Source organism: Felis catus, chromosome B2, assembly GCF_018350175.1.
Source record: "Felis catus isolate Fca126 chromosome B2, F.catus_Fca126_mat1.0, whole genome shotgun sequence".
NCBI classification, from domain to species: Eukaryota; Metazoa; Chordata; class Mammalia; order Carnivora; family Felidae; genus Felis; species Felis catus.
The window spans coordinates 105,164,711-105,308,889 of NC_058372.1; the positions used below are offsets into that span (position 1 = coordinate 105,164,711).

The following is a 144,179-nucleotide window of genomic DNA, read 5'->3' on the forward strand; positions in this document are numbered from 1 at the left end:
TGTATTGAGAGTGAAAGCCAAGGCGACTTGCTTGACTCTGAGTAATATGCAGGACCTTGGTGAAGGGCTTTCAGAGGGCTTTTTGCTTACTTCTTGATTATTTATTGGCTTGCATTGCAAGGAGATATATAGTTCCATAGTCTCTGCTAAAAGCTTCCCACCATACTCAGAAGAAAATGCAAATCCTACTACAGCTTACAAGATGCTGAATGACCAGCCCTTGCTTATCTCTGCAAATGCACTTCTTACTGCACTCCTTTCTATACAACTGATCTAGCTATACTGATCTTTTGTTATTCTTTGGACATTTCAACTTTAGACTTACTGCTTTCCCAGCATAGATATTGTCCTGCCCTCCTTGTCTTCCCTTGGCTGTCCTTTCTCATTCAAGTTTCAGGAAGTCTTCCCTGACCTCCATGTCCCTTTACTTCTCAGTCTCCTCATAGCACCCAACTGGTGTTATTTCAGAAACAAGGCAGCTGAGGCCCTCAGAGATTTCCATCTTATCCGAATCTCACTGAAAACTATCAGAAACTACACTTGGCAGGTGGAGGGGCGACTATAGTCCCTTAGTGCTCTATCCACTATACTATCCATAATAGGGCACATACCTTTCTTTAACTGAAGAAAGAGAAGGTTAAAGTAAGAGCAACTCCCCAGCTAGTTTCCTGGGTTACCCTGATCCCCTCATAATAAGGAATATGATCAAAACCAACCAAGGATAAAACAAAACCCACCTGTGGCATAAGCTGTAAATTCAACATCCTGGAGACAGCCATGGTTATTTCTGAGTAGCCAGCACCTATGACAGCCTTAACCCTTGGCATGTAGCTGGAATAGTCACATTTAAACTCCATGATTTCTCTGGAGCTGTTGAACTTAGAAAGAAACCTCAGAGCAGCTGCCATTGCCACTGTGACTTCTGTACAAGTGTCATAGATTTCATACCCCAGTTTGATTCCAGATAATAGTGTTGAATTATTGATCATCTCAATGCTGTGAATCATGGCAAGAGTTTGAAGAAAAATTGATATTTCAAACCTGTTGAGAAACAAATTTTTTAAAGCAATCAGAATAGAATTCTTCTCTAGACATGATGGTAACTCATTTGATTCACATCTCTGCCTTATAATAGACAATTTCTGGATCAGTGAGACTCAATTCTTAAAGGGCCTAAATTTTATTTTAAAAGAGTTCTTGATGGAAACTTTTCTAAATGGTATATAGTTTCTCAAATGGAGTCTGTGGAATAGAATTTAACTTGTTTCTGATTAATTTGGGGATCATTTGAATACTCAGTTTAGTATTCTGCAGTATGGAGATATGTCTGATTTTTGCTCCTTTTTGTAGTTAGATGTCACCATTTTATCATCGTCCAAGTATCTGCTCCTTAGACTCACTAGCCCACTGTCTTTTTTTAATATAATCTGTTGTGATTGGAAACCAGTTTAATAAGACCTTCAGAATTATATATAAAATAGACTGTATAAGCTCAGTAGCTTTCTCCTAGATAAATGCACTATTTAAGTTCTGAAATATAGCTATTTACTCTTACAGTAGGTTTTCCCAGTTGACTTCTTGATTTGCGATTACTTCAGAGGATTGAGTTGCTTGATTACTGCTTTGTTGTTAAGTTTATGTCATCCACCACTGTATACAAAAGGTTACAAACAGCATCTAATATAAAGATTCAATTTTTTAATAATTAAAGGACAATATTATTGTTATTTTATTTTAATTCCGGTATAGTTAACATACAGTGTTATATTAGTTTCAGGTGTACAATGTAGTGATTCAACAATTCTATACATTAGTCAGCTCATCAAAATAAATGTGCTCTTGGGGCACTTGGGTGTCTCAGTTTGTTAAGAGTCAAACTCTTGATCTCATCTCAGGTCATGATCTCACGGTTCATGGGATCAAGCCCCATGTAGGACTCTTCACTGACCGTTTGGAGCCTGCTTGGGATTCTCTCTCTCCCTCTCTCTCTGCCCCTCCCCTACTCTTACACACACTTTCTCTCTCTCTCTCTCTCTCTCTCTCCCAAAAAAAGATAAGTGTACGCTTAATTCTTTCAACTTATTCAACTATCTCCCAACCTACCTTCCCTCTGATAGCCATTAGTTTGTTCTCTATAGTTGAGTCTATATTTTGGTTTGTCTCTATTTTTCTTTTGTTCATTTGTTTTGTTTCCTTTTTTTTAAGTTTATTTATTTATTTTGAGAGAGAGAATGTGCTCTCACATGAGCAGGGGAGGGGCAGAGAGCGAGGGAGAAAGAGAATCCCAAGCAGGCTCCACCCTCAGCATGGAGCTGGACAGGGGGCTCAATTTCACCACTAGAAGATCATGACTTGAGCCATTACCAAGAGTCAAATGCTTAACCGACTGAGACACACAGGCATCCCTTGTTTGTTTTGTTTCTTAAATGAGTGAAATCCTACAGTATTTGTCTTTCTCTGACTGATATACTTCGCTTAGCATTATAGTCCCTAGACTCATCCATGCTGTTGCAAATGGCAAGATTTTATTCCTTTTTTATAGATGAAAAATATTCCACATATATGTATATATACATGTTTATATACCATGTCTTCTTTATCCATTCATAGAGGACAATATTATTGTTCAGGGTTTTGATATTTTTAACTTTTCTTTTAATTCACTGAGTTACGATAAAGTATTTGAATGATACTATTTGTCATTGTAGACTATCTAAAAGCAAAGTGTGGCAAATCAGCATTAAGTTTTTAATTTGAAAAAAGAAGCAAAAAAGAGAGAAAAGGTAAAATAATGAATTGTAACAAAAATAATGAATTGTATGACAATATGTATAAGATTGCAGGGTCCCCACATGCTAGCTCCATGAAAGTCTAAACTTCTTTGGTGTATTCACTTCAGTATCCCAACACCTAGAATAGGGCCTCATTAATGTAGGCACTTAATATATAGCTGTTTGGGGCACCTAGGTGGCTCAGTTGGTTAAACGTCTAACTACTGATTTCAACTCTGGTCATGATCTCACAGTTCATGAGATCGAGCCCTTGTCAGTCTCTGCTCTGACAGTGTGGAGCCTGCTTGGGATTCTCTGTCTCCCTCTCTCTCTGCTCCCCACAACCCCCCTCCCCCCTTAAAATAAATAAATAAATAAATAAATAAATAAATAAATAAATAAATATTTTAAAAAATATATATGTATAGAGCTGTTTGATGCTAAATGAATACTGTTTCTTTCAGGGATTGTCAATAAGGTGAAAAGATATTCAATTCAGTAATTTGTTTTCAGAATATATTTTCTTACTAGATCAATGATTTTTTAGTATTTTTTATCCTTAATTGTTAGCCTATAATTGCAGGTCTGCAGTCATTTTTTGAGTACCGATTTAGTGCTCTGAGAATCTTCATTAATTATTTTGAGGTGTTCACTGGTATTCCTGATAATCAACATTTAAGAAAACAGTAGCTCGAAGTGCCCAACTTCTAGGGAGAATGCCAGGAAGGAGAATGCTAGGGAGAATCTTAGTGTGATGTGGGACCACATTTTATCTGACAGCATTCTTAGAGCACTTGGTAAATATGTTCTGATAAAGAAAGAAAAAAGGAGGGGGGGAGTGGGAAAGGAGGTTAAATTTACATACAAGAACATCAAGATAGAAGTAAGATTTCAGAGTTGGAAAAAAGCATGTTGATCAGATTGCCATAGCAACAGAAGCTGATGCTGCCCATGTCCCTAGAAGTTATCCGGGAACTTATTTTACAAAAGAGAAAAGTGGAAACTGTGACTCAAAGAATTTAAGTGATTTGCCCAAGTCTACAAAATGAGTTTGTCCCCAAACTGAAGTTAGAATTCAAATATCCTGCTGTCCTTAAAGAAAATCCATTTGTAACATCCTCTGCCCAGCTTTACTTTTCCCTAGAACACTGTGACACATGTCTTTTTTATAGCCAAGCTTTCAGCCGAAAGTGTTCATCAAAGAAGAAAGAACACTAAGTTGAAGTAGGATCCCAATTTATCATAAGAGAATTAGATTATTTCAAGAATGAAATGAATGCAGCAATGACAAAAATGCTGGTGTAGAGAGATTTTAAATGTCGCCTATTCTAAACAAAGAACTAAATAAATAATAGATCTATGTTTAAAACAAAATGCATATTGTAGATGATATAAACATAAGTAATACATAATAGAAATAATGTAATGTAAATTAATATATATTAATTTTAATATATTTTATATTATAATATAATTATATAATATAATGTTAATATATAATTATATTACATTATAATATTAATATTATATAATCATATAATATAATACTAATATAATATAATTTTAATATATAATAAACATACATATATTTATAATATGTTTATAATATGTTTATAAACATTATTTATAATAATATAAATATAAATGTGCTCTGAATGCTTGCAGTGGACAGGCTACAGTGTCTCCAGATGGTTTTCTCAAGTGCCTTCAGGGAGTTTTTTAAGGCAAAATCCAAATAGATATATTAATGGAAAGCATTCATTGCCTCTGCACTTGGAGGTCGACTATACATATAGTGCTGATATATTTCTCTTTTAAGGAAGGATCGCATGACTATATGTAACTTAAAAATATATTAGTGTACATTTTATTAAAATAATTTAAATGTTAATACAAGTAAATGTTTACATGCCCTAATCTCATAGGGCAATCTTGAAATTTAAATGTGTTCTTTGAGGCTTTACTCACCCAACACACTTCTGGATTTCTGGTCGTCTGGGATAGTCTTCTGAGGACAGCATTTTTTCATGAATGGCGAATAAACCTCCAATTATGACATGCCCTGGAGAAGTGGCAGCCACGAAGTCGTCAGGGGTCTGGCAAGTCTGGGAAGTAGCAAAAGGAATCACAAAACAGGTAATCAGTGTAATCAATAGTGCCATGCTTCTCTCTCATTTGCTCAGTTCATGTGAGTTCTTAGGAATCATTAAGCTCACAGAGTGCCAACAACATGGTTCCTATTTCACCTGTAAACACCATGTAAGGTATAGGGCAGTGTCAAAGGCCGGAAACATTCAGTTTTCAGATGCTTGATGATAGTCAAAACAGTTCTTCACCAAGAAGAACATATCAGACTCTAACACTCCATTGTTGGAGATGTATGCTAGCAGCAACGCTAGGAAAAACATTATAGAATTAGAAACACGGGTCCTGGCTGGAATAGCACTCTTTTGCTTCACTGATATGTCAAGGGCTTTGGGTCATGTTGGCATTTCTTCTGAAGTAGAATATAGAATCTTCAAGAGGCAGCAGTAAGGGAAAGTGTTCCCCCTTCAGGAATGGACAGTTTTACATTTCCAAAGGTATCACATTCAAGGCACAAAAGCTTCAGCGTAGTTTATAAACTGTTTATTTTTCCAGAAAATCTCTATTTTTAAAAAATGAAATTCAGTTAGTTTTAGGTATTTAGCACTTCCAGGTTACATGTGTTGGAAATAGTTTTGGTGGTAATGGTAAAAACTAAAATTGGGGTGCCTAGGTGGCTCAGTCGGTTAAGTGCCCCAACTTCCGCTCAGGCCATGATCTCATGGCTCGTGAGTTCAAGCCCCGCCCAGGCTCTGTGCTGACAAATCAGAGCTTGGAGGCTGCTTTGGATCCTGTGTCTCCCTCTCTCTCTGCCCCTCTTTAGCTCACACTGTCTCTCTCTCTCTCAAAAATAAACATTAAAAAGTTAAAAAAGAAACTAAAATTGAGATATAACTTACCTGATACAGTGTTTGGCTTTGAACAAGAAAGGTCTGTTATAGATCATTGACATTGCCACAGTGTGGATTTTATTTGTATAAATTTGGAACAAATTTTAGTCTACATGTTCTTAAATGCTTAGGAATATGAACTAACATGATTTACTGGATATCTTCTGGAACTTAACAGAGGATAGACAAACCTCAGCAACTTAGGCGCCATTAAGAAAAAGTTAAAAATTTTTAACTTTACTTTTTAAAATCAATCTTTTTCAAACATTGGATTAAGAAGGGGTATATCATGGGCAAATAGTTCCCAACCCAATACATCCAGATGGTTGATGGGTAGCGGACATGTTTAAAGGAATTTCAGAAGATAAAAAGTATAATGGCTACTATGGTATTTTTCATCATCTAAATTAGCTCTAGGTTCCACTGACATGGGGTTGTGCCAAGTGAAGAGTGGAGAAGTCACAGCTCTTCACACTTTTACATTTTTCCCAATGGCAGGATTTCTTTTTCGGATCCAAATCAGTTAACTTCAGTTGTTCAGAAAGTTTAATATACATGAGTTTGAAGTCTCTTCAAATGTACAGTATTTGCATTTTGCCCATCTTAATCTTATTATTCACTTGTGTATATATATGGGTGCAATTAAATATATTTGTTTTTATGAGTTTAGTCATTTTGTTCAGATAACCTCCAAGGTCTACTGTAGTTACAAGTTCAAAGATGATTTTGGTAAAGATAAAAATAATAATAAATTCAGGTAATTGCCCAGCAAAAGTATATAATAGGTAGTAAACAACTTAGAGTGATTCTGAAGGTATGAATGACCCTCATGTGACCATAATACTCAGAACTGACATTTATTTGAAAAATCGGTGACAAAGTTATACTCATGATTCCTTTTAGGTTGCAATTTTAGCAATATTTAGGGACTTTGTTATCTGACAAAAATTAAAGATATATCAAATTTTTAAATTTTATTATTATTATTTAAAAAAATTTTTTTTATTTTGAGAAACAGTGTGAATGGGGGAGGGGCAGAGAGAGAAGGAAGGAGAGAATCTCAGTAGGCTCCATGCTATCAGAGCAGAGCCCCACTTGAGGCTTGATCTCACAAACCATGAGATCATGACCAAGCCGAGGTCAAGAGTTAAATGCTTAACTGACTGACCCACCCAGGCACCCTGACATTTTCTTATTTTATTTTATTTTTTACATTTATTTATTTTTGAGAGACAGAGAGAGACAGAGCACAAACCAGGGAGGGGCAGAGAGAGGGAGACATGAAATCCAAAGCAGGCTCTAGGCTCCGGCCTATCAGCACAGAGCCTGATGCGGGGCTTGAACTCACGAACCATGAGATCATGACCTGAGCCGAAGATGGACGCCCAACCAACTGAGCCCCTCAGGCACCCCTGACATTTTCTTATTTTAATAAATATAATCTAAGTTGGGAAATCTATTTCTATAAGGGAGCCTTCCGAAGGTGGGAGAAAAAAGGTTTTGAAAACCCTTGTCCTATAAAATGCAGTGTCATGTGGCAGAAAGGGCTGAAACTTTGGACAGACTGGTTGGCTCTGCCCACCACTTGACCATGAATGAGTTACTAAACTTTTCTGAACAATAATTTTCTCATTTATAAAATAGGTAAGCTATTCGTTATCAAAGGGACATTTTGAGACTTGAACTGAATCAGTTTGTACAGCTCCTATATTCTAGTAGGCATTCAGTAATTAGCTCCTGTCTCAGTCTATTAGGACTGCTATAACAAAAATACTGTGAACTGAGTGGCCTATAATCAACAAACATTTATCTCACAGTTCTGAGGCTGGAAAGTCCAAGATCATGGCACCAGCAGATTCAATATCTGGTGAGAGCCTGCTCTAATTCTCACTTGGTGGAAGAGGCCAGGGAGCTTTCTTGAGGGTGCTTTTATAAAGATACTAATCCCATTCATGAGGGCTCTGCCCTCATGATCTAATCATTTCCCAAAGTCTCCACCTCCCAATACAGCAACCTTTGGGGCTCCATTTCATTATCTAAATTTTGGGAAGACACAAAATATTCAGCACATAGTAGCTCCCACATTTCCCTTCCTAAAACCAAATTGAAAGTTATTAATTCTTAAATTTGGAGTGTTTTCTACAGTTGGCATTGGTCAGTGCTCTTACTCAAACATCGTATATGCATGCCTGGTAGAAGTGATGATGTTTATAATAGTACCACTGGTTGGTTATTGTCTCCCTAGAAGGTAAATCGTTATTGAGTTAAGCTTGAAAGAAGATACAGAGTGTATTAATTACTTCAGAATTCCACTGGACATATTATCTTCACAGTTGTAGTTTCTGTCATTATCAAGATTTAATTTTGGACTAGGGACAGCACTTTTAGCCATAATTTTCACTCTATAGTTACTACATATTTCTGCTATTTAAAAACACTTACATGTGCTTGACATGTAATGACAACAATAACTGTTACAATTCCAAAGGTTTTTTTTTTAAAACAATAGTTTCTGAAGGATAAAAACTCTTGAAATTTTGAAAGATGAATTAACGATGGCAGTGGTCATCTCCTCCTTTTGATCTCAAGGTTCTTTGTAACTATCTTTATGTGAAGATATATCTGGTTAATATTATTTAAAGGGAGAAGTGTGGAAGTGATAGCATTACCCACATAATTCTCATAGAGACACTACCACCCTGCTTAGACAAGTACAGAAGGGACATGTACTCAGTGAGTAAGGATGCTCTGTTCTATCATCATTTGTTTATAGCACTGATGACGGAATGACTCCCCCACCCCAGCCCCATGACAAAAGGCTGCAGTGAAGACTAGGTCAGGCTGGAAATGGCCCTCCAGGACCAGAGTCTCACAGTATGGCATCAGCTCTCTAGGAAACTTTTCAGCCAGTGAGCTTGACACCTGTCAGCTTTTAGCATGTTAGTTTTCTGTTCTGTTATCATAGTTTCCCATCCACCCTCCCCAACTCCACACCCCTCTTTCATACTTCATTAAATTTCATACTAATAATGACACCACAAAGTTGTTTTCAGTGTTATTTGCATCTGCAGTGGGATTTTTAAAACGGAACCATCCTCAGAATTGAAGGAATCTATTTAAACAATGGATTTCAGTTATCTGCAAGAGAAATTGCAGGGAGGCCCATCACGGCATGGGGAACTTCCGGACCACACTAGCACACAAAGCCAGCCAACAGAACAGCTCAGAGCACTGAGTCTGAAATGAAAGAAGCCAACACCAGTGTTATGAGAGTAGAAGCCAGTATCTATAGCCTGGTGGCAGGGGGTGGGGGGAGATAAACAGATCTTAAGAATTATTTCTGACCCATCAGTCCACGTTGTCAATTACCTTTAGTTTCTTTTTTTTTCAGGGCTGCACAAGCAAAAATATATTTAGCTAAAACAGCAGGTATTCAAAGCACAATATCAAAACTATATTTTATTTGATTAACATTAAATTTGAGGGCATGTTTATGTCTGTAGTGTGCTCCCATTTCACAAGAACCTCTTATCAAGTAGTTGTAACAGGAGATTGCAGCCTGAAGAACACAACTCTAAGGACTGAGTCAGGAATCCTATGATTAGGCGCTTTCAACTGGCATCTATTGTGCTAATGTCTTACATGTTTACTTACTCTTCTTACTGTTTCGTAATTTTTTGTGCGTGTAAGTATTACCTCTTCAACTAGATGGACACTTTTTATAGGGCTGAGATAGGGTTTGATAGGTCTTTGTATATCTCATAATTTACAGTCTTTCTAAAAAAGTATAGTTATGTGTTTAACAACATTAACATTGCAAATGTGTTGTTCAGTTTGATATTTTTAACAAGTCTTTAGTAAGCTCCTAGTAGAGGAACCCCACTCAGTAAACTAATTTGAGCTACAATATATACTTGATATGATCTGCATTTTTATAGTCTATTACTATTATCATTCACTTGCAAAAATCAAAATATCAATTCATCTTGCATAAGCAGCAGTGAGTGCTAGAAGAATATCATTGTACTACCAATCACAAAGTTCAGTAAAACTCCATGGTAAAGGGAAATTACATGGCAAAGGCCTATATGCCCAATGAACCCAGTTGACTGCATAGCTAAGTAATTTATTTCATTTAGTTGGATTTCAAATATATCAGTAAGATCAGAGATGGTGCTTAACAAGGTTATAAAATAGCAGTCAAGTTTTGATACTCTTGCAATCTTTCCCCGATCAGGTACCCTGTTCTCCTGTAGTTACCATTTTTCCCCAGTATTTCATCCCTATGCTATTCTATATTGTCATTTATCGCTGCAACGCTTCTGTTACATCATACATCATCTTTTTTGCTGTGTTGGTGTCTATAATTAAAATTTCTCTCCTAGCAATTTTTATTTAATATATAGTTTTAACATTAGGTAATTAATTTCCTTTAATATGCAGCATAAGGGATATTATCCTATTTAGGGCTCTGCACCCCTGTAAGTCTATGAATGGAATTCTTAGAAGTCTATGAATCCCTTAAAATTGTGTAAAAATTTTGAGTGAACATGCATATGTGGATTGTTTTAGGGAGAGCATTCAGTGATTTTATCGGATTATCAAATGGGTGTGTTACCCCCAGAAAAGTTAAAAACACTGTCTATTCCATTTAAGCCTTGCTTCCCAGGAAACACAGGAATGTTTTCTGAGATAACGATCCTGCCTTTGTTGCTACCCATTTGTAACTCAGATCATCCTCGCTAATCTTCCACCAACAACTTCATCATTTGTTTGATACACATCATCATTTGGTACTACCAGTCAAAAGATTATGTGAGCAAAGCACTATTACCCACAAGTCACTGCTCATCCATCGCAAAGAGAACACAACTAGATCACTACCCTAAGAACACCGGACCTACTTCCCCTACTTACCACAAAATGAAATGAAGAATGGTTACTTTTTGGTGAAACTAAGCAGCAGAAGCAGTCTGTAGTGTTTTATTTGCTCAGGATAGAACAGGCCAATTGTTCGTTTTTCAAAGCTAGCTTCATTTTATTTTTTTCACAAATCCTATAAAAGATACCATTATTAAAATAATTGTTCTGTTGTAACTTGGTGTGTGTGTGTGTGTGTGTGTGTGTGTGTGTGTGTGTCCCCTACTTCTGAAGGGAAGAACTTGAATATTTTAGGTTACCATTTAGGTCTATGTTTTATAGTCTCACATGGAACTGTAATGCATCTCATTACATGTAAACATAACATGTACATGTTTACATAACATGTAAAGCATCTCATCATCTTTTCCCTTCTGATATTATTATTCTACTTTCAAAAGTACTTATTTTGCCCATCTCATCACTAATTAGAAAATAGGCAAGGAAATAAAAATCCTAACAGATCTACTTCAGTGTCCAATCTTTGCCTCAACCTTGTTTTTATGTATTGAGTAACTCATATTGCAAACCATATTTTTAGCAGAGTTATTAAAAAATAAAAGTTTTTAGTAATTTGCACAAGTTGCATATGCTTGAAAGCCATTTTAAAGCACTTTAATTCTGTTGATACAGTTTGTTGATTGAGTGAATGTCTTTTCAATTAGTTTTTTGATGTGTTTAGACATGGTGCAAGTCAACCACTTAGCTCTCTTTTCTCTATGGTAAATAAACAATGCATAACTTGTAAAAAAATTTTTCAGAAATTTGCAAAGTGTATCCCCATATCCCCACAGTCCCTAGTAAACATTCTGCACACAACAGATGATTACACTGGCAAGAAACCTGTTCCTTCTTACCCAGTGTGCTGTGTTGGACTCAACGTTGAGAAGGTATGAAGAAATTCTTTTACCCTGTAGATGTTGATACTAGAGTATTTCCAACCTTCTTGTGTTTGATTTTGGCTTCAATGTCACTTCCTTAGTGAATGTATCTGTTTTGTTCACAGCATTCATTACTAGCTGTTGCTCTTGAATGTTTATCTGTTTATGCTACATCTCTTCTATTTTAAAACTCTATAAGGACAGAAATTATGTCCATATTTTTACTTGATTACACCCAGTATCTTATACAGTGCCTGGCCACATGGTAGACACTCACTCACTAGTTGTTGAACAAATGAATGAGTAGATCGGAACAGCATAGAAATGGCTGATTACAGCGCAGACTGCCCTTCTTAGCTGGATGGATGTCACTTTGAGAACCTGCAGCACCGGGAGGAACTCTGAAAGCTGAACATTGGTGGAGACCATTCACAAGACAAAAGCAGGAACTCCAAGTTCACATTGGTTTTCTCCAGTTTGTAATGTCAGAATGATGACTTGTTTCGGGAATCAGTGACACCTGCTTCCCTATCTATTCATTCTCTCCTCTCCACTCCGCAAGAGGCAGCATAGTAAGCACCTGGCTGATTGTAGGCCCAACAGACTGTTCACTACCAACTTGTTATTTGTTTTCAACCTACTCCACGAGGTTCACAGTTCATATTGTGAGTGTCGCATGTTTGTGTTTTAAGGATAAATAGCTTTTTATATGTGCCATACGTGCAGCTCTTAGTTGCAGTTCAGTAGCAAGAAACAGGCCAAGGTACATGATAGGTAATTAGACAACAAATTCGGCAACTCTGTCATATGAACAGGTTACCAGGGCAAAAGCTGCAAAATTTCTCAGGAAAATAATATTTGCCTCTGTAAGTTTCACATCAATCTAAACAAAAATAAGAGGTTGGTGATTTGGAGAGGGAACTGGGACATTGTGTAAGAGACAAGCTCAGGTCTTCTCCCTTGAGATTCCAGATAATCAACACGTTTAATCCCTCAAACAAAGGCAGACAACTTTGGTTAGACTAGGTTGGTGAATTATTGCAGATCTGGCTGCTGCGGTTGGTAAGCACTTTTGAAGTTTTTTACAAAGCTTCTTGTACAAAGAGATAATAAAACTCTTGAAAACAAATGGGTAGAAACCTCTCTATTATGAATGAAAAAGGTAGTGTAACAGATAACGAATTTAGAAAGCTAATTCTACTTATGACTGCTTTATAGGATCTTAGTTGGTGAGATTCAGTTGACCAGTTGTTTCAATGTAGCTCTTTGAATCCATCAATTTGTCCTCAAATACTGTACAAATAGATGTATGTAATTCTTTAAATCTGTAATGTAGAAAATGAAAGTTGGAAGTAAGAAATGAGGTTGAGTCATATATATATTTGTGCTGATAGACTATTATCAAATGTCCACAGGTACTATCTAAGGTACACCAATAATGTAGCAATTCAGTGCTTTAGGGCAGTGAAGAAAGAATTGGATTATTATACTTGCAATTCTCTTCTGAGGTATGCTTCATCTAAATGAGCCTCAGACAGTTAGCTGGCAATTGGTCAAAGTTACTTTTTATTTGCCTGTAGATGCTTTCCTGTCTTGGGAAAGAGGTATATTAAACTTCACCTATAGTGTATTTATGTTAAATAAATAATGAGTGTCTACTATGTCTCTGGCACTGTTCTAGGTGCTGGAAAAACACCCATGAAGTTTACATTCTAACGGAGGAGGCAAACAATCATATAAAAATGTATGTTTCATCATATATTAAAAGGTATTAAGAAAGTTATGAAGAATAGTAAAGCAGGAAGGGACATAAAGTGTTCCAGAGTAGGATTGGAATTTTGGTCAGGCAAGCTAGTCCATCAAGGCCTTGCAGAAAGGATGACATTTGGGGAAAGATCTAAAGGTGGGGAGAGAACTGTGGATGTGGGAGGGAAGAGTCATCCAGGTAGAGGTGAATGGCAAGCTTTCTTGGAGAAGAGAGAAGAAGGGGGAAAGTAGTAAGAAATAAATTGGAGAAGTGACAGGGGACCATATGAGGACCTTGCAAATCATTGTAAGGATTTTTCGTTTTACTCTGAAATGGGAATTTATTGGAAGGTTTTCAGTAGTAGAGTGATATATTCTGAATTACACGCTTAAAGGATCATTTTGTCTCAGTGTTGAGAATAGATTGGGGGTGAGTTGGTTGCAATGATTTAGGCAAAATGATGCTGGCTCTGGTTAATCTAGTAATAATGGAGAAAGTGAGAAGTGGTCAAATTTTCTGGATATATTGAAAGAGTAGAGCCATCAGAATTTCTGATGTCATTACTTAGAAAAACTGCCGCATTTAAAATTCATATATTTTTTCTTTCTCAGTTTCCATCCAGAGATACACTAAGGATACTGAGACAGATTGAAAAGGTCATGTCACTTGGCTATAGAGACTGTAATCTGAAGTAGAAAAAAGTTCAAGGAAACTATATAATATTTCTCAATATTGTTGTATTATTATATTTATCCCAGGATATTCAGATATAAAATGGGATAAAAAATAAAATGCAAACCATCTTTTCTCTTACTAAATGTCTAGTAAATATAATTCTTAATGAGGTGTGGATGAAACATTGAATTTGGTCTTCATGGTCTTTGTGTTTACCTAATAATAACAGAATATGTCCATCTTGGAAAAAGGAAAGATCAAAGAGTTTCTTCATTTTGCTTCAAAGACAGTAAAGGGAAAACAAGAAAAGAATGAAAGCTGATATTTTTCAAGTTTTGAACTCTGTTACTATCTCTTACATTTCACTTTCTTGGTTAGTTTAAAACCACTATAATTTACTGTGGTAAACAAGAGATGATGAAAGCATTTTCTTGTGATTATAAAGTAAACCAAAAACTCCATTTCAGAAAAAAAATATTTCAGGAGATACCAAAATATTGATGTTAGAATTTCAGTGAGTGATGGAATCCTAGCAAAAGAGAGGGGTCTGATGGCTTCCTAGTATAGGTGCTAGGAAAATCTGAAAGAGAATTTTATGTGAGCTACTAGAAAAAGATAAAAAGAATAAAATTTCTAGATCATTGTTTCCCAAACTTCCTTATTATGTTATTAATTGTCCTTTGATAAAAAAGGATCTTTTTAATCTAAATAAAATGGGATACACTGGGTTGAGTTAAGTAGTCAGACCCATCCTTTCTCCCCCAAGCACCCAGGGTTCTCAATTCTTAGCCTTTATTCACGCTAGAGAGATATGGCCACATAGAAATACCTTCCACAAAGTTCATGTTCTAAGTGTTTTGCCCAATTGAAAACCAGGTTTGTCCTTTTCCTTATGGATTTGAAGAAGTTCTTTATAAATTCTGCTAGACATACAAATTTAAAATATTTTTTAGCATTCTGCTTCTTGTCTTCTCAAATCCCTCTCTATTGTTAGTCCCTAAAGTTTCACAGGAAAATAGTGTCTCATTTAGGTCAGAATGACAAGTTCAAGGAAAGAACTTTACAGGTAAGTTTGGAAAACATTGTTCTTTTGTTGCTAAACTGGCAGCTTCCATAGATGCCTGCAAACCCCCACCATGAGACTGAAGCTGCATTTGTTGTTGAGTGCTGTAGTTTGGACGCTGGGCAGGTATTATCTGCTAGTTTCACTTAACCTTTAGGCTTTTTTTTATAATTTTTAAAAAAATGTTTATTTTTGAGGGAGAGAGAGAAACAGCATGAGTGGGAGAGGGGCAGAGAGAGAAAGAGAGGGAGACACAGAATCTGAAGCAGGTTCCAGGTTCGGAGCTGTAAACGCACAGCCTAATGCAGTGCTTGAACTCACAAATCACAGAATCATGACCTGAGCTGAAGTCAAATGCTTAACTGACTGAGCCATCCAGGTGTCCCATGGGCTCTTTAGTCAGAACTGACTTCTAGGACAAAACAGACAGGCCATCAATTAGATAGTTAAACTGAATTATGACCTACAACACACATGCTTAATTTAGTTTCTTTTTTAAAAATCAATAAATCAGGGCGCCTGGGTGGCTCAGTCAGTTAAGCGTCCAATTCTTGATTTTGGCTCAGGTCTTGATCTTGGTTCATGAGTTTGAGTCCCACAGGGGTCTGTGTGCTAGCATACTGGAGCCTGCTTGGGATTCTTTCCCTCCCTCTCTCTCTCTCTGCCCTTCCCCTGTTCATGCTTGCTCTCTCTCAAAATAAATAAATAAATTTTTAAAAGATGATTAAAAAATCAATAAATGAAGTTTGATGTCTTATTGGGCAGACAAGAAACAAAACATGAGTCAACTGAGGCTAAGTTAAAATTCTGTCTCCATCATCTAGTAGTTGAATGAACATAGTCAAGTAACTTAATTTCTCTCAGTTCCCTTATCTGTAAAATAGAGCTAATAATACTGACTTCCTAATGCTTCTATGAAAATTAAATGATACCAAATATGGAAAGCCTCTAATTTAGCACCTGGAACCAGTAGTCACTTAATAGCTATTATTCATAAAAAAGAGAGTAACTAAAGTCACACTTTAGTATTTTCAGTAAGTGAGTCAGACACAGGCACTTATTCATTATTTGTATTTTGTAATCCACTCATAAAGCACTGAGCCCAAAACTGACATGAGATATTGATTTATCGTCCACTAAGCCGTCAAGAGGTAAGAGGCTGAAATGTTGACCTGTTGCAGTGAGAGTCTCTTTCTATAGGAGCTCCAGGGTTCACATTCTAAGCTGTATCCAGACATTTTTGTCATTATTTTGAAAGCTTTAGAAAGTTATTTATAATTTTTGAAATAAATTTCATTAAAAATAGATTATGCAACATAATAGGGCAACTGTTTATTCACAGGCCTCTTTTTTTTCTTTCTTTCTTTCTTTCTTTCTTTCTTTCTTTCTTTCTTTCTTTCTTTCTTTCTTTCTTTCTTTCTTTCAGCAGGAACAAGTCTTGTAACAACCTAGAAAAATATTGTTCAACATCCCCACCTACTGGTAAGTCTAAAGAATGATACTATTCAATTAGTGAACGAACTGAAAATTCCTAGTTTCTAAGAAATAAATCACTACTAATAATGATAATGATTAACATGCACTGAGCATTTACTTGGTGTTGAAGACCTTTTCAAGAGCTTTGTGACATGGTAAGTTACAGAATAATAATAAAGTGTGTTTTGGATTGAGTCAATATAACGAAGGGAAGAAATCATTTTCATTTTCAACATTACCATTGGGCAAGAGAACAAATCATTGAGCCGGTTCAAAGCAGGATCTTGGGTCCATGTTATCGTAAGTCCAGAGGCCTGAACAGTAGCCTTGTCAATGGTGTCTCTGCCTCCAGTTTTCGTCCAAGCCAGTCCATTCTGCACTGTGACATTTTCTCATGGTGATTAAACAGAAAGAAAGTGTTTATGTTTCTGAATAGGCTCTAAGAAAAAGATTTGAAAAGTTTTTGCAGAGACAACAGTCTTAAAGCCAAAACTTCCAATTGATGGGGTTGGACTTGTGAGACAAAAGCATGTGAAGAGGAAGCCCAGAGGCAATGGAGCATGAAGTATTTGCCTTGTAAAGTTGATTTGAAAAAAATATATGAGGATGTCAAAGCAGATTCCCCACCCTAATTACATAAATATCTCACAGGTTGGGGGAAGCTGAAGATTGGGCAGGGTTGTGATCTAGACAATGATATCCTGGACCTGAGCCTGAAGCTAGTGGTATAAGAGAACGTACATTTTCGGGGGAGGAAGGAGTTTATTTTACAAGTGGGAGGAATATAAGTAATTTGTGGTCAGAGAATGGACTGTAGAGAAGGCCATAAAGTCTTTGGCACTTCTTTCTTAAAGAGATGTGATATGTAATGTGTGGCCCCTCTTTGAATTTTGACTGACTCTGTAACTACCTTGATCCCTACAATATCACAGAAGTGGCACTATGCCAGTTTTTAGGCCCAACTCTTAAGAAATGGGCAGCTTCCACTTTCTGACTCTCAGAACAATCAGGGAACCTGGCAGCTCTCTGCAAAAATCCAGGGTCTCTCGGTCCTCTGTGGTGGTGAGGCCACATGGAGGTACTCTACTTGACAATCTCAGCCCAACCTTCTGAAACACTAGACATGTGATGGAAGCCATCTTGGACTCTCCAGAACAGCTCTTCCGTCAGCAAAATACCACTAACTGACCTCAACTGGTGCCACATGGAACAGAAGAATTACCCAGATGAGCCTTGTCTGAATTTTTGACTCATACAATCAAGATATAATAAAATAGTGGTTGTTTTATAACACTCTTTTGTGTCAGCAATAGATAACCAGAATATTCCTCTGTAGCCCATTCTCAACACAGCAGCCAGAGAGAATATTGAAATGTATCGGACTTCATCCCTTCTCTAGTCAAAATTCTGCAATGGGTAAAATCCAAAGTTCTTACAGGGGCCTTCAAGGCATTACATGATCCAGTCCCTATTACTTATCTAACTTCATTCTCTGCTACTGTCCCCTTGCTCATTCACCTCCTGCCATACCGGCCTTCTGCTCTTCCAGAAAAAAAGAAAAACAAAAAACAAAAAACAAAAAACCTCAGCATGTTCCTGCTAATGGCTCTAGCAGTTTCCTTTGCCTAGAATACTGTCCTTCCACATGGCCGCTTGGCTAACTCTCTCACCTCCCTAAAGTATTTGCTTAAATGTCACCATCTCAATGAGGCCTATCCTGCTGATCTTATTTAATGCTATTAATTATCCTCCCCACCTGCCTCCCTGGTACTCCCACCACCCACAGCACTCTGATCTCATCCTGTACTATTTTGCCTTTTTCCCATACTTATGTCCTTTTAACCTGTTATATAACTTGTTTATTCACAATTTTATTAAATTGTCTATCTTCTTGGCTGGAGTAGAAACTCCTTAAAGGCAAGATCTTCTTCTGTTGTTTTGTTTTGTTTTCACTGATGAATCCCTAGTGTCTGGCACATACTAAGTACTCGGTAAATATGTTAGATATTGGAGTCGAGATTACTTTGAATTAATAGAGTTACAGTATCTACCAGCGAGCTTATATAGGGCCTCCAGAGGTAAGTTTGGTTTAGTTTTAGAAAAACATGTTAAACCTTAGCTCACTTGAATTCTCTGAAAGTGCAGATATCTTCTCTACTGTATTTTTTTTTTTGAGCCAAAGACAGTAGGCAAGACTCTGAATCCTGACAACAGTTTTCCGAATAGAATATAATCGGCATCATCGTTATCATCACCATCATCATCATCCTCACCACTTTTGTGACTGCTTGCAAACCCAGATTGCAAAGTAATTTTACCAAGGCAATTCCTTTTGTGAGACAATAGGCAAAGCATTGCCTCAACTATTTCTTTATTTTTTTTCTAATCATTTCCCCCTGTGGGCCCAATTAAATCCCGTCTTTTCCTTGTGTGCTGATTGCTTTTACCTGAATGGGTGCTGAATTATGTCAAATGCCTTCTCTGTGTTTATTGAGATGTTTGTTTTTCTTTATCCTATTAATGTAGTGAATTATGTTGGTTGATCTTAGAATGTCAAAGTATCCTTGCATGCCAGGATAAAAGCTCTTTGTCATAATGTATCACCCTTGTAATATCTTGTTGGATTCAGTTTTGCTGAGGATATTTGTGTCTTGGCTTACAAGGAATAGTCTATAATTTCTTTTCTTATAATGTCTTTGCAGCTTTTGGGAGTGGGATTTTTCTAACTTTGTGAAATGATTGGAAAATATTCCTTCCTCTTCTATTTTTTTGAAAACTTGTGTGACTGATATTATTTCCTTCATTAAATATTTGATAGGAATCCCTAATGAAACCATTCAGACCTGTAGCTTTCTTTATGGAAAAGGTTTTGATTGTGCTTTCAATTTTTAAGAATAGAATAGAGCTGGGGCGCCTAGGTGGCTCAGTCAGTTAAGCATTGGACTTCAGTTCAGATCCTGGCTTTGGGTGAGCACAAACTCAGCTTTGGGTGAGCCCTGTTTGAGCCTCGCTTCTCTCTCTCTCTCTCTCTTCGCCTCCTAGGATTCTCTCTCTCTCTCTCCCCTCCCCCCCTTGCTCACTTGCACCCTCTCTCTCTACTCTGATTTTCCATTGCTTGTTGAGTCAGTGTTGAGGACATGTGTTTTGGAAGAAATTTGTCCATTTTGTCTAGATTTTAAAATTTATTGGTCAAACATTGTTCATACTCTTTTGCTATATGTAGACTCTATAATAATGTCTCTGTTTTATACTTGAGGCTGGTCATGAGTGGTTTTTCTTACTCTTTTAAAAAATTATTCTTGCTAAGGATTTATAAATGTTGCTAATCTTTTCAAATATTCGACTTTTTGAATATTCTTTAATGTTTGTTTTTTATTGAAATGATTTTTCCTCACATTCTTATTATGTCTTTCCTTCTACTTACTTAGTTTTAATTTTCTTCTCTTTTGCTAACTTCTTAAGATGGAAACTTAGATCATTGATTTTAACCCTCTTCTTCTTTACTAGTATAGTCATTTAAAACTATAAATTTTCCAGTGAGTACTGCATTAGCTGAATCTCACCAATTTTGTTCAAAATCAAATTTTGATAGGGTATGTTTTTATTATCATTCAGTTAAAAATATATTTTTTGTCTTGTGATTCCCCCCCCTTTGACCCATGTGTTACTTAAGAATGTATTATTTAATTTCCAAATATGTGGGGGTTTTCTAGGTATCTTTCTTTTGCCAATTTCTAATTTAATTCCATTCAAAATAAGCCCTGTAAGATTTCAACCTTTTGAAATATACTGAGATTTGTTTCTTTTTTTTTTAATTTTTTTTAACGTTTTATTTATTTTTGAGACAGAGAGAGACAGAGCATGAATGGGGGAGGGGCAGAGAGAGAGGGAGACACAGAATCGGAAGCAGGCTCCAGGCTCTGAGCCATCAGCCCAGAGCCTGACGCGGGGCTCAAACTCACGGACCGCGAGATCGTGACCTGAGCCGAAGTCGGACGCCCAACCGACTGAGCCACCCAGGCGCCCCAGAGATTTGTTTCTTAATAGCTTAGTATATTTGGTAAATGTTTTACATACACTTGAAAAGAATGCATATATAATTGCTGGGCACAGTGGTTTATAAATATCAATTAGATCAAGTTGCCTGATAGTTTTGTTCAGATCTTCTATAGCCTTACTAGTTATTTGTCTACTTGTCCTACTAATTATTAAGAGATGAATTCCAAAATCTCTATGATTATGGACTTTCTATTTCTTCCTTTAGTTCTCTCCAGTTTTGCTTCATGAATTTTGAAGTTTTGTTATCAGATGCGTACATGTTAAGATCTTAAAGAGTTGCCCCCCTATCAATATGCAGTGTCTCTATCTCTGATAATATTCCTTATCCTGAATTCTTTTTTTATGCTAATATAATCACATTTTGTATAGAAATTTAACAATTGCTTACTATTTGAGAAAATCACATTACTAATAGCAGTACCGCTTATGTATTTTAGTTACCAAAAAAACTCTCTGCATGTATGAGTCTTCCATTACGGTGATTCTATGCTTAGATGCAAACATCAGATTTCTTAAAATGTTTTAGCAATGTCATGCCTGAGTATGTATCCATTGAAATTCTTATTACGTATTAATAACCTTTCTTTACTCTTTACATTAGAGCTGGTACATTTCATTGATTAAATATATGTTTGGTTATCTGTGAATTTCTTTTGGTGTAGTAAAGAGAATATTAGAAAACATTTACTATAAAATAGGGGTGTGGGGATGTGGGTTGGTAGGGCTGAGAACCACTAGTCCAAGCATGTATGAGACAGACTTGGCCCTTGTGTTGGTATGGTTGTCCAAGAAACTTCACATTGTACTGGTTAAGATATGAACCTTTAAATCAAGCAGGGCTGGGTTCACTTTATTTCCTCACTTACCAATCATGAGATGTTGGACAAGTCACTTATATTTTTGAGTCTCAGTTTCTTCATCTGTAAAAAAGTCATATTCACACCTACCTCATAGAGTCAGTGAAGGTAAATGACATAATGTATAAAGTACTTAACACAGTGTCCAGCATATAATGTGGTTGGTATATGATATGTTATTATTAAAACCCAATAAGTTAATGAATTCCTATAATAAACTTTATGAGAAAAGTGTTATATATAATTAATAATATAGATATTAATAAACGCTTCACATTTATTCTTTCATTCCTGAAGAACTCGCTCCTTTATTCTCGCTTATAGGATTCGGTGTGCGTTATTCTACCACGTATTTTTTCTAATTAGGTCAAATTCTACTCCTTTCAGTTTATCTTGGTTATTTCCTTTGGGTCTTGAATTTGCGTTCAAATATATCAACACTTAGCTTTTGAGTTTTTCCATTTCCCTTTGTCTCATTCTCCATATTCTTACCACCATTTCTTATTTCCCTGCTTGACTTCAGGACTGTACACAGGTGAATGTGAGTTCCAGGTCTCTCTGGATGTCCTCCGCCTGTTGTGCAGCGATGGTTTGCTGAGTGAAGCTGGGAAGCCTGATTACTCAGCAAGCCTGGATATATTCTTCTCTCCCTACAAGAGTTAAAGTTCATCCCTGACAGGGAGGAAGCTCCACTTCCTGCAGGGAACTTTCCACAAAGTTTACACTACAGAAAGCACATCATCATCATGCCTACTGCTCACCAAATGAAGCAGTGAAGATATCATTCATATCGTTGTATTCTCTGGTGCAGTGACTCTTAATAACATTGGAAGGTCATGAGTTTTTTTAAATCACTTTATAATCTTAACTTTAAAGTTAAACTCAGGGGCGCCTTGGTGGCTCAGTCAGTTGAGCGTCTGACTTTGGCTCATGTCGTGATTTCAGGGTCTGTGGGTTTGAGCCCTGTGTTGGGCTCTGTGCTAACAGCTCAGAGCCTGGAGCTGCTTTGGATTCTGTGTCTCCCCTTCTCTCTGCCTCTCCCCTGCTCAAGCTCTGTCTCTGTCTCTCTCTCTTTCAAAAATAAACATCAAAAAAAATTTCAAAGTTAAACTCAGAATTTCATTATCTATGATATGCATTTATATTTCGACAGATTTTCATGAGTACTAATTTTTCCAACTTGATATTTGGATTCATTCACATCAAAGTGGATGATGAAATAATTGGAAGTCTAACATATGCCGTATGTCAGCACTGTGGAATTACTTTTTCTCTCCATAAGCTTTTAATTACAAATGCACCAGAGCAGGGTCAGAACAGAAACCATCCTTACCATGACCCTGGCTCAACTAAAATTCTATTTACCTTAATCACTTCCTGTCTCAACTGTTGCAATTTCCTTTTTTTATAGTCTTCTTCAATTTTCTTATTTCTAACTCTAAGTGAATGTTGAAGGCAGCTGGCAATCCATAGATTATTTCATGGAAATGTCGTAGGAGAATTTTCCATTAATCTAATGTTCCTTATATGGTCCACCAGCAAGTCATATAATGACCTTGATAATTGCCCTACTATCTCTGGAGGGACCAATTAACTTTTATGTCTCTCATGTCTCCCTTCAAAATGAACTCATAGTTAGATTATCAGCCACCTTTTTGATGTGATTTAAGTTATAAATTAGCAGTTATAACAGCTATGCTGTAAGGATGAAGTAGCTATTTGTCCAGTTCATAAAACTGAAGCTTACTGCACATTACTGTCCATTGATGAATAGGCTTAATATGCAACTTGGTTTCACATCTGATGAAGTTGCCCTACGTGTCAGTGAGTTAGGTTTCTGGAGACATGAGCAAACAGAACTTAAAAATAGATCTACCCAAAATGTGTAATCGTTATGTGTTCTCCTTGTTAGTATAAATGTTACTATAGTTTACTTCTAGTACCGTGTGCCATTTAATTTTTTAATTTGGTGCATTATTTTCAAAGTTACATATTCTGATTTACTTTGATGCATCCAGTTAATGTTGAAAGATATAATGTTAAAATTCAACTTAGTTTGACATATATTATGGACACTCACATTGTTAGTACTACAGAATTTAGGAAAATGATCAACAAACATTTTTATTTGAAATATTAATCATTTGATGTTTTTAGATATTTGTGGTTTTATAAAAGTTAATAGCACACCTGCTTTTTGACTTCTCTGTCTCTTATTGACTCCTCCTCATCTTTATTTTTTTAACCTGGAATATAGGATGTTTTTTTCAGATGCCAACATGATCAGCAAATAATTTTCATCTAAGGATAAAAATGAGTTCTATCACCTTTCTATATATTTTGCACTTTCTTATTTTATATTTATATTATAGTTTCATATTTTATGTAACATAATAAAAATTCTCTTGAAATTTCACTTAATATCATCATAAATGGCTAACTGGAAAGACAAGATATGTAAATTGTACGTGCCTTCTAATACAATTAAATTATTTCATTCAAATGTAGTACACACGGTAATCAAGAAAAATGTTCTACATGTAACACCATATCCACTTAATAGTATTCCATAATTGACTGTGGAGATGGAGAAACTATACCATGTCCTTATTTACAAGGATCTGGAAAATGGCCCAGCAACTTCCTCCCTATTCTTCAAAGTAGAGAAGATGAAGCCAGTGCCAGACGTTGGTAAGAGCATATAGTGATGAATACTAGCAAAAAGTGATGGATGTTCCCTGGAACATTTTCCCAACAGGGTGTCCATATGGAGATGGCACTGGTCCCCTGTCTCTTGTAGTTCAGAATCTCTGGTCAGTGTACCTCTTTCTATGTGCAGGCTCATCTATTCAGCCCAGTATGCTATAGAGACATTGTCATTTTCTACATGAGCTGTGGTGTGAAAAGCCAGGAAAGCACCACAGAGGCTACTGAGAAGTTGTTATCACCTTCTCATTCCTCAACCTGCCATCTGCACTCTCCCCTACTTTTTCCTTTGACTCTCTCCTCCCCACTGCCTTTCTGAATGAGGCATAATCTGGCTGAAAGGATTCTCTAAGATTTTAGACTATGACTTAGGCTGGGGCACATTATCCTTCCCCATGTCTTTTACAGGCCAGTTTTCCTTGTCTTGATGTCACAAATTTATAACATGTGACACTATTTGGTAAATTCCATTTTATGCAGTGATTCCCTGGTTCTGAGGTGGGTATCTGTTCACATCTTTTGATAACTCTGATGCAGATGGTCCAACTTCAGGAAGTATCCTCTTAATCCTTGTGTTAGATATGACCAACTATCTTTTCTCTTGACCTAACTTATTATGCCCTTCTATGATTATTTATCCCCTAGAGGTACCCCAAAGCAGTAAGTTATGGAAAGAGTAGCATTTACTTAGTAAACTCCAATTGATAAATTGTTCAGTAAAGATGATGCATTGAGCTCAAAAGGTTTCAAACAGGGTGAGGGATGAGGAATAAATGCATTGCACACATAATCTTAGAACCACAGCCTGGAGTTAGTGGGCAGAGTGATCCATTCCACTCAGTGACAAGTTACAAAATTAATGATTTAAACAAAACTAATCTTGTATAGCTTGAGGAAATTACATGAGTTCTGAAAAGCATTATTGATTTCAATATTGTATTTAAAAAGCAATGTATTTGTCAAAATTACTTATAATTATTAGTCAAATTATTATATACAGCAAAATGATTATAATAAGCATACTTACATGTCCCTTTTATAAAATACAAAAAATGGAAAGCTGAGAAAAAATAAAAGCTACAATCTTCAATATTTATGGAACAGGATTCTAAGTAAAAGAACCATTTAGAGTGTATTTCACAACGAAAGGATGATATACAGAAGTATGCTGAGAAAAAAAAAGAGATTTGAAACCAGCTATTGATTACAAAGTATTAAAAATCAAATGTATGCATACTTGCCTAAATTTTAAATGACCTGGTTTCTTCTATATTATCCATGACAGTAGATAAAACATGCCTAAAAATTTATGCTTCCAATGTTAAGTCTTCTAATTTCAATTATTTGCCTTGTTATGCTGGGAATATTAAGGCTGAGAAGCATTCTGGTCTTGCCCATTTCTCCCAAGTGAACACTGATATGACATGAAACAGTTTATTGCCTTCATCTTGTGGGCTACACATTATGTGTTGAAATGAAGTGCTTGATAAGCTCGCATATCTTGTTACATAATTTGTTATTTGGAGTAATAAGCACCCCAGCCCCAAAGCCACTAGGAAAATATGTGGTAAATACAATACTGTAACTAAAAAGTTCAAAAATAAAGTTGAGTTTGTTTAGCCTTAAACATGCTTAATTTATTTAGACAGTTTAGGGTTCACACTTGTAATATCTTATTCTGTTTACACCCATAACATATGTCTCTATGTGGACACTTCATTTTGAAGAAGCAAGTGCACAATTCTCTGGGTTTGGGAATAGAAGGAGAAGTATGTCCGTGAAAAATATACCCTGCCTATAGTCAGAAACTTTAGGGAGCTGTTTTAAAGTGCACTGTATGTGTATAACCACTTGTGTAAATTCCTAAAGCCAGACAGAAAATAAAGTATGTATAATCTACATATGTACAGATTTATAAGGTGATAATTTTTCATTTGTCGTTTTGGGTACATAATTGCATTTGATATTTACACGAACTCTTTTTTTTTTTTTAATTTTTTTTTCAACATTTATTTATTTTTGGGACAGAGAGAGACAGAGCATGAACGGGAGAGGGGCAGAGAGAGAGGGAGACACAGAATCGGAAACAGGCTCCAGGCTCCGAGCCATCAGCCCAGAGCCTGACGCGGGGCTCGAACTCACGGGCCATGAGATCGTGACCTGGCTGAAGTCGGACGCTTAACCGACTGCGCCACCCAGGCGCCCCTACACGAACTCTTTGAAGTAAGTTTTATTATTCAAAATTGTTCTCACCTTTGAGTTCTATTCTTCCTTACCTAAAAAAACAAAAGTGAACAAAAAACCCACCCAAAATGAACAAAATCACTCCACACTCATTTTTCAAACTGCTTTTCCCACTAGCTCTGCTACTCTTAAGTCTCTAAAGTTCAACCAACTTTTTGTGGCATTCAAGGCTATAAACTATAAACTAATCCATTACTGTGTCAGTCAGCTTTTGCTGTGTAACAAACCATCCCCAATATTAGTGGCCTGAAACCACAATTATTCATAAGTGCACAGTTCTGTGGGTCAGCAATTTAGGCTGAGCTTACTCATGAGCCTCACTCATGGTGCTGCACTCACCTGGCAAGTCAGCCAAAGGCTGATTATTTTAGAATGGTTTCATTTACATCACTCACGTGTCTGGTAGTTGGTTTTAGTATTAAAATTATTGGTTAGTTCTAGCTATCAACTAGAATAATGGGTTTGACATGTTTCTAGAAAGCTATCCTGGGCTTGGCCATATAGTAATGGTCTCAGAGTTTTCAGCCTCAGTGAGGGAAGTGAAACCCCAATGCATAAGTGCTTTTCAAGCTTCTGATTAAGGTCTGCTAATAGCCACGTTCAGAGTCTACATAGGATGGGATTACCCAATAGCGTAAATAGAGGATGCATGAGTCATTGGGGGAGCCAGTACTGTAAAAATCTGTTACAATCACCATACAATCCTTAATATGTTCTTGAATCACTTCTTTTTTTTTTTCTATCTTCACTGCCATTGTCCTTGTCCAAGCCTTTGTTTTGTTTTATCACATGGTCTTCCTAACTTTCCTCACCAGAATCCACTCATTCTTTATACTTTCCTCCTAAAACCCCTCAATGATGTGTTATTATTAGTTATAAGATATATTGGTTAGCTTGAACAGGCCCTCAAGACCTGATCTCAACTCATGATCATTCACATTCCATGATGTTGCTTATCCTCCAAATGCACCCAGTTACTGATTCCTCCAACCAGCCAGGTTCTTTCTTAACTCTGTGCCTGTGTACACCACCTGTGATTGCATACAAATCCTTCAAGACTAGTTCACATATTATATTCTCTAGGAAACCTTCTGCGTCTCTTTGTTGGGCCAAGGTTGTCTCACCTGAGCTGGTCATTCTTTGCTCTGTGTTCCTAGACAACCTTGTGCATACCACCGTTTTGATATCTATCACGTTGTATTCTAATGTATCTGCCTCCTCCACTAGACTGAGAATACTGAATGGAGAAAAATCATGTCTTACTTGATTTTGAATCCTCTGGTCATGATAAATTATTTTTGGTTGAATGGAGGAGAGGGTGGAGAGTCGCTGCCATTTTCCACTCATTTTTGTAACAAATATTTGGTAGATATCTACGATGTATCATTTGCTATCTAACATATGCATCTAATATTTAATTTGATTTGCAAGTCATTTTTGCTATTTACTATATTTATTATAATAGATATAGTATATAATGCAATATAATGTTCTCAAATACACATAAAGCCTCACATTATTTACTTTTGTACACACAATAACCTAGCCTATTTCTTCACTGTTGGAAACATATAATTAGTTTTATATTAATCTAAAAAAGACCATTAGACTGTTTTTTATTGGAAATGGAGAAAGAGCTAACTGGTTATTTGTATGTGAAGGACAAAGGTTACTGTAGACACTGGATGTAAAGGTTGAATAAAGTAACTTTAAATAAGAGATAGAGTGACTTTAGCTATGGAAGTGAATATTACAATATTTTAAATGTACTCTCTGTTTTTTAACAACATTGTATTAAAAACAAATATTTCCTTTGCTTTAATATATTTGATGTATACATATGCACCCCTAGAATTATGTAAATATCTTTTTTTTAATAAACAAGTGTAGGTCAACTTTTACTAAAGATAAAATGCTTACTGCACTTTTAAAATTTTATTTTGAAACAATTTTAATGTGAAGAAAAGTTACGAGTGTAATGTAACAAGAACCCAAATACTCTCCATTCTGGCATTTCTACTTTTCTAAACAACACATAGAACAACAAAATAAACACATTTGCACCAGTCACTCTTTAGGATTTACAGTGTGGAGAGTTACAAATTAAGAAGACTATCCCATCACAGCTCAAGGAAAATCTGATGAAATGTCTAGACACTGAAATGGATTTCAGCAGCATGCTCTCAATACAGACACTTCTGGTTCAGGGCTGAGTTATTAGCTCTGGGCCCCAGTTCCGGCTAAAGTCCCTGTTCTGAGCTTAACGCACATGTCTATTTTTGGAATGATAGTGGTAAAAGAGGTAGCTGTTATGCATTGTCTGTCTGGTAACATTGTGTTTGGCAATGACTGTAATGAGTTCTGGTGCAGGATCAGAGCCACTAGCTGAGCAATTATTTTACATGAAAATTACTTTTTTTCCCTGATAGCTCCTAAAGACTGCAATCTGGGAAATAACTTTTCTCTTGCACGCAAGACCTGCCCATTAGTCACCAGGAAGTGTTGATTCTTCCTTCAAATAACCTTATGGCCTGCCGCCCACTCTATTTCCAACCAAACAGTCCCTTTCCTTAGCCCTGATCACTGTCCAATGTAATCTGGCTGTAGCTTCCTAGAAAACCCCTTTCCTGGATTTTCTCCAGTTAATTTACCTTTTACATTGATCCACAGTTATGGAAAAAATGGTTCTGCCCGTATGGAGACTGGAGCCATCAGCTTGGTGTCTTAACTTCTAACCAACCAGATGTATTTTATCTTTACCTTTTTTATTTTGCTGACTCCTTCAATGTAATCAATCATTTCTTAACACTTCCTTTCCTTTCTCCTCTTCATTCTCCATTTCCCACTCTTTCTTTCTCACCCTACATGCAATAAACTCAAAAGACAGAGAGAGAGAGAGAGAGAGAGAGAGAGAGAGAGAGAATTAAATTAACGTGGCACAGGGGCACCTGGGTGGCTCAGTTGGTTGCGTCTGACTTCGGCTCAGGTCATGATCTCACAGTTCCTGAGTTCAAGCCCCACATTGACAGCCCTGGGGCTGTCAGCACAAAGCCTAGAGCCTGTTTTGGATTCTGTGTCTCCCTCTCTCTGGCCCTTTGCCCACTCGTGCTCTTTCTCTCTCTTAAAAATATATAAACATTTAAAAAAAATTTTAATTAACATGGCACAACCAAGTTTGAAGGAGGAAGAAATGAGACTTGAAAAAGGAATGGAGACATAATCCATTGAAGTTTATAGGACAATAACAAAAGTAATGGCTCATATTTTAAGAATAAATCTGTGAAATTTGTCCAAACCAGTGATTTTTATCTGGTAATAATGTAGCAGATTCTTAAGTTGTTTCTTTCTTTTTTTTTTTTTTTTCAACGTTTATTTATTTTTGGGACAGAGAGAGACAGAGCATGAACGGGGGAGGGGCAGAGAGAGAGGGAGACACAGAATCAGAAACAGGCTCCAGGCTCTGAGCCATCAGTCCAGAGCCTGAAGCGGGGATCGAACTCACGGACCGCGAGATCGTGACCTGGCTGAAGTCGGACGCTTAACCTACTGCGCCACCCAGGCGCCCCAAGTTGTTTCTTTATAACCTGACCTTGCTTATTCAATTTTTTTTCTTTATTGAGATAAAATTCACCATTTTGCCCATTTTGAAGCATACACTTCAGTGATCTTCAGCTTACTCACAATGTTATGCAGCCATCACCACTAATTCCAGAACATTTTCATTACCCAAAAAAGAAACTCCATATTCATTAAGCAGTTGCTCCACATTATCCTTTACCTCTAGCTTCTGGAAATCACTAATCTACTTTCTGTGTCTATGGATTTGCTTATTCTGGACATTTCATATAAATGGAATCATACAATATGTGGCCTTTTATATTTGGCTTCATTCACTTGCGTGATGTTTTCAGGGTTCATCCATATTAGCACATCTCAGCGCTTCGTTATTTTTTATGGCTGAATAATATTCTCTTTTATGGATATGCCAAATTGTATTGATCTGTTCAACAGTTGATGGACATTTGGGTTGTATCTACCTTGACTATGATGCATGATCCTTCTATCAACATTTGTGTTCAGACTTTGTGTGAACATATGTTTTCAGTTCTCTTGAGTATATATACTTAGGAGTAGAATTACTGGCTCTTATGGTAACACTATTTAACTTTTTGAGGAACTACCAAATTGTTTTCCACAGTGGCCGCACCATTTTACCTTCCCACCATCAATGTGTGAAGCTTTCAATTTCTCTACATCCTCACCAACATTTATTTTCTTTCTTAAAAAAATTACAGCTATTCTAATCCTAGTGGGAGTCACATGTTATCTCACTGTGGTTTTAATTTGCATTTCTCTAATGCAAATGATATTGAGCATCTTTTCATGTGCTTATTTACTGTTTGTAGATCTTCTTTGGAGATATGTCTGTTCAAATCTTTTGCCCATTTTTAAGTTGAGCTATTATCTTTTGATTGCTGAATCATAAGAATTCTTTATATATTCTGGGTACTAGACTTTTATTACATAGATGACTGTCAAATATTCTGCCATTCTGTGTGCTGTCTTTTGACTTTCTTGATAGTATCCTTTGACGCTCACATTTTAATGGAGTTTAACTTGTCTATTTTTTTCATTTGTTGCCTGTGCTTTTAGTGTCATATTTAAGAAATATTTGCTTGACCCAAGGGAATGAAGATTTATACCTAGTTTTTCTTCTAAGAGCTGCATAGTTTTAGCTCTTATATTTAAGTCTTTGATCTGTTTTGAGGAAATTTTTGTATGTAGCACGAAGGAGGGTTAAATTCTTGTGAAAAAGGGCTTTTCTTGCATGTGGATGTCCAATTGTTTCAACAACATTTGTTGAAAAGTTTATTCTTTCCCCACTGAAGGGTCTTGGCACCTTTGTCAGATTCAGTATTTGCTTCGTGTATTTTTGGGCTGTGTTGCTAGTTCGTAACTGTCCTTACTTTTATCTGAAAACAGCAATGACATGAAATTTATTACCTGAAGGCAGAATAAAAAGTACGTTTTATATTTAAAAAGTAATCTTGGTGAAAAGAAAAAAAATTAGAGGAGACGTGTGCTTTTACAGAAGAAAGTTTCATAGTTTGTGATCACTCCAGATCATACTAAGCCCAAGGAATAGCCTAGGTAAGAAGAAAGATGTTTCTCAGAATCATTTTGCCATGAAAGAAAAAAAATTTCTTTCCTTGCCTCTGAGCACTAAAAGAGATATAAGTTTGTAGAACAAAATATTAGATACTTTTTTCTAAGTTTATTTCTGAGAGAGAGAAAGCATGAATGGGGAGAAGCAGAGAGAGAGAGAATCCCAAGCAGGCCCTGCAGCAGAGTCACCAGGACTCAAACTCACAAAGCCACAGAGCCCAGGAATCCCTGAGTTCATGACCTGAAGCTCATTAAGTTGGAAGCTCAACCGACTGAGCCATCCAGGCGCCCCTATTAGATACCTTTCATTGAGAGCTTGCTGTTCTAGGCATTGTATTAAGTTTGTCTTTATAATTTTGCATTTAATGCTTACATAAGCCCTATAATGTGATGTCTTTGTCAGCAGAACTTGAGTTAAGTAGTCATCTACAAAAGTGATTTAAAAATTTTTCTTTAACATTTATTTATTTTTGAGAGACAGAGAAGAAGTGGGAGAGGGAGACACAGAATCCGAAGCAGGATCCAGGCTCTGAGCTGTCAGCACAAAGCCCTATGCAGGGCTTGAACTCAAAAACCGCAAGATCACGACCTGAGCCGAAGTCAGACACTTAACCGATGAGCCACCCAGGCACCCCGAAGGTGATTTTTAAGGAAACGTTTCCAGAAGAAACAGGCAAGGGAACAGAGGTAGCTAGACAGTGAAGAGGAAGAAAGCAAAGTAGGATGGGATTTCAGGAATTGTCCAGCATGGATGCTTCAGCCTGATTCCACAAAGAAGCTCTGTGTTGTAAATTGGAACTCAGATTTATCTACCATGAAGTCAAAGAATTAGGCTTTTATTCTCCCTAGTCATCAATCATTGGCTAAGGAATACCCAGGGTACCCAGGGAGTGGACAGACACTCTTGGGCTCTCTTTGCCTGTGGGCATTGGTGGTCTGGTAGCCAAAGGCAGTCCCTGCTCTCAGGTGGTGGTGGTGGAGCTGGGGACTGGAAACAAAAGGAGTTGGAAGCTGGGGGAAATGGTGCTCAGAAAACTTAGGGAGAAGGAAACTAAGGTTAAGGACCCAGAGTCACAAAGAGAATGAGTGAAAATGTATGTGACTCCAAATTCCTTTTCTTTCCCCTTTAATGTGGTGCCTCCAGTCACAAAGATACTGTCATTGGGGAACTACCAAGAATCTCCTGTTTCAGATGTCATTATGCCCTTTTCTTAAAACTGAATTAACTTTCTCAGATTTTTTAAAACCTGGGATCTGACAAATTGCATACAAAATTTTGTGTGTAGGTATGTGAGTGTATTCATGGGTTCCCACACCTGCTCCCCCGGGGAGAGAGTTTATGGCTTACATAAATTTCTTAAAGGGAATGTAAAAAAAAAATGTTAAGCATCACTATTTAAGAGATCATTCTCCATATTTAACTGTTTTCCTGCCTAGGATCTTATGACTTATCATTATTACATCTTTAAAATATTGGCTTCATGAGCTCAGATTAATTATAATAACTACAGGTAAAAATTTAGGATAATGACATTCCCCCCCCCCCAATTGAGCACTGTTCTCACTGGTTCTCATAAGCTTGAGAAGAATTGGCATTAATTCTTTTTTAACATGTATAATTTATCAGTGAAGCCTTTTGTCCTAGGCTTTTCTATGTAGAATTTTTTTTGATTACTGATTCAATTTCTTCACTTGTTGTAGGTCTATAGTTTATATTTCTGACCAGAAGCACAAAGAAATTACATGTTATTTTGTAGGGCAGATGGTTTACTTAAAACTAAGACAAAAAAGTTCATGGAAGGCATTCGGTGAGCTTGGTTTGTTTCCTTTGATTAATTCAGCTGGATAATTGCCAGATATTCATGTAGTGTCTGTAACACACACACACACACACACACACACACACACACACACACTTAGCCTGGATATTAAGTGGTCTGTATTTTTTAAAATTCCAAAAGAATTCCCAGTCATTTTCCTGAATATTTTCTTTTCTGATTATGTGATATAAATAGCAGAGTCTTTTTGCATACACAGAGTTAATCTATGTCTGAAGGTGTCTCTATAAAGGGGGAACATTCTAAACTGTAGTATTGTAGAGCTAAGCTCCAGGCACTGAGAAAGTTCTTTGGCTTTTTAAGGCCTAGGTAGAGGAAACGGATATGCAAAGTTGTCCCTTGGTTGGGAGGTATAGCCTCCCAGGTTTGGGTGCATGAATGGGTGGGTGGTTCCAGCCTGGACCCAGCTGCTGGTGGTAGCCAGTAGGGAGAAATCCTTCAACAGAAAAGTGATGCCTTTCCCAACAAGTGGTGCTAAAAACAGGGAAAGTTTCAAATATAGCCATAATCTTGGGTGCCTAAGCAGGTTAATGCTCTTAGATCATATTATTCCTCTCTATAGTTCACCCTTCAGCCATCCACCACCTCGAGTCCCATTTTGGTTTTTCTAAGTTAAATTTTGATGTAATGTAGTTTAATATTAAATTCGGGTTAAGGGGTGATTTCTCTTTCTAATGCTCCACAAGAAGATGACAGGTTGTTGGCTGTGGCGAGGCAGCCAACAACCTGGTTTTGTGAACCAAAACAGCTTCCTGGCTTTTTCTGGGGAGCACTAGGCATAGAGTAAGCACAGCACATATTTGTCGAAAGAAGAGAAATGGAAAGAATGGAAGATTATGTGGCAGTCAGGCAACACACACCCCCAACTCTCTACTGACTTCTTAAAGAGAGCACAAGTTACCTTTTCTTCCACCCCACATGACTCCCTTGCCATTTTAGATTGGAAATGAAATGTGGCGGCTTCATTTTTCATCACAGCAACGTCCACTGCACTACCCGTAGGTACAATAGGTGAGGAATTGTCAGGGATGCTTTTAAGTCACAAAATATTGCAGGGAACAATTGAATCTTTCCTCCATGCTGAAGGTTAGATCCTCGAAAGAGGCGAGGCTTGGGATCAGAACCCTCGAGGGTGCACCCTCGAGCAGGGAAGTCTGGACACGTGCGTGATGCGATGGCGTCCGTCCCCGTCACTGAGAAGAGAGCCTTCCCCAACCCCTGAGATTATTCCGAGAATCAATAAACCCGGCCCAGGTTGTGCAAAGACTGAGTGGTGCTCTGGCCTCGCAGATTCAAGGCTGCGGGGCCAGTGCGTCCTTTAAGTCTGACGAGAGAGTTAGGGATGGAGACAGTTGCAGTAGCTCTTCCCTCGGGAAGAGAGTGGGGTTTTCTCAGATCTTTCCGGGAGCTCCGGGTGTGAATGTGAAAAGTGCCCTCGGGCCCAGCGCCAGACGTGAGCAAGGGCGGAGAGAAGGGGGGAGATGTGGGGAATGGGACTCGGGGGAGAGAGGCGCAGGTGAGGAAGGGAATCCGAGCTGAGCGTCTGCCGGAACCGCGGACAGGTGGAGAAAGGCCGTCCCGCCTCGGTCCGCGCAGTCCCTGCGCAAGGCCTTCCTTCGCCGCGACGCCGCGGGGCTCGGGAGCCTGCCGTCTCCGCCCCCGTCCCCGCGGCCGCAGGTCCCCAGCCCCGCCCCGCCCCGCCCTGGGCTCTGGGCTCCGCGGGCCGCGGGCCGTGCGGCTGGTGCCCAGGTCTCCCGCGGCCAGAGGATGGCCAAGGTCCCGGAGCTGGACGACACCTTCCTGCGGGCGCAGGCGCAGCCTTCGCCCCAAGTTTCCCCCGAGGCCCAGGAGGAGTGCTGTGGGCCGCTCCTGGGCAAGGGCTTGCTCATTTACCCCGAGGAAAGGGTGTACCTGGCGGCGGCGGCCGGCGGCGCGCTGGGCAGCGCGGAGAGAGGGGAAGACCCGGAGCTGCCGGCGGGAGTTAAATCGGGTGAGTGCTCTGCCCCCTCGGGGGATGTGGCTGGGAAGGGGATGAATTCTAAGAAGGGCACCCCGCAGGAAAAGTAAACACACCGCAGACATAACAGACATGGGGAATGTTCCGTCCTGATCTTTGTATTTTCCCCAGGAAAACGTCGGTCACCTAGAAATGAACTCTAAGGGATTTGGCTTAGTTCCCCTCTCAACCCCCTGCCCACCCCCTTGGGCTACCCAGTTTGGCACCAGTTTGGTACTCTTAGAGGCTCCTTCACTGATTTTGCATTCTGATTGTCTTTACCACCCTTTCAACTTGCAATCAGAAATGCGTTTAAGCAATGGTAACGTTTCCTCGGAAGAAGAGGATGCAGAGAGTCACGACAGCAAAACCAAAGCAGCCGATCTACACCTCTCTCAGAAGAAAACCGTCACGCAGATGATGAAGGATAAAAAGAAGCAGACTCAGCTCACCCTGCAGTGGTAAGTCTCCCACGGGGGATACTTTTCAGCACCCGTTGAGTTTTGAAAGTCAGTATCTTCAGAATTTGCTTTTCCCAATTTGCCTCTGCCTCAAACTTTGGGGGCAATTTTAAGATACCAAAAGAAAATGAATCTTTTTTTTTTTTTTTTTTTTTAATGAATGTTTGGTTTGGAGACATAGTCTAGTCTAGTGTTGATGAAAAATGATCTCAATACAAAAACCCATCACTTTATTCACTATTGACATAAACTATAATTTCATCAAATGTCAGCAATAATGAATGCTTTTTATGACTTATTTGCTTAACATGCAATCAATTCGGTCCTTATATACTTGTTATTTGATCGTCTTTTTGTTTATAAAACATGATTCTTCAAACCACCTTAAAAGGAGTAAGAATCTTAAATATTGCCTTTATCCATATGAGGGCAAATAAACAATTGTATACTGGTCATTAGGTGAAATGCATTTGAACTAGAAGATATTGAAAATTCAGTTAAAATATCTCTAGTAAATAAATGTTCAACTATTTTCATAGCACCTGTCATATATGATTTATTGTGATGAAATATCATGAATTGGATTTTATGGAAACTCTTTTAAAACCAAGAGTTTATCAGTAGGCTTTCTACATATGAAGAGCATTTTGTAATATTGATCAAAAAGGAAGAGGGATCTAAAGTAAAAACTCTAAGCTTCCCCACATAGTGTGAATAGGAGTATATATTTCCTTCCAAGTTACAAGTAACAAGCAAATAACTTAAAAGGTTTATTTACCGATTAGTTGTATAATCTGTATGTATGTAAGGTATGAACTAAACCTTAGAAAAATACAATAGAAAAAAATAATGTCTGAAAATCTAGCAAAAAAAAAAAAAAAACCCTAACTTTTTTTCAGCTATTTAAACCCTGCATTACAGTTTGCATATACTAAATTTTTGTGATTATATACTTACACCTTTTCAAATATTTGAAATCTAAACCAAATATTCTTCTAAAGTTGTGGCTTAACTATTGAAGTTGATGTCACACTGACTGGTTAAAAATACACTGGGGCAGTAAATATTTGAGTTAATTATCTGGAATATTTTAGATACAGCTATTTTATTAGTATAATTGGGGCAGTATTGCTTAAAGATATATTGTGGAGAACTGCTGAATTATCACTTTCAGTTTTTCCCTCAAATGAGTGAATGGGAACAAACTTGTTTTTTTGTTTTATAAATATGAGTGATTGCATTATAATTAAAGAAAAACAGGTTATACCCCAAATTAGCCATATTCATGGCTGGGATTATCCAGTATTTTGAAGACAAAGACAATGCCTGCAACAACATTAAATAGCCACATGAACAGTTGACATTTTATGCATGCCATTAAAATATAATTTTTAAATAGTTGAATGTTTTCTTAGTGATTTTCATTTTTTGAAATTTAAAATGCTATACTTTTGTTTGAACTTTCCACCCCTTTCCTATAAAAGAGTGTTACATACAGTTTTCTGGAAACTGAGTGACTTATTTGTACTTCGAGAATTTTCCCTCATGGTTATATAGATTATTGGGGATATTAAAAATTGGAGCTGAAAATTAAAATGAAAAATCTAAGTAACTCCAGTTTTCAACTGTCAGCTAGGTTTAGTTTTGTGGATGCAAATCTGACTGGGTTTTGTTTTGTTCTTCTTCAAAGAAGTATGAACATCTGATGCTTTAAAGTCTGATGAACATCTCCTTTAGCTTTTATCTCATGCATTTAGGGAATATGCTAAATCAGAGATGTGACTAGTTTCACTCAATTTTAATCTGAATGCATGCTCAATATTGCATTGTTCCTATATAGTAATAATTACAATTTTACTATACAGAAAATGGGTGTACATAAATTTTAGTCAATATCACCTACTGAATTGTTAGGAAAATTGGGAATACAATCTACAAGTTCTGATTTCTCGATTGCTGTTTAGGTATTTATAACACTTGAGTATACATTATTACATTTATATAAATTGTGTTTAATTGCAATGTAGACATTCAAATAGAATTGTGTCTAAATTTTCAAAATTTATACAATTGCATTTGTAACAGAGTTGAATTTGTATGTCATATTTGGAGACATCTATAGAGAAGTACATTATGTTTCAAGTGCATGGTATGTTTCAGGCAATTATGGTACTTGATCACAGCAAAAGGCATAGGGTAGAAGTAGATCAGTACCATTTCAGACTTCAGTGAAGTGAGTTTACTCTTAGGTGTTTTGCAAATAAATGCATCATCATGCTTCCCTAACCATTTAGGGCTCAGGACTAGTTTGGGAATGAAAGTAAGAGATTGTAGGCATTTGCCAGCCTGAAACCTGGCAGCCCATTAGTGTTGAGAATAGTCTTTTAAAAAACCATCTCCTTCAATTTTACCATTCATACATATTTGCATCTCACAGAGCAAACCATAATGAATAGTGAGGATTTCCATAGAAATAAGACCTATTCTTTGAGATACAGACCAGAAAGGAGTGGTTTTACATTGACCAGGGTATTTTAACTCCACTAGCAGGTATTCATTGGGGTTCTTGTTCTTCTAACATTAATTCTTGTGATCTGACTTTTAATAATATCCGGAATAAAGAAGGTCTGCTCATGTCTGCTCATGAACTCATTGTATAGCGTCTGTATTCAAAACAGTCATTAAATCAATGTGAAAGGGGAAAGGAAAGGAGAAATAAAGAAAAGGTTTGACCTAATTTTTTGCCTTTTTTTTTTTTTTTTTTTTTTTTTTTTAGGCTTGAAGAGAATTACATTGTGTGTGAGGGAGTTTGCTTACCACGGTGCATCCTTTATGCGCACTATTTAGATTTCTGCAGGAAAGAGAAATTGGAGCCAGCCTGTGCAGCCACCTTTGGAAAGGTAAATGACACATATTGGCCATACTACTTTACTGCTAAAGTCATGTCTGGAAGACAGTATAGAAACAAATGCATCTAAGTAAATTTTTTTACAGAATTTTAAGAAATTTGTTTCACAAGCATTTTATCTTGATTTTACCTACTATAGGTTTTACCTGGAACTACTATATGTTTTGAATATTAGAACCTTAGCTATCAGATGATTTAATGTGATATTTAAGGCGCCATTTGGGGCGCCTGGGTGGCTCAGTTGGTTGAGCATCCCACTTTGACTCAGGTCATGATCTCGCGGTTCGTGAGTTCAAGCCCCGCGTCGGGCTCTGTGCTGACAGCTCAGAGCCTGGAGCCTGCTTCAGATTCTGTGTCCCCCTTTCTCTACACCCCACCCCTGCTTGTGCTCTGTCTCTCTCTGTCTTTCAAAAATGAATAAACATTTTAAAAAAATTAAAAAAAATAATAAAGGAATCTCCATTTGAGCAGTGACATTTCCCTTCAAAGAGGGATGCATTAAAGAGTATGGTATAGCCTGTATTGAGAAGTAAAATTAAGTGGTGGTGACAAGTATCTTGTTAATGCAACTGGTGATTGTGTTTATTATTTAGCTAGTTCAAGTATATGAGTTTTTAATAATTTTTACTTTATTTCATGAAATAGTTCCCTTGATTCTCCATTTCACTCTGAGTATGTTTATACCCCAAACTCTAAAATGTTGTGACAGAATTGGTGAAGCATCGCTTATTTAAAAACATTCCTTTCTACCCAACTGTATGGTTAGGATGGGAATCTGTAGAATTGGCATTATCATATTTATGTATGTTGATGTTATTTTGAAAATCAAGACAGGATATCAATCTCTTGGGAAAGGTTTCTCCTTCAAGATTCTTTTCATGCTCTGCTAAGAACTTAGGATATTCTAGAAAAACTATAGGAAGCTTAGGGCTCAAACATTGCATCTCATATAAACTGAAATCTAAATTCTAACCTGTAGAGGGACTCATTGTCCAGAAAATAATGAATACTATAGTCGAGCTTCTCAGTTTTTGAAAATCAAATAATTTATAAATTTATTTTGAAACCTCTCTGCTTATGGGAGTTAGTGTGATATGGTGCATGGTAATCTCATTATTCAGGTTCTGGCCTAGACAGTGACAAATTTGTTGTGAAGCCTTCTGAAAAGCACTTAATTTTTTCAAAACTCAGTTCACTTATTCCCTAAAATGAGCAAGTTGCATAAGACAACTGCTAAAGTCCATTTTTGCACTGTTTTGTTCTACCTTATGGCAGTAATCTTAACTGTTTGGGGAGTGATGAAATATCTTGAGAATCTGATTAAAACTACAGAATTGGTCCTCCCAAGAAACTGACATATACAAAAAGTTTGCCGCGGAGCCCCTTAGGAGATCATACAATTCCTGTTATATGTAGAACAGATTTTGTTCTTTAATTGGATGCTAATTTTTAGCAAATTTTAGAGAAAGGGACATAGAAAAGAAACAATTTAAAACACTGCTGTGGATATCTGGAAGGAAGGAGAAAGTTTCCTGTGTTTTTTCAGAGTTGGAGATTGATACTTAATTTTGATAAATCTCTGGATAAAATTATTGTAAAGACACTCAAGTCTTTCCTCTAGGTACATACGGTAGTAAGCAACATGAAGCAAAAGCAGATACTGGTATGATTCGCTTTGGAAATTGAGACGGGCAGTAAAACAATCTTATTAAAATACTATGTGGCAATGAGAAAGAATGAAATATGGCCCTTTGTAACAACATGGATGGAACTGGAGAGATGCTAAGTGAAATAAGCCATACAGAGAAAGACAGATACCATATGGTTTCACTCTTATGTGGATCCTGAGAAACTTAACAGAAGACCATGGGGGAGGGGAAGGAGAAAAAAAAAAAGTTAGAGAGGGAGGGAGCCAAAGCATAAGAGACTCTTAAAAACTGAGAACAAACTGAGGGTTGATGGGGGGTGGGAGGGAGGGGAAAGTGGGTGATGGGCATTGAGGAGGGCACCTGTTGGGATGAGCACTGGGTGTTGTATGGAAACCAATTTGACAATAAATTTCATATAAAAAAAAAACAAAACAAAACTACCTCCCTGCCTCTGCTGGTGTATTATTGCTTATCAATTGCTTGTCAGTGTATGTAGAATATTACTTCTTCCAGACTAAATTTTACCCAAAGTTCAACATTTACTTTCTTGAATTAACTGGCCACACGTTGCTTGCAACAGAACCACACGTTTCCTAAAAACTAAAGTAATTGATTTTCTTTTTAGACAATTCGCCAGAAATTCCCCCTCTTAACGACTCGGCGACTTGGAACAAGAGGCCATTCAAAGTAAGATATGTTAATGAGCATAGATATCAGATCTGTACATATGATACCCCGTATAGGAGGATTGACACGTGTAAAATGAGTATTGTTTTTATCAGTGAATGGAATCACGTGTTCTCTTCTTGATGAAGCAGATTTTTTACCAACTGTAAGAACTAAAAAGAAAAAAAGTAGATTTTGGAATAACGTTTAAAAAGCAAAATTTATACTGAAATATCATAATATTTTATTTCTTCTGATAAAAAAAATCATTTTTACAATCTTAAATCCACTACTGCAGGCACTGGTGTCCTGAAAGGGTAGTATATATGGCTAAATAAGTGGCCAGATGGAACCACAGCACTCCCAAAGAGCAAGGCCAAAGTCAGGAGTTGAAGCATGGTTCAGGTTCTTCCTTTGGTTTTCTTTCCCAGATAATAATTTCAATATCCTCTTCTTTTCCCTTCAAGACAAAGGACCTCCACAAATGACTTCTTTGGTCATCTCTTAATGTAAACATAAAGTTAGTTCTCTTGATAATTTTAGCTTTTCTTTTCTCTTGTGGCAATCTCTGTAGAGTTACACGTTACACATCCTTACTCGTCCATTATTTCCTCTGTCCACTGTGTTTTCAGTTTTTCCTTTCCTTCTGCCTGCAAACAGATTCAGATCTCTTTTATGTTGATAAAAACAGACGCATCTCAGACCTGCTGTACTCTTCACAATTGCTCTATTATTTTCCTTCTCATTGCTATTCCTCGAAAGAGTAGCTGTGCTCACTTATCTCACCATTGTTCACATGGTAACAGTCCATTTCTTTACGTAGACAAAAACCCTATGGCTCAATTTTACTGTTACTCATCCTCCTTGGCACCTGTCTAGCATGTGAACCTGCTGACAGTGCCCTCTTAAAATAAATCAATATGTAAAACTTCTCCTATGGTTTCTCTGTCACAGAACTGCCAGGCCCCCTTCCCTCCTCTCCCATTCATTTTCTAGCTCATCCAATGTCTTCTTCCATCCCAACATCTAGTTCAGCATTGCCCAATGAAATATAATGCAGCCACATATTTAATTCAAAAATTTCTAGTAGCCACATTAAAAAAGTAAAAAGGGACAGATGTTATTTAATTTTAATATGTTTTATTTAGTCCAATGTATCATTTCACCATGTAATCAAAATTAAAATTATTGAGATATTTTTCATTCTTTTTCCCTACTAAGTGTTTGTGTGTTTTATTCCTACAGCACATCTCGATTCTGATTAGTCATTTTTCAAGTGGTCACTACCTACATGTGGCTAGGAGCAACCTTATTGGCTAGCACAGCTTTAGTCACTTGCCAAAAAATAAATCTTACTTTATGAATTCTCTTGAATCGGTCTCTCTCCATTCTCACTTTCATAATCTGGCTTTCACTGTATCTTTCCAGTCCTTTCAATACAGTTTTTCCAAATTGGCCTTCTAAAACTTTTAATTCAACTGTATCTCTGTCATGCTCAAATTTTTCTCACTTTGACATTCAGGGTCCATTATGATTTAGTCCCAAACCATTTTCCTACCTTATCATCTACTCACCTCTCAGCATGGAGCCTATGCTCCCACCAAATTAGTGCCCAGCATCCTTTGTTTCACCCCCAAATGTCATTCTTTCATCTATGCTGTCTTCTTCCCTGGAAAATGCCTTTTCCCTACAGGCATTTTGAAAGCTTATCCATTGAAAAGAAAAGAATGTTTCGTAAACTTGCTCTTCTTTTGAAATTTTTCTTATTTCTTGATTTCTTATAGGCTCTTTCTTCATAGCCTCACAGCAGTTCATTGGTTCCTTCTTAGTGTGTAATTACCTTATCTCTTCCCCTCAAAAGATAATATTTTGAGGATAGAGACTTTGTCTCATTCATTTTTATATCCTTTCTGTTGTTGGCTACATAATTGATTACCAATTAATATTTCTTTAATTGACCCCTATTGGTGTTAACAGTATGTGGTGTGAGAAGGAGGAATGAAATGCCAGATTGAAAAAGAGTGAATTGGTTCTTCCCTTCTAACTTGTTTATCAAACTTGAATCACGTTAACTGGCTGATTTCTACTGAATTTGATTCCTACTGAATTGTGTGGGTAGAAGAAAGATGAGATAATGTTGGAAGTAGATAAATAGTAGAAAAAGAGGCAAAGCAATGCAGAGAAATCCCCTTCACAAGATCTACAAGAAGGCAGGCAGGCAGGCTGCTGGGAAAGTCAATTAATCCTAAAAGGAGCCTTTAGGATTAGGGATGAATCATTAACCCTATCCATTGTGACTCTGTGAGGCTCAAGTGTTTAGGTTTATGGACCAACATGTGGTAATTTCAGGAAATTTGTTTGATATCTAAAAGCAGATGTGCCCAAGAGCAAATTATTAAAATTTGAATTTTTTTTCCTTGTTTCCCAGTATGACATTTGCTTTTTATAACTTGCTTGTTATATTTTTTCATATTTTGATATCCTGGGGAAAAAATTTTCCATACATAAACAAGTATGTTGAAAGATAGGGCAAGATGGAGAGTTTGTGAATCTTGCAGTTGGCAATGGTTTGATGTAATTATTCTTTTGTTGTTGTTGTTATTTATTTATTTATTTATTTATTTATTTATTTATTTATTGTGGGGGGAGAGAGAGAGAGAGAGAGAGAGAGCAGGTGAGGGGCAGAGAGAGAGGGAGAGAGAACCCCAATCAGGCTCCTTGCTGTCAGCGCAGAACACTATGCAGGGCTCGAACCCACACACCATGAGATTGTGGCCTGAGCCGAAATCGAGTTGGAAGCTTAACCAACTGATCCACCTAGGCGCCCTATAATTTTTGTCCCAAGCATTTCTTTATCTTGGTATATTATGTTCACATTCATCATTTTTAATGGCTATTTAATATTTTAAAAATGTACATCTTTATGAAAAATATTTTATGTCTATAGAAATATGAACAATATGTGAAACAGAAAGATAAATGAAGAAAGTTAGCATATTTTAGAGAAAGAGAAATTTATAATTTCTCCAAATTTTACTATTAATTTTGCAAAACTTGTTGGAGTAGTGTTTATTCTAGTGCCTTAAACATACTATCACTAAATGTTTATTGAATTATTTGAAAAATTTAAACTAAGTATTAATTTATTTTAAGTTCTGTGGATCATTTATTAAAATATATTGACATTATATAACTGTAGTGATGGCTATCTAAAAACATAAGCTCTCAATTGTTGCCAAATTCTCATAGAATAGCTAGAGTATATCCAGTCATTTCATTTGAGTCTTTCAGACAGAATTGATTTTGATCCTGATGAACTCAAAAAGTTCTTATGTATTCTGGACACAAGATAGCACCACTATTTCTAAAACCCTCCCTGGCAGCCTTTAGGGTTCATGGAACAATGTTACTTTTCAAATTTTACTCCATGTAGGAAATCCAAAAGTTTGGGAAACACTGATCTTTGTGACAAAGAGGTGATTGGTAGGATCTAAAAAAGAAGAGTGAATTTTGTGTCTATTTTCAAGGTTTTTCTCCCTAAGTTCTGTCATAACTGGTATTAAAACGATCAGTTCTCACAACTCACCTTTATGCAGGTGTTACTTTCAAGGACCTCACGAACATGAAAGATGAAAACGTGTAACTAAATAAAATGAGGCAAAATTTATTCAGTCAAAAGGAAGAGATAAAATATTTAAAACAGATATGTTAAAAGCAAAACAAAACAAAAATCCAAATGGACAGACTACCTAGGTAGATATCACAGATCACCAGATATCATGCACTGTCAAACTTAGAAACAATTAAAAATTGAAACATTTGTTTCCAGGGGCAGGTCTGACTTTCTACATAAGAAGCCAGTAGTGCCAAAAGTTCTGGAAAAAAGTCTTTAAAGGTTAACTCTTGGGGTCACAAAGCCTCACCCTAGAACACCTAACCTGAGTGTGCCCTGGGGACAAAGCCAATCAGTTTACAGGGGCATTAGCAGCTCAGCTTTCTGTCCCTTGCTTCACTGTCACCCTCCCCTCCCTGCCAAGAAGCCCCAGTGACAGATTCTGTACATTCTCAACACCCAGATAAAACTGTGTTGTCTTTTGAGTTTTTTTTCTTCTTTTGATTTACTACCAATGCCAAAATATACACCTGTTTGTTTTTTTTTTTTTTCTGGGCAGTATTTTTAAATTTGGATTTTGAAAAAGTAAAAATGAAACAAAATCATATAGGCACAAAAGAGTAATGCAAAGCAATTTTTGTCTATTTTATGTTATAAATGTGTTATATCCATAATCAATCCATTCATATTTATATCAATGTACAGAGCATGGTGCTAAAGAAGTTTTAAGATGCAAATAGCAGGATAGGATATACGCTATCAAAAAACTTTCACTATTAAGCTTCATTTATTTAATAAGCATTTTATTGAGTGTGCTGGTACTTCCTAGGCCCTAGGGATACAGTGATTAAGAAAAAGAGCCTGTATCCCACCATTGCTCAGGATTGCTGATAGTCGAGACCACCAAGTAGATTTCATGTACGCAGTAGATTGTTTGATTTGAAGTTACATTTTAATTTCGTGTAGACTTTGATCAGTCAAATCTTGCTTTTCAGACATGATGGACAAAAGCTATTATCTTATTTATTAGTAGTGATTTAGTGGGTTAATAAAACTGATATGGCAGCTGCTCTTATCACAGTAAGTTATTGCAAGTCCCTGAACAGCTTAATCCCATCATTTCCTTATCGGTCATCATTCGTGTAGTGTAAACTAACATCAGGGCTACCAGCTCAGTAGGAACATATGTTTCAGGAATTCTATATAATGATTGAAATAGGAAAGAAGAACTATAGGTGCAGGTAGAAATTTATCAGCAAGTGAAGAAAAGTGTTAGATGCAATGTAAATATTTTAGCAGCAAGAGTAGCAATAATTGCATTTGTCCTATTAAAAATATTTTCTATTTTATAACATGTTCCCTTTAAAATGTGGACATAAAAATTAATAAATCTTCCTTATTCCTAAAATGTAAATGATCTATTATTTGATATAAGACTAAGGAACAGTTGACACTAATGAATGAACACAGTTTGCTGGATAATCACAAAACTACTTGTATTATGCTAACATTTTCTTACAGAAATTAGCTAGTCATACCCAAGATTTTAAAGCAGTTTTCACATATCATTTTTAAGCAAAATGGGTAAAAATCATATAGAGAGAAAGAACTGTGCAATGTTTGGGAATCTATTCAGAGTAACCTACAGAATAGGCATTGGGTAGTGGTATACAAATTAAAATAACTAATTAAAACTAGTTATCCCACACTTATGTAGACAGTGCTTTTTATTCAGCATGCACCAACATAGGTCTTTGTAATACTGGAGTATTTCTGGCAAATATTTTGCAGCAAACTTATTTTATGGGAATATATTAACAGTGAAATAATGCTATAAAATGTAAGGATTGAGATGAAAAATCCATGTATATTTTACATGAAATTACTCTTCCTAGTTTTATGAGGTTTACCTTTAGGAGGACAGAGCTACTCGTTTATTATCTCTTCTCTGTTCTCAAAGGCATGAAATCATCACTCAAATGATAACATGTATCTGGAAGATTAAGGAGTAAAGATTTATTTTATTAGTTCCAGAAGAAACTAGATAGGAGATGTGCTAAAGCATTACAATGATCATTGGAAAATATTAAGATTTCTATTCCTAGCAATCGTCTTTCTACTTAAATATGCTAATTTCATGCCCTTTGTATATATTGTTTAGTTATACAACTTTTATTCAACCCCAATATTTTACTGGTAACCTGGGAATAAACAGTGCTACAAAGAAGTTATTGAAACTATTGGCTTTAAGAGAATTTGTGTTTTATCAGTGTCTAAATTTCTAGCAGGATACATTGATTCATCCAATAAATGAAGATTTTTCTATACAGTAATTTCTAAGGAGGAAATCAATGAAGGAAAAGATACAATTCTCTTCCTCTAAATCTAAAGTTTAGTAGGAGAGGTAAGCCACGTATACACTCACCAATGGTATGAGATATAAACTACATAGGATAAATGACCAAGAGAGGAGTTCAAAGGGCATAGAGGCCTTAGATTCCTGAGAAACCAGGCAAGCTTCATGCATTAAAATTACAATGCCTGAGCTATGAGTAAGAAATGAGGACATGAAGGAATAAGGGCATTCCCCATGAAGAACTCAACAAAGAGCACCAAGGTGAGAAAACACGTTATTTATGAGAACAAGTAATTGTGACAGTGATAGATAAGTTCAGACTGTGTTTGTGGTAGGGTTAAAGGAGTTAGTATATTTCCTTATATCATGTTAGACAAGAAATCCTTTGATCTCTACCAAATTTAAAATTGTGCTGATATATTTAAGTATGATACTATACGCATGCCCTTAATTGAAAAAATCCTGTTTCTAAAGTGTTCTTTATGACATATTATTACTTCTAACTTTTTTCATGTTATTTATTTATTCAACAAACGTTTACTGATTTCCTATTGTAGGGAGCTTACATTCTGGAAGTCCTTGTTTACATATGGATCATCAAATAAGAAAAATCCAGATCAATGGTATAGGTCTTAATGATTCTTTTTAGTTACCAATGCTTGCTTAATATGATTTGTGCTGAGCTAGAAGAGGAAGTGTTAATACTGAGTGCAAACATATTAAAAATATTTTCACTTAAGAATTTCTAAACACAAATAAAATTGAGATACAAAATTATAAAAAAGATTTTGCTTCTCAAGTACAGAGGCAACATGACCCATTGAAACAAAGAGTGCTGAGTGCATGTCTGGGTTGATAGCAGCATTTACATTTAGCCTACTAATAAAATACATTATTTTAAAAGGATTTTCTTTTGCTGGGGGTGGGGTGGGGCTGTAAGATGTAAACTCTTGACTCTAAATGTAGTTGGAAATATTACACACTTCCATTTTTAAAGATGCTTTTGCCCATTATTGGAAAGAAGAGGGCAAAATAATACAGTCATTTTAGAAAATAAGGAACAAATGAATTGTGTAATCAGAATACCCTTTCCTTAAAAGTCATAAGTAAGAAAAAATTACAAATTCATATTAGTCAGGATTCTTGAGTGTTAAAGGATGGTGCAGTTTTTACAGAACCTGATCATCAGGTGATTTTTAAAAATGAAAGTAAAATGTGCCTCAGTATTGGTCAGTGTGGTCACTGTTCCATGACTGGCAAGTGGTCGGGCTCAGGAAGCCATGAACAAGGGTATAATTTCCTGCCCTGATTTCCCATGTCTGTTTTTTCATCGTATTGACATCTAGCATAGTTGTCAGGACACAGTATGTCTTCTAATATTTGTTGAACTCCTGGTCATCCCTTTGACTTGCCCAGTGACTTTTGTCTACCACCGGGCAATGTAATTTCTTCTCAAATCTGCATGACAAACCACTTTACCATGGTATAATATTATCTACATATTGAAAAAAGATTATAGATGAGAAACAAAAGATCAACGTTCTAATAAAGGAAAATTATCAACTTTTAAAGCAATGTTTAACATATATTGCTTCAGCAAGTGGATAAAATATAGTTATTTAAACTATAGCCTCTAGAGAATAAATAGAAAACTTTGCAAGAGAAAATGAAATTACAATATATTTACCTTGTAATAGATCTGCTTGTTCTCAAACATCTTTTGCTATATTTCTTCTAATAGAAAGAAATTCCCTTTGATATCTTAGTTCTATATCTTGATTAAAAATAGTAATATTTATTTCAGACTCTTAGGTTCATTAACTTTTTATAATAATTATTAATTGTAATACACTTGCCAAATATCCTCTAAATCTGCTCATTGTTTTCATGGTTTTTAGGTCTTTTCCTTATCTATTTCTGTTAATATAAATGCTTTTGGTAAGGTCTTTACGACTTAAATAAGCTTCCTTCTTTTAGTTTCTCACTGGAGACTTAGTCATTTCCGTATTTTGGGGTTTCCATCACTTTTGGATTTCCTCCATTTCCCCCTCTGTTTCATTATACCTGATGGGTTTTTTATTCTTCTTCTACTATAGGATTATTTTCTGTATTGTAAAACTTGAGCAGTTATAAACCTCCTCTGTTTGGGGCACCTGGGAGGCTCAGTCCACTAGGCTTCCAGCTTCGGCTCAGGTCATGATCTCACATTTCATGAGTTCGAGACCCGCATCAGGCTCTGCGCTGACAGTGTGGAGCCTGCTTCAGATCCTCTGTCTCCCTCTCTCTGTCTCTCCCCTTACCCCCCACCGCCTCAAAAAACCCACAAAAAACAAAAAACAAAAAAAACCCCACCTCTTCTGTTTCAGGTTAACAGGCTACTTATTGCCCTTGTATTGAAAACTTATTCCCAGTGTGCAGCAATCATAAAATATCACCATTCACCTTGATCACCCCCCCATTACTGTTTCTCAAATATAATAGCTCTTTCTGAAAACATTTGTATAATATGTGTAATTTTTTGTTTTCATATTTAAAAACTCTTTTCTCTCTATCTCAAATAGCCCAGGGTCATCAGAGGTGACTTCTTTGCCCTTAGAACTTAATGGGAGAGAACCCATCTCTGGGCCTCACAGTTTAGGGGGCTCTATTCTGGCCCTCCTCCAGCTTTCCTCTTCCCCAGGAGACAAGGGGGCCACAGCCTGAATAAATGTGTCCATCGAGAGACCACATCCTCCTTCCAGCCCACGTTTCAGGTCCCCAGAACCCCAGAATTCTTTGTCCAAAGAGCCCAGACTTGCCTTCTCCCTCTTATGTGGGGCTCTTTGCCCCCATCCATCCTGAGAAGGGTGCTATGTTCCACCAGTATACATAGACTTGAGCCACCAGAAGGTAGCTCTTTGGCGGTGGTGGTTGGAAGGTTGGATTGATCTTGGACATGGAGGCTGTGTGTTCACAAGAGTCTCCTCACAGTGAAGAAAAGAGCAGGGGCTGTGAAGACAAGGGCTAAGGGTGGCTCTTCTCCCACCGCCATGTTCACACATGGAAGAATTGTAGATTCAAACCCACCTACCAGATCAGTATGGAGGAAAACTGTCAAGCTAGGAGGACAGGGTTATTTTATGTAATAGTTTTTTAGCTTGATTTAGATTTGAATATTTAAGTATATGGTATGTGGGCTTTCATTTGTACTCTTGCTCTGGGCCTTGGGAATGTTTAGGGGTGGACTTGTTCTGCCAAGTCTTTTTTTAAAAATTTTTTTTTATTGCTAAGGTCAGAAAAGGGGCCTTGAAACTTAGATCTGCACTGTCTTGTCCACTTTAAACTCAGATGATGATGCTAAGTTATGAAATTCTAAATACGGTTACAGCGGAGTCCCCTGGCAACCCCTTTATTCGCTTTTATTCGCTTTTATTTCATTCCTTGCTTGATTTTAGATGAATGCAAATTGAAACAATAGGTAACCAAGTAAATGGTGCTGCTGCATGTGCTGGGCTGGGAAGGAAAGGGAAGGCAGAAGTTAGGCTTCAGCCAGCCTTACTGAATTCCCACTGTTTGATTAGCTTTTGTGTAATATTATAGTGTTTGTGCCTGGGTGTGTAATAAGTCAGGAGTCTGCAGCTTAAGAGAATGAGCTACAACTTGAGAACTGATGAAATGCTATACTTGTGAGTGGCTCAGGATCCATAGACACATTTATAATAAAGTATTTGTGACGCTGTTACATTCCATGTTTCATATTTCCATTGATTCATGGTACAGTTTTTTTTCCCTCATTGTTGCACAAAAGTTTGAAGTGAAAATGACGGTGAATTGGGCTTCTCATTCCTCATGAGGAAAATAACGTTTGAAAGATCACATGCTTCATATATATTCCTATGCACGACATTAATATCTTCCTCCATACAATGTCATACTTTTTTACTCCATCCAATAGATATACTATAAAGGAAACCTATCATTTTCTTTTTCAATTGACTAAATTCAAATTGAACCGGTAATTAGCAGAATGACACTTGATATACTTGGAGCCAGTGCTGACATTTACAAATTTAAGTGGTTACATTTAAATGTCTACATTTATGAATTTTTTTGGTTTTGAAGCCTATATTTTAGAGGTTAGAAGGGGATTGGCTGCTCTCCTTTTTTAATCCTAGAGCCAGAAATATGACCATAAGTAGGACTAATGACCATCAAAGCGATTTAGCACATTAAGATGCTACTTGAAAGAAAATCAGGAAAGGAAGGTGATCAGAGGGTTGCAGTTCTTAGCTGTTCTTTCCCTCAGCTGTACTTTTATCTCCTTCTCCCCTTCCAAAAACTCCTTCATTAACACAGAGCTGGTTCCTGTCCTTGCTCTAGGTATCATTATTATGGGATTGGCATCAAAGAGAGCAGTGCATATTACCACTCCGTTTATTCTGGAAAGGGCCTGACAAGGTAGAGTTCTACTTTCTTCAAGACAAATTCTTTGCATTTCCTGAAATATGCGTAATAGCAATTGAATAAAAGACTTTCTCATTTTGCTTATTGAAATGTTTTCTTTTAAGCATCAGACCTTAATTTCAACTTTGTATGGACATTTACAATGATATGGTCTAGATTATTGGGTAATTTATGTAATTTTTGATCACTAATGAGAAATTAATAGTGAACAAGGTATACCAGAGAGATGAAAAGGAAAAACCAAGGAAACAGAATTGTTTTTAAATTAGTATTTACTCACAAGGCTGAGTCTGTTTTCAGGCTGGAATCAATAAAATAAGGGCAGAAAATGTATGTTTTTCCCCAAGAAATAACCTGTTTTAAAAATCTCTGTCTTTGGGGCACCTGGCTGGCTCAGTTGGAGGAGCGTGAGACTCTTAGTCTCAGGGTCATGAGTTTGAGCCCCACGTTGGTTATAAAGCCTCTAAAAATAATATAAAATAACATAAAAATCTCTGTGCTTCATCAGTACCTTACAAAGATGAAAAGTTTATGATAACTCATCACTAATAATACATGCTTTGAATACCAGCTTACCTTAAGTGAGATAAAGTTACTGCCCTGTTTGAGTCTCTGTGAAAGGGAATACACAAATGATCATAACACATTTCTCTAACCTGCCATTAACCATCAGGAGGAGGTCATTATTGGGGTGATATCCAATAAAACCAGTGATAATATACAATTACTATTTTTCATATACTGGAGCTCTTAGTAATTAAATCTGCATCTGAGATTGCCTTATAGTATGATTTACCAAGAACTCCTCTTAGCTCTCGAAAGAATAAATTTTTTTGAAAAGTAAAGTGACATGTAAAAAAATAATTTTATTCACCTGAGTCATACGAAGATGAACTCAGACATGGTGAAGAACATAATGGCAGCTTATTGGCTACAACTAACTGCAACATGAAAATACAGGTTAGAATACAAATGAATATTTAATATCAAATGTTCTTTGCAGATCTTATCAGATTTCCTTAAATATGCTTCATTTGCTTTTCCTTAATAGATTTATTTTTTTAAGTAAGTTGATAAGAAGGCTTGGGTCTCTTTGAAAATCAAGCAGATTTCTCCAGGTTTCTTTTGCTAATCATGATCCAAAGTTACCCCTATTGTGGGTCCTCTGCATTTCCTTGATTGCTATAACTGTATATTTATATGTTAACTAATGGAAAATATACTGATTTTTTAAGGTTTTCTGGAAGCAAGCTGAAGAATGAGGTAAGAATTACTTTCATTTCTATTTTATCTGCTATAATATGTACTACAAACTAAATAATACATGCTAACCGTCCTCATTGGCAAATATAGAAATAAATGTTAATTTATTAGGAGCCCATTAAATGATTGAGAACTTCAGAGAGAGCTGTTAGATTTGGGGCTACTGATTATTCTTTACATGGACCTACTGAACAATTTCCAATTAACGTAGGAAGGGTAATTTTTCAGTTATTCTCACCTAATACCAGATACTTAAAAGATTGCAAAAAAAAAAAAAAAAAAAAAAAAAAGACCTTTACAGATCTAAGACACTTCCAGTTGAATATAAACAAAAAGTCTAAAGCTGAGGATATGGAAGGAATTGGTATTCGGAATATACCCATTTAGGCAAAACCTTTAAGAGTTATCAAGAAACCCAAACGTTATGCTGTGGTTTGTTTTAACCACTTTGTGTGAGTGTATGTGTATGTATAGTCAGTTTGCTGACCTCTTCTACAGTGTGGAGACAGGGTGGATGGTGGAGGAGGGAGCTAGGGAGAAAGGGTACATCTCTCTAACATACACACACTCACACACTTTCTCCCTAGACACCCCTTCCACTCCCCACCCCCAACCAAAGAACAGATCAGCAAACTGACTTTATCTAAATGAGTTAGACTACCATTAGGGACTGCATGGCTAATTAGGCACACGATAAGGCCTTCATTATCCTCAAGTTATCTAATCATTAAAAAGAGGTGCCACAGAACGAAGGGCACATGACAATGTGTTGTGTGGTAAATCTGGACCTGAGGTTGTAACTCCATTAGTTTGGTGAAATGATGCAAGCATATTATCTTAAGAAATAATAGAAAGCCCCCAACCCTTTGAAATGACCAATTTCTTCCCACCAGTGCTTTTAATACAGTTAATGGCTAATTACATAATAAAATCCTCTAGATTGCTCTTTTTATCAATGAAATAATAGCTCTTTATTAGATAAACAATTGTGAAAGTGCAAAAATATTGACTTAGAAATACACTTCAGTTGACCGAAGTTTATGTCAATAGGGAATTTAAGTAATTTCTCTCAGGTGTTCTTTCTACCACTTTGATGAGGTTGGTGGTACTTAGTGAGCCATCAGCTATTACGGCATGTGTGTGGCAAGGCTCATTTTACAGAATGAAAGAAAAAATGTTTCCCCAGTGTACTGTTTCCTCCTTAGAAGAGTGCACTACAAATTCGGGTGTAGATCTTGGTAACAAATTTAAACTAAAATATTTTTGTCAGGCTGCCATATAGCTGACATTTCCAAAGACTGCAACAACAATAAAGCATCATTATTATGATGATTATAGAAATTAGCACAAGGGCTTTCTAAAGGCTCGGAACTACTCTAAACACTTAAAAAATAATGGAATTTTGTTTAACAAAGCTGAAATTTTATTTATTTATTTTTTATTTAAAAACATCTTTTTTTAGTTTATTTACTTATTTTGAGAGAGAGAGAGAGCGCAGCAGGGGAGGGGCAGAGAGAAGGAGAGACAGAATCCCAAGCAGGCTCCATGCTGTTAGCACAGAGCCTGATGCGGGCTTGAACTCACGAACCTTGAGATCATGACCTGAGCTGAGATCAAGAGTCGGACACTTAACCGACTGAGCCACCCAGGCACCCCTCAAAGCTGAAATTTTAAAAAATTATTTGGTACCTGAGTGATCAACCATCATAGTTTGCTCAGGACGTGAGACTTCCAGTGTCAACTTGCATATATTACAATTCATTTGAACACTACTAACTGTGAGGTAGGGAAGATCAGTGTTAGCGTTACTACCTTACAGCTAAGGAAACTGAGGCTGAGAGATGTGTTTGTTTTTTTCAAATTCTGAATTAAGTTCTACTTTTTAAAACTCATGCTCAAGACATTAATCGATAGATGGAGTTACAGATACTAAGGAACAAAATAGTGAATGGATAGAATTTCTCTTTTACAGTGTAGCAGGAGAACATATCTTTTAAAGTAATTATATGCAATTATAAGGGTATCAACCTAGTTTAAGTGGTCAGGAACATTTTCCATAGGAAGTGACATTCAAGGAAAGAACTGAGAATAAGTGGGAATCTGGAGTGGAGTCGGGAAAAAAAGTAACAGTGATGGAATCGATGTAACGTTATAGGTTAGGGTTTCTCAAACTTGGTATTACTCATGTTTTGGGCTATATAATTCTATGTTGTGAGGGATGTCCTGTGCACTGCAAGATGTTTAGCAACATCATGGTATCTCTGGCTTCTACTCACCAGATTCCACACCCTCCTCTTGTGACAAGCAGAAATGTCTTTGATGTTACCAAATGTCAACCACTGACATATGGGAAGGCAAACAAGGAGCATCATGTTATAGATTTGGGGATAAGTCTGGATGAAAGAATATCTGGATGAGGATGATAGCTCTAGAGATGGAGAGAAGTGCCTGATTTTAGCTGGGAAACATTGGTAGTGGATTGTAAGATGGTTCTATTTTTAATTTTTTGAGGAACCTCCATATTGTTTTCCACAGTGGCTGCACCAGTATGCATTCCTACCAACAGTGCAAGAGGGGTTTTTTTTTTTTTCTCTACAGCCTCACCAATCTGGTTGTTTCTTGCACTTTTGATTTTTGCCATTCTGACAGGTGTGAGGTGATATCTCACTGTAGTTTTGAGTTGCAGTTCCCTGAAGATGAGAAATGTTCAGAATCTTTTCAAGTGTCTGTTGGTGTCTGTTCATGTCTTCTGCCCATTTTTTCATTGGATTGTTTGTTTTTTGGGTATTGAGTCGTATCAGTTGTTTATAAATTTTGGATTCTAACCCTTTATCAGATATGTTATTTGCAAATATCTTCTCCCATTCAGTAAGCTCCTTTTTAGTTTTTTTTTAATGTTTATTTTTGAGAGAGAGAGAGAGAGAGAGAGAGAGAGAGAGAGAACATGAGTGGGGGAGGGGCAGAGAGAGAGAGGGAGACACAGAATCCGAAGCAGGATCCAGGCTCGGAGCTGTCAGCACAGAGCCCGACGCTGGGCTCGAACTCACAAACAGTGAGATCATGACCTGAGCCGAAGTCGGATGCGCAACCAACTGAGCCACCCAGGTGCCCCGCTTTTTAGTTTTGTTGTTTCCTTTGCTGTGCAGAAGCTTTTTATTTAAATGAAAATTTTAAATGAAAAGACATACCACATGAGTGGCTAGGTATGTTAGATATTATAAATGGGCCAATTCTTCCTAAATTAATTTAGACATTTAATACTCTAATAAAAATTTGAGTGGGTAATTGATTTTTGGAAATGATTAAAATGACTATACACTTGATGTAGAAGGATATACAGAAAGTAATAGTTAAGAGAAATGTAAATAAGAATAGTGAAAAGGGACTTGTTTGGCAGATATCAAAATATTATGACACTATGATATAAACTCAACTGTAGGTAGAATAAATCCATAACAGAGATTAGATACCTGAAAAAAAAAAGACCCTAGTATAAATAAGGATTTAATGTATGATCAAAGAGACATTACAACCAATGAAGGAAATTTTTTTTTTCAGTGAATTGTCTTAATTGTTTTTTGGAGGAGGATGTAGTGTCAAATAAATAAATAAAATTCTTCATAGCATGATGTTAGAAAAATTGACCATTTTGGAAAAAAATTATGCCTCATGAATTTCATATAAATGATTAAATATAAAAACAGTACTTAGAAGGGAACATTTTTATCTACTTCATTTCTGGATAAGGAATGATTTTCCCTTTTTTTGGTGCAAAAAAAGGTGATTTTATTAAAGCACGGGGACAGAACCTGTGGGTAGAAAGAGCTGCTGGGAATGATTTTCTGAGACGAAAACAATTTAAGAAGTCAAAGGAAAAATATAAAGTGGAGAAATTGAAAACTATTTTTGTATCAAGAGCATGATGTATAAAATTTGAAGTCAAAAAGAAGACTGGAGAAAATATTTTCAGCAAATATGACAATGGGATAATATTTCTATTAAGTGAAGAAATCCTATCAATTTATAGAAAACTATGAAGATGACAATAAACAGTAAAAGACATGAATAGAAAATACACATAAGGAAGAAAAGGGCAATAAATGCATGAAAAATGGACTGTCCAATAAATAAAAAATAAATAAAATTTTGAATTCTGTAATTATCAAATATTTAGAAATTAATATGATGATGTTGGTGAAGTTCTGGTGAGATAAGCTGTTTCGTATCCCTTTGGTGAATACTGACCAAACTCCCTGGAAAAAAAGTTGTAAGATCTGTATCAAGTCTTCAAAGTGTTCATGCTTTTTCTCCCACAGTTTCACTTTTGCATGAATCTCATATACAGAAATAACAGAAAATGCTTACAAAATATTATGCAAAAATTGTAATCGACAACTATGAAAAACTGTATAACCTAAATTACTACCAATAAAGAAATGGTGACATCATTTTTAAAAAAAATATTTTTATTTATTTTTGAGACAGAGAGAGACAGACCACAAGCAGGGAAGGGGCAGAGAGAGAGGGAGGCACAGAATCCGAAGCAGGCTCCGGGCTCTGAGAGCCTGACGCGGGGCTCAAACTCACAGACTGTGAGATCATGACCTGAGCTGAAGTCGGATGCTCAGCTGACTGAGCCACCCAGGTGCCCCATGGTGACATCATTTATAGGACTTTTATGGGAGTAAATATTATGTCATTTATTAAAAATCTCTTTTAATGACATGGAAAAATGTTAATTAGGAAGAAAAGAAGACACAAAAGCAAATATATGTATATGTGGCTTCAAATGTAAATAAAACTGGATATTTACATGTCATATATGAGTGACAGGATTAATATGCTATGCTGTACAATATAGTAGCTATTGGCCACATATGGCTATTAATTACCTACAATTTTGTTTCTCTGTCACACTAGCTACATTTCAGGTCGATAATAATCATATAAAGTATTGCAGTGTAGACAGAACATTTTCAGCATCACAGAAAGTTCTGTTGGGCGGCACTATTTTAGAACATGTAAAATACTCAACTCCATGATAAAAAGACAACCCAGTAGAAATATAACATGGTATATGAACATGCAATTCATACAAGATGAAAAATAATAACTGCAAATACTATTGGTATTCATGGCACCCCTCCTGACTGACCATAACATGGGGTCAACAAATATTTTGGATACCATTCCTGCCAAGAAACATGTGAAAAGTGCTCAAGTTAATCAGAGAAGTTTTCATCAGGGAAATGCAAATTAAAACCATAACAAATGGTCATGTCACTATTTTTTGAATAACAATAGTCAAAAGTCTGAAAATAAGCATTGTCAGACATGTGGAGCAAAGGAACGCTCGTGAACAAGAGAAGGGACAATGACTAGTAAAGCTGAAGGTGCACACGCCGTATGACTGTATTCCTAGAGAAACCTTCACACGGTGCGCAAGCAGGCACACTGCGGTATTGTTTGCAATCTCAGAATGCTGGAAAACAAATGGCCATAATGATACAGTGAGAGAATAAATGTTAATATATTTATACAAGGTGATACTATACTGCTTTGGAAATGAATGAACTATAGCTACAAGAATTCAATTAGATTCATCTCAAAAACCTAAAGTTGAGTGAAGAAAACGTATTGAATGTAGAAGGATATATACCGTATTATAGGAGTTTTAAAGCAATAGTATATGTTGCTTAAGAGTATTACATATGATATAAATTTTTAGAGGTTTAAATAGGAATGATATAAACTAAATGAAGAGCATTATTTCTTGTGGGGAGGAAGGTAATAAGATTAGGAAAGGCTACAGAGACTGTTTTAATATTTCAAATTTGTAATGTCTCAATCTGGTTAGTACATGGCTACTTAATACTCTTTATCCACCCCCTTTTTGAGCTTTAAATTTTTTTTTCTACGTTTATTTATTTTTTTGGGACAGAGAGAGACAGAGCATGAACGGGGGAGGGGCAGAGAGAGAGGGAGATACAGAATCTGAAACAGGCTCCAGGCTCTGAGCCATCAGCCCAGAGCCCGACGCGGGGCTCGAACTCACGGACCGCGAGATCGTGACCTGGCTGAAGTCGGATGCTCAACCGACTGCGCCACCCAGGCGCCCCCTTTTTGAGCTTTAAATAGTTCATACTATACAAGAAAACAAAATGAAAATAAGAAAAGTAAAACAAAAGGACAGGAAGAGGATGGTAAGAGTAATTATCAGCTTGTGGTATGAATTTTGATTATTTTACATTTTTATTCATAAATGTAGTAATTCAAATTTCAGAAATGTCTTAGAGAATGTTTCAGAATCCTTTCATCCTCTGGAATAAAACTAACAAAACCTACTCTCAATGCTTTGTCCTGATCAAAGAAAGCCTTTCTTTTCCTGTGAATCTTCTAGTGTGCACCAAATTTTGTTTTAACTAGCTCTAGTAATGAAGTTGCCATTATTTCTTAGGGAGCCAGCCCCTTTGATTTTTTTCATTTCAACCAGGAAGTCTCTCTGAGCCTGAATTTCCTTCTCCTTAACATCGACCATTCATGGCCATTTAACAACTTTGTACCAAGATAAATAACAAATCCTCCCTCCTTGGTATATGCTTTGCAAATATTTACAGACTGTTATCATGCTCTCTTTTGGTCATCACTTAGCCAAACTGTGCTGCTTAAATCCTTTAATCTTTCCTCATAAATCAGACCCTCTTGCCTTCTAATCATATGGTTTCTTTTCTGCAGGTTTCTTCTTGTTTTCTTTTGGAAATAAGACTTAATAGTTTACCCAAGAGTACTGAAGTCATTGGCTGAGGGGAACACCCCCCCCCCCCCACACACACACCTCCCAGACCTCTGTAACTGGCCTGTGACGGGCACCAGTTTTGGTGCAATTAAAATAGCAAACATATTAGTGTAATTAAAATGATCGTGTTTTACTTTTTTCCCCAGATTATCAATTGTTTCTTTTTTTTTTGTGCTGCATGTTTTGGACTGCACATTATTATTTGATTTATACCAACTTTGCACACAATTGTTAACATATCCAACAAATTTAATTTTTAAAGTTTTTCCTTCGGCACTTTTGCCTCCTGTTGATTCCAAATGTTGCTGGCGTCTATTACACAAAAGTACTATTTATCAAGATAAGAGTTTTAAATAAGTATTTAAATATAATAGATATACTTTGTTCCTTAATATGTGTTTCCTTAGCACTCTAACATTTAAAAAAATTTTTTTGATGGTTATTTATTTTTGAGACAGAGAGAGACAGAGTATGAACGGGGGAGGGACAGAGAGAGAGGGAGACACAGAATCCGAAGCAGGCTCCAGGCTTTGAGCTGTCAGCACAGAGCCCGATGCGACTGAGCCACCCAGGAGCCCTTCTAACATTCTTTTTATTTGGAAATGTATTGTTCATAACACATACATACACATTTTATTTTATTTTTTTATTAAAATTTTTTTAATGTTTATTTATCATGGAGAGAGACAGAGTGTGAGTTGGGGAGGGGGAGAGAGAGAGGGAGACACAGAATCTGAAGCAGGCTCCAGGCTCTGAGCTGTCAGCACAAGCCCAACGCGAGTCTTGAAATCATGAACTGCGAGATCATGACCAGAGCCAAAGTCAGATGCTCAATGAACTGAGCCACCCAGGTGCACCCATGCATTTAAAAAATAACCTAAGATAAAAATTCAAGATCTACCCCACAGCTTAATGGAGAGAGGTCCTCTCTGTGCCCCCATCCCAATCACCTACCAAAAGATACTGCTGTCCAAAATTTGGTGTTAATCACTACTGTGTTTTTCCTTAAAGTTGATCACTTATGAATATATACCTAAACAATGTGGTTATGGCTACACAACAATATGAATATACTTAATACCACTGAACCATATACTTCAAAATGATGAATAATTCTATGTGTTGTTTTATTACCCTATTTATTATTGCCAGTGTATTGTTCATTATGTGCCCTACATAGAATGGATTCATTTTTTGTAGACCTTCTGGTTTCATCCAGCATTAGATTTTGTGATTGATCAATGTTGATGTATAGGTAGCTTTAATACCCTTATTTGTACTGCTGTGTAATATTCCACTGTATGAAAATATCACAGTGCATTTATTTATTCCATTGTTGGTGGACTTTTTTCTTTTCTTTTCTTTTTAAATATAATTTATTGTCAAATTGGCTAACATACAGCGTGTAAAGGGTGCTCTTGGTTTTGGGGGTAGATTCCCATGGTTTATCGCTTATATACAACACCCAGTGCTCATCTCAACAGGGGTGGACTTTTTTTTTCTGAAAAACTAGTGCATGAACATCCTCCAGGCACACATGTGCAGAAATGGAATTCCAGGTTCTAGGATACGCTCATGTCTAACTTTACTAGTTTAGATGAAGTTGTTTTCCGAAATGGTTATACCAATTTATATCTGCCCAACCATGTGTGAGCATTCCTTTCGTTCCACATTCTCACTGATATGTGGCATTGAATGACATTTTAGTTCTTGCCAATCCAATGGATGCAAAACGGCACCTGTGATTTTCATTTGAAAATTGCTTTTAATAACTGCATCAAAAATATAAGGTTGCATTTTTTAGGGTTTTTATTGGCCAGTTCTCTTCTTTGAAATATTTCCCTAATGATTAGCAATATTGAGTATCATTTCATGTCCTTGTTGACTAATGTATATCGTCTTCAGAGAAATGTCTGTCCACATCCTTTGTCCATTTTTGTTGTTTTGTTGTTGTTAAGTTTTACAAGTTCTCCATATGTCCTGGATATTTATCCCTTATCAGATATATGATATGGGAATATCTTCTCCCTTTCCATTGATTATCTTTTTACTCTGTTGGCAGTGTTCTTTGATGCACAGAAGTTTTTAATTTTTAGCAAGTCCAATTTGTCTGTTTTTGTTTTTGTTCTCATATCTAAGAAATCATTGCCAAATCTAAAGTTATGATGATTTTTCCCTATCTTCTGAGAATTGCATAGTTTAGGTCTTATATTTTGAATATCTGATTCATTTTGAATTAATTTGTTACATGGTATTTGGTAAAGGCTTATCTTCATTCTTTCACCTGTGGATATCCAATTTTTCCAGCACCATTTGTTGAAAAGACTGCTCTTTCCCCATCGAACGCTATTGGTACCTTTGTCAAAAATCATGTGGCAGTTTTTGTGAGGGTTTACTTCTGAGTGTTCTGTTCTGTTCCACTGTATGTTTGTCTTTGTGTCAACACTACTCTCTTTTGATTATTGTAGCTTTTTAGTAAGTTTTAAAATCAGGAATTGTGACCTCTCCAACTTAGTTTTTATTTCAAGATTGTTTTTACTATTTGGGGTTCCTGAGAGTCCATATGAATTTTAGGATGGATTTTTCTATTTCTGCAAAAACCATCATTAAGATTTTGCATTGCATCTGTGGATTGTTTTGGGTACTATTGACATCTTAACAGTAAGTTTTCCAAGTCATGAACATAGGATGTCTTTCCTTTATGCTTTAATTTCTTTGAGCATTATTTTATAATTTTCATTATATGAGTCTTTTACCTCCTTGGTTAAGTTAATTCCCATGTATTTTATTCTTTTTAATGCTATTGTAAGTAAAATTGTTTTCTTAATTCTTTTCATATTGTTCATTGTTATGAAAATACAACTGAGTTTTTCATGCTGACTGTATCCTGTCACTGTGCTAAATTCACTTATTTCTAACAGGGTTTTTTTGTGTTTGTGCAATCTCTATGGGTTCCTACATATAAGATTGTATCATCTGCAAACAGATAATTTTACTTCTTTCTTTCCGATTTGGATGCATTTTTGTTCTGGCTAGGACTTCCAGTACTATGTTGAAAAGAAGCAGTGAAAATGGGCATTCTTGCCTTGTTCCTGCTCTTAAGGGAAATACTTTTGGTCTTTCACTATTGAATATGATGTTTGCTGTGGGTTTTTGATGTGACTCTTATTATGTTGAGGTAAATTCCTTGTTTGTTAAGTATTATTATTGGGAAAGTGTGTCAAATTTTGTCAAATGCATCAATTGAAATAATCATGTGTTTTCCTCTCTTTATTCTGTTAAGGTGGTCTATTACACTGATTGATTTTGGCATCCAAGGAATAAATATCACTTGGTCATGGTGTATAATCTTTCTAACATGTTGCTGAGTTCACTTTATTAGTATTTTGCTGAGGATTTATGCATGAATATTCATAAGGTATATTGGCCTGTTTTGTTTTTTTTTCCCTTGTAGTGTTTTTGTCTGACTTTGGTATCAAAATAATGTTGGCCTCATAAAATGAGTTAGAAAGTGTTCCCTCCTCCTCAATTTTTGGGAAAACTTCAAGAAAGTATGGTGTTAATTCTTCTTTATACGTTTGGTACAATTCACTAGTGAAACCATAGGATCAGAGCCTTTCTTTGTCAGATTTGTCATTACTAATTCAATTTCCTTGATTATAGACTGATTCAGATACTGTATTCTCTTTCTTTGTGATTCAATCTTGGTAGAATTTGTGTTTCTAGGAATTTATCCATTTCATCTAGGTTAAACAACTTGTTGATGTACATTTGTTCATGTATTCTCTTAAGATCCTTTCTCGGTAGACTCAGGAGTTTTTCCTTTTTTTTATTTTAATCATTTGAGTCTTCTCTAGTCTTTCTTTTCAGTCAGTCTACCTATGAATTTGTCAATTTTGACCTTTTTAAAGAACTAACCTTTGGTTTCATTGATTTTCTTTATTGTTTGTCTATTCTCTATTTCATTTTATCTCTGTTCTCATCTTTGTTATTTCCTTTCTTCTGCCCACCTTGGGTTTAGTTTGTTCTGTTCCTAGTTCCTGAAGTTGTTTACTTAGATTGTTGATTTGAGATTTTTTAATGTAAGCATTTATAGCTATAAATTTCCTTGGCACCACTTTCACTGCATCCTGTAATTTTGATGTAGTATGTTTCCATTTTCATTCATTTCTAAGAATTTTCTAATTTCCCTTATAATTTCTCCTTTGATCTACTGGAGTGCCTGGGTGGCTCAGTCGGTGAAGTGTCTGACTCTTGATCTCAGTTCCGGTCATGATCTTACGGTTTGTGAGATTGAGCCTCGTGTCAGGCTCTGTGCTGACATTAGAGACTGCTTGGGATTCTCACTCTCTCAAAATAAATAAACTTTCAAAAAAGAGTATGTTTAATTTCCACAAATTTGTGAATTTTCCTAGTTTTCCTTCTGCTTTGATTTCTAACCTCATGCCATTTTGGCCAGATAAAATATTTTGTTTTATATCTATCTCTTTAAATCTATTGAGACTCAATTTGTGGCCTCACATATGGTGTAACCTCGAAAATGTTCTATGTGCACTTGTGAAAAATGTGTATTCTGTTGTTAGGTAGTGAATATTTTAATTCCCTTCTCATTTGCTTTGGTGTATATTATGCAACGAATTTCTTTTTGGCTACCATGGGGATTACATTTATCATCCCAAAGTTATAGAATTCTGACTTGAATTTATACCAGCTTAACTTCAATAATATACATAACATTGCTCCTTTCAAGTTTGGTCCTTACCTCTTTCAGTTATTGATGTTACAGAATTACATCTTTATAAATTGTGTGTCCAAAATACATATACTAATAGTTGTTTTTTTAATAATGCATTAGTCTTTAAATCATGTAGAGAAGAAAATGTGGAGTTACAAACCAAAGTTACAATAATACTAGCTTTTAGACTAATTGTTTTTTTTTTTTTTAAAGAGACATAGTGGTCTCTTAAATCATGTAGAAAACAGAGAGTGGAGTTACAGCTATTGCTATAATAATACCAGGTTTTATAATTGCCCATGTGTTTACCTTTACTGGGATCATTATTTCTTCATATGACTCCAGGTTATTGTCTAGTGTCCTTTCATTTTAACCCACAAGACCGTCTTTAATATTTCTTGCAAAACAGGTCAAATAGTAATGAACTTGCTATTTACTATTAAGTATGATATTTGCTGTGGATTTTTGATAGATTACTTTCATATTTTTTATTTTTTGATATTTTGATAGATTATTGAATGATTAGGGAATTTTTTTTCTGTTTCTAGCATAGACAGAGAGGGAGAAAGAGAAGTGAATGGTGGCTGGATTTTTTTTTAATGTTTTTATTTATTTTTGAGGCAGAGAGAGACAGAGCATGAGCAGGGGAGGGGCAGAGAGGAGACAGAGAATCCGAAGCAGGCTCCAGGCTGTGAGCTGTCAGCACAGAGCCAGACGGGGGGCTCAAACTCACGGACTGTGAGATCATGACCTGAGCTGAAGTCGGACGCTTAACCGACTGAGCCACCCAGGTGCCCCAATGGTGGCTGGATTTTTAACAAATACTTTTTTTGGATCAATTGAGATGATTACATATGGTATTCTACCCCCCACCCTGCCTTTTCTTCTGTCAATGTAGTGTGTTTAAGCTTGACTTGGTTATTATCATTCTTATTGACTGTTGGATTTGGTTTGCAAGTATTTTATTTGGTACTGTTTCAAGTATGATAATAACCAGTATTGGCCTATGATTTTTCAAGTATGATAATAACCAGTATTGGCCTATGATTTTTCTTTCTTTTTCTGTCCTTGTCCAGTTTTGGCATAAAAGTTTTCAAATGAATTGGAAAGAGGTTCTTCTTTTCCACTGTCTGAAAAAAAAATCTTTTAAGTTTGAAATATCTGCTTTCTGAATGCTTGATAAAATTCACCTATTAAATCTTCTGAGCCTGTTTTTTTTCCCTTTGTGGAAAGATTTTTGCTTATTAATTATATTTGTCAATGGAAATGAGACTATTCTCATATTCCTAACTTAGATTTAATACAACACATGTATTGCCATTGTTTGGTTTCTGTTTCTCTATCTCTCTTTTCCAATCTCACCGAATTACATTTTGGGATGAATAAACATGATTTTCCACCCATGAGAAAAGGCATAAGAAAACAATGTAAACTTTCCTAAAATTAGAATTTAAGTGCATTTTTGTTATGTTTATCTATCAAATGTTAGTTTCATATTCTTTGCCAATTACTTTTTCCTCCTTTTAAGATTAAATTCTTTACTTCTCACATCCTATTATTTTCCCTATTTATTGACAATGCCACTCTTTGACTGTACAATGATGATTCATGCTCATAAATGACAAATCCAAGCATCAAAAATATTTGAAATATATCTTGAATTCTTAAATTTTTTTTCTTTTTCAACGTTTTATTTATTTTTGAGACAGAGAGAGACAGAGCATGAACAGGGGAGGGGCAGAGAGAGAGGGAGACACAGAATCAGAAACAGGCTCCAGGCTCTGAGCCATCAGCCCAGAGCCCGACGCGGGGCTCGAACTCACGGACTGCAAGATCGTGACCTGGCTGAAGTCGGACACTTAACCGACTGCGCCACCCAGGTGCCCCGTCTTGAATTCTTAAGACTGATTAAGTAGAGTGGATTGTGATTAACTGTGCTAATATATCAGTTCATGGTAGTTAATCATTTATATAGTAGTTCTTTATTAATTTCTTAAGAATTAGGGGCGCCTGGGTGGCTCAGTCAGTTAAGTGTCCAACTCTTGGTTTTGGCTCAGGTCATGATCTCATGGTTCATGAGTTCAAGCCCTGCATAGGGCTCTGTACTGACAGCACGGAGCCTGCTGGGCATCCTCTCTCTCCCCCTCTCTCTCTCCCCTTCCCCTGTTCCCTTGCACTCTCTCCCAAAATAAATAAATAAACTTAAAAAAAATTTTTTAAATCCTTAAGAATTATTTAATCAGAATAATTCTTTTCTATCCATACTTGAAAATAAAGCATAACAAGGGTGAAAACTAAAACCTAATCTGAAAGAAATAGATTTCTACTGCACTTTTAATAAAAAATTTTTGAAAGCTTATATCAAATCCGTCAATGAGAAATCAATGTTCTTAAAATACCTGCTTTGAGGACTGAAAGTCCTCCCAACTTCTTAGTGATTTAACATGTAAGTCTGTAATAGTCTGCAAATGTTGGGAATGATAATACAGGGTAGGAACCTAACCTGTATAAGCAATAAATCTTCAATATGACAGAGACAAACAAAGAAATACAAAAGCTGTAGAAGAAAATATAGGAAAACTATGGGAAAGAATGAAATTTTGTCCTTGCCAGGAATACTTTCCTTCCTATTCTATAGTCACAATTTCATTCTTTGCCTAAACTTTTTATTACGATCCAGTTTGCTAAAACTTTGTTTGAGGGGCAGGAACAATTAGTTATGACCTGGGAGACGGATTTGCTGAGGCTCTGGTTCCATCACAAATATGCATTCTCTCTTTCTGTGTGGATTTTTTGTAAGTACATCAACCCTGTGGCATTATATATTATTTGTTTTTTGTCACTTTTTCTAATTTTTGAAGACTACTAGAAGTGTGCTATTCTCCAAGGGATCAAAAGAAGAACACATATGTAAATTCAGGGTGGGGTAAGGTTGAGATGAGAAAGTCCAGAGTACCAATTTGGGAATGAGAAGACTTAAGCTCCACTCCCAAGCTATCACTAATTATTTCTGAAACTAAACAAATTAGTTAACTTCTTATCATCTTGTTTACACAATCCATAAATGGATTTGGCAATTCTTGATCCTCGTAGAGTTCAAATTCAACAGTTCTAAAAGTAGGTCTTTCAAAACTTATGCCATTAACAAATGTGAACTAAAATTAAATTTCTAAAAGTTGTATAAACTGACAAATGTTCAAAACTAAAATCCAAAATAATAGGGAAAATATCCTGACTATGAAATTATTTATGATTTGGAAACAACGATTCTGCTGACAGCTCTTTTTTGTTCAATTGAATGATCTGAACAGTTTACCAAAATCTCTTAATTTGTCATCGTTTGCAGGATGAAGAAGAATGATATTTTATGGGTTTCTATTTTATTAGAATGGTATTTCAGAGCCAAATAGTTAATAATGATTTATTTCTTTTCATTTTTCTAAATTATAGGGTGGCTTCACTCGTAAATACTCACTAAGTTCAAAAACTGGAACACTTCTTCCAGAATTCCCCAGTGCTCAACACCTTGTGTACCAGGGATGCATTTCTAAAGACAAGGTATCAATTAAAGATACTTCTTTATTGATTTTCTGATATGTTGGTTCCCTATCGCCATTTGCTGGGAATCTCATGGCATTTGCAGGAAGCAGTCAGAAATCTGCATAATCAAACATAATTGACTGATTTATAGGAGGGACAAATGTTTACTAACATTGATTAAACACTTTCCAATTAATTATTTACCATCTCCATGATAGTATGTAGTCAGAAGTTGGCAAAATAAACCTCAAAATACTAAAGATTATTTTTTATCTAAAACTCAATATCAAGGAAGAAAATATGAGAATTGTCTCTCACATGCAGTTTAATTATAAGCTTTATGTTTTTGATTAGCTTCATATAATTTCAGCAGTCATCAGGCATTTGTCTAGGACAATTTGTTCCTAGCACTGAGGGGGCAATATCTAGATGAATGGCAAGGACTATACTAGAAGTTGACAAAGCTTCCTTTCCATTCTAAAATTCTGTGTTCCGTTATAGTTGCAATTTTTTTGAAAGTTAAGGAAGAAACAGTTTCATAGGATTCAGTTTATAAATAATCCTTAATGTGACTTTTCAATGCTTATATAGTAAAATCTAAGAGTAAATCCTCCTCTATTTCTGAACTTCTAAAGTCATTTGCTGAGTTCTTACTGGCTGACTAACAGCAGCATCCATTATTAAATCAAGGCATAATGATTTCTGCATTTTTTTTCAACCAAAGTTCATTTCTTATTAACATTTAAGGAAAATATCTTTTGTTTTAATTTTTTTAACATTTATTTATTTTTGAGAGAGAGAGAGACACACACACAGAGTGTGAGCTGTGGGAGGAGGTGGGCAGAGAGAGAGGGAGACCCAGAATGTGAAGCAGACTCCAGGCTCTGAGCTGTCAGCACAGAACCCAACGTGGCATTCGAAATCACGAGCAGTGAGATCATGACCCGAGCTGAAGTCAGATGCTCAACTGACTGAGCCACCTAGGCGCCCCAAGGAAAATATCTTTAACAGTATGTTAAGTCAGTTCGTATTCTTGAGGTACAAAGACAGAGGAATGTGATTAACTAATGTCCAGCTGACTTAGTAGTGGGTTTGTGTAGAAACTGGAAATAAAAATAATGCATTGATAAAAAGATCTATTGACAGATAAGTAGAATTGCACAGTCACTTCCAGGATTTATTCTTATTCCTGTTAAGAATAGGCAAAATATTGAAGATAATTCTCAGATGCTGATTCCAAGCAAGTCCCCTGAAGTATGTCCACTTTCTACCATTCTCCTCTCCCATCGTATTTCTTGAGATTATCACATCATTTTTTTTTAATCTTGTAAGGTGTGATATTATAACTTTAGACTTGGATGCCTCATGTGGCAGTCTGTGGAGAAACCTGTGGAAATCAGTGGGACTCCAGGGAACATGGTTCTTTGGAGGAGAGTATTGTTGGGTCCCTTTGTGGAAAGAATTGCTTACATGTAAGCATATCATGAAGATGTTTGCTGTGTAAGTAAATCTACCTGGTGAAAGAGAGGGGAATGGAGAGGGCAACAAAGAAAAAAAAAAAAAGAAATGAGCATGTTTCAATAGTTAATTTCAATTTCTCTGCTAGCTTCCAAGGAATTCCTTACCTGTCAACTTGAAACCCTGGTCTGTAGATCATTTCTCACTCAGGTATCAGGATGCTTAAATAACCCCTGGTTTCTAAGTTCATTCCCAGCGGTCCTCATCATGAGTACTAGGGACTAACATCCTCTTTGTCCCTCGAAAACAGTTGGATGCTGCTTTTCACCTTCTTAGCCAGTATCCCAGTTCCCCAAGTAACTTGTCAGTTTCTAGAAAGAAGGGTGGGGCTGAAGCTAAGCACTTTAAGCACCTGCTTTCTTGAGACAGAAAGGATGAGACTTCCCAGTGAAAAGTTGATCCCAGTGAGGTGGGGGTTGGCCAAAGCTGAGGGACCACTTTCTGCCTCATCATGGTGTCACTCAAGGCAGTTACCACCCTCACCACATACTAACTTTACTGGAGATAAGCCTTGCCTCTGCTCCTGCCTTCTATAAGGTGGTGTGTTATTCTCAGAAAACTGAGCAAAATTATGTTTGTAAATAATGCAATGCTACAATAAAAATTTACATAGTCCGAAGACTATGTGAATATTAAATAAGCAAATGTAGTACCAATAGTAAGATTAAAAACTTTAACTGATTTGTGTACAAAAGAATACATTTGAACACATAAGTGGAAATACTTGTGAAGAAAGAAGCTTATTTATATTTTAGGGATCAAAGCTTATTTATATTTCAGGGATCAAAGGGTTAATTTTTTTTCAATATATGAAATTTATTGTCAAATTGGTTTCCATACAACACCCAGTGCTCATCCCAAAAGGTGCCTTCCTCAATACCCATCACGCACGCTCCCCTCCCTCCCCCCCCCATCAACCCTCAGTTTGTTCTCAGTTTTTAAGAGTCTGTTATGCTTTGGCTCTCTCCCACTCTAACCTCTTTTTTTTTCCTTCCCCTCCCCCATGGGTTTCTGTTAAGTTTCTCAGGATCCACATAAGAGTGAAACCATATGGTATCTGTCTTTCTCTGTATGGCTTATTTCACTTAGCATCACACTCTCCAGTTCCATCCACATTGCTACAAAGGGCCATATTTCATTCTTTCTCATTGCCATGTAGTACTCCATTGTGTGTATAAACCACAATTTCTTTATCCATTCATCAGTTGATGGACATTTAGGCTCTTTCCACAATTAGGCTATTGTTGAGAGTGCTGCTATAAACATTGGGGTACAAGTGCCCCTATGCATCAGTACTCCTGTATCCCTTGGGTAAATTCCTAGCAGTGCTACTGCTGGGTCATAGGGTAGGTCTATTTTTAATTTTTTGAGGAACCTCCACACTGTTTTTCAAAGGGTTAATTTTTGACAACAGTTGTGAATTCCTTTCTGTATTTCATACTGTCCTTATCCTTATTTTTAAAAATATGTCCTGGAAACCTATTTAAAAATGTAATATCATTGACTAAAATATGGACCATGTCTCAATTGCATTAATGGTGACATATTCTGCTAGAGGTGTCCTGTAACCAGCATACCTCCTTGCAGGGATATTGGTAATTTGCATGTCATCATTTTACAGCTTTGAGCTGAATAACAAAGATGTGTGCTGTCACTAGGCTGTAGGGATAAATATTGGAGACTGGAGGGTTACAGTGGGACACCCCCATTGCCATCACCACCCTAGATACTGTTGGGATAAAAGTAAATCTAATGGTCAGTCTCTCAGCATGTATTATGGGTTATTCCAACCACTTTGCATGTGTTCATTTGTTTAGTCCTCATAACAACCCTATTGGAAATGTACTGTTATTATCATCTCTATTTTCCAAATGAGAAATTTAAAACACACAAATGTTAAGTAGCTTGCTCGACATCATACAGCTAGTAAGTGGCAGGTTAGAGCTAGTATTCAAATCCAGGTAAAAACTCACACCTGTAACCTCTAAGCCATGTTCTTGTTCACACAGACTACACAACCAGTAACAGGTAGTGATATTTCTAGCTTGTAAAATATGGATATTTGACTATTATTAATCTATTAAAATATTATCTAGTTCTAATCCATTACAGATTTTAGAATACGTTTAACATGTTTTAACTATGCAATCCAAATATCTGTGGTAACATGGAAGCAGAGACTTTTCAGAATGGGCATTAACTATTCAAATATTTTTTGGGTAAATTTTTGAGGCATTCGATATTACTAATTTCGAGTAATATTTAGTGAGATCTTACTGTGTACCAGGCACTCTTCTATCTGCCTGATATTTTATTTAATCCTTTTAATACCACGTGGGTAATATGTTATTACTATCCTACTTGAAGAGAAAAAGCTTAGGGTTCAGAGACAAAACAACCTGTGCAAAGTAGTGCAGTTGAACTGGGCACTCAGTTTAACCAATTCCAGACCCCAAACTGGAAACCGCTATGCCACACTGCCCACCACCCACTTAATAAAACGCTGTGTGGACACTTGATGTATTTTACCATTTTGTGTGTATTTCTGCAGTCAGAGGTAGTTCTCTTCTTAGGTAGCAAAACACAATGTTGCTTTGGCCCAAAGCTCCTTGCTCAATCAGCTTTTCATTGTTCCTGTGATACTATACGGTAATTGTCTATTTGCTTGCCTTTCTCCCTTCACAAGGCATTAAGTTCCTGGAAATAAGAACTGTACGTTTGTTTTTGATTCCTTGACATTGAGCACAATGCCTGGTCCATAATAGGAGCTTAAAAAATGCATGCTGGACAAACGAATGCATAAACAAATGAAGGCAGTATTGAAAGGATTCTTTGGTTAAGCGTTTTCTTCCTTGAAATAGGTTGATACCCTCATAATGATGTATAAAACTCACTGCCAGTGCATCCTGGACAATGCAATTAATGGAAACTTTGAAGAGGTAAGGACGACAAAGAATGCTTTGCTGATCATATTGTGTATACTTTCTTGTCTTGTTCTTTATGAGTTCATGTTAAGGAAGAATCTTAATGTTTATACTTTTTGCTTTATAACTAGATCCAGCATTTCTTATTACACTTTTGGCAAGGAATGCCTGATCATCTTCTTCCCCTGCTTGAAAACCCTGTTATCATTGACATTTTCTGTGTTTGTGACTCAATTCTTTATAAGGTAAGCTCTTTGGGGTATCTTAAACACAAACCGCATGTTTTCTTTATAAGTATTCTATCTAAATTTTTGCATTGTATGTTCAATAAATTTGTTATTTCTGGCTGGAGAGACAGTATTATTTTTTTCTGATGAGAAACCAGTATTTAATAGTGCATGTGTTATGGTTAAATTTACATTGAAATAAAATCAATCTGTTTACAGTTAATGATTCAAAATATGACATACTAATACGTTAAATTTTGTTAATTTTTATTACCTGTTTAAGGTGTTTTCAGAGTGAATAATATGATGGCTTTTTTACCGTCTGTTTCTGGGGGAAAAGCAGAGTTAAACACTCTTATGGGATTAACAACTTAGAAATATTGGAAATCTCTAGGTTTAACGTATTAATGTTCATTTCTGTTCTAAAACCAAATAAGAGTATTCAGATGTCTACAGAAAGATCATGAAGACATTACAAACAAAGATGAACTGGTTGGACTTCTAGCCAAACATTTATCTGGGAAGAGGGAGAATCTAATTCCCTGACAGTCAGTTCCTTAGTTAGAGCAACAGCAAGGTCGAGGCTGAGGGAGAAAACTGTGTTGCAATCTGGGTACTTTAAAGTGAGCTTGTCTGCACTTACCTGTTCAATTGTCAGAAGGAAAACAAAACCTTTCCTTTTAAAACATAATCTGAGTTTGCAAGAAAACCCAAACTAGAACCCTGTTAAACATTTAGAAAATAAAATCCTCCTAAATTGGTTGCTACTATTAGGTTCTCAGCAGAAGCTAGATGAACTCAGACTGGAAGCAACTTTGCACACCAAGAACTGGTAGGTAGTCTTGAGCCAGAATGGGAGAGCCCGTATTTTCATCCTCTGTTAAGTTCTCCCTATCACAGGATAAGAGTATGGAGCAAGTGCAGTATATTCTCTGCCTTTAGTTCAAATTCACATTGAAGAGGGACAAAGGAGAGTGAGGATTGTCTCATTTTTCTGGGTTGCATTTGAGTATCATTATTTAGAGGGAAAAGGTTTAGTTTGCAGTCACTGATTGCAATGTTTAAGACTTGAAGAAGTAAGCAGAAAAGGGAAATAAGGTGGCTCCAAGAGAGGGTATAAGAAAAGCCCCCGGGTCTCATGCATACACATTTACCACCATCAAAGTAAAGCTCTTTGGAACACCATTCAGTACCTCCAAGAAATACTCTTTTAAAAAAATTTTTCTTTTACATTTATTAATTTTTGAGAGACAGAGAGAGACAGAGTGTGAGCAGGGGAGGGGCAGAGAGAGAGGGAGACACAGAATCAGAAGCAGGCTCCAGGCCCCAAGCTGTCAGCACAGAGCCCGACGTGGGGCTTGAACCCACAAACTGTTGAGATCATGACCTGAGCTGAAGTTGGTTGCTTAACCGACTAAGCCACCCAGGTGCCCCAAGAAATATTCTTAAAGCATATTCCTTCTTTTTTCTTTACAAATGGTCTGTTTTTTTTTTTTTCAGTTCAACACAAAAGTCCTGAGTTTAAGTACCTCTAAATGAATTAAGTTTTTTCTCCTCATAGTGGACCCAGGGAGACACAGTAAGCATTGTAAATAGAGCAATTTACAATTCTCATTGCAGAATGAGTTTCTGGAAGATCTTCATTCCTCTCAGGAGAGTGGTCAACTTTTAGTCCATAAAACAGTACATGATTATTACCAAGTCCAATTCTTGGTAACTAACATACTGGGAATATACAATACTGTCTTATACACATGGAATACATGTACATTTTTCTGGTAGGCTACACAGGCCTTTGAAGATTAGGGTTTACCCACATTTTGAAATATCTTCTCCTCTTGGTCCTTTTCCTCAGGCTGGACCACTCAGTTTATCAGTCAGCTTAATGGATCTGCATTGCTCATATCCTATTTTGTCCCCTCTTTCTTTATTCTAGTTTTTCTTGAGCTGGGATCAGTCAACACTCTAAATTCTTCTTTCTACTAATTCTCAGGTCCTACCCACCTCATCCATGTTTAGGGCTCAGTCTAGCCCTTTCTTTCAGTATTCTTTTCTTTTTAATTTTTAATTTAAATTCAAGGTAGTTAACATACATTGTAGTATTGGTTTCAGGAGTAGAACCCAGTGATTCGTCACTTACATAGAACACCCAGTGCTCATCCCAACAAGTGCCCTTCTTAATGCCCATCACCCATTTAGCCCATCTCCCCCACCCACCACCCCTCCAGCAACCCTCAGTTTGTTCTCCATATTTAAGAGTCTCTTATGGTTTGCCTCCCTCTCTGTTTTTATCTTATTTTTCCTTCCCTTCTCCTATGTTCATCTGTTGTGGTTCTTAAATTCCACATATGAGTGAAATCATATGGTATTTGTCTTTTTCTGACTGACTTACTTTGCTTAGCAGAATACACTCTAGTTCCATCCACGTCATTGCAGATGGCAAGATTCCATTTTTTTTTTAATCACTGAGTAATACTCCACTGTATATAGATATATATCACATCTTTTTTATCCAGTCATCAGTCAATGGACATTTGGGCTCTTTCCATAATTTGGCTATTGTTGATAGTGCTGCTATAAACATTGGGGTGCATGTGCCCCTTCAAATCAGCATTTTTGTATCCTTTGGATAAATACCCAGTAGTGTGATTGCTGGGTCATAGGGTAGTTCTATTGTTAACTTTCTGAGGAGCCTCCATACTGTTTTCCAGAGTGGCTGCACAGTTTGCATTCCCATCAGCAGTGCAGAAGTGTTCCTCTTTGCCCACATCCCTGCCAACATCTTTTGTTTCCTAAGTTGTTAACTTTAGCCATTCTGACATGTATGAAGTGGTATCTCATTGTGGTTTTGACTTGTATTTCTCTGATGATGAGTGATGTTGAGCATCTTTTCATTATTCTTTGTGTTCTGATAATTAACTCTCCAGACTCAGGATATTAGTGTTCCTAGGCTAACCTAGGATTGTAATGTTTCCAGATCCCCACCCCTCACCTTTCTTACACATGCACCTCACACATACATCCATTTTAGAGATAAAAGTATAACTTCCAGAAATGAGTTAGCATATTATTCTCTAGAAAGCTAGGAATGAAAAGTAATTGACAAATAAGTGTCTTTCTACAAAAATACTAAGTAAGGATTTATGTTAATTCTCTTTTGCTGTGATTAAGGTTCTTACAGATGTACTCATTCCTGCAACAATGCAAGAAATGCCTGAAAGGTAGGTTCAGTCAATAAAATGTGGTAGTTTCTTAATGTAGAATTTAGCCCTATCCATTATATTAAAGGAAAACATTAAATAACAATTCGTTTGTTTATAAAGATTACTTTCCCGCTCCTGCCCCTTTGTATTAGTTAGAAGATGTGCCTCAATCCTTATACTCAAACTTCACTGAGCAAAATTGATAGAATAATCTTGAAATCCTTTTAATATGAGAGATGTCCAAGTGAAAAATAAATATTTAAGTGTACTGACCTTTGAAATACTGAGAAGTTCTTCAATAGAAACTGGCTACAGGAAAATAAATGGGGATAATTGATGGAAAATAAACCACAATAATAAAAATTATAAGAAAAATTATTTTATCTTTGTTATTAAAGATTACTTATTAACATTATTATTTATTATTTTGGCCTTAACTGCAAAATCATAAAGTGGCATAATGGAATTACCATCTTCTTTTAACAAAGGAATAAGATCTTAAATAGACTGTATTCCCCATCCTGGGAACATTATACCTTTTGATCCCTTTCATCCATATTGCCCCACCAGGACCCGCATCCCCTCTGGTAACTGATGACAGATGGTAACTGGACTATGGTGGTGATGAGCTCACAATGTACACAAATGTCAAATCACTATGTTGTACACATGGAACTAATATAATGTTGTTTGTCGATTATACTTCAATAAAAAAAAAATCTGAAATTGAAATGGTACCTGAAGATTTTTCACAAAAACTTTCTGATGTGTGAACAATAAAAACTCAAAAATAAAAACGAAAATTTTTCTTTGTAAATAAAGTCTAATGAAAAAATGAAATTTATTTTGGTATTTGAGGCACAAATACACGTAGGATGGACATAGTTGATGCTCAATAAATACATGATGATTGACAAAACAAAGTTTATTTTTGATTTACTTTTTCCTGTAGATCGTTTTATTTATTTATATAATAGTATTGTACAGACCAATAGTTTCTTTTAATTATCAATATGTTATTTTTAAACATCTAATCTGATCTCTGAATTAAGTACACTTAACATTTCTGTGTACAACAGAATGGTTGTGCTTACTTAGGGGCAGGCATTATTAGTTAATAGTAATAATAGCTGACCTTTATTACTACAACATGGGCTTTGAGACTACATAAATTATTTTACTTAATTTTACAACTGCCTGAAGCAGAATATTTATGTATTTATCTCTTAAATATGCAAGTAGTTTATTGTAGAAAATGAAAAACATGCATAAATGCATTAAAAAATACTCCTGATCTCTCCACATTAATGGACTGTTTTTTTTTCTAAGAATACCTGTAAATATACACATTAATAAAATGGAACCATAGTATACATACTATAATTGCAGTATATAGTGAAAATCTTTCATATCAACAGATATGGATCAACATTATTTTTTAAATTTTTCTTTTTTTCAATTTTTTCTTTCTTTCTTTCTTTCTTTTCAATTCTTTCTTTCTTTCTTTCTTCTTTCCCTCTTTCTTTTTATTTCTTTCTTTCTTAGAGAGAGAGAGAGCAGGGCGCCTGTGGCTCAGTCAGTTAAGCATCAGCTTTGGTTCAGGTCATGATCTCACAGTCTGAGTTCAAGCCCCACGTCAGGCTCTGTGCTGACAGCTGGGAGCCTGGAGCCTGCTTTGGATTCTGTGTCTCCCTCTGTCTCTGCCCCTCCCACACTCACACTCTGTCTCTCTTTCTCAAGTAAAATAAAAAAAAAAAAAAAACATGAGAGAGAGAGAGAGATTGAGTGTGAGCAGGGGAGGGGCAGAAGGAGTAAGAGAGAGAGCATCTTAGGCAGGCTCCATGCCCAGCACAGAGCCCGGTGCTGGGCTTGATCTCCTAACTGCAAGATCCTGACCTCAGCCGAAATCAGGAGTTGGACGCTTAACCAACTGAGCCACCCAGGCATCTCTCAACATTTTCTTTTTAAATGGCTGCATAGTATCTGAAAAATACTATACTTCATTTAACCAATTTCTTATCATTGAACAGTGGATTTTTTAAAAAAACACAACTTGTTAGACTATTCCCCAGTAGCTGTTACAATCCCAAATCCACAAATGAGGAACCTGGCAGCAGAAAGAAGTTAATTTATTTGCCTAAAGTAAGTTAACTAGTTAAAAAACAGAGTCAGGATTTTAATTGAGCGTCTGTTTAACTCCATTTTCTATTCTTTTTCCTGTATTATGTCACTGCTTGCCAATATGTAGCACCATCCCAAATATAAATTTAGATCTTTTTTGTTGAGGTAGAATGTGTAGATTATTGACTGATTTTAAAATTTTTGTGTTTCTGTATAAATGTGCACACACACAACCAACATTTGCACGTTTCTATATAGGGTTCTATAGTACACTATAGTACACTATCCCACAGTCATATTTGGATTGTAAAAATATATTACTACACACTAATAGTAAGTACCTGAAATGACATTATGATCCCTATGCAGTATCTCTCAAGAAGTCAAGATATGCAAAATCAAGTGCATACTTACATTTACCCAGAAATATTTTATCAAAAATGACTGAACCATGAGTTAATATTAACAATAAGGTATTATTTATTGATTACTCTCTGCATGACACATTTGACCAGAGAAATCTCCATGAGTTATTTTATGTAGTCCTAGTAATAATCCTGTGACATAGATACTAATCGTGTTCCCATTTAATAGAAGAAGCCAGAACTTGAGGACATTGAGTATTTTGACCAAGGTGATAAATGGCAGACCTAGGCTGAATCCATCAGACTTCAAAGTCATGTTCTTGGAATCACAGAATAATAGCATACCTCCATTAAACTACACTTATTTAATGCATTTTGAACAATTTAGCATTTAATACATAAGTCTTTTTGTGTGTGTAGCTTATTAGCAGATATAAGAAATTTTGCTAAAAACTGGGAACAGTGGGTTGTTTCATCTTTGGAAAACTTGCCAGATGCTCTAACTGACAAGAAGATACCTATCGTGCGAAGATTTGTATCTTCTCTCAAACGGCAAACATCTTTCTTACACCTTGCTCAGGTATGTTGGTATTTGAGTCACCAGATTAAAAAAAAAACCCTCTGGTAGCAAAGAGCAAGAAATTTTCAGAGATTGAAGACTAAGTAGACAGTTAAATGTAATGTGAGACCCCAGAGTGAATGCTAGAATAGAAAAAGGACATTAGTGGGAAAACTGATGGAAATTTGAATTATGTCTGTAGTCTATCTACCAGTGTTATACCAATGTTAATTTCCTGATTTGGGCAATAAACAATGGTTAGATAAGGTGATAACAATAGGAGAAGGGGGATAGGGAGAATATGGAAATATTTTGCACTATCTTTCCTCCTTTTCTGTAAATTTAATATATTTCAAAATAAAAAGTAAAAAAATGCAAAATTTCTGAGTGCAATGTAAAATGCAAAGTAGTTCTTTGCGTTATGAATCCAGTTAATAAAAATTAAGGTTGTGGGGAATGAGCCCATGTAATATTTGATGTGAAACCCACAAACAACACATTTTAAACTACTAATTTGGATCTCTTAAATAGGAAGAAAAAAAAGTAATTCTTAAATTAGGATTACAGGTTTGTATATTGTTAAAAAATATATTTCCCCTCCTCTCAAATGATTGTTTGCTTGGTGGAAGTTTTTAGCCCCCTAAATTTTAAAAGACTTGATTGGGCTAGTTCCAGATAAGAAGCATAACATTGTAAAATCCTTCTTGTATGACTGTGAATTAAAAAATTCATTTTCTAGTTCCAAAAATAGTTTTTAAAGCTTTAACAGAGATGGTCATGAGTCTCAGCTATTGCTTTTAGTTTTAAAATAAAGCATTTGTGATACTTTTGTCTCAAGGAACTATTTCTCTAGAAGCCAAAACTTTTCTTTAGATAGACTCTTGATAATATAGTTTAGTGTCTTTTTTACTTTTTTTATGCAGATTGCCAGACCAGCTCTCTTCGACCAGCATGTTGTGAATTCTATGGTATCTGATATTGAAAAGGTTGACTTGAATAGTATTGGATCGCAGGCCCTTCTCACCATTTCTGGCAGCACAGACACTGAATCAGATATCTACACTGAACGTAAGTCTTCTTCCTGTTTAGAGCTGGGTCTGTCAACTCCTTGGCACAAGTGACATCTTGGTTTTGGCTCAGGTCATGATCGCCTGGTCCGTAAGTTTGAGCTCCACATCAGGCTCTGTGCTGACAGTGTGGAGCCTGCTTGGGATTGTCTCTCTCCCTCTTTTTCTGTCTCTCTATACTGTCTCTCTCTCTCTCTCTCTCTCTCTCTCTCTGTCTCTGTCTCTGTCTCTAATAAACAAACATTAAAAAAAATTTTTAAAAGAAATAACCAAAAAAGTAAAAAATAAACGAAAGAAAAAAAGAAATAACTTGGCAATAATGAACATGTTTTTGAGTGTTGTGAGCTCTCTTCCAACTTTATATGCATACACATTTCCGTGTGTTTTACACTCTTAGCATCATATGGTATATGATGCGTATCAAAATGATGTCTCAATATAATACTGTTTTTCAAAGCAGAAATTACCTGCGCAGGTTTGGACAATCTGACAGAGTTAGCAAGCTAATATGTGTGACTAGACTATCAGGTTCTATTTTCAAGGGACAGCAATCCACTATTTCCCCATCCTCTCTCTCCAAAAAGACAAAGTGTAGCCTCCGATAGGCTGTTGCACAAGTGATAGGCTGCTCTCTGGGGTGGTCCAACATCAGCCCTGCTTTCTGTTTCCTAGTATAAAATTGTATTACCCTTTGGGGTTCAGTAAACTTCAAATTCTTTAATAAACAGTAGTTCTAAATGGCCCCTTTAACTTTTATAAGATGAAAGATTATTCATGTAAGTGGCTCAGTTCCACAGTGCAGAATTTAATTTTGGCTAAAGATAAAAGTAGTTCAGAAAGCAGGAAATCAACAAGTTTAGCTTATTTCATTCATCAGCTTTCAATGAAGCTGTTGCATTTAATGAAAGCTTTGGACTCAGAATGAATAATCAACTATACTGACAACTTACTCTTCCCCAGTATATACATGCTTATATAATACATAAGCCTATATTTCAATATGTGCCAAAATACATACACTTATTATTAAAATGTTGAAGAGTAAAAACTAAGGATTTTTTGTTCCTTGTTCTCAGGATATGAAATAATTTCTTTAACACATTTAATTTATTCTGTCTTTCCCTTTTATGCTACAAAATTCTTAAATGATTCCTAGTTTTAGGTTTTCTCTTGAGTTCAAAGTAGAGTAATATTCTGCTTTCTTTTTTCATTTTAGATGATTCTATCACAGTGTTCCAAGAACTGAAAGATCTTCTTAAGAAGAATGCCACCGTGGAGGCTTTTATTGAATGGTTGGATACCGTGGTAGAGCAGAGAGTTATTAAGGTATTTTTCAATGACAGATTCAGAAAATAAAATTTTTCTTAGTAGTAAATGTTAAACTGGTAATTCCTTGAATGTTGGGGGAGGGGTGATAGTCTGTGTGTAAAAATGCCTTGAAAAGCTCTTGAAGACTTGCAAATAAGGTGGCCCAAATATCAAAATTCGGAATAGACCAGATTTGAGAGTGTTGGGCATAGATTCAATTCTATTCATCATTTCTTGACAAAGAACTACAAGACACTATGCATTCCCTGTCAGTCAGTACAGTTACAGCTGAGTAACATAGGTGGTGAAAGATAAAAGCCGAAAAGATCTGGGGCGCCTGGGTGGCTCAGTCGGTTAAGTGTCCAACTTTGGCTCAGGTCACGATCTCACCGCTCATGAGTTCGAGCCCCGCATCGAGCCCCGCATCGAGCCCCGCATCGAGCCCCGCATCAGGCTCTGTGCTGACCGCTCTGAGCCTGGAGCCTGCTTTGGATTCTCTGTCTCCCTCTCTCTCTCTGCCCCTCCCCTGCTCACACTTTCTGTCTCTCTCAAAAATAAGTAAACATTAAAATTTTTTTTTTAAAGCTGAAAAGATCTGACCCTTCTCTAAAAAGCAACTTTTCATAAATGCTGACAGAAAATGTGGTTTTTAGTATTTGCATTTTTAAATTCTGGGAGTGCAGTATTTTGTATTTTCTGCATTTTTTCAACTCTTTCAGTTAACCTGCAAGTCAATCCATCATGAAACAAGGCAATAAGAGCAAATATATCCATCACTAGTTGGTGTTAGCCATTCTGTATCAAGGAAACTGGTTATATTGTAGGGACTTTTCTTTTCCTTCTGGAAGGAAAACAGATTATCATTCAGGACCAGAGAAGTCAGAGTTAATCATTCACAGAAATATATAACCCTTCTTTCACACTTCACCTTCTGTTCTTTTTAAAGTTCTGTCAAAGGAAAATGAAGAGATGAAGTGTTTTGTAAATTATTTCATTGTGTTGTCTGATTCTGCTAGGTAACAAAACCATACAGAATAAAGATCTATCAACCTTAAAAATCACAGCAAAGACAGACTAAAATTAAAATCCCTGGACAGATCATTATATCTGATAAAATAAATTGCGTGTCATGCCATCTGTCCATTTGTCAGACAGCTTATCAACCTCTTGATTTTATGCAGGATGCATGTAGTAATGAGATGACAGATTTTATAGTTTCATTTTGTTCCTTTACTTGTAGACCAGCAAACAAAATGGAAGATCATTAAAGAAGAGGGCTCAAGACTTTCTGCTCAAGTGGAGTTTTTTTGGTGCTCGAGTAATGCATAACCTCACCTTGAACAATGCATCCAGTTTTGGTATCCTAAGTGCTTTATAAAGCTCTTCCTATCTGAATACATAATTCACTTTCCAGTCACATTTCCTATCAGTTTTTAAACGTGTGGCACTGTTACTGCTCAAATCTGACTGTCGAGCCATAGAGAAAGGTAGGTAGGAGCCTGGGTTTTGGAGTCAGACCGCATGCAGAGTTAAATCCTAACACTGCTTCTCTCTGGCTTGGGTTTTTACCCGCCCCTCCAAGTTGGTCGAAGAGGATGAATATTCCTCTTGCTGGGTTGTATTGGCACTTTAGTGAGACAATATATAAAAAAACACAGTCTAGTACCCGGTGAACACTTCTAGAATGGCAGCTATTATCATTACATCCCATCAGTGCTTGGATAATTTTTTTTTTGTTAGACAGGAAAGTAAACAGTAATTAATACATGATTTTCCAAAGGCACCAACTGCAATATGGCAGATTTTTACATCTTTTTCAGGAACTACATAGCTGCAGTCAAAGACCAGCTGAGAAGACATGCTTTCATATGTTTCTGAAACCTCTTTCCTGATTGATTTGACTTGTGAAACAAACTGAGTCAAGTTAGCTCTTTTAAAAATTGAATATCTTCCTTTTTCTAAAATTTCTGGGATTCTTAGTTTGCAGCTATAATGCTGTCTTGTGGACAGTACTCCTGCATTTAGCTTTCCAAGAAATCTTTACATTATGAAATAGGTTACAGTTTACTAAATTGTTTTTATTTAATCCTCAGTGGAATTAGATAAAATCAGTGAACTTGTATTGAAGGATGAACAAAATGTATTGAGCCTATTATTTGAAATATCTTGGTTTTGTGTGAGGTTTCTTAAAACATACCACACTGAAGCCTGACTTTATTATGAAAACAGACTTTTGTTGGGAAATCTCTTCAAAGAAGTTTAAGGTTTTCCAAGACAACTTCCAAATGAAAATAACTCTCTTGGTTTTTTGAAACCAAAGGGAACTTTGTTTCAGGCTAGAAAGACATCTTACTTGATACTTTTTTCAGACCCATGGTGGCCATTGTCTAATTATTTAGTACAAAGTCAACAGAAATACAGCAGAGTAGAGCTCATTCTCCTCAGGTTAAAGCTTATCACACTCCAATGTGTGCCCTCTTAAAGCATAAAGCATGTCTCACTTTCATCCGTATTTTCCTTTGATGTAATTAGCGGCCAAAGAGCTGGCAGGACAGTATACACAGTGAGCTGGGCAGGCGGTACACAGAAAGATTAGAGACCCAAGTTAAGCATGTTGGTCTTAGCAGGTCATTTAAAGTCCAACAAGTATTTGTTTATTTCAGTTGCTCCTTGTAAAGTGTTGTGAGATGGTCACAAAGATAACTCGACTTCTCTCTTTCTCCTTCCTTCTCCTTCTCTCCCTCCTTTCATCTCACATTGTCCTCTCCCTCTTCCCATCCACAAACAAGGTTCTTTCCATTTGATCCGAATGCTTCTTGATGAATACATTCTCCTTGCCATGGAGACCCAGTTCAATAATGACAAAGAGCAGGAGTTACAGAATTTATTGGACAAGTATATGAAGAATTCAGGTAACTTAAAATGTATACTTTGTTTTACGTATTTCTGTATTTAAACCCAAGTTCGAGAATTTGTAAGCACACGTTGTGTGGGGCTATAACAGTCTCAGAGTTTTTTCCCCAGGCGTGTTACTACTAACACAGTATATTAACACCATTGGAGCACTATTTTTTCTCTCCACCATTTATACTTAGAGTAGTCAGAGGAATTTACTGGAAGTTCTAAAGGATATGAAATCAATTAAGGTAGCTAGGTGATTAAAATAAAAAAAATAATCAGAATTAAAGACAACACCTGTGGTACACACCTTATAAATGGTGTAGAAAGAAGTTCTATGGGAGCTTAAAGAAGGAAGAGAACATGTCCATTTGGGATGTGATGACTTGCATTTTGACGACTGTCCACTCCCGGGGCGGGGGCGGGGTGGTGGTTGGCGCCCTTCAGAACACGCCTCACACTCACAAAGGTACAGGTAGCAACAACAGCAAAAATCCAGCACCACTGCCAAGACCAGAGATGTGCCAGCCTTGTTTCCCATGGCACATATTTCCCCAGAGTTTCCAGATTTATGACATGACCCTAGAGCATTTTCAGTTTCCTTTTCTTGGGCTTACATACTAGGAATATGGGAATGACGTTAGCTTTCCTGTTAAGAAAAAAAAAAATCTTTCCAGATGCAAGTAAAGCTGCCTTCACTGCTTCTCCGAGTTCTTGCTTTCTGGCCAACCGTAATAAAGGGAGCACTGTTTCCAGTGACACTGTGAAGAATGAAAGCCATGTGGAAACACCCTATCTTCCTCTATCATCCAGTCATCCTGGAGGCTTACCCTCTGCTCTGCACCCATTTCCTGCTGGGAATACAGACACCATGCCGCTCACAGGTACATTGGGAAACATTTTGGGCTTCAGTGCATCTCACAGGAGCCTCTTCCTGTGTGTTCTTCAAAACTGGTGACCTTCAGGCATTCAAAGAGTAAACAAGACTTGTCTTACCTAACTTGCATGAAAGCTTTGTAAAGTTTCTGTGATTTTCAACATTTTTCATTCACATTTTTATCAATGCCATTATTAACATAGGTACCACACTGTGACATGCTCTCTCAGTTATATCAGAAATACGAATAGTTATCTTCATTAAGTGGAAGAAAAAATTAGATTAGGTACACATAAAATCCTGAAGATGCTTTGGGAGTCAAAAAACTGGGCCTCTTATTTGTTTTTGGCTTTTGAGGAGACTATTTCTCCTCCATTAAAAAGTAGATTTGGCCATTTTAGAAAACCATTAAAATAATTTTCATCTTTGGTCTAGCATCCCCTTTGTATCAATCCGAATGTTAAGTGGCTGGAACTCACTACTAGATAATATTTTACGTCTGTTTCTTGCATTATGTCTTTTCTGAAATATATAACTTCATTGGACACACAGAATTTTAAACCTGGGAGGGCCTTATAGTTCAGGGGCCCAATTCCACCAGTGGAAAATCAAACACCCTCAGAGTGGGTGGCATTCATAACTCGTTGTTGATCAGGGGTGTTTGCGTGATGTTTGGAATTGGCTTACTTTGAAGCCATGGGCATTTTGACACTATTGCCTTTTTCTGTTATCCTAAAAATCAAACCATTTAACATTCAGTTTGTTTTTTTAATTATGGGAAATTGTGAAGAGCAGATCCCTTGACTTTCCCAAGCTTGAGCTCTAACCATCTTCATACCCATGGAAGCATGAAACCATCACAGACTTTTGTTCATAGTGACTAACTTCAAAACACTTCACTATTATTGCTTCTCAGCCTTTTGGCCATGATCAAGTGTAAAACACTTCAGTATTGTGAAATATACATGTATTGTGATGGTGTCTTTTATTTATTTGTTTGTTTATTTTTTTGTGATGGTATCTTTTAAACCTAGGTTTTTAATGTTCCCCAGTTCTGTAATTTTTAGAGAGTAAGAATGAACCATTTTTTTTAAAAAAGCATATTGATAAATCTTTTGAATAATTTTTAAAGATATGCATCCATCTATTTTTATATGCCACTTGTGAAGGCTCTGGTAATTTTTTCCAGGTCAAATGGACCTTTCCCAGAACACTGGTCATCTGATGACACCACCCATTTCTCCAGCCATGGCGAGCCGAGGAAGCGTCATTAACCAGGGACCAATGGCAGGAAGACCTCAAAGTGTGGGCCCAGTCCTGTCAGCTCCACCCCACTGCTCAACATTCCCAGAGCCCATTTATCCTACTCATCCTCAAACCAGCCATGACTTTTATGGGACCAACTCTAACTATCAGACTGTGTTTAGGGCACAGCCTCACCCCCCATCAGGAGTCTATCCTCATCGCCCAGAGCATGGTCGATGCATGGCCTGGAGTGAACAGCAGCTTTCTAGAGACTTCTTCAGTGGCAGCTGTGCTGGGTCTCCATATAATTCTCGACCGCCTTCCAGCTACGGACCATCCTCACACAGCCAAGATTCACACAGTATGCAGTTTTTAAATACAGGAAGCTTCAATTTCCTGAGCAATGCGGGCGCTGCCAGCTGCCAAGGAGCAACATTGCCTCCTAATTCACCGAATGGTATTGAAATTTTTAAAGAATTTTTCCTGGCTTTTGAGATGGCAGTAAGACAAAATCAGACATTGAACTGAGCTCCACCTCTCTGAGTAGTATGCCATCCCACGTAAAGTTTCCAAAGATCATGGAATCTTAGACACTTGGAGCTAATTTCTTCCAGATACAATTCTTGTGTTTTTTTTTTTAAGTTGCCCTTTTAAATGCCACAAATGATGAAAAAAATACTATGTCAAACTGTATGTTTGAGATCTCCCTTAATAAGCCCAAAAGAAGAATGTTCTGTCCATTTTATTTGTAGTAAATAATGTTTCTTCCGGAGAACTAGCAGCAGATCATACAGATTAGGACAGAAACTGTGCCCCCTATTAGTCTGATAAAACACTTAAAGTTTAGGGAGTTGGAAAGGTCTGTGGACTTCTTTCTTCAGCCACCAATGCGGGTTCTGTGTCCTCTCTTCTAGATGTAGACCAGTCCTTCTCCCAGTAACATAAATCTGTAGATAAAATTGGTATTTGACAAGTAGTGTAATCTTTGTGAGAAGTTAGTAGTGCTTTTTTTCTTTATAGGAAGATCTTGTTAATTTAGATGAGGAAAATATGAGAGAGGTATAGTCTTACATCTGAAAATTAATAATAGGGTAACTCCTTTGTATTTTTTTAACAACAAAAAACCCCAGCAGAGTGAAGCGTATCCTTATACAAGCACAAATCCAACTCTATAGTAAAGATGAATGTGAATGTAATATTTATAATATGGCATCTTTAGGCCCCTCCCTATTATCTTGTCCCTTTTTTCATTCCTGGAATATTCTTTGTAGTACGTTAACAATACATTCCTGACTTTTTCTGTTGTAGGATACTATGGAAGCAACATAAACTACCCAGAGTCTCATAGACTCGGATCGATGGTGAACCAACATGTTTCTGTCATCAGCAGTGTTCGCTCACTGCCTCCCTACAGTGACATCCACGATCCACTTAACATTTTAGATGACAATAGTAGAAAGCAGACCAGCTCATTTTACACAGACACATCACCATCAGTTGCGTGTCGAACTCCAGTAGTAGGTAAATTATTTTAGTAGTTCTTGAAAACATTTTAAAGGCTGCTGACCTCAGGTAGGTAGTCTTACTTTGGAGGGTGACTATTGAGGTAAACCTGGAGGTCATATTCCTATAAGTGATTCTTCACTTTGGATCGAAAGTCATATTTTTGTGTCTGTTGGTAACAGTCTCCCCTTTCTCAGTCTGTTGGTCACTCTGCAACCCACTGCTAAATCTCTTATTCTTTCAAAAAAATAGCTGGCACCTATTATGTATGCAAAACATGAATATAATCTGTCAAAGGCAGTCTAAAAGACTTTAAGTTTTTTTATTTATTTTTTTTAACGTTTATTTATTTTTGAGACAGAGAGAGACAGAGCATAAACGGGGGAGGGTCAGAGAGAGAGGGAGACACAGAATCTGAAACAGGCTCCAAGCTCTGAGCAGTCAGCACAGAGCCCGACGCGGGGCTCGAACTCACGGACAGTGAGATCATGACCTGAGCTGAAGTCGGAGGCTTAACCGACTGAGCCACCCAGGCGCCCCTAACTGACTTTAAGTTTTACGAGGGCAGTAATGATGTCTTTTTCTCACTCTCTCCTGTTCACGGTTGGACCCAGGGACAGTGCCAAGAGGTATCTTTGGACCCCATAATCTCCACTAGTACCCTAAAACCACTCCAAGTTTTAAAAAATGGTGATTTGTGATAGAGTTTGCTGTCATTTTCTCAATTGTATCTAAAATGTGATTAGACAGCTCTGTAGAAAATGCTGCTATTTTTATTGCTTTGTTACATATAGTTTAAGTAAAAATGAGCAAAACAGTGTGTTTGCCATAAAGTCCCTAGCATCTTTTTCCAACCAGGTTGCTGTCCCTGGGAAAATCCTGCAACTTGTACTTGTACACTTTGTACATCAACAGCACCCAGCAAAGTGTCTGTCACATGGTAGGAACTCTATACATCAGTGAGTTGAAAAAGGGGGCAAAAATATATGTATAGATTTAATTTCCAATATGGCTAATAAGGGATCACAGGGCAAGTATATATGCATGTAAGTATCAAGGCAGAGTGTTAATGTTTATATGAGATGGTTGAAATCTTCCAATGGAATAGATTTCAAGCTAGCTGGAGTAAAGGCCATTGACACCCAGCTGGAGCATAAGGGAAAATAAGATAAATTCCGTCTCTCCTCTCTCAGTGTGCTTTTCCAATAACTCAATAGGAAGCACTTCTTCCCTTCCCGTGACCATCACAGATGCTCCCCGAGCAGAGTCTAGCAGCTCATCTCATGCTATCTGCAGATGGTCATTGCTTCTAGGTTACTCTAATGAAGCAGAAAATTCCACTTCAGGAAGTTTCCTCACCGTGAGACTAAAATGTACTGTGTTGCTATTGTTACTATTAGTTCTGTTTACTCGTAGAGATAGTGGAAGCTTTGATGGAACATAGCTTGGGTGTAGGATGGATTCTAAGCTTTAGTTGTCAGAGCTGGCTTACAAGTAAATAGCAAAGAGGGCTTCTGAGTGAAAAAAGGGAACAGAGTAAGTGGGCAAGTAGTGCGAGGGAACTTAGGACCCACTCTATGTTTCCTTAGTTAGAAAACCTAGTTTCCAGGGACAGAGAAGATGGTAGTTAGAAAAATGAGAAAAACAGCAATGAGAAGCCAGCAACCATACATGAAGGAAATGTAGTGTCAGAGAGCCAGGTGGTCAAATTTTTGAGAACCAACTACTGTGTGCCAAACTTCATTCTAAGTTTGAGGTTATGGTAATGATCAGACAGAGTTCTTGCCTCTAAGAAGTTTACCTTCTAGGAAGGAGAGATTGAGGGATGATTATATAGACAAATGCAGAATAAAAAAAAGATAGTGTCAGGTACTCTGAAGTCAGTTAAATAGGGTAAAATGACACATGGTTATGGAGAAACTGCTTTTGGTAAGGTGGTTGGGAAAGGAATCCTGAGGCAGAGATATTAGAGTTGAAAGTTGAGTGATTAGGAGGCGATGACTTGAAGGTCTGATGGTGGAGTGGTGGCAGAAGAGATGACAAGTGCACAGTCTCTGAAGTGGGAACAAGGAAAACTGAGTGAGCAGCAAGAAGGCCAATGTGCTTTGAGCATGGTGAATGAAGACAGTAGAGTAACATCAATCAGAAGGCAGAGACCAGTTCACAGAAGACGTTGCGAACCAGGGCAAAGAGCTTGGATTCTATTCTAAGAGTGGGGGAAAGTCTTTGTAGAGTTTGAGAACAGCAACAATTTGATGTATACATCAGCAGCATTATCCTGGCTGTTCCCTGCAGAATGAGAGGGTGGGGCAAAGGTGACAGTCCTAAGACTAGTTAGGAGGCGGCTGTGTGGGTCCAGATAAGAGAACACGGGGGTTTGAATAATTGAGGAAGTGTGGATGGAAAGAGGAAGTAGACTGGGGATATATCTTGGTGATAAAGTTGTCTGAATTTAAGTTTGAAATGGAGTTTTCTTTGTGAAATGTGTAGAAGTAAAAACAATTTCTAGGAAAATAGCATAGATATGGGTGATAAATGCAAAAATAAATACAGGAGGCTTAAAATGAGTGGCACTTGGAAAGGAAAAAAAATGTCAGTCAATATTCAATTGCTGATTACATTTTCCCTTACAGCATCCAGCTTGCAAACCCCAATTCCTTCCTCCTCATCCCAATGTATGTATGGAGCTTCCAATCAGTATCCAGCTCAAGAGACCTTGGATTCCCATGGAGCAAATGGTAGAGAAATGGTGTCCTCTTTACCACCCATCAACACTGTGTTCATGGGAACAGCAGCTGGAGGCACTTAAACCAACAATGTTGAGTGAGGATTGAAACTAAGAATCTCTACTGCTCAAATATTGTTCATTCAGATTGCCATCAGGGTAAAGAAAATGGAATATACAGTGGCAGGACATTGTTTTCAAGTCACTGGTACAAAACTATGGACAACTCCATGATGAATGGAGATACTTGCAGACTTTGCCTTGCACGCAAATTGTTTAAAATGTGATCTCGTTATTAATTATAGTTTCAAACATTATCAAATTGAACCACTGGAGCTTTGAAGATGCAAACATTTCAGCTATGAAGATTTAATATTTTGCTTCCTAATTTATTGAAAATCTGTGTGCTGCTTCATCTTTGGTCTATAAAAAGAAAAAATTATTTAATACCTTTAAAATATTTATTAGGGTCTCAGAATCATTGTTTACTATCCCTTATTTGACAAAAAGTCAAGTGTGTGTGTTCTACCTCCTGTGGAAATGTTTACAAGGTCAAGACTTAATTCAATTCAGCCTAGACCAAAGTTGCTTGACTTTCAATCCTGTGCATTAGTGTAATGAGTTCTGTTACATAGCAGTATTCCAATTCTATGTAACTGAACGGAGATTATGAATGCTTTCCCTCTTTATTTAAGAAAGGTAAGAAGAAATGAAAGAAATAAAGTATGAAAATATTTTTAAATCCTTGATTGCTCTTAGAACTGTTACTGTTTCTGAAGAATGCTTAGGATTCACAGGCAAAGTTTCTTTGGATACTGAATTAAAGAGTAAAGCTGATTGGTGAAAACATCATAATTCAAGAATATTTTCATATCATATCCATGCATATAAATATAAGGAACTTGTGGCTTATAGACCATTTGAACTTCTAAAGATTTAGAAGCAGTCTTTAATCAAGTACTTGGCTTATAAACTAAGAGTGAATGAGTGTTCAAGGACCATCTGAATGCAAAGAGAAATTCAGAAGTGAGGAATTCATTCCATACGAGTTAATAGAATTTGATACACCATCTATCTAGGTCTGTTTCCTTTTCATTTTTGTGTATCTTAGCTGAACGGTCTGTTGCAAGACTCATGGCCTGTAATGGGAGACCTCCATTAACTTCACAGGCTTTTCCTACAGTCATATGACAGGACTTATATTATTTGTATTAAGGATTGGGTTATGCTATGAGCTCTGAGTACATTTTTAAAGGATTTGTAAGCCCCAAATACCCATTATACATCATGATGTAATTTGGTGAAGACAAACTGCAGATTGTTTTCAGAAAGCAATAAACAAATTAATTGTGGACTTCTCAGAGTGTTGCTACCATTTGCTTAGTAGCATGTAGTTTATGAGCTAATTAATTGAGCAGAAAATTCTGCAACAGTAACAAATGATGAGAAATAGGAATAAATAGTCTACGATTTGTAGTAATCTTGTAAGAATACAAAGGAGATTCTTTGTAAGAATACAAAGGAGAGTGAAATTATGAAGGGCTTGGACTGAGTGAAAAGCAAAACAGCTTTAAGAAATGTTGGGACATAAGTCTTGAAAATTAAGAGCCAAATTTCCACCATATAGTAATTACATATATACTCAGCATCTATTTTACGTCAGGCACATTGAAAAATGCAAGTTGAAAAGATGAAAATGAAAATACGACTGTAAAAAAAAAAAACCCCTGCCAATGCCTTTGGTAAGTTCTGATATGATGAAGAAGGGGTGATGTGATAGGAAGTAGAAGCTCATTGAAGATTTTTGAGTAAAAAGTAATATGGGACATGATGTTTAAGGGACAGCCAGAAGCATCTGGAAAGGGAGGAGGACCAGACAGGAGAGGAACTAGCCCAAGAATGGGCTATTTGAGAGGCTATTTCTCTCATCCAGATGTCCAGCAGGTAAGTGCAGAGACTACATGGAAGCAGAGTGAAAGGAGCAGGAAAAAGAAATTTCAAAGAAGCATAAGCATCATTTAGTACAATTAAAGGATTGGTGACTGAGGGAGATATCAGGAATTAAAAAGGAATATGTTAGGGGCGCCTGGGTGGCTCAGTCGGTTGAGCATCCGGCTTCGGCTCAGGTTGTGATCTCGCAGTTTGTGAGTTCGAGTCCCAGGTCGAGCTCTGTGCTGACAGCTCGGAGCCTGCTTCGGATTCTGTGTCTCCTCCTCTCTCTGCCCCTCTCATGCTCTCTCTCTGTCTCTCAATAATAAATAAACATTAAAAAAATTTTTAAAAAAAGGAATATGTTAGTAGTGGCGCTAAAGTTTTCTTTAACCCTGTTTGCAAAGCATTTCAGTATAAATAGTTGACCCTGGATTGATAACCCCTTCATAGATGAGGGAAAATTATATGGAGCAGGGAGAAGTGCAGAAGAAAAGTAAACATTATCTCTGGGTTTCATGTACAATGACAAGGTGCTAAATTTTGACATCAGGAAGACTAACTTGCTCTTTTCCCCAAGCAGTGGGACTTGGGTTTATGTCTATTAGACGTATATGGGTTTATGTCTATTAGATGTATAATAGCGTTTCTTATTGTGGGCACTACTGGCTTTCAGGCAGGACAATTCTTTGTTTTTCAGGATCATTCTGCGTATTGCACAAGATTTAGTATCCCCGGCACTCAAACACCAAAGCACTCCACTCACCCAGCCTTGCGACAACTAACAACATCTATGTTTCCAAATGCCTCTGGAGAGGTGGTGCCATTCTTGCATGAATTAAAAGTGACAGCATCATTAATTTTACTTAGAAGGAGCTTGAGACATTTAATACCTTCCTGCCTTTCAGCTGCACTCATCATTCTAGAATTGCTTCCTTCATGGATCTAAAGCTTGGATGCTCAAGGCTTTTTCTGGTATTCTTCAGGTTAATTTTAATATAGTTAAAGGATCTTAGCCTAGCTTTCTAGTGTTTCTGTTTTTAAAAGTAAATCAAGTAATTTTTAGAAGTTGTGGACTATCAATTATAAAGAAGTGACCTGGGGGCACCTGGGTGGTTCAGTCGGTTGAGTGTCCGGCTTTGGCCTAGGTCATAATCTCAGTTTGTGAGTTTGAGTCCCACATTGGGCTCTCTGCTGTCAGCACAGGGCCTACTTTGCATCCTCAATTCCCCACCCCTACCCCTTCCCCACTCATGTGCTCTCTCTCTCTCTCTCAAAAATAATAAATAAAAAAAGAAAAAAGTGACCTGTTCAAGCTAATGCCTATGTGAAGCCCAAAATTAAGGGTAGAAATAAAAAAGATAGAGGTTTAAATACTCCGTTCTTGAAGTACTATCTTTCAAATCTTGTGTTTTAGTGGTTACTATAGATAAATGGCATAAGGAAAAATGAGCATTCCAAATAATTCGGTGGACTCAATACAATCCAGAAACCAAGAGTTTATTTTATAACAGCTTGAAGAAAAACTAAAACCCAGCTATGTCATTAACATAGAATTACAGATCAAAGGAGATCTGATTTATTTTCCTCTCTCCAGGTGGTGGAGAAAAGTTAGAGCTCTCCTCAGTTATATGTTCCCAAGTATGCTTTCAGGTTAGAAAGTATTTTTTAAAAAATTATTTAAGGGGCGCCTGGGTGGCGCAGTCGGTTAAGCGTCCGACTTCAGCCAGGTCACGATCTCACGGTCCGTGGGTTCGAGCCCCGCGTCAGGCTCTGGGCTGATGGCTCGGAGCCTGGAGCCTGCTTCCGATCCTGTGTCTCCCGCTCTCTCTGACCCTCCCCCGTTCATGCTCTGTCTCTCTCTGTCCCAAAAATAAATAAAAACGTTGAAAAAAAATTAAAAAAAAATTATTTAAGCTAAATTCTAATTACAGTTGTGATGTAAAATCTTTCTCTTTGTTTCTGCTTTGAGAGAAAAAAGTCCGTGAGACTCTCGGGGTCGCCCATGTCAAGAACCCATTTTGGAAATGGGAAAGAGAATATTTTTTACTCACATGATACCTAAAGACAGCCGGTGGATGCACTGGCATTTAGTGTCAAGACCAGGGATGTGAATATCTTGCAGCGTGTGGCACAGATTTGCACAATGAAGAACTATGGCAAGAAATAAAGCGAGTAACACGTCCATGGAGAAATGGAGGAGGCTGTGAAATGAATGTCCCCAAACTCTGACCAGTAATGGCACTCTACATTAAATAGTATCCAACTAACCCAATTAGATGATTTCTTCAGCTACTGTGACTATGAAACTCCTACACATAGCTTAGAGAAGCAAACAAGCAGAAGAGTAGGACTAGAAGCAGGGAGAAAGAGAGGGAAGGAGAGCTAGAGACCAGCTTTGTGAGAGGGGTCCAGTAGGCAGCAATGGGTGGGCCCCTCTAAGAGGACACTGAGGCCACAGGTGCCTGGACCTAGACTCTAGAACACCAGAGCTGAGACTGTGCCATCCTGACCAGTGAGGCACGATGCCCAATTCTCTCCTGCTCTCCCAAATTTACCCTTGGAGCCCTTATTGACATGGTCTCCATTTAGCCATTCAGAGTACAGCTTCCCGGACTACAGTCACCAGTCCACAGCAGCATGTTCCTCTTCTTCAGAAAAACATGATAAACATCAAATTAGATAACCAGCAAACATGATAAACAGCAAACATCACCGGTGATGTTTTCCAACCACTGAATTTATGCTCATAAATTTATGCTCAAACGCAGTCCACAAAAACAGGACAAAGAATACTGCCAGGTAGTGCATTCTCCCCCACGAACTCCCCAAAAAAGAAAAAGAAAAAAGAGAAAGAAAGAAAAATGCTTTGAGATAAATGAATTCTGAAACCCAAACCCAAAGTTCCAATTTTTCAAAAAAGCAGGAGACAAATGAGAGTGATATATATGAACTCCCTGGAAAGAGATATTACAGGTACTCAGATTTCTATATAACAGGAAGCAAAATTAATTGTCCTACAAATTTCACAATAACAGCTTTGAACTCTTATAAGGACTGGAGTAGCAAACTGTTCATACTGTATTTTGAAGGCAGATTCATAATCCCAGGTCAGTTAGAGAAATTTAAACAAAAACCTTCCAGAAAAGTAAACAATGGTGATTATGGCATACAGGACATTTTGTGCTTTGGGAAAGATAAGAAATGATGAGTTTATATAAAAGGTTATTGTACTATCTCATTCAATTATAGAATTCTAAATTAAATCCTCTAGTTTGTAAATGGCAGAGAACGCAACTTGTCTGTTCCAAAAGCACACTGCTTAAATGAAAAGAAAATAAATTTCAGTTACTCCTTGATTATAGGTGTTAGCAATGGTTGGAAATGATTGGTAGTTCCAATGAGTAATCTATTCAGTAATTTTGAGATATTTGATTACAAAATAAGGGCTTATCTCTGTTCTGTTCGGTAAAAAGGTTTTCAATTAGTTTTCTAATATCAAAATCTTATAAATAGTGCTTAATTTTTCTTCATCTTGGCTATATGATATTATGGTAGAAATGTTTCTTCTTATAAAAATAGTCTACTTCCAGAATGACCAAAGTAATTTAGGGGTTTTTTGTTTTGTTTTGTTTTTTGTTTGTTTTTGTTTTTGTTTTTTGTTTTTTGGCATCTAATCCAGTTGGAGAGATCTCTGATTTTCTTCTTTAAAATTCTCATGTAATAGGTATTACATGCAGATGTTTATGGGGATAAAATTGACCACTCATTAGATTGACTGCTTTACTTGTCATATCTAGAAGTTCTGTCTTAACTAGAAAGTTCTAGCTCTCTGTTCGTTCAATAGGATGGGAAGCTTTGGACATACATATAAATGTAGAATACTTCTAGATTCCTGTTCCTATTAAAAACCTTGTCTCATTATTTACAAATATTTCATTTAATCTCAAGACTTCTATTTATTACTTGAATATTTTAATGAAATGTCTTGGTCATGTTCTTAGCCTTGGTTAGCTTTTTGTTAAGGAGTTAACATGTTGAAATTTCCAAGAGATATTCAATTTTATCCCACTTTAACAAATATGCCTGCTCATGCTGATAACAAGGATAAGGTTCCCCCCCCCCCCCCCATGGATCTTACGGTTTATGAGGTAAGGCAGACATTAACTGTAACATCTACACAATTGACATTGTGAGAAGAAGTGAAGGTGGCTCAGAGAAATAATAATAAGAGTTGAGCCCATGGAGATGCCTCCAGGGCAGGGATGGGGTGGGGAGAGCTGATCAGGGAAATGTCTTGCAGGAAGTGGCGTACTGAGACTAGAAGAATAAATGGAAAGCAGGTGATGTTGGGGAAGGAAGTGGTGGGGGGTGGGGGAGGGCTTGGCAGGCGGGATGAGTGTTCAGGACAGGAATGCAGCCTGTAAGGAACCTAGGGTTGGCAGAAGAAATGAAAAGATAAGGAGCACAAAGAGTTAGGAAGAGCAGCCAGAATGAATCTAGAGAGAAACTCCTGAAGCTTTCAAACTTTAATGATAATCATAGTGATTTAGTGATGAAACATGAGAAACATGATTATGAAAATACACAAAGTATTAGACAAGGCTGGTAGGAATGTCAAGCTGAGATTTTTATAAACTTTGAAATGCTAAAATATTTTCAACAAACACCATTGCTTTCCTAGAATCCACTACTAAAAATAGGCTTTAAGCCCCTTTTATGTCTTCTATGACAACACAAAATTAAGGAAATTAATCTTTTGGGTTTTTTTTAATTGAGATATAATTGCCATGTAACATTGTATTCGTTTTAGGTGTTGGTTTTCTTCATGAAGGTCTTAATTTGGTTCTCTTTTTAAAAATGATGATTTCAGCTAATAAAATAATGTTTAATACAATTCTCTATTCCTTTTCACAAATTGAATCCCAGACTTTCTCCCATGAAAAGGTATTTAAATATCAAGGAAGAAAAAATTTGTTAATGCTTTCAAATGCATTTTCCTGTATTGCTGATGTGACCCTAAAATTGAAGGGAACTAAAGGTGAAGAGAAGGTCAAAACCAAGATTCTCAGTGTGATGTGGTGACCTTCTTAAAATAGATGTCATAGGGTCTTTAAGTGAGAATTGGGTGAGGAACACATTTACGAAAGTGAAAAATTAACTACTTAATATGATACCTGCCCTAAAGTAAAGAGAAACCATTGTTTTTATTAGTTAAAAACAAGGGTGTTGTTCTTACCAATCAATAGTCAGAATGAGGGTCAGGGATTTACAGCCTTCAAGCATCTTTAAACACACCGAGGCAAATATGAGCTTTGTGGGTAGTTTGTTAATCAAGATTTGTCATTTAGCTCTGTGTGCTTTAGCTTATTAATGCTCTCTGCATGATCCCTGTGGAAAATAAAACTGTTACCATATTTTATGTTACAAAATGGCAAGATTTCTTGCCTGTCAATTTGGGGGGTAATATGTGTGTACTGTTTGCCATCCCTTCTCCCCACATATAGACTGTTTTTTTACTTATTACTCATTGTCTGGGTACCTCTACAATTTACAATATCATTTCAACCCTCCACTAGAAAGTGTGCCTGAAGATGGTACCTGATGTATTTTGACAGGAAGCTGAGTATTCAGTTGCGGGAGCCTGGGGAGGGGGGAAGGGGGGAGTGAGGGGGAGAGTTGTTAAGGGTACTTGGGCAACAAACCACCAAAGAAACCCCTCTGAGAGTGCATGGATCCTTTGATGAAAGATAACCCCTTGGCACATCAAGAGTTCTCTCACATCTTAATGCTCCCAGGGAATATAAGGGAAAAGTGGCCGAGAATGGACTAGCGAATTCAGGAAACCCAAAAGAATGGCCTGTCCCTGTCACAGGCTTCAGTTCTAAGTGGCTTGCCCCAGTGAAACTCCTTTTCAGCTTTTCCTGGGCTCTGCATTTGAAAAGATGAGACCATAAAAGATTCAGATAGGATGCAGTAAGGACTAAGAAGCATCAGGATGTTGTGAGCTAGTCTTAAGTTCTAGGAAAGGCACCACCCCAAGAGCCGCAGATTTGCCTTTATATAACAGCTCTGAAGTGACTTTTCAAGTTTCTGCCAAAATATGAAGACAGGATGGGGCACCTGGGTGACTCAGTTGGTTAAGTGTCTGACTTCAGCCGAGGTCATGATTTTGCCGTTCTGAGTTCAAGCCCCGCATGGGGCTCTGTGCTGACAGCTCAGAGCCTGGAGCCTGTTTCAGATTCTGTGTCTCCCTCTCTATCTCTCTGCCCTTCCCCCACTCATGCTCTGTCTCTCCCTCAAAAATAAACAAACATTAAAAAAATAATAATAATAAAATAAAATATGAAGACAGGATTAACATAAACTATGATTTCAAAGTAGAGACACACACAATATGTAGCAATTGAAAATGTTTAGTACAGTCAGGCAAATCTATGTTTAAAACCACATTATCTGTGTGACAAATAACTTCTCTGAGACTCATTTTCCTCATCTGTCAGGATGAGGATCTGTCAGGCAAATCTATGTTTAAAACCACATTATCTCTGTGACAAATAACTTCTCTGAGACACATTTTCCTCATCTGTAAAATGGGCTTCATAATACTATCTACCACAAAAAGTTTTGTGAGTGTTAACGGAGCTAAGGTTTATAAAATATTTAGCAGGATCGTTTCTGTCATATTGCACAGGCTAAACAAATGGTAACTGTTTTTAATTATCACTATTCTTCAGATCCCAATGGAATCAGTAATGTTATTGAATGCAGTGCAAACTGTTCTTGTGTGCCTTTATGTGTCATGTAGACTGCTGTATTGGTAGAGTTGTCCAGCAAGATAACCTAAACTGGTGTAATTAAATAAGAATTTATTATGTAAAAGTAAAGGAAAAAAGCAAAACGTAGTAAATCATTAACCACGCCAATATGGTTACATAGAAGTGACACTCACAGGATACAATATGGTCTGATTGTTAGATATGAAAACATTATTGCAAGCAATATTTAAAAATAATTTGTGCTTATATATATTTCACTGGTTTCATACAATGATGCAAGTCCTTCCTCGATTAATCAATAATTCTGGGAGTGAGCTATCAATGTTTATTTCAGTCTGATTGTCTTTGTTTTTCAGAGGCCTGTAATAAGCAGCTATAAAAATAGGTGATTTTCCCGTGGAAATTTATATTAGGAAGACAATATTTTCACTGATTAGTTTTTATTCCCCTGTAAAAGTCAATTAAATTAGTATTTTTAAAAATAGAATTGGCGACATTTATAATAAAAAATTATTAAGTGTTGGACATTCCTAATGCCTTCATAACTGCCAGGTTGGGGACAAGGTGCTTTCTGTTCTCTTTATTATTACTGGAAGGAAAACCTTTACCTTAGCCAAAAGCACTCCTTCACGCCAGAAAGCTGAACATCAGTTGATTACTGGGTGTCTCCTCCAAGATGTTTTGCAGGTAGCCTAAGCTCAGCATGTGCAGACCAGGAGCCACTTGATTTATTCTCAGATTGTGTGCTCACCGTGTTTTCCCTCTTGTCGTTACAGTGCTCTGGAAGCCAGAAGCCAGGAAGTTTCCCTAACCTCTCCCTCCTTGCCCCCTTTTCCTTCACATTGTTCCTTCTAATTATCTTTCTGAGCTCTCATCTCATCGTCCTCATCCTCATAGACAGCATCCTCATGCACACTCTCATCTCTTTCCAGGATGATGGTATTAGCCCCAACTCAATCCATTTCTCTATCACTTCCAGAGGGATTTTCCTTAAACCCGCTGCTCAAGACCAGCCTATGGCTTTTCTTTGACCTCAGAACAAGGCCCAGACTCATTAATATGGGCCTAGGGCATTTTCACTCTTCCTGCTTGGGCCTAGTATTAATCAATATAATGCATATACTCTTTGGAATTTTGTCTGCAGATAGAAGATTCATAAGATTTTTGATGTCAAAGGTAATCACTGTGTAGGTACTGGGATTTCCTTTATGTTTTATGGTCAGAGTAAAACGTGTAGGAATATTAATGATAAATGGTCAATAGAGATAAAATGCTTATAAAAATCAATAGCTTTAATGGATCTAAAATATTTCAGGACATCAGAATTTGACACAAACAACATTGAAGGAAGCCTTATTTAATGGAAAATTTTGGCTCAATTCTGAGTCTTTCTAATGTGTGACAAAGTGATATTGAAAGACTGAGGAAATAGACCTTGCTAGACCTCAATGACGTACAGGCTGATAGAGGCTTAATTGAGGCTAAGGTTGAGATTTAAAACAAGTTAATAACACAGGAATTCAATAAACACAATAAACTCTCTTCTTTTGTCTTCTGCCTTTCCTGTGTTTGGATGATTCTTACTCAATCTCCCAGTACAGACATTGCATTGTCTAAGAAGTTCCCCTGGAAACCCCAAAGTCCAGGTTAGTGTCCCTCGTATAAGCTCCCTTTAGATCCTATACTTTTCCAACATGACACTGAACATGTTATTTTTCTCTCTTGAACTTGACTGTAAATTCTGGGGTGGCTGAGGTGATCGTTAGGCTTATTGGTGCATTCCTACAATAAACACATGTTTAATGAAAACTGCATGTAAGGAACAGTTTTAAACACAGAATGAATAATCACTCTTGGGCTCATTGGTCAGGATGCTGTATACCAAATAACACAATGAAGCAAGAACCAGGGTCAACAATCACTGAACAGGATCAACAGTCACTGTTATCTAATAAGGGACTAGAACTGCACAAAGTATGAAAATTCACTGAAAATGGGCTTGCCCTGGCATAGTCACCAATCTGAAACATTCCTTGGAGAAGAAAGTTGTGCTTTTTTTTCTTTTTTTTAAATATGAAATTTATTGTCAAATTGGTTTCCATACAACACCCAGTGCTCTTCCCAACAGGTGCCCTCCTCAATGCCCATCACTCACTTTCCCCTCCCTCCCACCCCACATCAACCCGCGGTTTATTCTCAGTTTTTAAGAGTCTCGTATGGTTTACAATAATAGTCACACTTTTTTGTCTTTAGATTTGATTTTATTTTGTATCATTGAGTGGAAACGCAATTCTGTTCATAAAAACTAAGTTCTAGTTATTTACCTTAGTAGAGTAGGCCCTCAGTGAATATTGATTAACTCACTGATTGGTTGATTGGAGAGGACTGGAAAATGCCTTTGAAGCCATAAGATCCAGATACACACCCAAAATACATGCTTGTACTTTTGCTTAAGGAGACAGATGGTTGGATGTTAACAACACTATTTGCAACAGAAAAAAAAAATTAGAATGAACTTAAGTGACCATCAATAATTGGATAAGAAAAAATTCATGCAATGTAATACTATAGACAAAATTCATGAATTAGAATTACATATATGAATAAGAATAAATTATAAGATGATCATATTGAGTGGAAAAAGAAGTTTAAAAGCGTAAGTAAAATCTAATATTTATGTAAATTAAAAAAATCATATCACAAAGTATTTATTGTTTATATATATAAATATGTGGTAAAAATATAAATATATGGTTGGGTGGTGTATATATTTAACCCTTGAACAACACAGGTTTGAACTGCACAGGTCACTTACGTGTGGATTTTTTTCTATAAATACAGTACGGTATTGTTAATGTATTTTCTCTTCCTTATGATTTTCTTAATAATATTTTCCTTTCTCTAGCTTACTTAAGAATACAGTGTATAACACATATCACATACAAAATAATGTTAAATGACTATGTTATCAGTAAGGCTTCTGACCAAGAGTAGGCTATTTAACATTAGGCAGGTTAAGTTTTGGGGAAATCAAAGTTATTTGTGGATTTTTGATTGCATGGGAGTAGATGTTGGTCCCCCTAACCCCTGTATTGTTCAAGGTCAGCTGTATGTATCTTCATTATAATGATTACCTTGAGGAGGGAGGCAAGGTAATAATACTGAGTAAAGGTTCAATTTTATCTTACACACTTTATTTCTTAAAAAAAAAAGATATGAAATACATCTGGCAAAATGCCAGATGTGTATGCCAGTGTGGTGATGGATTCATTGGTGTTTATAGTGTTATTCTGTATACTTTTTAATAAATTTAAATATTTCATAATTTTTTCTTAGATTATATTAGAGAAAAATAAGCTATAAGAGGGAAGAGTCTATTCAGTTTAAAACATTAAAACTTTCGGGGCGTCTGGCTGGCTCAATTGGAAAAGCATGTGGCTTTTGATCCTGGGATCGTGAGTTAGAGCCCCATGTTGGGTGTAGAGATCACTTAAATAAATTTAAAAAATATTTAAAATATTAAAACTTTATCCATAGATATTAGTTCAGCAGTGCAACAGTGAGTGGAATAAGCCATATATTATTGGGAGTTTAAGTCTCATTAGCAAATGTTCATAACTCTGGGGAGACAACTAGACAGTAATAAATGTTTTGTTAGATAAGATGGGGGAGAATATTTTTCCTTTATAGAAATTTGCATATTTTTCCTAATCTCAAAAGCAAAAGATGCCCAGAAATGCAAAATAAAGGGGAAAATCCACATATAATCCTACCTCTTACAAATAAAATCTATACTTTTACACACATGTACATACCTGTGTGCATATGCAACTTAAGAACATCTCTCTTGTGTATACTTAGTTTATGCTTAGTATTAGATGATGTACATTTTTTCTGTTATTTAGTTTCCCTTGACAGAAGATTTTTAATAGCTATTAGAATTTCTTCATATGGATATATTAGAATTTACTCAACCAACTTTTTACAGTTGAAGATTTAGTCTAAAAAAAGATGCCTAGATCTAAAACAAAAAGGGTGGCAAGGGTGCTTGAGTGGCTCAGTCCGTTAAGTGTCTGACTCTTAATTTTAGCTCAGGTCATGATCTCACAGTTTGTGAGTTCAAGCCCTGACTGGGCTCCGTGCTAGAGCAGAGCCTGCTTGGGATTCTCTCACTCTCTTCCCCTGTCGCGCACATGCGCCCTGATTTTCTCAAAATAAACTTTTAAAAAAGGGGAAAAAGGGGCGCCTGGGTGGCTCAGTCGGTTAAGCGTCAGACTTCAGCTCAGGTCATGATCTCGCGGTCCGTGAGTTTGAGCCCCGCGTCAGGCTCTGTGCTGACAGCTCAGAGTCTGGAGCCTGCTTCAGATTCTGTGTGTGTGTCTCTCTCTCTTTGCCCCTCCCCTGCTCATGCTGTCTCTCTTTGTCTCAAAAGTGAATAAAAACATTTAAAAAAATTTTTTTAAAGGGGAAAGAGGTGGCAATTTATTTTTAAAAATAAAATTTATTTATTCATTTTGAGAGAGAGAGCACAAACAGGTGAGGTACAGAGAGAAGGAGAGACAGAATCTCAAGCAGGCTCCTCGCTGATGACTGTTGTGGGGTTAACTCATGAACTGTGAGATCATGACCTGAGCCAAGACCAAGAGTCAGACGCTCAACCGACTGAGCCACTCAGGTGCCAAAGAGATGGAAATTTCTTAATTCACTGAAAATAATACGGCCTAGAATATTTTCTAATCTAGCATTGTTTTCACTGAACCCCAACATGAAAACACACACACTTGATTTTTGTTTTAAACATATGAAATCATCCAGATGATGAATTAAATTTCCCAGGTACTTTTGGCATGTTTGATGTCCAGGAGACCAAACTCCTGTGACACCTTAGTCAGCTATTAGCATGTCTGGGAGTTGGCATGCCTAGACTATGGATGGACATGATTTTGACCTGCTTACTTTGGAAGTGGGGCAAGGGGATGTCACCCTAAAAGTGTTTAAAATAAAAAAACTAAATATTATTTAAATATTCTTAAATGGGAATTATTTGCAAAATATTAATAATACTAGTAGTGGATATGAACTTTTAATCGTCACGACAACCCTAAGGAATATTTTTGTTGAAGTGTATTTCTAGGACCAAGATGGAGCTTCTCCTATCCAGGGCGCCATGTCAGCAAATAGAGATTTAGACAACTTCTGTGTTCCTGTAAGTGCTGTGCTTCACCAGAAATATATGATAACCAGTCAGTCCCTAAACTCCAGGCCAACTCTGGGCTTTTTTGCTTCCTTCCTTGTTCCTTACCCTTTATCCTATAAAAGCTGCCTGCCTTCCGTCCCATTTTGCAGTTCTCTGACTGGAGACTGTTGTTTCAGGAAGTGTTAAATAAAGCTTGTCTATGTTACCTAAATTGTCTTCTCTAATCATTTTTTAAACAAATTACATTAACATCTATGCTGGATGTAAAAAGCAACTGCTTTATGATTTCCTTTAGAATAGACCATCACAAAATAGTCTTGTCAGCTTTCACTGCCAAAAAAAGACCTTCTGACACATGAATATCCATGTTCACATATCCCTGAGGATATGACAGTGGTCTAGGTAAGAGAGGATGAACACAATGCCCAAGGGAGAACACAAGCAAGTAGAAAGGAAGCAAGGTAAATCAAGTGAAATTTGGGCACTGTGGAGATTATGATTTGATCCCCTATCAATGTCAATGTCACAATTCATTCTTTCAAGTTCAGTTAATATTGATGAGGTTATAAACACATGGCTCCCTCCCTGGAAAGTATTCATCCATGCAAACATACCTCTCAATAGCCTAGCAACTCATCTGCCTTCTGTTTTCAAGGCTGGTGTATTACAAATTCCCTTAGATAAAAGGAATGATTCAGACAAATCTTCCACACATCCCCATGAAGGAATAAAATCCAATTTTCCACCCAAGGTCAGTGCAAACAGCAACACTCAACAATCAAGGACTTTTCCAAGTTATTTTAACAAAACCAGTTTGTGTTTGGACTGTTTTTTTGAGGCAGGCCTATGCGTTCGTGCTTATGTTGGAATACAAGTAACTCATGCGACAAAGCCCCATGTGTCATATAAAAGCTGTGCCCAAATTCTTTGGGTTTCTACAATCTGTATACTTAGCGAGGAGGATTCTATAATATTCCAGGTAGAAGTCAACAGGTTACAAAAGAGAGGAGACAAGACTTGATTAATTGGCTCTGGAGGATGGACATGGTGGGCAGGGTGACAGGAAAGAACAGCTGACCTGGAGACTTGGTTTGTGCTGATGTCAACAACTTATTAGGAAATAGGAGCGAGTATAGCGTTTCTGTGAGGGATACATGGGTGAAGAGTCACAAGAAACAATCATTTTATCCAAATTAATTCTAAGGTGCCTTGGAGGTATGCCTGGATGGACCTATTTCTGGTCTAAAACTCAGGGGAACTACCAAGGCTGTAAATTTTCACTTGTTGGTCTTTAAGATAAGGTGTTGGTTAAAACTGTAAGTATTAAAGTTACTGCCCAGGGAGAATTCATAGGTAGGCAGAACAGTGGGCCAAAAGAAGATCCCTGAGAAATCTTGCACTTAAAGAGAAGACAGAGAGAGCCTTCGTGAAGGAGACCGATGGTCAGAGCTGAGAACAGAAAAAGGGGAAAGTTATGATCTGATGTCAAGGAGAGTTTCAAGAATATGTGATGGTCAGTAGAGGCAAATACAGTGTAGATGCTCTATAAGAAAAGATTTGGAAGATATTGCATTTGGTAACGTGAAGACCGGTGGGATGTGTGAGGGCCGTTTGAGTGGAGGGTTCTGAGCAAAAGCCAGCTTGTATGGGTTTGGACTGAGCTGTAAATGGAAAGTGAGGAAAGGGAGACCATGAGTATGGGACATTCCTTAAACATCTTTCCTCTAGAGTTAAAAGAGGGCTGCTTGTTTTCTTCATTTTGACTGGGAAAAGTTTAAGCACGGATATGGACTTAATCCACGGATATGGATTATGGACTACAGGAAAACAACCGGTGGCAGAGTGGGTGGAAGGCGCTGAAGGTACAGGAGAGATGGAGGTAATGAAGGAGTGACATACTAGAAGAGTGTTCTTATCCAGGCTTGGCTACATCACTGGGGTGCACTGATTGTTACTGTTTTTCTTCTCACTACCCTGTGCTAACATTCTCTATTCACATGCTGTTCATGATCTATTCACAAGCTTTGGCAGAATCTGCAGTGAGTCTTGTTCTTCCAAGCCCTCCTGCAAAATCCTGGCAGAAGAAAAATGGGATGGACCTGGTGATCGGTGAGTGAGAGCAGAATCTAACCAGAAAGACTTCTCTACCACATTGTGTTCTTTCCTAATTGCTTCACAGTAATGAAATGGCCTCATCATTTGGCTTTGCTGATTCAAAAGACAAGCTCGGTTATCAAAGCAACATAGCCACAAAACCTTTATGATGGAGCACAGATTTCTGCAAAAATCCAAGTTAATGGTCAGTCACATCTCATAGAATTCCCTGACTCTCTGAATTGAATTAGGGTAGGTTTTAAGCCAATGCCTTGCACACACAAAGAGAACACACAAAGCTATGTTATTCTCCTGGTCCTTAGGTGAAGCAGGAAGCTCTGATATAGGACTAACATGCCATAGACACATTTAGGCCAGTCCACAGGTGAATATTAAACTTTCAGCTTTTTAAATTACCTAGTAAAACCTAGTAAAATGCACAGTAGATACCCTTACTCCATTCCTGACCCCCAGTCCACCCCTCAGACTCACTCCTCCATTTCCATGTGCGACCTGGAAGACAGAGTGAGGATTAGAAATGTGGGGAAGGTGTCCTGCTATACTTATAATGTTGTAATTCTTACAACCTGGGAAGTTAATGCTTTGTCTTTTTAATTTCATGAATGCATATAAAATTTAGAATAGTCATACTGTGAAGATAGTAACATCAAAAAAGTCTTGTAAGGATGACATGTGACTTTTCTAGATTCCTTTGTTCTATCTTCTTCTCATTCCTAATAATCTCACTTTCTACCAATGACCCTTTTCTGTTTCTTTTTCCCCGTTTTTCCCACTGAGCCTCATAGCAGACATGACAATTCTTTATCCACTGCCCTCACCTCACAGCCAACTATCACTACCTTCCAATAGCAGTTCTGGAAGCCTTTTATGAAGTAATTAGTATGTCAATCAACAAGCCTTGTTAAGCACCAAGCACTGTTATCCTGAGGTGTGGTCACATGAGGTTTCTAGAGCCAACAGCCATTGGCAGGTATGCTTCATTTTATTTTCTGGTGCTTGTCTGAACAGAGAGTAGTACTAATAATTAAAATCTGAGTCCTTTGCCCAAGAAACAGCATATAGAATCCAATATGGGCAAGAAAGGTGCTTATAGCATCAGAATGGCCCTGAAACCCAATGGTGTTTAACAAGCTGTTACATTAGAAACTTGGGAAATCTGACGTGTTAACATCACTTCGAATGACTTGTATTTGAAAAATAGTCAGAATTCATAGGAACTCTAAGATACTGTATAAATTTTCCTCAAGGGCTGTAAGAGACATACTAGTATAGCAAATATTTAGAAAGCCCAGGAATGGATTCCCCTACTTTGTCTTTCTTCACAAATGAAGACCATTTGTTCTGGAAACGATGATTAGCAAACATATAACTGCATGTTTTGATGTTTCTTGGTATAACCTGGAGAATTGTGCCCTCTGTTTAAAATCTAAAAAATAAAAAAGATAAATGCAAAAGACTCAAAAATGATGATGCAGGAGAAGAAAATTAAAATAAGCAAGCAAACAACAAAAACAACCCATCTGTGGCTCTTTCGAGTCACAGAAAGGAATAAAGGACACATTTCCATTCATAGAATGGCAGCCCCTATGTATGCATATTCAAATGAACTTCAAATATTCATTCCTGTTGTGTTCAGCCCCTTGATTTCTGTACATTTTTCCTTCTCGATGATGGCACAGATGGACTCACAATTGGAGAGCACGTAAAAAGATTCTCTTTCACAGGTGAACTAGGAAAGCTGGCCCACCTTCCTCTGGGCCTGGTTGATCATTACCCTTGATCAAATAAAAGGCCACATGTTCCAGCTGCCCTTATGCCCTGGTTACCACAGTGAGAGAAAGGAAGGAAAAAAAGAGAAACAGAAAGAAGGCATAAGACAAGATAGATATTCTTATATGAATTTGTATATCATCTGAGTACAAGCACGTTCCATGCGTTCAAAGTCTTCATTTTTAAAAAGAGAGCATTAACACTGGATGCAAGTGGTTCCCAAAAAATCATTTACTCTCGTAATGGAAATGATAATGTCCTGCAACAAATGCAAGCTTCTAAATTAGAATCATCATAGAATGTGCACACAGAAAAAAGAAGAAAAAGGGTACGGGGGAAAGGAAGAATAGGGAGAAAGCCAGAGAGCAGTGACTCCTCATGACTTCACAGTGAATCCTGGTGGAATACGGATACCTAGGGACCCCTGCAACCACCTCTGCGTCTGTCCATCTGCAGGATGAGAAGTCATGCTTTTCTCCGTATTGTTTGAGCCTTTGGAAATGCCATCATTTAAGAGGATAAGATACTCACTGAACAATATCTTCTTGTTTTCCATTTGAGCTTAACACATTTGGTAGATATTTGGAGTAACTAGATATTTCTGAAACCACACACTCCACAAAATGGGTTTTTTTTTCCCTCCTCCAAAATGAGTTTTAAAACCTAGTGCTTTTCTGAAACACATGTTAACATGAAAACATTTCGCTGGGGTAGAAGACGAGGAAACAGATGGCAAATTCATATACATGATATCACACTTTTCTTGAAAACATATATTTTGTTGGGGGGAGGTGGAGGGGGGAGAATAAACATAACTAAGAAAATTTGGGGGAGGGAGTTAGGCCTCATTTTGTTGATAGTGATTTTCTAGGGTGGGGAAAACTATAGGAGACTTTGTGTTTCATGATTTCTTATAATTATTTAATTTTATTGATTACTATTATAATTATAATAAGTATAAAATATCTTGTAATATATACAATATCATATTTAGGAGTTGATAATTAAAGGGTAGTTACAGTGGCTATCATAAAAAAAAATGTTGAATATTTTGCTAGTGACCTGGAGCTAATATGTGTTTTCTTGAGAATTTTGCCACTGAGCAAGCCCTGTTTGAACCTGATGAACCGGATTTGTGGATAGAAAAACCCTGAATACTTGCCTTGTTTTTAAGGAAAGTCTTTACATTATCCCTTTTTTTTTTTAATTTTTTTTTTCAACGTTTATTTATTTTTGGGACAGAGAGAGACAGAGCACGAACGGGGGAGGGGCAGAGAGAGAGGGAGACACAGAATCGGAAACAGGCTCCAGGCTCTGAGCCATCAGCCCAGAGCCTGACGCGGGGCTCGAACTCCCGGACCGCGAGATCCTGACCTGGCTGAAGTCGGACGCTTAACCGACTGCGCCACCCAGGCGCCCCTACATTATCCCTTTTTTTAAAAAAAAAATTTATCTTTATTTTTGAGAGAGAGAGACAGAGTGTGAGTTGGGGAGAGGCAGAGAGAGAAAGGGGGAGAAAATCCTAGTCAGAATCCGCACTGTCAGCACAGATCCCAATGCAGGGCTCAAACCCACAAACTGCGAGATGATGACCTGGGCCAAAATCTGACGCTTAACCAACTGAGCCACCCGGGCACCCCTGTATTATCCCTTTATATTGGTCCCAAGTCAAAGGGAAGTGATAGGTTGGTTGATGACAGATATGTACACAAAAAATTTTAGAGAAATTATTGCAATTTCCCAAGGCCAAGATGAAAACCAAAATTCAGCAGACTATTTTTACCTTTCCAGATAAAACCAGAATTAAACCAATAGCTGTTTGGACAAGTAAAAGCTTTTGGAGAATGTGTGTAGTGGAGGTAAATAAACAGTAAGCTCAGAAGGTGAGAAGCTCTCAAATTTGAATGACAAGAGGAATGGCCAAAATGATGAGTCTGGAGAAGCATCAAGCCAGCCCAGAGTGACGTCACTGTGAGCATGAGATTGCAGGTCGTAAAGATAAGTGTATCCTCTTGAAATTTTTAGAGGGAAGTGAAACTGAGAAAGGGCTTCAGTTTTATTCATTAACTTTAAAAGATTAGACTAAGACATTGAAGTGCAGCATGAAAGAAATGTGGTTGGAACTCAGTGCCATTTTATCTGACTTGTAGGGCTGCTGAGGCGGGAAGGGACTTGACTACAGGGCATTGTGCCCACCTGAACATGAAGATCAAACTCAAAGGTCATTCTTTTGACATTAACGAAGTCATTTGCTCAATTCTGATGGTATAATTTCAAATTAACAAAAGAAGAGGTCTTTGCACATTATGGCAACTGAGGCCGTTCATCTTGTAGTGAAGATTACTTTGAACTAAATTGTTAAAATGACATTTTTCTTCCCACAGTTATTGGCCGAAGTGAAATCAAAATCTCCTTCCTAAGTCATGGGGATAGCAAAGGTCAAAATGGATTTTTAAGATATCTGTCACATGCCTGCAAGTTAACTCCCCACCATCTGATTCTATTATTGTAGCTTACTTTCAACAGCTGAGAGTGGACGTGTTCTGGGGAGAGTGGAGAATATTTAGCTGCCTGAGTATACCATCAGTCTTTGTAGTCACTTCTTGAAAATGCATCTATATGATTTTATGGCATATGCAATTTTTACTTCGTTGTTGCTGCTAAATTTTGTCTTTCTCAGAGAGATTTTGTAACTGTGGTGAATACATGCCTTCCATTCCACAGTCACCTCATTTCTGGGACTCCTTGACACAAGCATATCCTAGAGTAAAGAGATAGCTTTCAGAGTATCCATGGCTGGAAGATAGCTTTGCTTCAGCATGGTATTGTCTGTAATCGGCCGTCTCCATGAACAGCATCTGCAACTGGCTTTGTCAAATAGAGTCAGATTGAGATCAAAGCTGTGGCCTCTGTGACCGGTTGACTAGCAAGATGAGGACAGTCATAGAAGAACAATCGGGTGGCTGATGCACAGCTGATGGGTTCCCGTGCTTTCTCTCACATCTGGTTTACCTCATTTTATCTATCCTGATAAGAAGAAGAAAAGTATTTGAACTGGACAAAGGCTAATGATAGCATGTTATTAATACATTCACATAAAAACCTGAAGGAACACTTGTAACCCCCCAAGCAGTATAAGATTAATCTTCTGACTGTAATTTGTGTTGGACACACAGTTTTCCCTCCAGAAAGACTTCAGAGTTTGCCATCCTACCTCCCATGCTTAGAGAGAAGGAGTTTGTCCATAGCTTAACACGGCACCATTGATCTGTTGCTAAGCTATTGTAGGAGGCCAGATGCTGGTTTGCGAAAGCACCCATTTCCCAACCAAGAGAAAGTTCCTACTCCATGGGAATTGTCAACCAGATTGAGTTTTAAGGAAATAGCACTTTCTCTGATATTCAGGGTTCTAGAAGGTATTGCTTTATGAACTGATTATGGAATGTGAAATGGGTTTTTTTTAATCCGCAGGATGTTCAAGAAGTAAGAAATCCCTGCAGTTGCCAAAATAATTTCCATTTCTTAACAACTCTTTTCCTCATGTTAGCTTTAGTTTCTTTTCAAGCCTACATACTTTTACTTATTTTTTTATAGATTTTCTATAACTTTTTACCAATTAGGACTGTTACATATCCTAATGTGCCCTCATAAGTTTATGCAATACTGTTTTTATAAGTTTCAGAATCTTTTGGATTATTATAAATACTTACAAGCTCACCATGACAAATGACAAATAAAATTATACATAGTTTTCCTAAACATAAATAGGATAAATTTTTATGAAGTTATTGTTTGTCTTTTTATTTCATTTCTAATCAGAACCATCCTATGAACATTTTCTCACATCCATCGTTTCGAGGATTGACTACATTATTGATACAATTCAATTGAATGCACATTCCTTAAGTAATTTTTATGTGCCTACCATGGTGGGCCGCTAAATGTAAGTTACTCATCTCCCATTTCAGGGTAAAAAGATCATTGACCTATTGGTCATCTGACATAGGCATGGTTTTAATAATAGCTCCTATTGATATGGTCACAATAACTCTATAAAAGAAGAAAATAAGCCTTGAGTTTGGCAGAGGATGAGCAAACTTATAAGGGAAATTGGATACTCTTAACTATTTCTGAACCTTCATGACATCAGTGGCAACTCTCTTACCTTGAATTCCAATGTTCAAAAGGCAGTCATCACAAATTTATTACGGCATTCTTACAATAAAAAATCAACCTACTGAGTGTCTGCTATGTGCTAGGCATCGTGCTAAATAGGTTATATGCATTACCTTGGTAAATCTTCATATCAGCTCTATGGGGTCGGTGCTTTTGTTATCTTCATTTTACAGATGAGGAAACTACATATTGGAGACGTTAGGGGGTTCCCCAAAGTCACACATCTAGTAAGCAACAGGGATGAGTTAAAGAAGCCAGGCATTGTGAGGTTAAAGCTTGAATTCTGAGATTATACAATTCTGCCATTATGCCCTGCTCCTCACCCCCATCGCACCCCTGTCCCAAGTGATAGTCAGTTATTGCTGGCTAGCTATGGGATGTTTAAGAGGAATCTCTGAATTGGGCTTTTTGCTCAGTCTCCAAATTATTTGGGGGAGGGAGGAATTATTCAATTAATAATGAATTTTATGATGGTTGGCAGTTATTTCTTTGTTTTGCTTCTCTCCCCAAATGAACATACATAATAGATGTCAGCCAAAGAGAACTATGAAATTGCTTTAAAAGTCCACTATTAGCCCACATATCCAGTTATCTCTATTGATGAACTACACTGAAACTTAAAGGTGATATGCCTCAAGTATTTGTTTTCCAGTAGAGCAATTGATTGAGACCCAAAGAGATTTTCTCTACGCTTCCTACATGCCAGGCACCACGTGAGGTATTTTACCACATTATCTTATAAAGACCTCACTACAACCCTGTGACAGAGGTACTTTTATCTTCACTGTTTTATAGATGACAGGACATCAGGTTAGTGAGATTAAGTGACTTGCCCAAGACCGAAAGCTAGAAAGTGATAAAGCCATGACTTGGGCTCTGTTCTAACTCCAAAGTTTGTATTTTCAAACCCTTTTTGCTACATTTCCTGAGTGCAAAAGGTACAATTTATAGTAGTTCAGACACTACTTAAGTCCACCATGTGGGGGTGAGGTATGGGATTAATTTCCTGCCCTTTAAGAAGGTTTAACAGAGGGGTGCCTGGGTGGTTCAGTCAGTTAAGCGTCCAACTCTTGATCTTGGTTCAGGTCATAATCTCACAGGTCTGAGAGTTTAAGCCCCATGTCAGTAGGCTCTTTGCTGAACATAGAGCCTGCTTGGGATTCTCTCTCTCCCTCTTTCCCTTTCTTTCTGCAACTTCCTGCATGCGGTCTCTCTCTCTCTCCCTCTCTTTCTTTCTCTCTCTCTCAAAATAAATAAATAGACTTTAAAAAAAAGATTTAACAGAGGTGCAAATTAGGCCACTCTTCTGAGTCGTCTTTCTGGGAAGGGGAAGACACAGCCTAGATGTTCTACATCACTGCAAAGCCAATACATTTCATAAGCAACTTATTTGAAAAGTATTTTCCCCTTCCCAAATCGTTCTGTTTGTGTCATGAGCCCTCCTTACTCACTGGAAAAAGAACCATGCTACCCACAGCAAAGGCACACTCTTAGAGTCCTGACAATATCATGGCAAGTTAGTAAGGAAAATTTCCAACACTGTGAAATACACCAAAACCTATCTTTAATATCACCCCATTCATCCTCTGATCCTAATAGCTCTGCATGTACAGGAGGAAACAGGAGAAGCAGGTATTTCATTTGCATTCATTTTGAGTTCTATGACAGCCTTCCTTTTCCATCACTCAGAATTTCCTCCATTTTTCCACTTACATGTGACCAAATCAAGGCCCTAAAATCAGGACTCAGAAAGTTAAAAAAAAAAAAAGCCACTGTAGATTTTTTCTTTACCTTGAAAGGAAAAAGAGTTTACCCTCTTACCACAACAGATGGCTTTAAATGCAGTGATTACAAAATTCTGAAGGTAAAATGGTTTAATTACAAAGTCAATACTGCCTCCAACCTGGGCTGAGTCTTCAGCGTAAAAACAACAGACGGAGCAGTGCAAACGCTGGGACAATGTTTAACCAGAACTTTGCATAGCTACTGCAGTAGGGTTTTCCATGGGGCTTTAGTAAACCACAGGGCACATGATTCTGTGTTCCTATTCATTGAATGTCCTCAAGAACGAAGAGTTATATGCATCTGCATCTATTTCATAAAGCAATATATGCACATGCACTAATAAGACCTGAAGAGGTCTACTGGAACCCAATACTGTGACACAGGGCTCAATTTTTGCAAAAATCAGCAATTAGAAAAAATTAAGAATACAGGGAAGGAGTTTGCTACAGGGATGCATTTGCAGTTCATTGCAAAAGGATGTCATTCTGAAATTATATGGCAATAAGTCATGTGTCCAAACATTACATTGTCAGTTTTGGCTTAAAACTCAAAGAAAAAGCAATGACATACCAAGAAATGATTCAATTGCTAGATGTTTTTGCAAAGTTAATTTTTTTTTAAATCACACAAGAGAGAAAATTTAAGTTGACTTTCTTTACAAAAATTATCATCCTTTTTCCAAAACAGAATTAGACGATCCAAAAAATTATTTGTAGATTAAATTTGGTGCCAATTACGTTTATAATACTGAAAATTAAAATTAAAGTGCTTGGTGAAAGCTTTCCTATATGCTTAGCAATATGCTCATATACTAAGTGACTTAATTAGTGAAGTTCTTTTCATCTTATCCATTAAGTGGAATTAGAACCATCCACAAAAACTGATGTAAAGGGAAACCACATGCATTTTGCTTAAGCTGGTATGTTCTTGCCTCATACTCACTAAACATTTAATATAGGCAATTATAGGATAGTTGGGGTCACTGAGCTAAGCAGGTGTGGGAGGATCTAAATAGTTAAATAGAATAAACATCTCTGATGGTCTTATCTCTGCACCTTGTGGTCTTAATAAATGTCACCAGGATAACCTAAAACAACTCTTCTAGCAACTCTCTGCAGGGAATTAAAATCAGAAGCATTTTGTGATTTCTAATCTGTTTAGGTTGTTCTGGAAGGAAAAAATGCCTCATTCCAGCAGGAAGTGCCTGGGATTGCATTCAGCAACATTTGGAAAGGTTGGTGTTGAGGTTAAAATGTGAAGAAAAGAAAAATAAAGGGAAATAAGTACTCTGTTCTAAAAATAAAAATGACTAAAAAGGTGACTTTTGAAAACATTACATTAAGGCAGAAGTAGCTTTCTGAATCATAATTATCACACATTAATTTCACTTTTGGCAAAGCATAAGATTTAATTACCCAAATTCCAAAAAAAAGAAAAAAGAAAAAAAAGATTTAATTACCCCAATTCTTAGTAACAAGACTTATATCTAGTTGCTTATGTAATTTCATCCTCCACCACACATTTTCTAAAAAGCCCTGAAGCAATGGTGAACAACTTACTCTTCTAAAACTCAGTAAAATTAAGAAATTCCTTGGTACTCCTCAGCAAGAAGTTCTTGAAAACCATACACTTGAAATTCGTTCATTCATTCTTTCATTTCCTCCCCGATAAGCAGCCGCTCTAATGTATTTAATGTGTAACTTAAAAAAAGACTTTTGAGGTGCTTGACTGGCTCATTGGTAGAGCATGTGACTCTTGATCTCTTGATCTCGGGAGTTATAAATTCGAGCCCCATGCTGGGTGTAGAGATTACTTAAAAATAAAAAAATTTAAAAAAAACTTTTACATTGCAATATCATAAGAATAGAGACAGTTATACTTCTCCTAAGTGTATAGCTTAGTGAATTTTCACAAACTGAACACACCCGTTCAGCCATCAGCCCCATGATCAAGAAGCAGATGTTGCCAACACCCCACAAGCCTTTCTTGGGCACCTTCTAGTCACTGTCAGTTCAGGGGAGCCCCTATCCTGACACAGGAGAGATTAATACATTAATACATGATATAAACAGAACCTTACCATTTTCACTCTTATGTACCTGGCTTCTTTAGCTCAACATGGTGTTTTTAGGATTAATTTATGTTTTTGTGTGCTACTGAAGATGGTTCATATTTACTGCTGTATAACATCCCAGCTTGTGACTATTTGCCATTCATTTCCATTCTATTGTCAATGGGATTTGAGTAGGTTCTGGTTTTGCATTTGCTGTTAGTGTTGCTGAGAACCTTGTAGTTCATCTTTTGGTGAACACATGTCCATATTTCCGTCAGGCTTTTGCCTAGGAGTGGAACTGTAAGTCATAGTATAGAGAATATGTTCACCTTTAGTTAACACGGCTAAAGCCGTATTATAGAAAGTATTTGTGCTGAGCGCTGTTCTTGTATACTGTGAACTGTTGTTTTGCGTGCACATGTTTTTTATACGAATGGTTTTACATTATACATCTCATTCTGTTTCCTACTTTTTTTCCCACTTAGGATTAAGATCTGTGCATGCTGCTGGGGCTCCTGGGTGGCTCAGTTGGTTAAGTGTACGACTTCGGCTCAGGTCATGATCTCATGGTTCGTGGGTTCGACCCCCGAGTCGGGCTCTGTGCTGACAGCTCGGAGCCTGGAGCCTGTTTCGGATTCTGTGTCTCCCTCTGTCTCTGTTCCTCCTCTGCTCTCACTTTGTCTCTCTCTCAAAAATAAATAAAGATTTAAAAAAATTAAAAAAAAAAGATCTGTGCATGCTGCTACATGAACATCGAGTCTGTTGCTTCTAACAGCACATTAGCATCTGATGATGAATAGTGATATTTTTATAACAACAGAGGAATGGTTTCACCCAGACAACAAATATTTTGGCCTCCTTAAAACCATGCTTGTGAATACTATTTGATTTTGTGGGGAATATTTATGAAAATCAATACTAGAAAAAGAGGTATATAAAACAGTTTATAAAGGATGATTCAACTTTTATTTTTAAATGTATATATCTGAAAAGAAATACACCAGATATAAATAGTGTTTACTATGATATAGGAATTAGGCTGCTTTTTTTTTATGTTTTCTGTATTTTTCAAAGATATTACAACCAGGAAAAGGTTAGTGAAAATAAAATATGTAACATGAATTCTGTCTTACTGACATGACTTAAAAGGTGTTAAAAAACACTCTTAGTTTTTTATGTCTCAATCATGTTTTCCCATTATAATTCACATCATTGTTTTTGTAATTATTATTTGCAGTTTAAGTGAAATCATTATGTAATCTCTTTAAATTATTACTTCATTTTAATATCTTTGTCTTCCTCTCTGTTTGATCTTCCTCCCTGTGCCTTTCTTCATTAGAAAGACCTACTCAGGTGCCTGGGTGGCTCAGTCGGTTAGGCGTCTGATTTCGGCTCAGGTCATGATCTCAGAGCTTGTGAGTTCAAGCCCCGCGTGGGGCTCTGTGCTGACAGTTCAGAGCCTGGAGCCTGCTTCGGATTCTGTGTCTCCCTCTCTCTCTGCACCCCCCACCCCCCCCTCAAAAATAAATAAACATTAAAAAAGAAAGAGAGAAACAAGACCTACTCAAGAGGTAACTGGGTGACTCAGTCGATTGAGTGTCTGACTCCCTGTCTCAGCTCAGGTCATGTTCTCAGGATTCCTGCTTCATGGGTTCAAGCCCCAGGATGTGTTGACAACATGGAGGCTGTTTAGGATTCTGTCTCTGCCTCTCTTTGCCCCTCCCCCACTGGTGCAAGTGCACTCTCTCTCTGTCTAAAAAATAAATAAGTAAACTTAAAAAAAAGGCCTACTCAAACTCAGCACATCCCTCTCTTCTCAAGGGAGCAGCAGCCTCTCCTGCATGCTGTTGATATTTTTCAAATTGTAGAATTAGATTATGGAAAACCCACATCCTGTTGCTTCGTTTTAAGATGGCTTTTCTCTTCTCAAGTTCATTTTTTTTTTTAACATTTATTTATTTTTGAGACAGAGAGAGAACATGAACAGGGGAGGGTCAGAGAAAGAGGGAGACGCAGAATCTGAAACAGGCTCCAGGCTCTGAGCTGTCAGCACAGAGCCCCACGCGGGGCTCGAACCCACGGACCACGACATCATGACCTGAGCCGAAGTCGGACGCTTAACCAACTGAGCCACTCAGGCGCCCCTCAAGTTCATTTCTTTTTTTTTTTAATTTTTTTAAACATTTTTATTTATTTTTGAGACAGAGAGAGACAGAGCATGAATGCGGGGAGGGTCAGAGAGAGAGGGAGACATAGAATCCGAAGCAGGCTCCAGGCTCTGAGCTGTCAGCACAGAGCCGGAGCGGGGCTTGAATTCACAAACCGCGAGATCATGACCTGAGCCGAAGTCGGTCGCTCAGCCGACTGAGCCACCCAGGTGTCCCGGAAAATATTTTAAATTATAATTGCTAATGTTACCAAATAGAAATAGGATCCGACATAAGACAGAGCCCTTCAACAATTTTAATCTGTACTAGAACAAGGATTCATGTTACTCAATTTTTCTTCCACTTTAACCTCTTCTGTGTTCTTGGCTACAAGCAGAAATGTCAGTGGGGATTCTCTCAAGCAGAAATGACAATGATTAGGATCAGGAAACATTTTACAGTTTAGAAAGGACAGACAGTAGTGACCATTGAATTACAGTGATGACCACATAGGTTGGGTGACCTTCCCAAACTTTCATGGCTGGGTAAGGCCTCACTAGGAACAAACTAGAGATAGCATTTTGGCTTCCTTTCCAAAGCTCTTTCAACCATCCTATGGTGCTTCCGTTTCAGTCTAATTTTAGGGATGAGGTTATTCTTTCTATTGTTGTTGATGTCTAACCTAAAACAAGTGTTACAGAAAATCCACCTGCTGTAATTTTGTTTTAAGATGCCTTGTCTCTTCTTATGTCCATTTGCCAATTAACCAGATGATATCTAACCCATGTTTAGAATACTTTAAATTATAGAACAGGTTAAAATTTGCCAAACGGGAATGCTCGAGCACCACTGCATCATGACTTTTAGGAGCCCGACGCATTATTTGTAGGCCCCTTCCTTCATACAAAAATATTAAAAATGGAAGAGCTTGACGATCTGAAGAGGTGAGGAAAAGAGACAAAGGAGATGACACGGAGACACAAGGATGGGGTACGTGAGAAGAAGGATCTGTCCAAGTAGCTGCCTGGGTAAGGGACTCCTCTATGGGCTGGGCCACATTGTTCCCTCCCTTCCTCCCGACAGTTGCTTCAAATTGTTCTAGGAAGCTTTTAGAGGGCCAAAACCCCATGCTCCCAAACCATCCTGCCTGCTTACCTTTCTGTCTCAAAGAGCCAAAGGACGGCCTCTTCTGTCCTTTAGCTAATCCCCACCAGGCCCCTATTCTCTGTGTCTAGCAACCTGGAGCCAGGATAATCATATAAATAAATCTCTCTGAAGGTGCTGCACTGAAGGGAATCACCTCTTCATTCTTTTTTTCCAACTGTAGTAAAAAAAAAAAAAAGAGGGGGAAAAAAAAGCATGCTCTGATACTGACTTTTGAGTCTCTAAAATTGTCTAATCCATCTTGGTTGTCTGACTTGATGGACTGACCACAGAACTGAAAACTCTAGACAGAAAGCAGAGGCTCTCCTTAGCAGACCAGTGTCCTTTCCATACATGGTGAGGCAGCTGGCTGGCCTCACCTGCACCCAAGGCTAAAACATCACCGTACAGCACTTCTATACTTTCGATCCATTGAAAAATAACTTCAAGGCAGTGTGCAAGCCAAGGGTAAATAAAGGAGAAGACCTATACATTTTTAAGCCTTCTCTTGGTTAACAACTTTTACTAATGATGGCAACAAAATTATTGGAGCCTGCAATAAGCCATCCAGTGGTCAAATAGGTCACCTTATGACCAGTATTAAGATTTAAATATCCTTTAAAATTAAACACTTTGGGGTTATTAATGTTTCCTTTCCTCTCAAAATTTTTGTGTTGAGAGGAGGTATGGGAGGAAATGTATTAGCAACAGTAGGATGTGGAGAATAACTCTAAGTACATTAAACATCTGTTGATGGAGCTATTAGCACAGTTTGTAGATACCGCCACCTGGCCCTTATTCCATTTTGCTCGAACTTTAGTACCTGAAAATATACTGTAGCAACCACGTTCCACTTATATTAAATCTTTTACTACTGCATTAGGTGGAACATAAGTGTCAATCAGTTCTCCCTGAGAGGAAAAAGACCTACTTATCACAAAACTCAAAAGCCAATAAGAAAATGCCAAGGGTTAAATATCACTTAGCATCTCAAGCTGGCTGTGTTATTGTCTGTACAAGAGGAAGTCTTTAAAACAGCACATGGAGGTGAAGGAGATAGTGTTGTATAATCACGTTATTCAGGTAGGAGAATTTCAGCTCCTTCCTCTGTCACTTCTATGGGTTATTTTCAAGTGCAACATCAGATTTATCATGGACAGAGAGCTAAAAAAAAAAAAAAAGTCTCCGACTTCCCCAAATGTTAAGCCTAAACTGATTGTTCTCATTTGGAAAAGGTTCTTATTTGTTCTGAAGTCTCATCAGATTTAGAGTCCAAATAATGGCATGAAAAGTTCTCTACTGAAAAGACCGTTGACTTGCCTGATTTAAGACCACTCATCTCTAGTCTTCTATAAAATAAGGTTTACAAGCTACAAAAGTATTCTTATTTCCACCCTCTGAGGATGAACCAGGCTTCCTCATTGACTGCTATTTCAGCTCCTTCCATATTACCATTTTCTTCTCCACTAAGGAGATTTACCATTTGCAGAGGTGCCTCCAGGGACATAAGAGACCAGACTTTCATTTTCTAGTTCCTCTGTTAGGTGCCTTGGTTCTCAGCGTGGCTCTTTGAGATTCAAAGCCTTCGTCTATTAATGTTTATGGAATGGATGGTCAATGATGCACTTGAGTTTTAAAAGAGATCACCCTAGACCATCCTCACTCATGCTAAATTGTTTTGTGCAACTGCTTCTGTAATTCCACATACCATAGGTATGTAATATTCTTGAAATTGTTCTCAGTTCGACAAGTGAGGAAGAGGAAGTGGCTGTGAAAAATGTTCCAGGTACCCTAGGAAGATTCAGGTGCTATGATCCCCTCCTTCTTGGCAGGGACTGTGAAAGAATCAACTTTCAATGATCTCACTCATGTATGTCTGAAGATCTTTATTTAATTTTAATATCCAAAATATCCCTAGATACAGATCAACATTGATGAAATGCATCCTTCTTTTTTTAAACCAGCTCTCCCTCTCATCATGGTTCAATTCATTAAACTGATAATCCATTTAACAAAAATATGTTGAAAATCTGTCAAGCAGTAAGCACTATAGAGTAGCCATTCACACCTGTAAATTAGTACTACCAGATGACCTCCATAATACAATTCCTGACTCAGATCAATTAAGAAAATCACAAGAATGAAAAGGTTAAGCACATTTCTTCAGAAAGCAGCTAGAAAGTCTGTCCCAAGGTAGGAGAACGGCAGGGGTTGGGAGGCAGCAATGAGATGCTCAGATGGGGAACCTGAGAGCACTTGAACTTGGGCCAGAAGGGGAGAGTTCCAGTACAGTCACAGATATAATCTAATAGGCCCTGGATTTGTCAAGGTGAAGTTCAATAACCAATTTTTACCAGACTTTTTTTGTGCTTATTTAAAACAGTGAGATCCGCATCTGGCAAATTTGCAATTTTTACCATTCTTGGGATGATTTTTATGTGTGTTGAGAAATAGGCCAGCCATAGTTTGCCTCATTTGACAGATGAGAAACGGGACCCAAGAAGGTCCTCTTGTCAGGATCACCAGGTCGGTGAGTGGCAGACCTGGGGCTACAAACTTGGACTCAGAGTTTCCCATTGGGTGTTGTGTCCACTGCCCTACACTACTTGTTCAACAGAACCAGAGCCATGGTATCAATAGAAAAACCCGGTCCCAGTCCAGACGACCTAGTTAGAAGCCACAAACTGAGTTGAGCTGGGAGCAGGAACTCAGGACTTCTCTTGAAGCATAAACCAGAAATGATGCTGATAAAAGTAACTAAAAAGCCAGAGTTAGAGTAGAAGGTTGTTCCAGAAGAAGTCAGAGGGCATATACTTCCTTTTAGAAACCTCAAGGAAGGGGCATCTGGGGAGCTCGGTCAGTTAAGCAGCCAACTTCGGCTCAAGTCATGATCTCACAGTTGGAGAGCTCGAGCCCTGCATCTGGCTCTCTGCTATCAGGGCAGAGCCCACTTCGGATCTTCTGTCTCCCTGTCTCTCTGCCCTTCCCCCACTTTCTCTCTCTCTCCCTCTCTCTCAAAAATAAATAAACATTAAACACACACACACACACACACACACACACACACACACAAACTTCAAGAAAGGTGGGCTGAGGTTGAGTCTGGCTAAGAATAATGTCCCCATGTGGTTTGGAAATTACAACAACATGGATAAGAACAGTAGTTTGAACTGCTAAGGGATGGAAGAAAAAATTGTCATGGTCCATGAGAGGGAAAATTCATCACATGGAAGGTCACAGGCCTGGCTGGAACATATTGAAGGAAACTGAGGTCGGACAGAGGATCAAAAAGTCATTGGATGCCAAGAGCAGGGCTGTGTTCACCTCCAAAATCTGTAGCTCAAGTTCTTACTGCTGGCTTGTGCTTCACTGAATCCAAGACCAAATATGATGTGTAATGGAAACCCTGACCGTGGTACCTCTGAACCTGGGCAGAGTTCTCAGGTATGGCAACCAAGGTACTCTCACTGCTTTCTCACTACACCGTTGGTCCTGGAGCAATTATAACCCACAGTGCGTTAGGAAACTTGCCCCCATCTTGGGAAAATAGATCTGGAAACACTTTGAGATTCTGTGGAGAATAACTGAAAGGATGTGAAAATATCCTTTTGTTTATGCAGGTACCAGTTGCTCGATCTCGTCTCAAGTTTGAAGTAAAACAATTCTGGATTGAAACTTTGTCTCAGTGACATTTCTCCTGCAGAAGCTGACCAAGGGTGGAGAGGAAGGCTGCCCAAACTCTTTGAGTTGCTGTTCTGTGTAGAGAGGTTAATACCATGTTCCCTCTCATTGAATCCGACTACAATCCGATGGGGTTGCTAAGAGGGCTTCCGCTTTACCTGGAAGGAAACCAAGGCCAGGGAGAGGAAGTGATTTAGGCTTGGTAGCAGCATCATTAGAAATCAATGAAAGATTTGGCCCAAATCCTGTGGTGGTCCAGGTTATTCAACTTCAACAAGGTGAGACAGAATTGTCAGACTGATCTGGAACAATTGAAAGGAGGCTTAAAACTCTTTAAAGCTGGGGCACCTGGGTCGCTCAGTCGGCTAAGCCCTGACTTCTGCTCGAGTCATGATCCCATGTTCTTCAGTTCAAGCCCCATGTGGAGCTCTTTACTGACAGTGTGAAACCTGCTTGGGATTCTCTCTCTCTCTCCCTCTCTCTGCCCCTCCCCCGCTCACACCACTCACACTCGTGTTCTCTCTGTCTCTCTCTTTCTAAAAAATAAATAAATATTTTTAAAAAGTCTTTAAAGCAGTGATGACGCTTTAAAGAAACTACACGATTCCCATCTTACAACTGAAAGGATGTGTCATTGCCAGAAAAGTCAGGAAGCAAATGATTTCAGAAGAAGAGGGTTTTCCCTGACAAGAAAGTATAGTAAATCATTTCAACAGAAATCTATCTAGTCCTCTTTTTTCTAATTTCTCCAAAGACAAATAAAATTTGTAAATTTGATCTCACCCTTCAGATTGGCTTTTATGAATCACTCACTGACCAACATCTTCCAGTGCTTTCTATTGCTGCTTATTTTCAAACTGACAATTTCAGACATCGTTTCAAGTATCGGTAAGCTCTCTATTTTCTATAAATGTATAAATATAAAATTTGTAAATATATTCATATTTATGTATATTGAATCATAATATAGTTATAAATACATACAATATATACATATAGATACATGTGATTATATGTATATGTATACCTATGTGTAATTATACATATGTGACATTTTAAAAGATCTTTTTAGGGGCGCCTGGGTGGCTCAGTCGGTTGAGCATCCGACTTCAGCTCAGGTTATGATCTTGCAGTTTGTGAGTTCGAGCCCCGCGTCGGGCTCTGTGCTGACAGCTTGGAGCCTGGAGCCTGCCTTGGATTCTGTGTCTCCCTCTCTGCTCCTAACCCATTCTCATTCTGTCTCCATCTCTCTCAAAAAATAAATAAACATTTAAAAAATAAGAGATTGTTTTAATGTTTATTTATTTTTTGAGAAAGAGAGAGAGAGAAGAGAGAGACAGAGCATGAGTGGGGGAGGGACAGAGAGAGAGGGAGAGCAGGCTCCAGGCTCTGAGCAGACAACATGGAGCCCAACGCAGGGCTCAAACCCACTAACCGTGAGATCATGAACTGAGCCGAGGTTGGAGGCTGAACTGACTGAGCCACCCAGGTGCCTCTACATATGTGAAATTTGTAAATATATTATATGTAATAAATTTAGATGACTTTATAAAAATCTTTCAAAGGTAATACAAAACTATTCTGAGTCATCTGGATGTTCACTTTCTAATCGAGATCGTCTAATTTTAATTGTCACTGGCTTTTGGTGCCTACAGCTGTTTAGATATCTGATTTCATGGCTTGTATCTTAATGAGAAAAGAATAAAAGCAGACCTAACTGATTCATTCATGCCAAGTGAAGGCCAAATGATGTGCATGCTAGGAATGACAGGAGCACAGTAGATCAAAATCCAAAAAGCACCGGGACACTGAGTCTCTGCATTGCGTTCAGCAGCGACAGCACCCCTGATACAAGAACCCACACCCCGGCCATCAGCGTCCTTTCATGTTTCAAGTAGATGCTTGGTTTCATCAAAACAAAACCATCTGTCACGTTAAATTAAATGTTACTGTGAATAGTGTTGGTTTTGTAATTTTGCTTCTATATGATTTGAAATTTTATTTTGTTTATTAAGATTTATATCCAGTTTTGTGACTTTATATGCATAAATAATGTTATTATATATGAAATCAATTTAACCAACGCTGGGAAAGGAGTCCTTAAGGGTAACTTTTATTTGTAATTCAGGTGTCTGAAGTGCAACTCTACCGTTTTATTTGACTGCTGTCCTTTACCAGACACCTTACAGGTGATTATATCCCTTTACCTACATTTCCTATATATCCTATGCCAATCACCTTTACAGGTGGTTATATTCCAGTCCTGTAACTGAGAAGGAGGGGAACGTGGTATTACTTAGAGTGGTAGCAAAATATTTCTAAATTTGAAGAGGAGATTACCTTGTGTCATGGTGGCTTCTTTCAATTCTGAAGAGTTCTAAACTGCAAGCATGCACATTTCTCTTTATTGTGCTGTATGTTAATTGAATTTTTATATATGAATGAAAAACATTATAATCTATTATATCTACTTTGTGGTAAAGTTTTTGTTTAGAATATTGACACTTTAAGAGTTAAAAGAACTGTTAAATTCAACCCCATCACACACACACACACACACACACACGCCCTATGTTTACCATTTAAAACAGACAAACAAGGCCTTAGAGAAACTGAATGACTTCCCACACAATTTTCTGGTAATTAAAATGAGCAGCGTCTGCCTTCCCCAGCGTACTCAGGGCTTTGTGAGGACAGGGGTCTCTTATACCAGATTCCTTCTGTATCCACAATGTTGGGTGCATATTTAATGAGAAAGAGAGGAGGGTTAGGAGAAGGGCAAAACAATGAGATGGATACAAAAAAAAAGAGGGAGGAGAGAAGGAGGAAAGGAAGAGAAGAAAACAGAGCTAGGTCAGGTGTGCAAACTCCTATTCTTGTTAGTACACCATACTCCATACAAAACTGAAAATTTCCTAGATTTTTCAGGCTTTCCACTTGAGGTTTTAATTCTGCTATCATACAGAAAGGCCCACAAGAACTGAAGCCAGCTTACCAGGAAATCATAATTGAATACAGCTGTATGGAAGCAAGGACCATGTATATTTTGCTAAAGCTATACTCTCAAGCCCAGCACAATGTCTGGCCTAGAGTGGGTGCTCAGAAAGTATTTATTGGATGAATACATGTAGGCATTTGGGGAAAGACTAGGAAAAACTGTTGCAGCTAGCCCGTAAGAATCTGTAAGTCTTCAGAAGTGATTATCAATTTTTGCAAGAAAATCAAAACGCCCCTTAGGAAATGAATTACATAAAAATGGTCTTGAATCTGACAGTGTAACATGAGAATATGCATATTAAAAGGAGAATACAAATAGAATTAATCACAATGTGAAGAAAATAAAGTGAAATCCTTTAGTAAAACACTAGAGAAAGAAACCCTCTGAAATTAAGATTAGACAGTTGGTAAATTGCTCTAGGGGACACAGTGATCTCTCCCAACTAAGCCAAATACAGAGTATGCCCCAAGAATGAATGACTGCTGTTAACCAGCTGTGTTGCACAAGGTCATGTGCAGATGCTGCAGACAAAGCAAGTGCAATGAAAAAAAAAAACTCAGTAGGAGGACCAAGCAATGGCTGAGGCTGGGGAAGCAAGCAGTCAGGGGGTCTTACAGGGGGTCAGTTGTGGGGTGAAGGCTCTCATTATTGCACCATGGAGTGGCAGCGACGGCTCTAGCTTTGGCATTGGTAGACTTGGGGACACTTCCCAACCATGTGACTTTGGACAAATTACCTACCTTCCTTGAGCTTTAGTTTTTATATTAAAATAAGACAATGCTATTTGCATTAGAGTGAATATGTATATAGTTGTTAACATGTAACATGCACCTAATGAGGTACTTTTAAATCATCATCATCTCAGCATCAGAGATCTTTGAACATACGGAGGGAAAAATACGGTTACGCTATTTCACTTTTGCATTTCTAACAAGTTCCTAGATCATGCCAATGGGGCTGATTATGGACGCACATTGAGAAGCCAGGTTGGACCCTTTCAGAATATCTGGTTGTCCTCCAGAACCACAGTCCAACAAGATCTGCAAGCGATTCCTATGTACTCTAAAGTCTGAGCAACACTAATCTAGAATATGGATTTTCTGATTTAAGAGGGAAAGTTCCTCCTTCAAGAGACACTATGTGCACTAATTTCCATTGCCCTAAACAACAACAAAGTGATTTTAATGGGACACATTGTCTCGAGTTTTCTTCTCTCTGGGTCCTGTGGGAAAAACGGTCAATGAAGGAGGAGGCCGATGCCCACGAGGAGTTAAACACATTCATTATCACTGAGGCAGTTAAGCTGGTGCCGGTCTCTCTTGCTTTTTATAGAATGAGGATTTGATAGAGCTGAGCTGGTGTGTTCTTAGAGTGTTACAGCAAGGCCAAAGTGGATCAGCTGCTATCACGGCCCCTTTAAGCCTTTCTTTCTGTGGCTTGGTTCGTTTTCAAAGGCAAGGAGCGGAAAAGGTGCCAAGTGCCTCATCCTGTCCACGGAGCTACACTGTCCCACAGCTCTGCACAAAAAGTGCCCGTTATGGCCTCACGTTTGCTGACTGAATGTATATGAAGAAGCAGCTATCCCACTTGTCCTGGGGCCTCTATGGGAAAGGTTTATCATTGGGGCATGTAAAGGGACACCTGGTTAGACACAACAGAACATGTTTCCTATCTGAGTGTCTGTCCTGAACTTGACGTGGACAGTACAAAAATAGGCTCCTGAATCACTATTGACCAGGCTTTGAGGAAATGGAAATAGAGAAGAGGAAAAGGGCATGGGAGGACTAGTTTAGCTATTTTAGCAATGGAGAACAAAGAAAGAAGGTAGAAAGAGGGAAATATTTTTAATACATTATGTTGTATCCATGGTAAGCTATTTATTCTTATTGTTTTTCTCTGGAAGTCCATTTAAATAATGCAATATGGCCATCGAAGCCAGCATGCCAAGAGCTCCATTAAATAAATGGATAGAATTAAGTTTCTAGCTCTGAAGAAGAATTAAAATCACACACAAAAAGAGAATCTTGGATTTATGTCCCCTGGCTCCCCATTATCTTATATGGGGAAGAATCTTATATGACTGTAGGGTAAGGACTGAATAGAATCTGCTTATGGATGCTCACTCGCCAACCTGGAGCTGCAGCGTCGGCAAAATGGAGGTGAAGCAGGAAACCAGCGCCTAAGTGAACAGTTGTGTCTAATTACAATCTCCCATTGAAGTAGCCTCATCCTCTCTGGGGTCTGCAAATCCATGCTCACTGCTCCCTCTGCTGGATCTGCGAGAATAGAGGACCAGATTTATAAGTTCCAACTCCTTCATTTTATGGGTCCTCTATGAACCAAGCACCTGCTCTGAAGTACAGAATGACATTTTAATGACATTTTAATGGGGAGAAAAAAGGCTCCTTACATTTTGCTGACAGTTCGTGTTACAGGATAGGAGAAATAAAGCACAACAGTATAAGTTATTCCCCAGAAAAGAAAAATATAAGGGCCCCAAGAAGAAATACCTTCTAGGGATACCTGGGTGGCTCAGTGGGTTAAGCATCCAACTCATAATTTTGGTTCAGGTCATGATCTCATGGTTCATGAGTTTGAGTCCCGGGTCAGGCTCTGTGCTAACAGTGAGGGAAATGCTTGGGATTCTCTGTCTCTCCCTCTCTTTCCATTCCTCCCTGCTTGTGCTCTCTCACTCTTTCAAAATAAATAAACTTAGGGGTGCCTGGGTGGCGCAGTCGGTTAAGCATCCGACTTCAGCCAGGTCACAATCTCGCGGTCCGTGAGTTCGAGCCCCGTGTCAGGCTCTGGGCTGATGGCTCAGAGCCTGGAGCCTGTTTCCGATTCTGTGTCTCCCTCTCTCTCTGCCCCTCCCCCGTTCATGCTCTGTCTCTCTCTGTCCCAAAAATAAATAAACGTTGAAAAAAAATTAAAAAAAAATAAACTTAAAAAAAATACCTTCTAAATAGCAAAAATATAAATATATTATAAAAAATATCCCTAGAAAGAATGAATAAATATTCTCCATGTGCTAGTGAAACAACAGTTATGCAACTTCCTCTCCTCTTTTTCTTTCCCACAACCACCCCCAGCACAAAGAGGGGTTCCTTCTTCCTCAGAGCAAATGGCAATGCTCTTGGCATGCTGGCTTTGATGGTGGTATTGCATTATTTAAATGGACTTCCAGAGAAAACCAGTAAGAATAAATAGCTTACCATGGACACAACATAATCTATTAAAAGTATTTCCCTCTTTCTACCCTCTTTCTTTGTTCTCCATTGCTAAAATAGTTTGTGATGAACATCCCTCCCCAAACTCTCCTATGCTAGTGAGGAAGCTTTTCAGGGGATAATTTTTTATTTTTTTATTTTTTTTATTTTTTATTTTTTAATTTTTTTTTTCAACGTTTATTTATTTTTGGGACAGAGAGAGACAGAGCATGAACGGGGGAGGGGCAGAGAGAGAGGGAGACACAGAATCGGAAACAGGCTCCAGGCTCTGAGCCATCAGCCCAAAGCCTGACGCGGGGCTCGAACTCACGGACCGCGAGATCGTGACCTGGCTGAAGTCGGACGCTTAACCGACTGCGCCACCCAGGCGCCCCATCAGGGGATAATTTTTTAAAAATTTATTATGGATAATTTCAGACCTATGCAAAAGTTAAAAAATAGGACTCTCTTCCATATATTCACCATCCAACTTCAACAGTTATTAACAGAGGGCCAGTCCAAAGTGTCTGCACCCCTACTAATTTCCCTCGGTTGTATTATTTTCAAGTAAATTTCACACATGTTATTTCACTCATAATTATTTCAGTATTCATTTTAAAATATAAGGATGATTTTTAAAACATAAATCATCATTTTACACCTCAAAATTATAAAGTCCTTAATAACAAGTATCCAGTAAATGTTCAAATTCCAACTGCCTATAACTGTCATTAATTTTTTACAGTTTGTTTTGAATTAAGTTCCAAATAAGGTGCACACATTGTGCTTGGTTGATATGTCTTTTAAGATATTTTAGTGTATACATTCCTCCACTGACTCTCCTTTTTCTTGTGATTTATTTTTTATGAAACCAGATTATTGTCCTATAGAATTTTCCAGAATCAGGATTTTGTCTGCTGCATCTCAGTGATATAGTTAAATAGGCTTGGAGGTGCCTTTGTGGCCCCCTATTTCTGCATATAGTATAACTATGGTAAGAATAAAATACTGCACGTTTGGGAAAAAATATATCGGTAGTTGGACCTAGAGGCTTGCCGGGTTTAGGCTTAATTCTTTTTAGCAAGAAGGCTTCATAGGCAGTGGGCGTGTTCTTCCATCTCAAGGCATCTAACACCTGATTATCATTCCTTTTGTTCTGTTCACAGTTGTTGATGCTCAGTGCCTAAACCATTCATTCTTTGTGGGTGGAAAAGTTATTATATTCTAATTCGACTTCTTATTCATTTGTTAATTGGAATAGTTCTATGGAAGTATACTAGTATTTGGTTACCCAGTGATAGAGTTTGGATAAGAAAGGCAAGAGAAATGATTATTATTTCTATTTGCCAGTTAGCAAAATAATGAGTTGGTTCCCTTGAATCCTCCAGAGATAACCAATTGGTTTTGTTTCTAGTCAGGTGTTCTTAAAGAAACTCTAAGGCTAGTCTTGAAATGGTTGGGTTTTGACATAATTCACATCTTTCCACAAATTAATTATCAATTTGGGTATTTATTTTCATTCTATCACTTTTTGAACAACAATATGTATTTTCAGTCTTTCAGTTGGATAGGTGTTTTCTTTCATTCAGCTTGGGTTTACCTCTTCTTTCTTGCACAACCTTGAACATTTATTTATAATCAGACTCTCTCACCCTGTTTCACACATAAGTCTACTCATTCATGCATTTGTTCATTTATATGTCTGTGTATGAAACAATGCCTGTTGAGTGACAACTGTATACCAAATATTGTTCTAAAACATAAAAATCCCTTTCTTCTTGGAATTGTATCCTGATGAAGAAGACAGCAAACACAGACACATACACAGATACATCTGCACAGAGAGACGTGCACAGACACAGAAACACACACACCAACATGCACACACAGACAACACACACGCACGCACACATACACTTCAACATACAGAAACACTTCCTCCTGTTTTCAATTTCAATGTCATCCTCTTATTTTTGTTCCCTTTTCTTGCCAAGGAGACTGGCATCAGTTTTAGAGCCTTCTGAGTTCCAGTACGAAGGCTGTGTTTTGGTTGGAAGTTGGCAGTAAGAGGAGGTGCAGAAGACGCAGTAGGATGGACAGGCTGGCTTCTGAGACCGTGAATGTATACGTGTTTCCACATGCATGTTTGTATATCCTGCTGTGCATGTGTGCTGACCCGGCCGGTGCTTAATCAGGGAAATTTGAGGACCAGAAACTATGTCTCTGAAAATGCCAGTGTGGAACATACGAAAGAGATCATATTCATGCGTGTGCTAAACGCTCTGGTAGCAGGGATACAACTTTTTCTAACTGTGAATACTTGAGTTCCGTGCCATAACTAGCATTTCTTAATATGATGCATATTCGAATCTCAGGAGAGCTTATAAAAATGACTGATGCTGGGCCATACGTGAATAAATAACATTTTTAGGGGTTGGGAATGGGCATTGTTTAAAAAGCTTCCCGAGTGATTCTAATGTGCAACCAGGATTGAGAACAGGAGCCTAAATTAACCAGCTTTGGGCTAGATAATGAGAGTAATAATCAAATAAATGAAGTTAATTTCCTAATACTATCAGTAGAGGGCAGCACTGCCTCAATAATTAAAGAATTCAAACCTCTCGTATTAAACTGGTAGATTTTTTTTCAGCATTTTAAATTAAATATTCCACTATTATAAAACTATTTTTTCTTATTCTACAACAATGTAAGCTTTAACTCTATTTTGTAATTCTATAAAATTTACATTAATTAAAAGTTTAAACCTCCGATCTAGATTCTGAACAGAATTTAGTAATTTCAACAATGACCCAAAGGCCATTCTAAATTGCATTGTTTTAAAGCAACATTATTTTAAACCAGAGATGAAAAACTCAAAAAAGTTACCATAATAAATAACATGTATGTTTTTTGTTTGTTTTTTAACTTTATTTAAAAGAGGGGGAACAAGAGAGAGAGAATGCAAGCAGGGGAGGGGCAGAGAGAGAGGGAGATAGAGAGTCCCAAACAGGCTCCGTGCTGCCAGTGCAGAGTCCAATGTGGGGCTCAAACTCATGAAGTGCGAGATCGTGACCTGAGCTAAAATCAAGAGTCGGACCCTTAACCGACTGAGCCACCCAGGTAGCCCAAATTTATGTTTTGATAAAAGCTAGAGAAAATATTTCTGGATTTGGTAAATTATATGCAACATTTTTTAATAACATGAGTTGTCAGCATATGATTGATTTTCAATCCTAGAAATTCAAAATACAAAATGCAGCAAAGAGATGTGGAAAGAATTCCTGTGAAAGTATTTCACAAAACTGCATCAGTTTCTTAGAATAATCAATAAATGTATGGTGTATTATTGAGATTCAGCAGGTGGGAGAATTCTTGAGCCAATAACTCAGTCTTTTTCATTTAAAGATTCTCATTTATTTCAAACACATGAAAATACATGACTTTAAAAATGCCTTTATCGCCACACTACATTTAACATGAGTGGGGCCTAATAATAATATAATAGAGAGTGTACTCAATCTGATAAAGAGTAAGTTGAAATTGATTATTCCCTAAATTTTCTTGGGGTGGAGGGGGATGTGTGGCTTGGTGGGTTACTCTTGGAGAAGCAGTAGTAGGCTTTCTTACACAGGCTTACACAGATGGCACCAAAGGGATCTTCCTTGCCTCTTACCTTCACTCACTGTGAATATATAATAATTTAAAAAGCGGGATCACTTCTAAAAACTAAAAAGTATCATAACAGAAGTCTAAAAATAAAGGGTGTCATTTTACAATGGGACCTGTTTTCTATCTCACGGTTCTGTCCTTTGTTACAGTTTGGTATCATTTCAGGAGAATACTTAAAATGAATAAATAAATCTACTTTTTTGAAGAATTAATATAGATAAATTCCACGAAATTAACACTTTCTCATGTTCATAGACATACAGATATAGTCATTTGCATAGAGGACCCATTTTCCTACAGACACACGCACACCCTCCACAGCCTTCACCTGTTGACACTAGACTTCAATAAAATGGTGTCTCTAGTAAAATTTGGTTCAATTCATAGACTATACTGAAAACTCGCATTCATGTAAAAATTGTCATTCAACAACACAGCCTCGAAATCCACATAAATTGCAGTTTTTTACCCCAGAGGTCTTGTCACATGTAAGCAAAACATAAGATGTTTCACTACATCCTTATAGCACTTGAAGAAGACAGAAGACAATAAACTAGTTCTACCCACACTTATGTGGCAGAAAGTTGCTTAGAGCCCAATAAGAAAGGTGAAAACCATCAAAGACAGCTCCTGTCCTGTAAATAATGTCTCTCTCTTTGAGCAATGTAACTTTGTACCTGATCCCTCTAGCAGAAATACTTCTCATCTTTAGAGATGCCAAATTGCCTGTCTGTGTACTTGTGACACTCATGTTTTAGCTTATAAAATGAAAACGAGATAAAATACAATGCTAACAGACAGCAAGAAGAACTTCTACACAAGCGCACAAGGGCGACAAGCAATTATAATGGCACATTCAGAACACTCTGCCACTCCCAAGTCTGCTGGTCTCCTTTCCTACAGTCATGGGAGCTGTTTGGTCACTTTAGCGTACAAGAGTCAACTGACTCCCCACTGCCTTTGCCACAGCCCTGCAAGCTTAGGATGGAAAACAATTTCGACATTCGCCACTTGGACTCCCGCCCTTAGCAAGCACATTTGTTGTTCATACATGGTCTTTTGGCTGCCTTCTCTCCCAGCCATCTGTTAAGAGAGGCATTGTGCCTGCTCTGATGGGATGGTGCCACTTTTTCTAAGAGACTCTCACAAAATATATGTCTTAACTACCTTGACTTCACAAATTTCAAAGGACTTTGTTTACTGACTGGAATTACATTTTAAAAGTCAGCAGAGCTGCATAATTAAGGACTAAATTCTGTGTCCAGATAACTTGCGAGATTCCTAAAAGAATTATTCTAGACTTACTTTCAATGGGTGGACAATGAAATTGAATGCTGCATTTTCCATGATTGAATGCAGGATATAAATACAGCTGCACGCATCATTGCTTTCTCCTTTCATGTGACCAGCCCTGAGAAAACAACGACCATACACCTGTTTTCCCCTCATCCTTAGGGCCACACATGTCTCATCGATTACAAAGGTTGTTTATGTACTTGGAATATTTGATTTGCATATAACTGATTTTGGCTCCGTCTATGTGGGCCCCGATTGTCATTAGCAAGTCCATGGTAGTGATAGTGGATTTACTCTCTGAAATCCTTAAGGACAAGAGAAGGTTGGGCTGAGACTTTTGCACATTTCAGCTAGTACATTTTCAAGTTCACCATTTCCCCTTGAGGTTTAAATATGCTTCTTACCAGATTCTTAAGCATCCGGAGTGGAATGTGAGCCCATCTCCGGGTCTATGTTATATTCATCTTTCTAGAAGATAGGTCATCATGTTTTGCAGCCAGATTGCATGTCCTTCCGCATTTGCCTGGTAACCATTTCACGTATCTACATCTGAATTGGCAAGCAACTGCTAATTTGGGGAGACAGCCTAAAGAGGCCAGCCAAACACCACCTCAACGAACTCTAGCTCTGGGTCACACAATAAATATTGCTGTTGTGGGGGCGCCTGGGTGGCTCAGTCGGTTAGTCATCTGACTTTGGCTCAGGTCATGATCTCGTGGTCCATGAGTTCAAGTCCCACATTGGGCTCTGTGCTGAAGGCTCAGAGCCTGGATCTTGCTTCAGATTCTGTGCCTCCCTCTCTCTCTGCCCCTCCCACACTCGTGTTCTCTCTCATGCTCAAAAGTAAATAATAAAACATTAAAGAAATACTGCTGTTGTGTATGGATATGATCAGATCTCATCATTTCAACGTCCTTTTCCTCCAAAATTCCAGTTAAAAAAGAATGATATCTTAACTGAAAGCTAACATCGAAAGAATTACCTAAAATCACCTATATATATATATATATATATACATATATATATATATATATATATAAAGTTTACCAAATTTATAGTATCATGCTCCTGTTAAGGACTAAATGATTATTAGTAATTTGGTTTTATGTAGAAAGTGAATTTATAATTTTTCCCCCAAAGTGTATGGTGATGAAGATAAACTATCTCACTTATTCCAGGGAGGATTTGGCGCAGGTTATAGGCAGCATTGAGTGAAATAGTCGGTGTGGGGAGCATCCTGCACAAAGTGAGGTCATTCTGCAAGTGAGGTAACGAGGATCAAAAAGAGGAATATCAGGATGGAAAGGGCAAACAGCAGAAGGAAGTTCTCATGAGCTGAACGAGGGTAATGGGATAGAAACACGGTGAAGTGAGTTCACCGAATCGTTCAACGGAGTGCAATAGGAGCCTTATTACTGAGTGTAAGGAATCTGACCCTGAAGTCCAGAGATGGGAACCCACGTTCGTGCTGTGAACTGGGCTATGGTATGGTGATCTAGGCCAGGGTGAGCCTGAATGTAGCCTGAAGAATCAGTCACGGTGGGACAAGGCCTAAGCAGGCAGACAGCTGATTGCAAACCTGAAGTGTTCCAGCTAGAGAGAGGTAGGTATTGCCTTTGGCTCTGAGCTCTTTGAGTGGAAACAGCATGCGTATCTTACACATCGTTGCATTTCCAGGGCTGAGCACAGAACAATAGTACATAGCAGGTGCTCAGCAAATACGGTTAACCAAATGAGGGTGTAAGAGAAAAGAGTTTTGGGTGATGGGTCGAAGAAGAGCACGAATTTTCAGCAACGGAATGGTTTTTATGTGTGAATGGTAGCTATTCTCTATAACAAATCTTCTTGAGTTGGAACCAGAGGTGGATTTACAACAAAGTACATAAGCTTAAATTCCAGGTCCCTTCACTTTTGTGCAGGTTGCCTTCCAAGATTTAACCATGTGTGTATGTGTCATCTTTTTGTAACATCATCAAAAGAAAGATAACGACAACAGGTGAGTCTACCATCCCCTTCCACTCTGACTTTCCCTCAATCACTCTTGCCTTTATACTGGGGTGGCATTGTAGAGTAGCTGTGATCCTTTTTGGAATCTGGCCAACAGGAAGTTGAATTGAAGATATGGTTAGCTGTGGTTTAGTGAGATACAGTTATGTGTTTGGCAGTCATTTTTGAGTGTAGCTAAGCTGTCCTAGGAAGACTCCTTCTGCCTGTTGGGACAACTCATCCAGTATTGTGACACAAAGGGCCAGGAACAGAGGAAATATCAAACAAAATAGCCTGCTGGCAGAGAAAATTCTCTGGCAGTGTCCTGCAATAACCCCAATACCCAAAGAATGCGCAGTAGAGGAGAAACAAGGTTTTAACTATTTTGAGGTAGAAGCTAGTTTTTAGAGAACTTTCCCTCTTATCTGATGTGTAAAATTATAAGCCACGTTCTCAATTTTCACCAATACCTAATTAAAAAAGAAGTTATTCCCCTGGAGAATGTGCTCAGTTATGTAGTACAGAGTACTGCAAATTCACCACGTATTTTTTTCCTTTTCTATGGGAATCTCGTGAAATAGAATTTATCAGAATTTTTATATTGATAAGGCATAAACTTTTGTCAAAAATACAGATAGTGGTATGTTTGTGTGTGAATTTACATATTTTATGTATCCCAATTATCAATAATCAAAAACTAAAAAAGATCTTTCACTCATCAAGAAGATGTAATAATGATTAGCACAGTACCTAAAAATTGAGCCCCAAAATAAAATAGACAGAACTGGAAAGAGACACAGACAATTCAACAGCTGTTGGATACTTCAGTATTCCATTTTCAATAATAGGACAAGCAGATAGAAGATCAACAAGGAATTAGAGGAGTTGATTACCACATAAACCACTAGACTTAACACACATCTAAAAAACATCCCACCCCAAATAGCAGAATACTCGTTCTTCTCAAGTGCACATGGAACATTCTCCAGGAGAGAATATGTTATTTCCATAGAACCAACTCAATAAATTTAAAAGTACTGAAATCAGTCAAAGTATGTTCTGTGACCACAATGGAATAAAATTAGAAATCAGTAACAGAAAGGAATTTGGAAAATTCACAAATATGCGGCTTAAACAACATACTTTTAAATAATCAATGGGTCAAAATGAAATCAAAAGGATATTTAGGAAAACCTTCTAGATAAATGAAGTGAAACAGAGTGTACCAACTTTTATGGGATGCAAGTAAAGCAGCACTTGGAGGAAATTTAGCCATAAATGGCTATATCTTAAACCAAATGTTGTTACTTTTTTTTCTTTATTTTAAAGATTTTTTTAAATTCCTATACCCAATGTGGGGCCTGAACCCACAACCCTGATAATCAAGTTGCATGCTCAACTGACTTCGCCAGCCAGGCACTGCATAAGTTGTTTCTTTGAAAAGATTAATGAAGTTTATACAAACTTAAGATTTATGAGACAGAGAGAGAGAGAGAGAGAGGGAGTTCAAGTTTCTAAAAACCAGGAATGAAAGAGGCAACATTACTATCGACCTTAGAGAAATAAAAAGGATTATAAAGGAATATTACGAGTAACTGTTTATCAGCCAATTATATAACCTAGATGAAATTGATAAATTACTAAAAAGACAAAAGCTACTGACTAAGGAAGAAAATCTGAACAGATCTGAAACAAGTAAGAAGATTGAGTTAGCAATCTAAAAACTTCTCAAAAAGAAAAGCCCAAGATCAAATGGCTTCATGGAGGAATTCTATCAAACACTTATTTTTTTTAACTTTTTAATGTTTATTTTTGAGAGAGAGAGAGAGACAGAGAGACAGAGAACAATCAGGGGAGGGGCAGAGCGAGGGAGACACAGAATCTGAAGCAGGTTCCTGGCTCTGATGCAGGGCTGGAACCCACGAACCGTGAGATCATGACCTGAGCCGAAGTCGGACACTTAACCCAGGCGCTCCTATCAAACATTTAAATAAAAATTAATACCAACCTTTAACAAACTCTTTCATAATGTGGAAGAGAAGGGAAATTTTCCTAACGCATCTTATGAGACCAGTATAATTCTGATACCCAAACCAGACAAAGAAAACTACAGACGAATATCTTTTATAAATACGGGTGCATAATATAACAAAAACTCGGTAAAATTCTAGCAAGCTGAATTCAGTAACATTTTAAAAGTATCATATACCACGATCAAGTGGAATTTATTGCATGATTGTTAGGTTGGTTCAACATACAAAAACAATCAATGTAATACACAATTTTAATAGAATAAAGGACTAAAACCACATGACTATCTAAATAAATGTAGAAAAATGATCTGGTAAAGTCCAACACCCTTTCACAATAAAAACATCCAACAAACTAGAAGTAGAAGAGTTTCCTCAACCTGATAAAGGCCATATAGAAAAAAACCCCTGGTGGGGCGCCTGGGTGGCACAGTCGGTTAAGCGTCCGACTTCAGCCAGGTCACGATCTCGCGGTCCGTGAGTTTGAGCCCCGCGTCGGGCTCTGGGCTGATGGCTCAGAGCCTGGAGCCTGTTTCCGATTCTGTGTCTCCCTCTCTCTCTGCCCCTCCCCCGTTCGTGCTCTGTGTCTCTCTCTCTGAAAAATAAATAAACGTTGAAAAAAAAAATTAAAAAAAAAAAAAAAGAAAAAAAAAAGAAAAAAACCCCTGGTAACATCATATTTAATGTGAAAATCTGCATGTTCCCCCCCCCCCCATATCAGGAACAAGACAAGAATTTTCACACTTGCCACTTATATTCATTGTTGCACTGAATGTTCTAGATAGGGCAATTAGGCAAGAAAAATAAATAGAAGACATCCAGCTTGAAAAGAAGAATTAATATTATCTCTGTTTAACAGATGATATCTGATATATTATTTAAAATAATAATCTACAAAAAATATTTTAGAATTTATCATCAAACTTTTCATCGAGTTTGCCAGGTACAAAATCAATATACAAAAATAAATTGTATTTTTCTGCAGTAGCAGTGAGCAAACTTAAAATTAAGAAAATGATTCCATTTATAATTTCAAAGAATAAAATGCTTAGGAATAAATTTGCCAGAATAAATTTAAGATTCATTCACTGAAAACCATAAAACAGCATTGAGAGAAATTAGAACAAATCTAAAAAAATGGGACCATATCATGTTCATATGGTGGAAGACTTAAAATTAAGACGGCAATAATCTTCAAGGTGCCATACAGATTCAATGCAATCCTCATCAAAATCTCAGCTAACTTTTTTTTCAGAAATTGACAAGATTTTGTAATATTCCAATAGAAATGCAAAGAACCCAGAATCGCCAAACAATCTTGAAAGAGAACCAAGTTGAAAAACTCAGGCTTACACATTTCAAAACCTATGATAAGACCCCTATAATCAGACAGCATTGTATTGACATAAAGATAGATACATAAATTAATGGACTAGAAATGAGAGTTCAGAAATAAACCCTTACATTTATAATTAATTGATTTTCTACAAAAACACCAAGACAATTGATGGGGGAAAGAAGAGTCTTTTCAAAAAATGAAGCTGAAACAATTAGCCACATGAAAAAGAATGAATTTGAAACCCTGGCTCATATCATAATAAAATATTAACTCAAAATGGACCAGGCTTACACCAAAGCCAATCAACAAAACAAAAAATAGATAAATTGGACTACATCAAAATTAAAAACTTCTCTGCACCAAAAAACACAATCAAGTGAGAATGTAACCTGCACAATGGGGCAAAATATTTGCAACCATACCTCTGATAAGGGGTTAATATGCAGAATATATAAAGAACTTCTATAAGGGGCACCTGGGTGGCTCCTTTGGTTAAGTGTCTGACATTGGCTCAGGTCATGATCTCATAGCTCATGAGTTCGAGCCCTGCGTCGGGCTCTGTGCTGACAGCTCAGAGCCTGGAGCATGCTTTGGATTCTGTGTCTCCTTCTCTCTCTGCCCTTCCTCTCTCTCTCTGTCTTTCTCTCTCTGTCTCTCTCTGTTTTATCTCTTTCTCTGTCTCTCTCTCTTTCAAAAATAAATAAAACATTTTAAAAATTTTTGAAGAACTTCTATAACTCAACAAAGAAAACCAAACAACCTGAATAAAAAATAAGTAAAGGACTTGAAAAACATTTCTCCAAAGACATATAAATGGCCAACTAGCACATAAAAAGATGCCCAACATCACTAATCATTAGGCAAATGCAAGTCAAAAATCACAATGAGATACCCCCTTTTACCCATTAGGATGGCTACTATAAAAAAAAAACAAAACAAAACAAGTGTTGACAGGATGTGGAGAAATTGGAACTCTGGTGCATTGTTGTTGGCAATATAAAATGGTGCAGCTGCTATGGAAAACAGTATGGTATTTATCAAAAAATTTAATTGAATGACTATATGAACCAGCAAAAGAATTGAAACCAGACACTAATGTATATATTTGTACACCCGTGTTCATAGCATCAATATTTACAATAGCCAAAAGGTGAAAGCAATTCAAGTGTCCATAAGCAGATGAATGGATAAATGCAATGTGCGCGTGTGCGCACACACACACACACACACACACACACAATTATTCTGCCTAAAAAAAGGAAGGAAATTCTGACACATACTACAACACAGAGGAACCTTGAGGACATTACGCTAAGTGAGATAAACCAGTCATAAAAAGGACAAATGTTATATGATTCCATTTAGATGAGGTACCGAGAGTAACCAAATTCATAGAGACAGAAAGTAGAATCGTGATTGCCAACAGCTGGAAGAGAGGAAACGAAGTGTTCTGGTTTAATGGGTACTGAGTATTGATGGTGCAAAATGAGAAGATTCTGGAGATGGATGATGGTGAGGGCTACACAACAATGTTGCTATACTTAATGCCACTAAACTATAAACTTCAAGTGGTTAAAGTAGTAAATTTTACATTACATGTATTTTGCCACAATTCAGAGATGAATCAGACTTAGACATAATAGCTAAAATGTTAAAAACTCTTAGAAGAAAACATAGGTGTAAATGATCATTACCTTGGATTAGATAATGGTTTTTTAATATGACCAAAAGTGGAAGTGGCAAAAGAAAAAAATAGACAAATTAAACTTAAAAACTTTAGTGCTTCAGGATGCCTGGGTGGCTCAGTCGGTTAAGCATCTGACTCGATTTTGGCTCAGGTCATGATCTCACAGTTCATGAGTTTGAGACTTGCATCAGGCTCACCGCTGACAGTGCAGAGCCTGTTTGGGATTCTCTCTCTCCCTGTCTCTCTCTTACTCTCTCTCTCTCTGCCCACGTGCTCTCTCTCTCTCTCACCCTCTCAAAATAAATAAATAAACATTAAATAAAACCTTGGGGGCACTTGGGTGGCTCAGTTAAGGATCCGACTTCAGCTCAGGTCATCATCTCACACCTTGTGAGTTCAAGCACCACACTGGGCTCTCTGCTGTCAGCACAGAGCCCAATTGGGATCCTCTGTCCCCTTTCTCTGTGCTCCTCCCCCACTGGTTCTCTATTTCTCTCTCTCTCTCTCTCTCTCAAAATAAATAAACTTAAAAAAACTTTTGTTTCAAAGACAACATCAAAGAAAATTTGTATACAAACCACAGAATGGGAGAAAATTATTCAGAGAAAATCTTATATCTGATAAGGGACTAGTATACAGAATATATAAAGAACACTTACAACTTAACAATAAAAAGATAACCCAATTTAAAAATTGTGCAAAGAATTTGACTAGATAATTCTCCCAAGAATATATACAAGTGGCAAATATGCATATGAAAGGATCATCATTAGTCATTAGTCATTAGGGAAATGCAATTCAAAGCCACAAGTACCATTGCACAAGCATTAGGATGGCTATATTAGTAAGATAAACAATAACAAAGGTTTGTAAGGATGTGGAGAAATAGGAACCCTCATACAATGTTTGTGGGAATGTAAATAATGCAGCCATTGTGGAAAACAATTTGGAACTTCCTTAAAAAGTTAAACAAAATGATCTAGCAATTCCACTCTTAGGTATTTGCTTAAGAAAAATTAAAATATATATCCATACAAAAAGTAGTATCAGATGTGAATAATTATTCATAGTAGCCAAAAAGTGAAAATAATCCAAATGTCTATCAACTAATGAATGGATGAACAACAGAATATGGTATATCAACACAATGATACTATTCAGCCATAAAAAAGAATGAAGAATAACTGTTATAAGATTGGTGAACTGTGAAAACATTATGCCAAGTGAAAAAAGTCAGATACCAAAAATAACATGTTGTATGACCCCATTCATATGAAATGTCCAGAACAGGAAAATCCACAGGCAAAACGTCAATTAGTAGTTGCTAGGGCTGGGGGTGGGGAATGGGGACTGACTGCTAATGGGAACAGTTTGTTCTGGGAGTGATAAAATTGTTCTGGAATAAAAGATAGTGGTGATGGTTGCAAGGAATTGTGACTATACTAAAAATCATTGACTTGTACAATTTAAAAGGATGAATTTTATGGTATATGAATTACATACATCATAATTTTTTAAAATTCCTTTTAAAAATGTTGTTCCACTGTATTCTTTTTTTTTAACTTAAAATTTTTTTAATGTTTATTTATTTTTGAGAGAGAGAGTGTGAGCAGGGGAAGGGCAGAGAGAGATGGAGATGCAGAATCCAAAGCAGGTGCCAGGCTCTGTGCTGTCAGCACAGAGCCCGATGTGGGGCTCGAACCCACGAACTATGAGATCATGACCTGAGCTGAAGTCAGACGTTAAACCAACTGAGCCACCCAGGCACCTCAATTCTTTTTGTTTTAACTTTAATTCCAATATAGTTAACATACATTTTATTTTATATTCAGGTATACAATATAGTGATTCAACACTTCCATACATCACCCAGTGCTCATCACAACAAGTGCACTGTCTTCTTACTTTTGTTTTATGAATGCAGTATATCTTTTTTTTTTAACTCTGTCTTTTTTTCCATTGGTATTAAGCAATCTGATTGTAATGTATTTTGGATAGTTTTTCATGTTTCTTATGTTTAGGTTTCATTGCAATTCTGGGATCTGTGGGTTTATTGCTTTTATCATCAAATTTTTTTAATTTTCATGCATTAGTTATTCACAATTTTTTTCTCCTGTTACCCCCTCCCATTCTGGGCATTCTAATTACATCTACGTGAAGCTGTTGAAAGTCTTTCCAAAGATCACTGGAACTGTAGGGTTTTTTCAGGCTTTTGTTCCTCCTTAATTATTTTCTAAATTATCTCTTCAAATTTACCAATCTTACGCAGTTTCTAACCTGTTACTAGTCTCATTCATTGTATTTTCATCTTAGACATTTATAGTATTCATTTTAAGAATTCAGTTTGCCTTTAAAAATACTCCCACATCTCTCTTAACATCCTTATGCTTTCCTCTTCCTTTTTGGACATAAGGACTGTAGTAATAGCAACTCTAGTGCCCTTTCTTACCCATTCTACCATCTGTGACATTTCTAGACCTATTTGTATTCATTGGCTTTTCTTATGAGTCACATTTTCTACTTCTTTTCATGCCTAGCATTTTTTATTAGATGCTAGTTGTGAATTTCACTTTATTGAATGTTAGACATTCTTGCATTTCATTAAGCATTCTGTCTCCATTCTGATATGCACACGCAGTTAAGTTACTTGGAAATCATTTCGTCCTTTCAAGGTTTGTCACTAAGCTTTGTCAGGCAGAGTTGGAGCAGCCTGTAGACTCAAGCAAGTTTTCTGCACTACTGAGGCAATACCCTTCAGAATAGTATGCCTGATTCCATGTATATTATAAGGTTTTTACATTTTGGTTGTTGAACATATACCATTCCCAATGACAGCTCCTAGGATTGCT

The 144,179-nt window shown here is 37.3% G+C and overlaps 2 protein-coding genes across 2 annotated transcripts in view; one reads left to right on the top strand and one right to left on the bottom strand.

The window, feature by feature from the left end:
- GPRC6A (G protein-coupled receptor class C group 6 member A) overlaps positions 1 to 4,996 on the bottom strand; it is a 22,297-nt gene extending 17,301 nt beyond the window's left edge. The window contains exons 1-2 of the mRNA XM_003986492.6: positions 4,740 to 4,996; positions 738 to 1,041 (exon numbers count right to left, since the gene is read on the bottom strand). Coding sequence (XP_003986541.4) covers positions 738 to 1,041; positions 4,740 to 4,933 — 498 coding nt within the window. The 5' untranslated portion in view covers positions 4,934 to 4,996. The remainder of the gene's footprint in view (positions 1 to 737; positions 1,042 to 4,739) is intronic.
- A 30,149-nt stretch (positions 4,997 to 35,145) lies between these two features.
- Positions 35,146 to 91,698, top strand: RFX6 (regulatory factor X6). Its single transcript, XM_023254284.2, has 19 exons — positions 35,146 to 35,368; positions 35,679 to 35,835; positions 38,612 to 38,735; positions 41,018 to 41,079; positions 51,387 to 51,464; positions 52,706 to 52,733; positions 67,715 to 67,822; positions 72,184 to 72,261; positions 72,378 to 72,491; positions 75,645 to 75,694; positions 78,583 to 78,742; positions 79,645 to 79,789; positions 81,005 to 81,114; positions 82,337 to 82,454; positions 83,886 to 84,008; positions 84,672 to 84,878; positions 86,061 to 86,573; positions 87,425 to 87,637; positions 90,253 to 91,698. Exons 1-19 carry the CDS (start codon positions 35,146 to 35,148, stop codon positions 90,426 to 90,428), a joined length of 2,787 nt encoding a protein of 928 aa, XP_023110052.2. The 3' UTR covers positions 90,429 to 91,698.
- The last annotated feature ends 52,481 nt before the right edge of the window (positions 91,699 to 144,179 follow it).

Excerpts from the sequence above, each read along its gene's own strand:
- RFX6 (XM_023254284.2), top strand. The coding sequence starts at position 35,146 with ATGGCCAAGGTCCCGGAGCTGGACGACACCTTCCTGCGGGCGCAGGCG. Across the intron at positions 75,695-78,582 it reads ATGCAAGAAATGCCTGAAAG|CTTATTAGCAGATATAAGAA; the intron begins GTAGGTTCAGTC and ends TTGTGTGTGTAG. Across the intron at positions 82,455-83,885 it reads GAACAATGCATCCAGTTTTG|GTTCTTTCCATTTGATCCGA; the intron begins GTATCCTAAGTG and ends TCCACAAACAAG.